This window comes from Pseudophryne corroboree, chromosome 6 (genome assembly GCF_028390025.1).
Source record: "Pseudophryne corroboree isolate aPseCor3 chromosome 6, aPseCor3.hap2, whole genome shotgun sequence".
NCBI classification, from domain to species: domain Eukaryota; kingdom Metazoa; phylum Chordata; class Amphibia; order Anura; family Myobatrachidae; genus Pseudophryne; species Pseudophryne corroboree.
The window spans coordinates 49,132,810-49,276,988 of NC_086449.1; the positions used below are offsets into that span (position 1 = coordinate 49,132,810).

Below are 144,179 nucleotides of genomic sequence, written 5' to 3' on the forward strand. Positions count from 1 at the left end.
ACTCATTTCCAGTCTATTCTGAACACCTCACACCTCACAATATTATTTTTAGTCCTAAAATTTGCACCGAGGTTGCTGGATGACTAAGCTAAGCCACCCAAGTGGCCGACACAAACACCTGGCCCATCTAGGAGTGGCACTGCAGTGTCAGACAGGATTGCATATTTAAAAAATAGTCCCCAAACAGCACATGATGCAAAGAAAAAAGAGGTGCAATGAGGTAGCTGTGTGACTAAGCTAAGCGACACAAGTGGCCGACACAAACACCTGGCCATCTAGGAGTGTCACTGCAGTGTCAGACAGGATGGCAGATTTAAAAAATAGTCCCCAAACAGCACATGATGCAAAGAAAAAAAGAGGTGCAATGAGGTAGCTGTGTGACTAAGCTAAGCGACACAAGTGGCCGACACAAACACCTGGCCCATCTAGGAGTGGCACTGCAGTGTCAGACAGGATGGCACTTCAAAAAATAGTCCCCAAACAGCACATGATGCAAAGAAAAAAAGAGGTGCACCAAGGTCGCTGGATGGCTAAGCTAAGTGACCCAAGTGGCCGACACAAACACCTGGCCCATCCAGGAGTGGCACTGCAGTGTCAGACAGGATGGCACTTCAAAATATTGTCCCCAAACAGCACATGATTCAAAGATAAATGAAAGAAAAAAGAGGGGCAAGATGGAATTGTCCTTAGGCCCTCCCATTCACCCTTATATTGTATAAACAGGACATGAACACTTTAACAAACCCATCATTTCAGCGACAGGGTATGCCACACGACTGTGACTGAAATGACTGGTTGGTTTGGGCCCCCACCAAAAAAGAAGCAATCAATCTCTCCTTGCACAAACTGGCTCTACAGAGGCAAGATGTCCACCTCCTCCTCATCGTCTGATTCCTCACCCCTTTCACTGTGTACATCCCCCTCCTCACAGATTATTAATTCCTCCCCACTGGAATCCACCATCTCAGGTCCCTGTGTACTTTCTGGAGGCAATTGCTGGTGAATGTCTCCACGGAGGAATTGATTGTAATTCATTTTGATGAACATCATCTTCTCCACATTTTCTGGAAGTAACCTCGTACGCCGATTGCTGACAAGGTGAGCGGCTGCACTAAACACTCTTTCAGAGTACACACTGGAGGGAGGGCAACTTAGGTAAAATAAAGCCAGTTTGTGCAAGGGCCTCCAAATTGCCTCTTTTTCCTGCCAGTATACTTACGGACTGTCTGACGTGCCTGCTTGGATGCGGTCACTCATATAATCCTCCACCATTCTTTCAATGGTGACAGAATCATATGCAGTGACAGTAGACGACATGTCAGTAATCGTTGGCAGGTCCTTCAGTCCGGACCAGATGTCAGCACTCGCTCCAGACTGCCCTGCATCACCGCCAGTGGGTGGGCTCGGAATTCTTAGCCTTTTCCTCGCAGCCCTAGTTGCGGGAGAATGTGACGGAGGAGCTGTTGACGGGTCACGTTCCGATTGACTTGAAAATTTTCTCACCATCAGGTCTTTGAACCTCTGCAGACTTGTGTCTACCGAAAAGAGAGATACAATGTTGGTTTTAAATCTAGGATCAAGCACGGTGGCCAAAATGTAGTGCTCTGATTTCAACAGATTGACCACCCGTGAATCCTGGTTAAGCAAATTAAGGGCTCCATCCACAAGTCCCACATGCCTAACGGAATTGCTCTGTTTTAGCTCCTCCTTCAATCTCTCCAGCTTCTTCTGCAAAAGCCTGATGAGGGGAATGACCTGACTCAGGCTGGCAGTGTTTGAAGTGACTTCACGTGTGGCAAGTTCAAAGGTTTGCAGAACCTTGCACAACGTTGAAATCATTCTCCACTGCGCTTGAGTCAGGTGCATTCCCCCTCCTTTGCCTATATCGTAGGTAGCTGTATAGGCTTGAATGGCCTTTTGCTGCTCCTCCATCCTCTGAAGCATATATAGGGTTGAATTCCACCTTGTTACCACCTCTTGCTTCAGATGATGGCTGGGCAGGTTCATGAGTGTTTGCTTGTGCTCCAGTCTTCGGCATGCGGTGGCTGAATGCCGAAAGTGGCCCGCAATTCTTCGGGCCACCGACAGCATCTCTTGCATGCCCCTGTGGTTTTTTCAATAATTCTGCACCACCAAATTCAATGTATGTACAAAACATGGGACGTGCTGGAATTTGCCCAGATGTAATGCACGCACAATATTGGTGGCGTTGTCCGATGTCACAAATCCCCAGGAGAGTCCAATTGGGGTAAACCATTCTGCGATGATCTTCCTCAGTTTCTGTAAGAGGTTGTCAGCTGTGTGCCTCTTATGGAAAGCGGTGATACAAAGCGTAGCCTGCCTAGGAACGAGTTAGCGTTTGCGAGATGCTGTTTCTGGTGCCGCCGCTGCTGTTCTTGCTGCGGGAAACAATATATCTACCCAGTGGGCTGTCACAGTCATATAGTCTTGAGTCTGCCCTGCTCCACTTGTCCACATGTCCGTGGTTAAGTGGACATTGGGTACAACTGAATTTTTTAGGACACTGGTGACTCTTTTTCTGAGGTCTGCGTACATTCTCGGTATCGCCTGCCTAGAGAAGTGGAACCTAGATGGTATTTGGTACCGGGGACACACTAACTCAATTAATTCTCTAATTCCCTGTGAATTAACGGTGGATACCGGACACACGTTTAACACCACCCAGGCTGCCAAGGCCTGAGTTATCTGCTTTGCAGCAGGATGATGTGATATTTCATCTTCATCGCAACGGACTGTTGGACAGTCAATTGCTTACTGGAAGTAGTACAAGTGGTCTTCTGACTTCCCCTCTGGGATGACGATCGACTCCCAGCAGCAACAACAGCAGCGCTAGCAGCAGTAGGCGTTACACTCAAGGATGCATCAGAGGAATCCCAGGCAGGAGAGGACTCGTCAGACTTGCCAGTGACATGGCCTGCAGGACTATTGGCTTTCCTGTCTAAGGAGGAAATTGACACTGAGGGAGTTGGTGGTGTGGTTTGCAGGAGCTTGGTTACAAGAGGAAGGGATTTAGATGTCAGTGAACTGCTTCCGCTGTCACCCAAAGTTTTTGAACTTGTCAATGACTTCTGATGAATGCGCTCCAGGTGACGTATAAGGGAGGATGTTCCTAGGTGGTTAACGTCCTTACCCCTACTTATTACAGCTTGACAAAGGCAACACACGGCTTGACACCTGTTGTCCGCATCTCTGTTAAAATAATTCCACACCGAAGAGGTGATTTTTTTTGTAATTTAACCAGGCATGTCAATGGCAATATTCGTCCCACGGACAACAGGTGTCTCCCTGGGTGCCTGACTTAAACAAAACACCTCACCATCAGAATCCTCCTTGTCAATTTCCTCCTCAGCGCCAGCAACACCCATATCCTCATCCTGGTGTACTTCAACAGTGACATCTTCAATTTGACTATCAGGAACTGGACTGTGGGTGCTCCTTCCAGCACTTGAAGGGGGCATGCAAATGGTGGAAGGCGCCACCTCTTCCCGTCCAGTGTTGGGAAGGTCAGGCATCGCAACCGACACAATTGGACTCTCCTTGGGGATTTGTGATTTAGAAGAACGCACAGTACTTTGCTGTGCTTTTGCCAGCTTAAGTCTTTTCATTTTTCTAGCGAGGAGATGAGTGCTTCCATCCTCATGTGAATCTGAACCACTAGCCATGAACATAGGACAGGGCCTCAGCCGTTCCTTGCCACTCCGTGTCGTAAATGGCATATTCGCAAGTTTACACTTCTCATCAGATGCTTTTCATTTTGATTTGTGGGTCATTTTACTGAACTTTTGTTTTTTGAATTTTACATGCTCTCTACTATGACATTGGGCATCGGCCTTGGCAGACGACGCAGCTTCAGCACGAGGTGGAAGTGGATCTTGGTCTTTCCCTATTTTACCCTCCACACTTTTGTTCTCCATTTTTTAATGTGTGGAATTATATGCCAGTAATATATATCAACAGCAATGGCCTACTGTACCGTACTGCTATATATTATATACTGGTGGTCAGCAAAATTCTGCACTGTGCTCCTACTATATATACTGTGCACAACTAAAATGCACCACAGGTATGGATGGATAGTATACTTGACGACACAGAGGTAGGTAAAACAGTGGACTACTGTACCGTACTGCTATATATTATATACTGGTGGTCAGAAAAATTCGGCACTTTCCTCCTACTGTACATACTGTGCACAACTAAAATGCACCACAGGTATGGATGGATAGCATACTTGACGACACAGAGGTAGGCAGAGCAGTGGACTACTGTACCGTACTGTTATATATTATATACTGGTGGTCAATATGATAATAAAAGGTAAGAAACTAGTGCGTAATTAAACCAGAGGTGCAGCCAAAGATTAGCGTAATACAGTGTACATCCAAAAACACTAGAGAATAGACAAAAGAGAAAAATTACGCATATCTATGCCGCTCAAAGGAAAAAATAGTACACCTTAAGGATAGTATATATGTATAGTCCAAAAAATGATAATCACCCCTAAAGATTTCCAAAAGGAGCAGGACTTTGAAGTTTCTACTTCTCCTTTTCTTTATTTTATCGTCCTTGATTGGAACCTAGAATGTAACGTGGTCTCCTCCACACAATATGTGTTTTAGGATAGACACATAAAAAAGAGAAAATAGTGCAATAAAACCCTTTTAATGGACGAGTCTAATCAATCGAATGCACTTACAAACTGATGTGATTCAAACAGTATATCTCATAACTTCCCATAAGGCACACAGCTTAGCAGTCACAGATTCGCCGTCAACCAAGGATGGTATACCAAATAATGTTGGAAATCTGAAAAGATGTGACTACCTCCACATATTACGTGTTTTGAGGTTTAGGCACATAAAATAGAAAGAAGAAATAGTGCAATGATCCTTTTTAAAATTATGCAGGATTTAATAACATCAAAGCACTTACAAACAAACGTAATTTATTCAGCATAAAAACATATCCATGCAAACCGGCAAAGATATATATCTTATATTCTGTAATCTATATATTATATACTGGTGGTAGGCAAAATTCTGCACTGTCCTCCTACTATATTTACTGCGCACAACTTAAATGCACCACAGGTATAGATGGATAGTATACTTAATGACACAGAGGTAGGTAGAGCAGTGGCCTACTGTACTCTACTCCTATATATTATATACTGGTGGTCAGCAAAATTCTGCACTATCCTCCTACTATATATACTGCGCACAACTAAAATGCACCACAGGTATGGATGGATACTATACTTGACGACACAGAGGTAAGAGCAGTGTACTACTGTACCGTACTGCTATATATTATATACTGGTGGTCAGAAAAATTCTGCACTGTCCTCCTACTATATATACAGCGCACAACTAAAATGCACCCCAGGTATGGATGGATAGTATAATTGACGACACAGAGGTAGGTAGAGCAGTGGCCTACTCTACCGTACTGCTAAATATTATATACTGGTGGTCAGCAAAATTCTGCACTGTCCTCCTACTATATATACTGTGCACAACTAAAATGCACCACAGGTATGGATTGATACTATACTTGACGACACAGAGGTAGGTAGAGCAGTGGACTACTGTACCGTACTGCTATATCATACTGGTGATCACTGGTCAGCAAAATTCTGCACTGTACTCCTACTATATACTACAATATGGTGCGTTTTTCAGACAGAGAACGTAGATATTTGCAGCACACTGAGCACATATATTTGCAGCACACTGAGCACAGATATTTGCAGCACACTGAACACAGATATTTGCAGCACACTGAACACAGAAACTGAGAGAATGCTGCACGTCCTCTCCCTATCATCTCCAATGCATGAGTGAAAATGACGACGACGCGCGGCTCCTTATATAGAATACGAATCTCTCGAGAATCCGACAGTGGGATTATGACGATCGGGCGCGCTTGGGTTAACCGAGCAAGGCGGGAAGATCCGAGGCTGCCTCGGAACCGTGTAAAATGGGTGAAGTTTGGGGGGGTTCGGTTTCCGAGGAACCGAACCCGCTCATCACTAGTTGTAACAGGACTCATGTTACTACATATATATATATATATATATATATATATATATATATATATATATATATCCATACTTGCCTACCTGACCCTCTCCATGAGGGAGAAAATGCTCTGTTCCTGGACTTTCCTGGGAATGTATGATTGCCATCACATGTGGTGAAATACCTTTCTTATCAATTAACTAGCTCACCACAGGTGATGGCAATCATACATTACCAGGAAAGTCCAGGAACAGAGCATTGTCTCCCTCATGGAGAGGGTCAGATAGGCAAGTATGATATATATATATATATATATATATATATGTGTGTGTGTGTACATGTACATGTTATGTCTAAGAGAAAATGCCTAGTCCTGTAATACATTGCATTATCCTGCTTTACTATGGGGCTGTCACCACTTCAGGAGCTGAAGGAGTTAATACAATCAGGGAGTGAGAGAGAGGCTCTGTGTGAGCTCAGAGTGGAGGACATGGATTAGGGGAAGGAGGGGGGAGGAGAAGTTTCCTGTGTGTGTGGAGAGAGGAGCAGGAGTGAGGACGCTGGTGCTGGCCTTGTTTTTCACTCATTGGACACGACACATTTCAGTGGAGCCGACGGGAGAGGAGGTGACGGTGACCGGCAGTGAGGTGAGCGATGTGCCTGGTGTATGAGAGCATACCTCCCGACATGACCCTCTCCAGGAGGGACACGATGCTCTGCTTCTGGACTTTTCTTATAATTTAAGATTGCCGTCACCTGTGTTGAACTAGTTAATGGATAAGAAAGGTGTTTCAGCACAGGTGATGACAATCATAAATTAAGAGAAGTCCAGGAGCAGAGCATTCTGTCCCTCCTGGAGAGGGTCATGTTTGGAGGTATGTGAGAGACATCTGTGGACACCATATATGGTATGTGTGACCAGCTCCCCACACGTGGGACGTAAGGTCTAATTCAGACCTGATTGCAAAAGCAAAATCTTTCTCTAATGGGCAAAACTATGTGCACTGCATGGGTGGGCATGGCTGACAGCTGATGATTGACAGGCAGAAGTGGTCGCTGGGTGGGAGAAGGTGGCACGGTGGCGTTTGGCCGCCGTTCTGTGGGCACAGTCCGGCTAACGCAGGTGTGGCTGGACCGTGCGCGGGAAGGGGGGGGGGGCTGGACCGCAGCGGCTGCGTGATGTCACGCGCAGCTGCTGTGACCAGGGCAGTGACAAGTAGCTCCCAGCCTGCGCGTAAAAGCTGCACTGGCCGGGAGCTACTCATGAAGTACAATAGCATGGCCGCTGTGCGATGCTATTGTACTTCAGCGACGAGGAAGGGATTGACATGCGGGATGGGCTAGCCCTGTGCTGGGCGTCCCCCCGCATGTCTGTGTTCCTGATCGTATCTGTGCTAAATTTAGCACAGCTACTATCAACTCGGAATGACCCCCATGATTTTGCCCATTAGATAAATATTTTGCTGTTGCAGTCAGGTCTGAATTAGGCCCCTTATGCAGTAAGAATTGCAATTTCTGATAAAAAGCAGTTTCTGCGATCAAATAGTTGCCGCCCAGAATTTGATCTGATCGCAGAACCATGCGCAATTACCGGAACATGGAAGATTATTCCTATCTGCGCCAGGTAAGGTCGGCTACAATTCTTGTGACACAAGAGGCTGGAAGTGATCATCGCTGATGTCAGAGGCCCTCCTTAAAAACAACTGGGACGCCTGCGTTTTCTCACACACACCCAGAAAATGGCAGGTTTCCGCCCAGAAACGCCAGTCAATCAGCGTCTGCATTGTGATCACGATGTGTGCGCATTTACTGTTGCTATTATTACTCACGCATGTGCAATACAAACCCTGCTCATGTGCAGCTGTTCGATAATCAGCCTGAATGACCCCCATAGTCCCTAGTGCATACCTCGCAACTGTCCCGATTTTTGAGGGACAGTCCCGCTATCCCTCCCATGGGCCACAGTGTCCCACGGTATTGGAGGGAGGGGCAGTGGGGAGGCTCCTGTCACTCACTGCTCTGCTTAGTGCAGAGCAGCAATGAATAGATATTGTGCACATCGTCTATTCCCATGAGGCAAAGGGACTGAGGCATGGCCAGCAGCTCACAGAGTGTCCTGTTTTATCCGTTGTGGATGTTGGGAGGTATGCTAGTGTATCATGTATATAACCTAGGCATAGGTGTGAGCAGGGGGGATTCCTGGTGCGCACAGGCACCCCCTAATGTCTGACACCCTGATCTCACATGCCTGATGTAGCGATCGCCGAACAAGCTGATTACTGTCTCCTCTGCGCTGCACCCTGTCAGGACTGTATTACTGACCGGACGCCTAGGTTAATCAAGGGTGCCACTGCCACTGGCTTTCAAACTCCCAGCTCCACCTCCATGTACAAAAACAGCATGATGTGATGTGATTACCCGCCACATGCCCACCTCTCTCCTATGCTATGCCAACACCAGACACGTCACTCGTTTTTCCAGCAGCAGCAGTACTAGTCTGCGACTGTCAGTGTCAGTGAGTGGCTGACTTGTAAGTAAGCTGCTGCAGCTTGCAGGGGAAAGAGAGGGGGAGCCAGACCAGGCTGAGGAGGAGCAGTGTAATTACAGTGAGTGCCATGAGGGGTGTTTGTTTGGTGCACACCACAACATCTGACAATGTATCTGCTTTATTAGGATTGGTACAAGGGTGAACATTTTATATTGCGTTGACCATCAATAGATGGTGCTAGACACGCCCAAAAGGCGGTGCTAGACACATCCCACTGACGGTGCACCCCCTAATAAAATGTGCTGCGCACACCTATTAACCTAGGATAGAGTCCCTCCTGTATAATATCACTGCACATTTCACATATACAGTGTGTGTATATATATATATATATATATATATATATATATATATAGATAGATAGATAGATAAAAAAAAAAAAATATATATATATATATATATATATATATATATATATATATAGCGACAATTTGTTTTTATAGATCAGTGCGTTTATCCAACAATCGGAAATGCCCACTAGGGGTCAGAAATGAGCAATTTAGAAATCTTTCTTAAAAAGTCAATGTCCACAGTAAAATGGTAGGATCATCTAAATCCTATAGGCACACTCCAGACTTCCTGGCGGCAGCTCAGTTCCTCAGAAAATGACCCAGGTATGTTCAGTCATTGGAAATTCTATAGTATTGGGAAAGAAGAACAAGCACCATATGTTGCAGTATTTTTAAAATAATGTGTTACATATATAATAATTGAAAAGGTCCGTACCAGATAACCACTTGTGTTCGTGCCTATCACTCCTTTATCCAATAGGAGTTTACCACCAAATATGGCTGCTCTCTGCTCCTGCTGCCTTGTGGGAATGATATCATTCCCACAAGGCAGCAGGAGCAGAGAGCAGCCATTGCTGTGTCTGGCAGCAGGTGGAATATACCTACTGAACCAGGATTTGCTATATCACAATACAAGGTGATATTTGGTGGTAAACTCCTATTGGATAAAGGAGTGATAGGCACGAACACAAGTGGTTATTTGGTACGGACCTTTAAATTATTATATATGTAACACATTATTTTAAAAATACTGCACCATATGGCGCTTGTTCTTCTTTCCCACTACTATATATATATATATATATATATATATATATATATAGATATAGATATATAGATAGATATGTTATTGGTATATAGTCCCTAGCGTATCATGTGTATAACCTAGGACATAGTCCCTGCTGTATAATAACACTGCACATTATACATATACAGTATATATAGAGATAGATGTTATTGGTATATAGTCCCTAGCGTATCATGTGTATAACCTAGGACATAGTCCCTGCTGTATAATAACACTGCACATTATACATATACAGTATATATAGAGATCAGGAGCGGCCCTTGGGGCGGGCAAGCAGTGCCTGCGCCCGGTGCGCTGCGGCCGCAGTAACCTCGGACGTCGTGGGCTATGTGGGCGTCCGCTGCAGCCGGCTCCAGTGACAGACACTAGAGGTCAGGATTGACCTCTAGTGTCTGTGCGGCGCTGCTATGGGAGAGACGTCATGACATCTCTCCCATAGAGAGGAGCCGGCGGCCAGACGGAGCAGCAGCAGTGGTCAGGAAGCAGGAGCGGGGCAGTGGTAAGTATTGTTTTTTTTATTTTTGTGTGTGTGTGTTAACAGGGGGCACAGCAGCAAAGGGCACAACGGGGCACAGCAGCAGAGGGCACAACTGTCGGGGTAACGGCAACAGAGGGCACAACTATTGGGGTCACAGCAGCAGAGGGCACAACTATTAGGGGCACTGCAACAGGGGGCACAGCATATGAGGGCACAACTGTCTGGGGCACAGCAGCAGAGGGCACAACTATTGGGGGCACAGCAGCAGAGGGCACAACTATTGGGCACAGCTACAGGGGACACAGCAGCAGAGGGCACAACTACTGTGGCAAAGCAACTGGGGGCACAACTACTGGGGCAAATCTACTGGGGCAAAGCAATGGGGCACAGCTACAGAGGGCACAACTACTGGGGCAAAGCAACAGAGGGCACAGCAGCAGAAGGCACAGCAGCAGAGGGCACAGCAGCTGGGGACACATCGACGGGACACAACTACTGAGGGCAAAGTGACGGGACACAACTACTGGGGTCGAAACAACAGGGGGCACAGCAACAGAGAGCACAGCTACTGGGGGCAAATCAACTGGAGGGCACAACTACTTGGGGCAAATCTGGGGGCATAAATGTGGCAACGTCCCTCCCCTATGAAGCCACGCCCCTACTTTTTGAAATGCGGGGGGGGGGGGGGGCAGTGGAAACTTTCGCACTGGGCGCCACAAGGTGTATATTGGTATATAGTCCCTAGTGTATCATGTGTATAACCTAGGACAGCGTCCCTGATGTATAATAACACTGCACATTATACATATACAGTATATATAGAGAGAGATGTTATTGGTATATAGTCCCTAGCATATCATGTGTATAACCTAGGACAGTATCCCTGCTGTATAATAACACTGCACATTATACATATACAGTATATATAGAGATAGATGTTATTGGTATATAGTCCCTAGTGTATCATGTGTATAACCTAGGACAGTATCCCTGCTGTATAATAACACTGCACATTATACATATACAGTATATATAGAGATAGATGTTATTGGTATATAGTCCCTAGTGTATCATGTGTATAACCTAGGACAGCGTCCCTGCTGTATAATAACACTGCACATTATACATATACAGTATATATAGAGATAGATGTTATTGGTATATAGTCCCTAGTGTATCATGTGTATAACTTAGGGCAGAGTCCCTGCTGTATAATAACACTGCACATTATACATATACAGTATATATAGAGATAGATGTTATTGGTATATAGTCCCTAGTGTGTATCATGTGTATAACCTAGGGCAGCGTCCCTGCTGTATAATAACACCGCACATTATACATATACAGTATATATAGAGATAGATGTTATTGGTATATAGTCCCTAGTGTATCATGTATATAACCTAGGACAGAGTCCCTGCTGTATAATAACACTGCACATTATACATATACAGTATATATAGAGATAGATGTTATTGGTATATAGTCCCTAGTGTATCATGTATATAACCTAGGACAGTATCCCTGCTGTATAATAACACTGCACATTATACATATACAGTATATATAGAGATAGATGTTATTGGTATATAGTCCCTAGTGTATCATGTGTATAACCTAGGACAGAGTCCCTGCTGTATAATAACACTGCACATTATACATATACAGTATATATAGAGATAGATGTTATTGGTATATAGTCCCTAGTGTATCATGTGTATAACCTAGGACAGAGTCCCTGCTGTATAATAACACTGCACATTATACATATACAGTATATATAGAGATAGATGTTATTGGTATATAGTACCTAGTGTATCAGTGTATAACCTAGGACAGAGTCCCTGCTGTATAATAACACTGCACATTATACATATACAGTATATATAGAGATAGATGTTATTGGTATATAGTCCCCAGCGTATCATGTATATAACCTAGGACAGAGTCCCTGCTGTGTAATAACACTGCACATTATACATATACAGTATATATAGAGATAGATGTTATTGGTATATAGTCCCTAGCGTATTATGTATATAACCTAGGACAGAGTCCCTGCTGTATAATAACACTGCACATTATACATATACAGTATATATAGAGATAGATGTTATTGGTATATAGTCCCTAGTGTATCATGTATATAACCTAGGGCAGCATCCCTGCTGTATAATAACACTGCACATTATACATATACAGTATATATAGAGATAGATGTTATTGGTATATAGTCCCTAGTGTATCATGTATATAACCTAGGACAGCGTCCCTGCTGTATAATAACACTGCACATTATACATATACAGTATATATAGAGAGAGATGTTATTGGTATATAGTCCCTAGTGTATCATGTGTATAACCTAGGACAGCGTCCCTGCCAGAGGCGTAACTAGGGTTTCTGGAGCCCAGGGCAAGATGGAAAATGGCGCCCCCCCCCCCCCCCTTAAAAAAAAAAAAAAACACCCAAAAAAGCATGTGCGCGCGCCGAAGGCGCGCGTCAAAAAAAATGGGCGTGGTCACACTCAAGAAGGGGTGTGGCTACGCTCCAGAAGGGGTGTGGCCACTGAAAATGGCCCACAGTGCCAGTTACATTGCCCCACGGTGCCAGATACATGCCCCACTCAGTGCCAGATACAATGCCCCACTCAGTGCCGGATACAATGCCCCACTCAGTGCCGGATACAATGCCCCACTCAGTGCCGGATACAATGCCCCACTCAGTGCCAGTTACAGTGCCAGTTACAGTGCCCCACAGTGCCGGATACAGTGCCCCACAGTGCCGGATACAGTGCCCCACAGTGCCAGTTACATGCCCCACAGTGCCAGTTACAGTGCCCCACAGTGCCAGTTACAGTGCCCCACAGTGCCAGTTACAGTGCCCCACAGTGCCGGATACATGCCCCATAGTGCCAGTTACAGTGCCCCACAGTGCCAGTTACATGCCCCACAGTGCTGGATACAATGCCCCACAGTGCCCCACAGCGCCAGTTACAGTGCCCCACAGTGCTGGATACATGCCCCACAGTGCCAGATACAGTGCCAGTTACAGTGCCCCACAGTGCCAGTTACAGTGCCCCACAGTGCCAGTTACAGTGCCCCACAGTGCCAGTTACATGCCCCACAGTGCCAGTTACATGCCCCACAGTGCTGGATACAATGCCCGACAGTGCTGGATACAATGCCCGACAGTGCCAGATACAGTGCCCCACAGCGCCAGTTACAGTGCCCCACAGTGCTGGATACATGCCCCACAGTGCCAGATACAGTGCCCCACAGTGCCAGTTACATGCCCCACAGTGCCAGTTACAGTGCCCCACAGTGCCAGTTACATGCCCCACAGTGCCAGTTACATGCCCCACAGTGCTGGATACAATGCCCGACAGTGCCAGATACAGTGCCCCACAGCGCCAGTTACAGTGCCCCACAGTGCTGGATACATGCCCCACAGTGCCAGTTACATGCCCCACAGTGCTGGATACAATGCCCGACAGTGCTGGATACAATGCCCGACAGTGCCAGATACAGTGCCCCACAGCGCCAGTTACAGTGCCCCACAGTGCTGGATACATGCCCCACAGTGCCAGATACAGTGCCCCACAGTGCCAGTTACATGCCCCACAGTGCCAGTTACAGTGCCCCACAGTGCCAGTTACAGTGCCCCACAGTGCCAGTTACATGCCCCACAGTGCCAGTTACATGCCCCACAGTGCTGGATACAATGCCCGACAGTGCCAGATACAGTGCCCCACAGCGCCAGTTACAGTGCCCCACAGTGCTGGATACATGCCCCACAGTGCCAGATACAGTGCCCCACAGTGCCAGTTACATGCCCCACAGTGCCAGTTACAGTGCCCCACAGTGCCAGTTACAGTGCCCCACAGTGCCGGATACATGCCCCATAGTGCCAGTTACAGTGCCCCACAGTGCCAGTTACATGCCCCACAGTGCTGGATACAATGCCCCACAGTGCCCCACAGCGCCAGTTACAGTGCCCCACAGTGCTGGATACATGCCCCACAGTGCCAGATACAGTGCCAGTTACAGTGCCCCACAGTGCCAGTTACATGCCCCACAGTGCCAGTTACATGCCCCACAGTGCTGGATACAATGCCCGACAGTGCTGGATACAATGCCCGACAGTGCCAGATACAGTGCCCCACAGCGCCAGTTACAGTGCCCCACAGTGCTGGATACATGCCCCACAGTGCCAGATACAGTGCCAGTTACATGCCCCACAGTGCCAGTTACTGTGCCCCACAGTGCCAGGTCCGTCCGTCCCCCCCCCCCAGTTCTGCCGCCGGACTTCCCCCCATGCCCTGTCACTCACCTGTGGCTGTGAGGGGAGGAGAGCAGCGCTTCTCCTTTCCCTCGCTGGCGCTGCTCCAGGTCTCCGGACGCCGGCGGCCGTCTGGCGCCGGTTCGCTAGCCAATCAGAGCTCGCGGACCGGCAGCCAATCAGGAGCCGGTCCGCAAGCCCTGATTGGCTAGCGCCGGAGACCGGACACGGCAGCGCTGCTGGCAGCGCTGCTCGTGCTCCAGCGGCGGTGAGGGGAGGGAGAGACGCTGTGCTCTCTTCTCCCCTCACATTTAGGTGTAACGGGGCGAGTGGGGCATGATGCCCTGGACGCCGGCGGCGCCCCCCTCTCCTGGGCCTGCCAGGGCGCCCAGGGCACGTGCCCCACTCGCCCTACCCTAGTTACGCCTCTGGTCCCTGCTGTATAATAACACTGCACATTATACATATACAGTATATATAGAGAGAGATGTTATTGGTATATAGTCCCTAGTGTATCATGTATATAACCTAGGACAGCGTCCCTGCTGTATAATAACACTGCACATTATACATATACAGTATATATAGAGAGAGATGTTATTGGTATATAGTCCCTAGTGTATCATGTGTATAACCTAGGACAGCGTCCCTGCTGTATAATAACACTGCACATTATACATATACAGTATATATAGAGAGAGATGTTATTGGTATATAGTCCCTAGTGTATCATGTGTATAACCTAGGACAGCGTCCCTGCTGTATAATAACACTGTGCACATTATACATATACAGTGTATATATAGAGATAGATGTTATTAGTATATAGTCCCTAGTGTATCATGTATATAACCTAGGACAGTATCCCTGCTGTATAATAACACTGCACATTATACATATACAGTATATATATAGATAGATGTTATTGGTATATAGTCCCTAGTGTATCATGTGTATAACCTAGGACAGAGTCCCTGCTGTATAATAACACTGCACATTATACATATACAGTATATATATAGATAGATGTTATTGGTATATAGTCCCTAGTGTGTATCATGTGTATAACCTAGGGCAGAGTCCCTGCTGTATAATAACACTGTACATTATACATATACAGTATATATAGAGAGTGATGTTATTGGTATATAGTCCCCAGCGTATCATGTATATAACCTAGGACAGAGTCCCTGCTGTATAATAACACTGCACATTATACATATACAGTATATATAGAGAGATGTTATTGGTATATAGTCCCTAGCGTATCATGTGTATAACCTAGGACAGTATCCCTGCTGTATAATAACACTGCACATTATACATATACAGTATATATAGAGATAGATGTTATTGGTATATAGGGGTCCAGTTACTAAACGGAGATAAGCCTCCACAACGAAAAATTCAGTGAAAATGCTTGTACATATCGCTTCTCTGCATGTACTAAAGCATTTTCACTGCCTGTTATCTGCCTGTGCTAAGTACTGTGCCTACTATCGCACTGCCATAGGCTACTATGGCGGCGATATTCCCCTCTGCTATTACTAAAACCTCTGATGAGTCACCGCTGCCCCTTTCCTCCTGTACCTGCTTCGTCAGGTTTAGCTGCCGTTAACAGCCCTCCCTGCAGCACAGAGCCGTTGTCTGCTGACCTGCAGTGTTCGTTTTTTGTTTTCTGATTAAAGTTTTTCTTGTTTGTAAAAAAAAAATCCTGCTGGAGCAGGTCAGCTGACGTGGCTTCACTCTGTGTCCTCGAGGCAGGCTGATGCAGCTGTGAAGTGTGTGAGGAGCGTTTCTCAATCAATCACAGCAGGTCCGCCTGGGATTGGCCAAGGGAAACTGCACATGCGCAGTATACCAGCGTTATGAACTAGGACAGTCATCGCAGGGAGGGTGAGTTACCGTTCAGCCGCTTCATCTAGCAGAATCTTAGTAATAGAAGCGGTAACTGCACCCAGAAACACAGCGTTAAGCAGGCGAGCAGGAGGAGGAATAGCGCAGGGAGCAGAGTACTGTTAGTAACTGGACCCCAAAGTCCCTAGTGTATCATGTGTATAACCTAGGGCAGCGTCCCTGCTGTATAATAACACTGCACATTATACATATACAGTATATATAGGGATAGATGTTATTGGTATGTAGTCCCTAGTGTATCAGGTGTATAACCTAGGGCAGCGTCCCTGCTGTATAATAACACTGCACATTATACATATACAGTATATATAGAGATAGATGTTATTGGTATATAGTCCCTAGTGTATCATGTGTATAACCTAGGACAGAGTCCCTGCTGTATAATAACACTGCACATTATACATATACAGTATATATATAGATAGATGTTATTGGTATATAGTCCCTAGTGTATCATGTATATAACCTAGGACAGTATCCCTGCTGTATAATAACACTGCACATTATACATATACAGTATATATAGAGATAGATGTTATTGGCATATAGTCCCTAGTGTATCATGTATATAACCTAGGACAGTATCCCTGCTGTATAATAACACTGCACATTATACATATACAGTATATATAGAGATAGATGTTATTGGTATATAGTCCCTAGTGTATCATGTGTATAACCTAGGACAGAGTCCCTGCTGTATAATAACACTGCACATTAAACATATACAGTATATATAGAGATAGATGTTATTGGTATATAGTCCCTAGTGTATCATGTATATAACCTAGGACAGTATCCCTGCTGTATAATAACACTGCACATTATACATATACAGTATATATATATATAGATAGATGTTATTGGTATATAGTCCCTAGTGTATCATGTGTATAACCTAGGACAGACTCCCTGCTGTATAATAACACTGCACATTATACATATACAGTATATATAGAAATAGATGTTATTGGTATATAGTCCCTAGTGTATCATGTATATAACCTAGGACAGTATCCCTGCTGTATAATAACACTGCACATTATACATATACAGTATATATATATATAGATAGATGTTATTGGTATATAGTCCCTAGTGTATCATGTGTATAACCTAGGACAGACTCCCTGCTGTATAATAACACTGCACATTATACATATACAGTATATATAGAAATAGATGTTATTGGTATATAGTCCCTAGCGTATCATGTGTATAACCTAGGACAGTATCCCTGCTGTATAATAACACTGCACATTATACATATACAGTATATATATATAGATAGATGTTATTGGTATATAGTCCCTAGTGTATCATGTGTATAACCTAGGGCAGCGTCCCTGCTGTATAATAACACTGCACATTATACATATACAGTATATATAGAAATAGATGTTATTGGTATATAGTCCCTAGCGTATCATGTATATAACCTAGGACAGTATCCCTGCTGTATAATAACACTGCACATTATACATATACAGTATATATAGAGATAGATGTTATTGGTATATAGTCCCTAGCGTATCATGTGTATAACCTAGGGCAGCGTCCCTGCTGTATAATAACACTGCACATTATACATATACAGTATATATAGAGATGGATGTTATTGGTATATAGTCCCTAGTGTATCATGTGTGTAACCTAGGACAGCGTCCCTGCTGTATAATAACACTGCACATTATACATATACAGTATATATAGAGATGTTATTGGTATATAGTCCCTAGTGTATCATGTATATAACCTAGGACAGTATCCCTGCAGTATAATATCACTGCACATTATACATATACAGTATATATAGGGATAGATGTTATTGGTATGTAGTCCCTAGTGTATCATGTGTATAACCTAGGGCAGCGTCCCTGCTGTATAATAACACTGCACATTATACATATACAGTATATATAGAGATAGATGTTATTGGTATATAGTCCCTAGTGTATCATGTATATAACCTAGGACAGAGTCCCTTCTGTATAATAACACTGCACATTATACATATACAGTATATATAGAGATAGATGTTATTGGTATATAGTCCCTAGCGTATCATGTGTATAACCTAGGACAGTATCCCTGCAGTATAATAACACTGCACATTGTACATATACAGTATATATAGAGATAGATGTTATTGGTATATAGGGCCTAGTGTATCATGTGTATAACCTAGGACATAGTCCCTGCAGTATAATAACACTGCACATTATACATATACAGTATATATATAGATAGATGTTATTGGTATATAGTCCCTAGTGTATCATGTGTATAACCTAGGACAGAGTCCCTGCTATATGATAACACTATACATATACAGTTAGGGGTGTATCTACCCATTGGCCAGGATGGCACTCGCCAGGGGCGCCAGGCAAGGAGGTGGCGCCACCTGGCTGTGCCACCCGTAGCCAAAGGATAGAAAAGCAGTATTGTCATACTCAGGGCCGGCTCTAGGCATGTTCGAATAGAGCGGCCGCGCAGGGCGCCACCCTTAATGGGCGCAGCCATATTCGAACATGAAGCCGGCCCTGGTCACTGCAGGCGCTTGTGTGCGCTATGCGCGCTGAGTGGCGCCGGTATCTAACGTCAGACGCCGGCACAGTGCACACAAGCGCCTTGGACGATTCCTGGCCGGCCGCCCTCCCACCCGGACCCGGCCCCGCACCCGGACCCGGCCGCCCACCCGCACCCGGACCCGGAACAGCAGTACTCACCCTCCAACGCCGCAGGTATTTTGAGGGGGGGGGGGGTGAATCATTTAAGGATGGCAACCTATTGTGGTGCCAGTAGCTACTGACACTTTCACTGAGTCACAGTCTCTAGATGTGGTTAGAGCTTTGAAGATTTATGTTGCAAGAACAGCTTGGTTACAGAAAACAGGCTCTGTTTGACCTGTATGCTCCCAGCAAGCTTGGGTGTCCTGCTTCTAAGCAGACTATTGCGTGCTGGATCAGAAGTATGATTCAGCACGCTCATTCTATGGCTGGATTGCCGTTACCTACGACGGTGAAGGCCCATTCTACTAGAAGGTGAGCTCGTCCTGGGCGGCTGCCCGGGGTGGTCTCAGCATTGCAACTTTGCCGAGCAGCTACTTGGTCAGGGTCAAACACTTTTGCTAAATTTTATAAGTTTGACACTTTGGCCGATGAGGACCTCAAGTTTGGTCAGTCGGTGCTGCAGGGTCATCCGCACTCTCCCGCCCGTACTGGAGCTTTGGTATAAACCCCATGGTCATGAAATGGACGCCAGCATTCTCTAGAACGTATGAGAAAACAGGATTTTAATACCTACCAGTAAATCCTTTTCTCCTAGTCCGTAGAGGATGCTCGGCGCCCGACCCAGTGCATACTTTAGCTGCAGTTTTGTTCAGTTAGTTACACAAGTGTGTTACATTTGTTTTCAGCATGTTGTTGTAAATGGTTCATGCCTGTTGGCGTGTGTTATGTTGAATGCCATGTTGTGCAGCATGGTTGAGGTGTGAGCTGGTATGAATCTCACCATTAGTATAAAAGTAAATTCTTTCCTCGAAATGTCCATCTCCCTGGGCACAGTTCCTATAAATGAGGTCTGGAGGAGGGGCATAGAGGGAGGAGCCAGTTCACACCCTTAAAAAGTCTTAAAGTGCCCATGGCTCAAGCGGAACCATCTATACCCTATGGTCATAAATTGGACCCCAGCATCCTCTACGGACTAGGAGAAAAGGATTTACAGATAGGTATTAAAATCCTGTATTTGTCTGGTATATAGAGAGGATATGAGACCCCTAGATTTGCCACTAGTTCATCCATAGCTTTCATAGGGAGTAAGAGGGTGAGGAGGAAACTTACAAAAACGAGAGTGAAAAAAACAGTCTAAGTTTTAGGTATTGATGAAAAACGGATGTCAGTAGGTGAAAATGCTCTGTAAATTAATGAAAGGTAGGGAATGAGCCTTAACAACTAGGAAGTAAAACCCAAAGATAGACCAAACAGAAAACACTGATGAGGTGAGTCCTGAGGTAAAATCTGGTTTATGCCAGATTGGTTATATAGGGGAATGGGATAGGAGAAACAAGACAAAGACCTTACAGATGTAGCCATGTGTTATGCACACCAGTGCCTGCAGGAAAGTACTGGTGTCAGAACTGTTATGCACTCCAGTGTCTGCAGGAATGTACTGGTGTTTGAACTGTTATGCAAAACAAATGGACTCACAAACTGAGGAATATGACATAACGTACACAGAAGGTGATAGGGTAACAAAATACACACAAAGTGAACAGGGAAGCCCAGAGGCTAAGGAACTGGGTATCTCCCTTGTATTAGAACTGCTCAGATGTAAAAAGCAAGATGTTGTGTTTTAATACGTAGAGAACCCGAAATGCTGTTGCTAAGGGCAACAGCAAAACCCTAAAGGGTTACCAACGGGTGTGGCAGTAAACTCCTTGGTCAGAGATGGAATGATAGACACAAGGAGAGTCTCCACAATCCTATTTCTCACTTGCAGTGCACAGGTTTTAGCTTACTGCCACTAAACTGACCCCTGACACCTAGCACAGTGAGACAGGATTAGACAGGCAAGTCTTAGAATACAGCCGCAAACTTGCTAGGTTCACAGAGTAGTAACAGAACCCCAGCAAGCTAAACGACTGACTCCAGTCTTACTGCTAGGTCTGGATTGGCAGAGTGTAATACCAAATCCCCAGGCCTATTTGCAGTAAGCAACAAACAAATACAAAGCTACACAGTACTGGCTAACTTTCATGAACTGACTAACCAACAAAGATTCAGCAGCATCTGCTTACCCTGAAAAGAGGCCTTATAAAGCAGGTGCTGTCCACGCCCCACTCAGACCTCACCGACTGAGCACAAAAACCAGCACCGGATCCCCTGCCGTGCACAGAGCCTATAACCACTGCACAGCAAAAGACCCGAACCGGAGTATCAGCTGCGCTCAGGTTACTCCACTAGCACTTGTCTCCCGGTTGCCATGACGACGTGGCAGCACAGGGCAGGAGACCCTAACAGTACCCCCCCTCTGACGAGGGGTCAAAGAACCCCTACCACCGGGTTTATCGGGGAACTGCGAGAAGAAAGAGCGTATCAGTCTGGGGGCATGAAGATCACAACTGCGCACCCACGACCGCTCCTCCGGGCCATACCCCTTCCAGTGCACCACAAATGACAGCCGACCCCGAACCACCTTGGAGTCAAGAATCCTTTCAACAACAAACTCCCTCTGGCCACGTATCAGAAGAGGGGAAGGTCTTCCACTGGAAGAAGGATTACTAATCGCCCGTTTTAAAAGGGAACAATGAAATGTTTTATTGATACCCAAAGAACGGGGCAGATCTAACTGAAATGCCACCGGATTGATAACCCTGGTGATCTTATAAGGGCCGATGAACCGGGGCCCTAACTTATGAGATGGCTGTCTCAACTTCAAATTCTTGGTAGACAACCAGACGAAGTCTCCTAATTTGAAGCTGCAGGGTCTTTTCCGCTTATCAAAAACCCTTTTGGTCACTAATGACACAGACACAAGGGCTTTCTTCACTTTCCGCCAAATACCTCTAAGGACCGAAACCACAGAGGAACCACCAGGCGTGGAGTCCAGGGGGTCAAAAGAATTGGCCTTAGGATGATGCCCATACACACAAAGGAAGGGAGAGATCCCTGTAGCAGAGTGAGCCGCGTTGTTATAGGCAAACTCCGCCATGGACAGATGAGCAACCCAGTCAGTCTGACACTTGGAGACATAACACCTGAGGAACTGCTCCAAGGACTGGTTCACCCTTTCAGTCTGCCCATTAGACTGCGGATGGTAGCCTGACGACAAGCTGACAGAAATCTGGAGATCGGAACAAAATGCCCTCCAGAATTTGGCCACAAACTGGGATCCGCGGTCAGAGACCACATCAAGTGGCAACCCGTGGAGACGCACAACATGCAGCATAAATAATTCAGACAGGCGTCTGGCTGATGGCAGCCCAACCAGTGGAACGAAGTGCGCCATCTTCGAAAACCTGTCAACGACAACCCAGATGGCTGTCATCCCCGAGGATTTGGGCAAGTCCACCACAAAATCCATTGAAATGTGGGTCCATGGCTTAGATGGGATAGAGAGTGGATGTAATGGGCCAACAGGAACCCCTCTAGGAGTCTTATTTCGGGCACAGATGTCACATGCCCGAACCCACTGATCCACATCCTTAGCCACCGAGGGCCACCACACCGCCCTAGATAGCAACTCCCGAGTTCTGGCAATACCCGGGTGACCTGCCGACTTCTTGGCATGGAATTCCAGGAACACTCGCTGTCTTAACCTAGGAGGCACAAACAAAAGACCTACCGGAAGGTCTGGAGGAGCCTGCTCCTGTGCTCTAAGGACTAATGATAAGAGGTCCTGGGTAATGCCCACTTTAATACATGATGGGGAAACAATGGGCAACGGCTCCTCGGTGGTCTCCTGGATTGGAGCAAAACTCCGCGAGAGCGCATCAGCCTTGATGTTTTTTGACCCAGGGCGATATGTTATCAAAAAATTAAAGCGAGCAAAAAACAAAGCCCATCGTGCCTGCCTGGCATTGAGACGCTTCGCTGACTCTAAATATGCCAGATTCTTATGGTCAGTGAGAATTGAGACCACAAACTTAGCCCCCTCAAGCCAGTGTCTCCACTCCTCCAGTGCATCCTTAATAGCCAACAATTCCCGGTTACCCACGTCATAATTCATCTCGGCAGGCGAAAATTTACGGGAAAAGTAAGCACAGGGATGAAGGCGATTATCAGACACTCCCATCTGAGAAAGCACTGCCCCAATACCCATCTCAGAGGCATCCACCTCCACCACAAAAGGACGCTCTGGATCTGGGTGTCGCAGCACCTTGGCCGAAACAAATGCCCTTTTGAGACGGGCAAAAGCCGCTTTAGCCTCACAAGACCAGTGAGCAACATCCGCCCCTTTCTTAGTGAGTGCCACCAAGGGCGCCACTATAGACGAAAATCCAGCGATAAATCCTCTATAAAAATTTGCAAAGCCCAGGAAACGCTGAAGCGCCTTCAAACTAGTGGGCTGCACCCAATCCAGGACTGCCTGTACCTTGGAACCCTCCATTTGGAAACCTTCTGGGGAGATAATATATCCTAGAAATGCGATTTGCTGAACTTCAAATTCGCACTTCTCCAGCTTCGCCCCAAGCCGGTGGTCTCTGAGTTTCTGGAGGACTAAGCGTACATGCTTCCGATGTTCCTCCAGGGAATGGGAGAAGATTAGGATGTCATCTAAGTATACAACTAAGAATCTATCCAAATATTCCCTGAGCACATCATTCATGAAATCCTGGAAGACTGCCGGGGCATTACAGAGCCCAAAAGGCATCACCAAATATTCATAATGCCCTGAGTGGGTATTAAAGGCAGTCTTCCATTCATCCCCCTCTCTTATTCGGATTAGATTGTACGCACCGCGTAGGTCAATCTTAGAAAAAATGGTGGCAGTACGAAGCTGGTCAAACAAGACCGAAATGAGGGCAATGGGGCAAAAGTACAGACAGTCACATAAAAGGACAATTTTTCAGAGTGTGTGGCTCCAATAAACAAAGAAATCTGGCTAGTGCAAGAGGTAATTTTACCTTGGGATAATGGTTCCCCGTTTAACCCACAAATCTCAATTTCCGATGCCAAGGGTACTAAGGGAACAGAGTGTTTCAGGGCGAATTGGCGGTCCATAAAAACCCCGTCGGCCCCACTGTCCACAAAGGCCTCAGTCTTGACAGTTTGACCGAGGATCTTCAAGGTCACCGGAATGATAAAAGTCTTCTTGGGAAATTCTGACTTCTGGCCTGACGGGATATTTCCCATCACCCTCAGGCCCTGAAGTTTTCCGGCTTTTCTAGGCATGATACTACCACATGACCTTTATTCCCACAGTACAAACACAACCCCTGCTGTCTCCTCCGCGTCTTCTCACGCGAGGAGAGGCGGGTAGCCCCAATCTGCATAGGCTCCTCAGAAAATTCCTCAGAGTCTGAGGTTCCCTTGGGAAGGAAGGAAATCTCAGTCTCCCTTTCAAGCCTACGCTCTCTCAGCCCTCTATCCACCCGGATGGATAACTGCATGAGCTGATCCAAGCTATCAGGCAAGTGATATTGTACCAGTTGGTCCTTTATCTGGTTAGAAAGACCTCTTCGGTACTGGTGTCTCAGGGCTGGGTCATTCCACTGGGTATCATGGGCCAACCTCCGAAACTCCGTACAGTAAACCTCAACTGGCCTTCGCCCTTGCTTAAGGATCGAAATCTGAGCCTCGGCTGAGGCCGTCTTGTCAGGGTCATCATACAACATGCCCAGTGCCGTAAAAAAAGCATCAACACTTTTAAGCGACGGACAGTCAGGCTGCAACCCATATGCCCAGACCTGTGGGTCTCCTTGTAGCAAGGAAATCACTATGCCCACCCGCTGAATCTCCGACCCAGAAGACTGAGGCCTAAGCCGGAAGTATAGCTTGCAGCTCTCCTTGAAACAAAAGAACTGTGAGCGATCTCCAGAAAAACGATCCGGGAGATTTACTTTCGGCTCCTTAACCCCTGCAGGTGCTGCTGCTGTGGAGATCCGCCAGCAGCCTGGGAGGTGTGCATTTTAATGGACAAATCATTAAATTGTCGAGTCAGGACCTGCACCTGATCGACCACCTGTTGCAACGTATTTTGAGGGGTATGCTCCATATTCCCACAAAATTTCAACAGGAGTATTAGGCTGCTGAATATGTTATGCACACCAGTGCCTGCAGGAAAGTACTGGTGTCAGAACTGTTATGCACTCCAGTGTCTGCAGGAATGTACTGGTGTTTGAACTGTTATGCAAAACAAATGGACTCACAAACTGGGGAATATGACATAACGTACACAGAAGGTGATAGGGTAACAAAATACACACAAAGTGAACAGGGAAGCCCAGAGGCTAAGGAACTGGGTATCTCCCTTGTATTAGAACTGCTCAGATGTAAAAAGCAAGATGTTGTGTTTTAATACGTAGAGAACCCGAAATGCTGTTGCTAAGGGCAACAGCAAAACCCTAAAGGGTTACCAACGGGTGTGGCAGTAAACTCCTTGGTCAGAGATGGAATGATAGACACAAGGAGTCTCCACAATCCTATTTCTCACTTGCAGTGCACAGGTTTTAGCTTACTGCCACTAAACTGACCCCTGACACCTAGCACAGTGAGACAGGATTAGACAGGCAAGTCTTAGAATACAGCCGCAAACTTGCTAGGTTCACAGAGTAGTAACAGAACCCCAGCAAGCTAAATGACTGACTCCAGTCTTACTGCTAGGTCTGGATTGGCAGAGTGTAATACCAAATCCCCAGGCCTATGTCAGAGACGGTTTTGTTTGTGTCCCCGGAGGGGGCGCTAGTGGGTCAGTGGAGGTAGGAGGAATGAAGTGAGGAGGCAGTATTGGATTTCTGCGCATGTGCACAATGTAGTTTATTAGTAACAGAAAGTCCAGATAATAATAATGCAGCAGAAAGTAAAACAAACGAATGCAATGGAAATAGCAATGGTAACGGCAATGGTAATGACAATGGTATATGATGGTTTGAGAACTGAAAGTCTATGGCAAAGTATGAAGCATGGAAATGAAACCGGAATGGTTAAAACGTGGAGCCAGCAGAGATGGGAATAATAGTAGCAAACCTGGTAGCAATGCAGGAGACGTGGTGTTAATGTCCACTGTGCTGGTGGAAAGCACAATCGGCTTGCAGGCTGAATCACAGGTGAGATGTTGGAATGCACCTGGATAGGGAGTCTCTACTGCTGATGGCTGGAGCACACTGCAGGTGTAGAAGGTGTGAAGCCAGAAAGGTATTGCTGTGGTGCTGGTGCTTGTAGTTCCACAGAGTAGCAGATACAGGAGAATATCCAGGAACACGGAGACACAGGGGAGTATCCAGGAACACGGAGGATCAGGGGAATATCCAGGAACACGGAGGAACAGGATAACAGGTCCAAACACACGAGTCGCAGGAGTGACACAAAGTTCAGGACAACCTCTGCCTCACCCAGCAGCTCCTGATATACCCCCTGACCGGCAGGCATTGGCTGGAGTGAGACAAGGGGGTGCGGCCAAGCTCCGGATTGGCCGCCGCACTTACACTGGGGAATACTGTCATGGCGGCGCCCATGCCGCGGCCCGGCAGGAACGCGGCGCGCTCACACGCCCGTTGACTCCAGGGGCGCTTCCAGGCCTGAGGGTGCATCCACGAACAGGGCGACAGGTGACAGCAACATGCAGTGACCCCGGACGGAGTCCGCTCCGGCGGACCGACATAACAGCGGTGAGTCGATTCCTGACAGTACCCCCTCCTTTATGGGTGGGCACCGGACACCCACGTGGCTTGGAAGGATGAGACCTGTGGAAAACACGGACCAACCTGGGAGCGTGGACATCAGCAGAGTTCACCCAACTCCTCTCCTCAAGACCATAGCCGGACCAGTCGATGAGATATTGCAGACGACCATACCGGTGACGGGAGTCCAGGATCTTCTCTATCTCGAACTCTATGCCCCGCTGAGTTGGAATGCTGGGGCCAGCTGGAAGAGCTCTTTGGAAGTGATTCAGGACTAATGGTCTGAGGAGAGAGACATGGAAAGCATTAGGAATTCGTAATGAAGAGGGTAACTTGAGCTTGTAAGCCACAGGGTTAAGAACTCTTTCGATGGAGAAAGGACCGATGAAGCGTGGTGCAAACTTCATCGAAGGCACTTTAAGACGGAGATTCCGAGTGGACAGCCAGACTTTTTCCCCTGGTTTCAAGCTGGGAACTGCACGTCTCTTGCGGTCGGCAAAGAACTTGTATCGGGCAGAAGCCTTTTTGAGGGAAGTATGAATCCTCCTCCAAATTGCCGAAAACTGACTGAGGACAGTAGTGGCAGCAGGAACATCGATGCTAGGAAGATCTTGAAAATCAGGAACACGTGGATGTTGCCCATAAACAGCGAAGAACGGAGTAGTTTCAGTAGCTGTGTGGTAGCGGAAATTGTGAGCGAATTCAGCCCACGGGAGCAAATCCACCCAGTCATCTTGGGAAGATGATACGTACAGTCTCAGGAAAGTTTCCAACTCCTGGTTTACCCTCTCTGTCTGCCCATTCGTCTGAGGATGATATGCTGACGAGAACTTGAGATGGACCTGCATGGCAGAACAGAGAGCTCTCCAAAACCTTGCCACAAACTGAACTCCACGGTCAGATATTATTTCAGTGGGTAGTCCATGTAAACGGAAAATCTCCCGCAGGAAGATTTGAGCCAGTTTTGGAGCTGAAGGAAGTCCTTGGAGTGGAACAAAATGAGCCATTTTGGTAAATCTGTCGACCACTACCCAGATGGTATTGAATCCTTGGGAGGAAGGAAGGTCAGAGATGAAATCCATCGACAGATGTGACCAAGGGCGGCTGGGAATGGATAATGGCTGTAACTGACCGGCTGGAGACTGACGAGGAGTCTTGTGCTGCACACATTTAGGACAAGAAGCTACAAAGTCTTTGATGTCAACTTTCATCTTCGCCCACCAGTATGTCCCGGAGAGAAATTTAAAAGTCTTTAGGACACCAGGATGCCCAGTAAATTTAGACTGATGGGCCCAAGACAGCAACTTAGAACGGAGTTCAGGAGCAACAAAAATCTTGCCAGGAGGCGGAGCTGGAGAAACTTGTGATGAGTAAACGCCACAGGATCCAGGATGGAGCGTGGTACTGGATCGGACATCTCGTCCTCGGATTCCATGGATCGAGACAGGGCATCTGCTTTGGTATTCTGAGAACCTGGGCGGAAATGGAGCTTAAAATTAAAACGGGAGAAGAACATAGCCCATCGGGACTGGCGAGGATTAAGGCACTGAGCTGCCTTCAAATAGAGCAGGTTTTTATGATCCGTATAGATGTTAAATGGAAACTTTGCCCCTTCCAGGAGATACCTCCATTCCTCAAGGGCCAGTTTAATCGCCAGAAGCTCTTGATCTCCGATGGAATAATTAACTTCAGCAGGAAGAAATTTGCGGGAAAAGAATCCACAGGGATGGATCTTCCCGTCAGCTCCTATCTGAGAGAGAACAGCTCCCACTCCTACTGTGGAGGCATCCACCTCCAACTCGAATGGTTTATTAACATCAGGTTGTAGCAAGACTGGTGCGGTCATAAAAGCCATCTTGATTTTCTGAAACGCAGCCAGGGCATCTTCTGACCAGTTGGAATGATCTGCCCCTTTTCGAGTTAGGCTGGTAATAGGAGCAATGAGAGTTGAAAAGCCTCGGATGAATTTCCTATAATAATTGGCGAAGCCCAGGAATCGTTGAATTGACTTGAGAGTATTCGGAATGGACCAATTGGCAATGGCTTCCAATTTTGCCGGGTCCATCTGAAGATCCGATCCAGAAATTATATACCCCAGGAAGGGTATGGAGGCAACTTCGAAGGTGCACTTGGACAACTTGCCGTAGAGACGATTCTCACGAAGACGTCGGAGAACTTCACGGACTTGGAGACGATGAGAGGAGAGGTCTTGAGAGAAGATGAGGATATCGTCCAGGTAAACTACGAGATATTTGTACAGAACGTCACGGAAGATTTCATTAACAAAGTGCTGGAACACTGCTGGAGCATTGCTCAACCCGAATGGCATTACCAGGTACTCGTAATGGCCATCCCGAGTATTCAAAGCCGTCTTCCATTCATCACCGCTGCGGATTCTGATGAGATTATAGGCACCGCGGAGATCTAACTTGGTGAAGATGCGGGCTCCTTTGACCCTATCAAATAACTCGGTAATAAGAGGTAACGGGTAGCTGTTCTTAATGGTAATGTCATTAAGTTCCCGGTAGTCAATACATGGACGTAGTCCTCCATCTTTCTTTTTAACAAAAAAGAAACCTGCCCCAGCAGGTGATGATGAGGGACGGATGAATCCTTTCTGTAGATTTTCTTGGATGTATTTACTCATCGCTTCGGTTTCAGGAACAGATAACGGGTAGGTGCGCCCCCTAGGTGGTTTTTTGCCAGGAACAAGGTCGATGGGGCAATCCCACTCTCTATGGGGCGGTAGAACATCAGCGGCCTTTTCGCTGAAGACGTCAGCGAAGTCTTGGTAGGCCATTGGAAGAGTAGACGGGGTCTTGATTTCAGAAGTCTTGACAGGAACAACTTGGGCTAAACAAGACTGACGGCAATGTGACCCCCAAGCAGTTAGTTGTAATGTAGCCCAATCAATCTGCAGGTTATGTAGCTGGAGCCAGGGCATACCTAACACAATCTCCTGAGTTGCCTGTGGAATAACTAAAAACTTTATTAACTCAGAATGCAGGAACCCAACCCCCAGTATCACTGGCCTGGTTTGTTGAGTGATATACCCCTTAGAGATACGGCTACCATCTACTGCCGTAATGTAGACGGGACATGGAAGTTCATAGACCGGCAGATGAAACTTGTCTACCGCAGCTTGAGTGATGAAATTCCCCGCTGCACCACAGTCTACCAACGCAGTTGCAGATTGGAGTCCAGCCGCCGTCTCTAAGGTCACAGGAAGAATGAGATCTTGGGTTGAAGGAGCTTGCTTGAAAGATCCCAACTTGACTCCTCCCTTACAAGTCAGGATCTGGCATTTCCCGAACGCACTGGACAAGAACTTATTTGGTGGCCTACTGCCGCACAGTAAAGACACAGTCTCTCACGGAGTCTCCTTGACCGCTCCTCAGCAGTTAAGCGGGACCTATTAATTTGCATAGGCTCATCAGAAGGTGGAGGCTGCAACTGTACAGGAGGTACCATTCTTGGTTTGCGACACTCAGCACGAGCACGCTCATTGTTGCGTTCGCGGATGCGAGAGTCCAACTTGATACATAGGGAGATTAGCTCGGGTAATTGCTCAGGAATATCACGAGTTGCCAGTTCATCTTTTATCCTCTCCGAGAGTCCATGCCAGAAGGCTGCTACCAAGGCTTGGTTATTCCACTGGATCTCTGCGGCTAGCGTCTGGAACTGGATGACGTATTGGCCCATACTGCGAGTCCCTTGACTGAGCTGGAGAAGATCTGCGGAGGCTGATGTTGCACGACCCGGTTCATCGAAGATGCGTCTGAAGATGGAAACAAACTCGGCATAGTTGTTCATCAACGGGTCGGCACGTTCCCACAGAGGAGACACCCAGCTCAGGGCTGATCCAGAGAGCAGTGAGATGATATAAGCAACCTTGGATCTTGGCGTGGGAAAATTGTGAGGTAAAAGTTCAAACTGGACTTCACACTGGTTGAGGAACCCACGGCATAACTTCGGACTGCCATCATACCTGCTAGGCACAGGCAAGTGCAAACGAGATACAGGAGCAGATGCAGCCGGAGAAGAAGAAGAACCCCCAACACTGGCATGTGCAGGGGTAACAGGAACTGGAGGTGCAGGCGCACTTAACAGAGATTGTTGTAACGTATCAATCCGGGATGACATCCCTTGCAGAAACTGGAATATCTGCTGCTGCACAACCTCTTGTCCATCCAAACGGGAGACCAGATTTTTTAAGACCCCTGACCCCACACTCTGACCACCGTCCGAGTCCATCGGTCCTGAACTTACTGTCAGAGACGGTTTTGTTTGTGTCCCCGGAGGGGGCGCTAGTGGGTCAGTGGAGGTAGGAGGAATGAAGTGAGGAGGCAGTATTGGATTTCTGCGCATGTGCACAATGTAGTTTATTAGTAACAGAAAGTCCAGATAATAATAATGCAGCAGAAAGTAAAACAAACGAATGCAATGGAAATAGCAATGGTAACGGCAATGGTAATGACAATGGTATATGATGGTTTGAGAACTGAAAGTCTATGGCAAAGTATGAAGCATGGAAATGAAACCGGAATGGTTAAAACGTGGAGCCAGCAGAGATGGGAATAATAGTAGCAAACCTGGTAGCAATGCAGGAGACGTGGTGTTAATGTCCACTGTGCTGGTGGAAAGCACAATCAGCTTGCAGGCTGAATCACAGGTGAGATGTTGGAATGCACCTGGATAGGGAGTCTCTACTGCTGATGGCTGGAGCACACTGCAGGTGTAGAAGGTGTGAAGCCAGAAAGGTATTGCTGTGGTGCTGGTGCTTGTAGTTCCACAGAGTAGCAGATACAGGAGAATATCCAGGAACACGGAGACACAGGGGAGTATCCAGGAACACGGAGGATCAGGTGAATATCCAGGAACACGGAGGAACAGGATAACAGGTCCAAACACACGAGTCGCAGGAGTGACACAAAGTTCAGGACAACCTCTGCCTCACCCAGCAGCTCCTGATATACCCCCTGACCGGCAGGCATTGGCTGGAGTGAGACAAGGGGGTGCGGCCAAGCTCCGGATTGGCCGCCGCACTTACACTGGGGAATACTGTCATGGCGGCGCCCATGCCGCGGCCCGGCAGGAACGCGGCGCGCTCACACGCCCGTTGACTCCAGGGGCGCTTCCAGGCCTGAGGGTGCATCCACGAACAGGGCGACAGGTGACAGCAACATGCAGTGACCCCGGACAGAGTCCGCTCCGGCGGACCGACATAACAGCGGTGAGTCGATTCCTGACAGCCTATTTGCAGTAAGCAACAAACAAATACAAAGCTACACAGTACTGGCTAACTTTCATGAACTGACTAACCAACAAAGATTCAGCAGCATCTGCTTACCCTGAAAAGAGGCCTTATAAAGCAGGTGCTGTCCACGCCCCACTCAGACCTCACAGACTGTGAGCACAAAAACCAGCACCGGATCCCCTGCCGTGCACAGAGCCTATAACCACTGCACAGCAAAAGACCCGAACCGGAGTATCAGCTGCGCTCAGGTTACTCCACTAGCACTTGTCTCCCGGTTGCCATGACGACGTGGCAGCACAGGGCAGGAGACCCTAACACCATGCTCAAAAAACTAATTGCATTACATTTGCCTGCGCCTTGTCGCAGTGTGGTGTATTCAGTCACAGTGTAGTTAATTAAGTCTCCATTCGGTGCAATACTGGTGTTCGTCCACCAAGTGTCGCTTTTAAAAAACACCATTGCTCATGTGTGGAGTCTCCATTGTAAACTGAAATGATGCTTTCAGTTTTAGAACTACTTTTTTAGATTACTTCTACATTAATTAGAAATGTGAACACTGGCAAGATTTGATCAGCGTCTCCAACGCACACGAAGATAATCACAGTTCAGAGTTCTACACAGCTCTCTAAAAGAAAAAAAAATCATTACAATTACCGATGGAGTAGGGACACACAACACTATTAAAAAAAAAGACAATGAGCAACATCGCCATGTCACTGCAGGTGTCACCTTTCTCCATAGCTCTCTTGGCATAGTGGTATTGTCAATAGTTACCGTGCTCGTGAGCTAGGGTTCGATTCCCACAACGGATACACTTGTATAGTATAGCTGTGTAAAAATAAGCATCCACAGGGTTTTCTAATTTTCCCAAAACAAGTTCTGTCATACTTTGTATACAGACTCAGACATGCGCACAGACATAGTCAGAATAAAAAAAAAATAAGAATTTACTTACCGATAATTCTATTTCTCGTAGTCCGTAGTGGATGCTGGGGACTCCGTCAGGACCATGGTGATTAGCGGGCTCCGCAGGAGACAGGGCACATCTAAAAAGCTTTTTAGGTCACATGGTGTGTACTGGCTCCTCCCCCCATGACCCTCCTCCAAGCCTCAGTTAGGTACCGTGCCCGGACGAGCGTACACAATAAGGAAGGATCTTGAATCCCGGGTAAGACTCATACCAGCCACACCAATCACACCGTACAACTTGTGATCTGAACCCAGTTAACAGTATGATAAGAAAACGAAGTAGCCTCTGAAAAGATGGCTCACAACAATAGTAATAACCCGATTTTTGTAACAATAACTATGTACAAGCATTGCAGACAATCCGCACTTGGGATGGGCGCCCAGCATCCACTACGGACTACGAGAAATAGAATTATCGGTAAGTAAATTCTTATTTTCTCTAACGTCCTAGTGGATGCTGGGGACTCCGTCAGGACCATGGGGATTATACCAAAGCTCCCAAACGGGCGGGAGAGTGCGGATGACTCTGCAGCACCGAATGAGAGAACTCCAGGTCCTCCTTAGCCAGAGTATCAAATTTGTAAAATTTTACAAACGTGTTCTCCCCTGACCACGTAGCTGCTCGGCAAAGTTGTAATGCCGAGACTCCTCGGGCAGCCGCCCAGGATGAGCCCACCTTCCTTGTGGAATGGGCATCTACATATTTCGGCTGTGGCAGGCCTGCCACAGAATGTGCAAGCTGAATTGTACTACAAATCCAGCGTGCAATAGACTGCTTAGAAGCAGGAGCACCCAGCTTGTTGGGTGCATACAATATAAACAGCAAGTCAGACTTTCTGACTCCAGCCGTCCTAACTATATATATATATATATATATATATATATATTTTTAGGGCCCTGACAACGTCTAGTAATTTGGAGTCCTCCAAGTCCCTAGTAGCCGCAGGCACCACAATAGGTTGTTTCAGGTGAAAACGCTGACACCCCTTTAGGAAGAAACTGGAGACGAGTCCCAGTTCTGCCCTGTTCAAATGGAAAATTTTAATATGGGCTTTTGTAAGACAAAGCCGCCCATTCTGACAATCGCCTGGCCGAGGCCAGGGCTAACAACATGGTCACTTTCCATGTGAGATATTGGTCAACAGCATGGTCACTTTCCATGTGAGATATTTCAAATCCACAGATTTGAGCGGTTCAAACCAATATGATTTTAAGGAATCCCAACACTATGTTGAGATCTCACGGTGCCCCTAGAGGCACAAAAGAGCTGTATATGCAATACACCCTTTACAATCTGGACTTCAGGAACTGAAGTCAATTCTTTCTGGAAGAAAATCTACAGGGCCGAAATTTAAATCTTAATGAACCCCAATTTGAGGCTCAAAACACTCCTGTTTTCAGGAAGTGTAGAATTCGACCTAGTTGAATTTCCTTCGTGGAGCCATCCTGGCCTCACCCACGCAACATATTTTCACCACATGTGGTGATGACGTTGTGCGGTCACCTCCTTCCTGGCTTTGACCAGGGTAGGTATGACCTCTTATGGAATGCCTTTTCCCTTCAGGATCCGGCATTTAACCGCCATGCCGTCACACGCAGCCGCGGTAAGTCTTGGAATATACATGGTACTTGCTGAAGCAAGTCCCTTCTTAGCTCCCCAGGTCCTTAGTCCTCTGTGAGCATCTCTTGAAGTTCCGGGTACCAAGTCCCTCTTGGCCAATCCGGAGCCACTAGTATAGTTCATACTCCTCTATGTCTTGTAATTCTCAATACCTTGGTTATGAGAAACAGAGGAGGGAACACATACACTGACTGGTACACCCACGGTGTTACCAGAACATCCACAGCTATCGCCTGAAGGTCTCAAGACCTGGCGGAATACCTGTCCCGTTTTTTGTTCGGGCGGGACACCATCATGTCCACCTTTGGTCTTTGCCAACGGTCCACAATCATGCTGAAAAACTTCCCTATGAAGTTTCCACTCTCCCGGGTGGAGGTCATGCCTGCTGAGGAAGTCTGCTTCCCAGTCGTCCACTCCCGGAAAGAACACTGCTGACAGTGCTATCACATGATTTTCCGCCTAGCGAAAAATCCTTGCAGTTTTGTCACTGCCCTCCTGCTTCTTGTGCCGCCCTTTCTGTTTACGTGGGCGACTGCCGTGATGTTATCCCACTGGATCAATACCGGCTGACCTTGAAGCAGAGGTCTTGCTAAGTTTGGAGCATTATAAATTTGCTCTAAGCTTTTTTATGCGGAGAGAATTCTCCAGACTTAATCACACTTCCCTGGAAATTTTTTCCCTGTGTGACTGTTCCCCAGCCTCTCAGGCTGGCCTCCGTGGTCACCGGCATCCAATCCTGAATGCCGAATCTGCGGCCCTCTAGAAGATGAGCACTCTGTAATCACCACAGGAGAGACACCCTTGTCCTTGGATATAGGGTTATCCGCTGATGCATCTGAGGATGCGATCCGGACCATTTGTCCAGCAGATCCCACTGAAGAGTTCTTGCGGGAAATCTGCCGAATGGAATTGCTTCGTAATAAGCCACTATTTTTTACCAGGACTCTTGTGCAATGATGCACTGACACTTTTCCTGGTTTTAGGAGGATCCCGATTAGCTCGGATAACTCCCTGGCTTTCTCCACTGGGAGAAACACGTTTTTCTGGACTGTGTCCAGAATCATCCCTAGGAACAGTAGACGTGTCGTCGGAAAAAGCTGCGATTTTGGAATATTTAGAATCCACTCGTGCTGTCGTAGAACTACTTAAGATAGTGCTACTCCGACCTCCAACTGTTCTCTGGACCTTGCCCTTATCAGGAAAGCGTCCATGTTTCTTTTAAGAAAATTCATCATTCCGGCCATTACCTTGGTAAAGACCCGGGGCGCCGTGGACAATCCAAACGGCAGCGTCTGAACTGATAGTGACAGTGCTGTACCAGGAACCTGAAGTACCCTTGGTGAGAAGGGCAAATTTGGACCTGTAGGTAAGCGTCCCTGATATCCAGTGACACCATATCGTCCCCTTCTTCCTGGTTCGCTATCACTGCTCCGAGTGACTCCATCTTGATTTGAACGCTTGTATGTAAGTGTTCAAATATTTCAGATCTCACCGAGCCGGTTGGCTTCAGTACCACAATATAGTGTGGAATACTACCCCCTTCCTTGTTGTAAGAGGGGTACTTTGATTATCACCTGCTGGGAATACAGCCTGTGAATTGTGTGAGGGGGAGACGTCTCGAATTTCCAATGTACACCTGGGATACTACATGTAGGATCCCGGAGTTCCCTTGCGAGTGATGCTGAAACTCTTGAGATGACCCCCTACCGCACCTGAGTCCGCTTGTACGGCCCCAGCGTTATGCTGCGGACTTGGCAGAAGCTGTGAAGGGCTTCTGTTCCTGGGAATGGGCTGCTTGCTGCAGTCTTCTTCCCTTTCCTCTACCCCTGGGCAGATATGACTGGCCTTTGCCCGCCTGCCCGTATGGGGACGAAAGGACTGAGACTGAAAAGACTGTGTCCTTTTCTGCCGATATGTGACTCGGGGTAACAAAAGGTGGATTTTTCAGCTGTTGCCATGGCCACCAGGTCCAATGGACCGCCCCTTTATACGGCAATACTTCCATATGCCGTCTGGAATCTGCCTCACCTGACCACTGTCGTGTCTTCGTCTGGCAGATATGTACATCACATTTACTCTTGATGCCAGACTGCAAATATGCCTCTGCGCATCACGCATATATAGAAATGCATCCTTAAAATGCTCTATAGTCAATAAAATCTTGTCCCTGTCAAGGGTATCAAAATTTTCAGTCAGGAAATCCGACCAAGCCCCCTCAGCGCTGCACATCCAGGCTGAGGCGATTGCTGGTCGTAGTATAACACCAGTATGTGTGTATATACTGTTATGATATTTTCCAGCTTCCTATCAGCTGGCTCCTTGAGGGCGGCCGTATCTGGAAACGGTAACGCCATGTTTTTTATAAGCGTGTGAGCGCCTTATCCACCCTAAGGTGTGTTTTCCAACTCGCCCTTACTTCTGGCGGGAAAGGGTATACCGCCCATAACTTTCTATCGGAGGAACCCCACGTATCATCACACACTTCATTTAATTTATCTGATTCAGGCAAAACTACAAGTAGTTTATTCCCACCCTACAAAATACCCTTATTTGTGGTACTTGTGGTATCAGAAATATGTAACACCTCCTTCATTGCCCTTAACATGTAACTTGTGGCCCTAAAGGAAAAATACGTTTGTTTCTTCACCGTCGACACTGGGGTCAGTGTCCGTGTCAGTGTCTGTCGACCGACTGAGGTAATTGGGCGTTTTTACAAGCCCCTGACGGTGTCTGAGACGCCTGGACCGATACTAATTTGTCCGCCGGCTGTCTCATGTCGTCAACCGGCTTGCAGCGTGTTGACATTATCACGTAATTCCATAAGTAAGCCATCCATTCCGGTGTCGACTCCCTAGAGAGTGACATCACCATTACAGGCAATTTGCTCCGTCTCCTCACCAACATTTTCCTCATACATGTCGACACACACGTACCGACCTACAGCACACACACAGGGAATGCTCTGATAGAGGACAGGACCCACTAGCCCTTTGGGGAGACAGAGGGAGAGTTTGCCAGCACACACCAAAAGCGCTATAATGTATATAACAACCCTAGAAGGTGTTGTTTCTATATATGCGCTCTTAATATATAATTATATCGCCAATTTATGCCCCCCTTCTCTTTAACCCTGTTTCTGTAGTGCAGTGCAGGGGAGAGTGAGAGCCTTCCTCACCAGCGGAGCTGGGCAGGAAAATGGCGCTGAGTGCTGAGGAAAATAAGCTCCGCCCCCTTTTCGGCGGGCTTTTCCTCCCGGTTTTTTAATAACTGGCCTGGGTTAAAATACATACATATAGCCTTAATGGCTATATGTGATGTATTTATTTGCCAAATAGGTATTTATATTGCTGCCCAGGGCGCCCCCAGCAGCGCCCTGCACCCTCCGTGACCATGTCAGTGAGCCGTGTGACAACAATGGCGCACAGCTGCAGTGCTGTGCGCTACCTCTCTGAAGACTGTGAAGTCTTCTGCCGCCTGTTTCCGGACCTCCGTTCCGCCGTCTTTCTTCAGCATCTGTAAGGGGGATCGGCGGCGCGGCTCCGGGACGAACCCCAGGCTGACCTGTGTTCCGACTCCCTCTGGAGCTCAGTGTCCAGTAGCCTAAGACTTCAATCCTCCTGCACGCAGGTGAGTTGCAAGTCTCTCCCCTAAGTCCCTCGTTGCAGTGATCCTGTCGCCAGCAGGAATCACTGATTAGAAACCTAAAAAAAACTTTACTAAACAGCTCCTTAAGAGAGCCATCCAGTTTGCACCCTTCTCGGACGGGCACAAAAACCTAACTGAGGCTTGGAGGAGGGTCATGGGGGGAGGAGCCAGTACACACCATGTGACCTAAAAAGCTTTTTAGATGTGCCCTGTCTCCTGCGGAGCCCGCTAATCCCCATGGTCCTGACGGAGTCCCCAGCATCCACTAGGACGTTAGAGAAACTGGAGGTGCTACTTTTTACACAAATATACAAGTGTGACTTTTCAAATTACAAGAGTCTTATCTTTATTAGACTGAGTTTACTGTACTTCTTCCCATGCCTCCCCATTGCTTTAATAGGCAGCCTCCCCCACCCTTATCCCACCCCCATGAGACTTGTGATTTCACAGATTGGGTATACTGCTTGGTAAATAACTGCATGAGCTATTCATTTATATACAGTAGTGCACCCAGTCTGTGAATCACAAGACTCACGGGTTGGGATTGGGGGGAGGCTGCCTGTTAAAGCAATGGGGAGGCATGGGATGAAGTACAGTAAACTCAGTCTCATAAAGATAGGACTCTTGTAATTTGAAAAGTCACACTTGTATATTTGTGTAAAAAGGAGCACCTCCAGTTTTTATTCAGATTTTGACTATATATTTGTGTCCATGTCTGAGTCTGTATACAAAGTAAGGCAGAATTTGTTTTGGGAAAATAAGAAAAAAACAGCGGATGCTAATTTTAACACAGATATAATGCTATTTTTTTTTACACAATTATACAAGTGTTGCTTTTCAAATTATGAGAGTGTTATCTTTACGATGCTGAGTTTACTGTACTTCTTCCCAGGCATCCCTATTGCTTTAGTAGCCAGCTTTCCTCACCCCTAATCCCACCCACAGCTGGACTTGTGATTTCACGGACTGGGTGTACTGCTTAGTAAATGACAGGCACAACACGGCCGGTAGACTACTGTATATAAATGAATAGCTCATGCTGTCATTTATCAAGAAGTACAACCAATTCATGAAATCGCAAGTCTCACTGTGGGTGGGATTAAGGGTGGGGGAGGCTGCCTGTTAAAGCAATGGGGAGGCACGGGATGAAGTACAGTAAACTCAGTCTCATAGAGAGAAGACTCTTGTAATTTGAAAAGTTACACAACATGGCCGGTAGACTACTGTATGTAAATGAATGACTCCTGCTGGCTTTGGTTGGGGAAAGGAACCCAGAAATCACAGAAGGCACATTAAATTGTAATGCATGTTAGCATTGTGCATGCACCTAGAGATCGAGAGAATCAGTTACGAGTGAGCCGTCAGTTTACGGGCAGCTCTGCTAATGTTGCATGTCTTTTTCTTGCCGTAAATGCATCTTATACACATCGCTATGCAAATAGGATGCACACGCATCTTTTGCTGATTAAAATATGCAACATGCCTATGTTCTGTGTGAGACTGCGGATGTATCAGCTAACAAAATTCTACATTACAATGTTTTCCTGGAAATCACTGTAACATAGAATTTTGTATGCAGATACAGCGGGACTCGCAGGGAATATAGGTATGTTGCATATCATTTTAATCAGCAGAAGCTGCTTGTGAACCCTATTCATATTGTGATGAGTATAAGATGCATTTTTGACAAAAAAGTTGCCCGACGTTAGAAGTGCTGACTGTCAACTGACGGCTCACTCACACCAGGCATCTCTCGATCTCAGTGCATGCACAATGCTAATATACCTTACAAATGAACGTGCCCTCTTGTGTTCTCTTCCCCCAACCAAAGTCAGCATGAGCCATTCATTTACATGCAGTAGTGTACCGGCCATGGGGCCGAATGTAATAGAGTGCGAGTTTCAAAAGGTGATAGATTTGGTAAGGTTTTGCAGTTTTTTTTAAGTGGCAATCATTTACACAGCCAGATCAACCTGGTTTTGCTTGATTGCCACATTTAAAAAAAACTGAAAAACCTTACCAAATCTCTCACTTTCTGAAACTCTCACTCTACTACCTTTGTCCCATGTTGTGTTTGTCATTTGCTAGCAATTCACCCATTCTGTGAAATCACAAGTCTCGCAGAGGGTGGAATTAGTAGTGGGGAGAATTCCTATTAAAGCAATGGGAAAGCCTGGGAAGAAATACAGTAAAGTCAGGCTCATAAAGAGAACCCTCATAATTTGAAAAGCCAAACTTGTATATCTGTGTAAAAAGTTGTATTATATGTGTGTAAAAATTAGCATCCACAGGGTTTTTTTTTCTAATTTTCCCAAAACAAGTTAGATCATACTTTGTATACAGACTCAGACATGCACACAGATATACAGTCTAAATTAGAAAAAAAACCTGGAGGTGCTACTTTTTACAGAAATATACAATACAATCATGATTTTTCAAATTATGAGTCTTATCTTTATGATATAGTTTACTGTACTTCTTCCTGTGCCTCCCCATTGCATTAATAGCCAGCCTCCCCCACCCTCATGAGATTTCATGGACTGGGTGTACTGCTTAGTAAATGACAAACACAACATGGCCAGTACACTACTTGGGTGTTGAGTATTGCTGACGGTAATTCCAAAGCATTCCCACACTATAGGCTCGCTGCGGGAAATCCTAGTATATGCAGTTGCTCCCTGAATGGAGGTAGAGAAATCAGGATTTTTGTGTAAGCAGTTGCCCCTCTGATTGGATGTAGGGTTTTTGTGTGATGACTGTTACAACCGTTTCTCATAGTCCATCTGGCTAAACTGCATTCCCTCCCTTATAATATACTGTTGTTGTCCTGTTTGTTTGTTTTTTGTTTTGTTTTTTGTTTGAATGTGGTGTCCTACTTGATGTAGGAGGGGTATACAGGGGAGAGAGCATCAATTAAGTTTAAATAAATGATTTCACCATGTGCCCAACTCTATGCCCAGTGTAAGCCATGTCCCCCAGTTGGACAATGAGAAACAGATTTTATGGAAAGTACATAAGAAAAATAGGATTTTGATAACCTACCGGTAAATCCTTTTCTCCTAGTCCGTATAGGATGCTGGGGACGACATCAAGACCATGGGGTATAGACGAGATCCGTAGGAGTCATGGGCACTCTAAAGACTTTTCATTGGGTATAAACTGGCTCCTCCCTCTATGCCCCTCCTCCAGACCTCAATTGTAGGAACTGTGCCCAGGGAGACTGACATTTCGAGGAAAGGAATTACTTAACTAGTGGTGAGATATCTACCAACTCACACCCCTAACCATGCCGCACACATGGTATTCAACATAGTTCATGCCTGTTGGCGTGTGTTAATTGCAGCAACATGCTGAAACCAAGATAACACAACTTGTGTAACTGTAATAAATAAACTGCAGGTAAAGTACGCACTGAGACGGGCGCCCAGCATCCTCTACGGACTAGGAAAAAAGGATTTACCGGTAGGTTATCAAAATCCTATTTTCTCATACGTCCTAGAGGATGCTGGGGATTACATCGAGACCATGGGGTCTATACCAAAGCTCCAGTACGGGCGGGAGAGTGCGGATGACCCTGCAGCACAGATTGACCAAACTTTAAGTCCTCATCGTCCAAGGTGTCAAACTTGTAGAATTTTGCAAATGTGTTTGACCCTGACCAAGTGTCTGCTCGGCAAAGTTGTAATGCCGAGACTCCCTGGGCAGCCGCCCAGGAGGAGCCCAACTTCCTAGTAGAATGGGCCTTCACCGACATCGGTAACGGCAATCCAGCCGTAGAATGAGCTTGCTAAATCGTACCTCTGATCCAGCGCACAATAGTCTGCTTAGAAGCAGGACACCTTATCTTGTTGGGAACATACAGGACAAACAAAACCTCTGTTTTCCGTATTCGAGCTGTTCTAGCGACATAAATCTTCAAAGCTCTAACCACATCTAGAGACTTTGACTCAGCGAACGTGTCAGTAGCAACTGGCACCACAATAGGTTGGTTTATGTGGAAAGAGGAAACCACCTTTGGAAGAAAATGTTGACGAGTTCTCAACTCTGCCCTATCTTCATGGAAGATCAGTTAAGGGCTCTTGTGGGACAAGGCCCCCAATTCAGACACCCACCTTGCGGATGCCAAGACCAAAAGCATCACCACTTTCCAAGTGAGAAACTTCAACTCTATTTCTTGTACAGGCTCAAACCAACCCGATTGAAGGAACTGCAACACCACATTAAGGTCCCATGGTGCCACTGGAGCGCAAATAGAGGCTGGATGTGCAGAACCCCTTTCACGAACATCTGAAGTTCTGGAAAGGAGGCCAATTGTTTTTGAAAGAACACTTATAAGGCCAAAATCTGGACCTTGATTGACCCCAATCTAAGGCCCGCATCCACACCAGCCTGCAGAAAATGTAGAAAATGTCCCAACTCAAACTCTTCCATAGGAGCCTTTTTGGATTCACACCAAGACACACATTTTCTCAAAATACGGTGTTAATGTTTAGACGTTACTCCTTTCTGAATAAGAGGGGGGATGACTTCCTTCAGAATACCCTTTCGGGCTAGTATCCGACGCTCAACAGCCATGCCGTCAAACGTAGCCACGGTAAGTCTTGATACACACACGGCCCCTGCTGTAGTAGGTCCTCTCGAGGAGGAAGAGGCCGAGGATCTTCTATGAGCAACTCCTGAAGATCTGGATACCAAGCCCTCCTTGACCAGTCTGGGACAATGAAGATTGCTCAAACTATTGTTCTTATTATTATTTTGAGAACTTTTGGAATCCGTGGAAGTGGGGGGAAAACATATACCGACCGAAACACCCACTGGGTCACCATTGTATCCACTGCTATTGCTTGAGGGTCTCTCGACCTGGAACAATATCTCTGAAGCTTCTTGTTTAGATGAGATGCCATCATGTCTACTTGAGGAACTCCCCAAAGACTCGTCACCTCTGCGAGGACTTCTTGGTGGAGGCCCCACTCTCCTGGTTGGAGATCGTGTCTGCTGAGGAAGTCTTCTTCCCAGTTGTCCACTCCCGGAATGAAAATTGCTGACAGAGCTCTAACATGTCTTTCTGCCCAGAGGAGAATCCTTGTCACCTCTGCCATTGTCGCTCTGCTTTTTGTTCCACCTTGCCTGTTTATGTATGCGACTGCTGTTACATTGTCCGACTGGATCTGCACGGGATCTTGAAGAAGATGTACCGCTTGTAGAAGGCTGTTGTAAATGGCTCTCAATTCCAGAACGTTTATGTGAAGGCAGGCTTCCTGACTTGACCATTTTCCTTGTAAGCTTTCCCCCTGTGTGACAGCTCCCCAGCCTCGGAGACTTGCATCCGTGGTTATTAGGACCCAGTAGTGAATCCCAAACCTGCATCCCTCTAGTAGGAGAGAACTGTGTAGCCACCACAGGACCGAAATCCTGGCTTTGGGGGGACAGGATTATTTTCCGCTGTATGTGTAGGTGGCATCCGGACCACTTGTCCAACAGGTCCCATTGGAATACTCTGGCATGAAATCGGCCAAACTGTATGGCCTTGTAGGCCGCTACTATTTTCCCCAACAACCGAATGCATTGATGGATCAACACGCTTGTTGGTTTCAATATTTGTTTAACCATTTTCTGGATTTCCAGAGCCTTTTCCACTGGAAGAAATACTCTCCGTACTTCTGTGTCCAGAATCATCCCTAAAAAGGACAATCTAATCGTCGGTTCCAACTGCGACTTTGGAAAATTCATGACCCAACCGTGTTGTTGGAGTATTGACGGGGAGAGTGTGAGGTTCTGCACCAACTGTTCCCTGAATCTCGCTTTTATCAGGAGATTGTCCAGATAATGAATTATATTGACTCCTTTTTAACGAAGGAGGACCATCATCTCCGCCATCACCTTGGTGAATACCCTTTGTGCCGTGGAGAGTCAGAACGGCAACATCTGAAACTGGTAATGGCAATCCTGTACTGCGAATCTCAGATAAGCTTGGTGAGGAGGATACATGGGAACATGCAAGTAAGCATCTTTTATGTCTACTGACACCATGAAGTCCCCCTCCTCCAGACTGAAAATCGCTACTACCCTCAGGGATTCCATCTTGAACTTGAACCTTTTCAGGTAGAGATTCAGATTTTCATGTTTAAAATCGGTCTGACCGAGCCGTCCAACTTCGGAACTACGAAGAGGCTTGAATAAAAAAAACCTTCTCCTTACTGTGCAAAGGGTACCAGGACAATGACCTGATCTTGACATCATTTTTGAATTGCCGTTGTTACTGCCTCTCTTCCCGGAACAGAAGCTGGCAAAGTCGATTTGAAAAATCGGCATGGAGGGACGTCTTGAAACACTAGTTTGTACCCATGGGACACTATTTGTAAGACCCATGGGTCCAGACCAGATTGAATTCAGATTTGGCTGAAAAGTTTCAGACGTGCTCCTACCCGAGCGGACTCCCGCAAGGGAGCCCCAGCTTTATGCTGCAGATTTGGCAGAAGAAGGGGTGGACTTTTGCTCCTGCGATCCGGGAGACGCTGCAGATTTCTTTCCTTTTCCCCTTCCCCTACCTGCAAAAAAAGGGGAGACCTTTTGGCTTTTTTGTATTTCTTGGGCCGAAAGGACTGTATGTGAGAGTGATGTCTTTTTTGCTGGTGTAGGAGCATAAGGCAAGAATGTCGACTTACCTGCGGTAGCCGCCAAGACTAATGCATCCAGCCCGTCACCAAACAAAGGCCTCACCTTTATACGGGAGAGCCTCCATATTTTATTATGGAATCTACATCAGCATTCCACTGGCGAATCCACAACGTCCTCCGAGCTGATACTGCCATGGTAGCGGTTCTTGATCCCAAGAAACAAATATATTTCATGGATTCTAGCATCGTCTTTGATATGACCTAACGTTAGGAGTATCTCGTCTCCATCTATTGTGTCAATGGCTAAAGACAAGTTTTCTGACCACTTTTCAATAGCACTACTCACCCACTCACAGACAATGGTAGGCCTGAGTAGTGTTCCATTGGCCACATCAATAAATCACCTCATTCACTTGCAGTCTGTCAGCTCCTTAAGTGAAGCCATTCCAGGCGCATGGAGAAACTCCTTTTCTCTTTTATGACAGGGCCGTGTCTAAAATGCGGGGTGACTCCCAACTTTTTTGGAAAAAGGTAAGCTGCCTTCATTTCTTTTGGGAATCTGAAATTTCTTTTCAGGTTAAATCAGACCTGAGGTGAAGGGAAAATTACATTACATCTTTACTAAAGTAAACCCTCTCCTTGTGGTAAAAGAGGGGGCTTCATAACTTCTAACACCTCCTTTATAGCTAAAAACAGTTTTGAATGCTCTTTTGCTAACTTAGGACCTATTCCCCTGGAATAACTAGTGTCGACACAGGAATCAGAGTCTCTCTCGGTATCAGTTTGTACTACTTGTACAAATTTGTATGTGACCCAGAAAGGTCCCTGTGGATGAAAGGCAGAACTATTAAAAATCACATCTTCAACAGATTATATTCAGTTTTCTGTAGGAGATTCAGTCCAACATCTTACTGATATGATTCACACTATCATGTAACCTTTCACCCAGTCAGGCTCTTGGTGTCATATTACACCTCTGTGTCCGTAACATGTCTCCACAGAGTTCCCTGCCACAGATATGTCACACACGTGCAGAACCACACCACAGACACTCCGGGATTTATAGGGGACAGACCCACAGTAAAATCTGTCAGAGGGACACAGATGGGATTTGCCAGTTCACAACCCAGCACCAGTAACACAATGTCTGTGAACACAAAATGCCCACTGACATTCAGCGCTTTTATAATGCTAATCGCACAATTATATAGCACCAAATTCATGTTTTTTTATGAAACCCTTTCTCCACACCTCTCCTCCCTTCCCCACTGTCCGCTCACTCCTGTGCATCTCTGACACTGGGGGGAGGGATCAGAGTTCTTACCAAGGGGGTATCCAATTAGCCTTGATAACACGATCTGAGATCGCAGCTCATGTTATCACACCTACCTCCCAAAATATCAGGTTATCGCAGCCTGCGCGCTCCCATTTATCACACCTATACTATTCCAAAACATCAATAACAGGAATCACGTGATAATTCTAGCTGGCAATATCTGATATTGGAGAAAGTGGGGAATTCTGCCTGTACCCCCAAAAAATCAAACTAACATAGGAAAACATTGTAGATGTGTATTAGTGACCATAATAAAAGTATTTACTGTCATTAAATTAGGTCAAATTTCTGTTATATGCATTTTTTCTTTAAATGCAGAAAATTATAGAAAGTTAATTTTTTTTCAGCAAAATAAATGCTCTAATTAAATTTAGGGTACATAAAAATGGGTATAAGTATACATTTGGGTAATTTTAGGGAACTTTAAAAAAAATTGGAAACAGACTGATTACGCCCACCTGAAACCCTAAAAACACCTGTCATTAAACACCCCAATATATCTTTCTCATACCCGTACCCCAATTTCCATCACTTTGCATTTTTTGACTGCTAATAAAAATAATAAAAAACTTCTAAGTGCCTCATTAGTCATTCAGGGGGATGTACCAGGGATTCAGAACCAAATGCCAAAATTTTTAATAGGGATTTTTCATTACTTACCACCAGCTCACAGAAGAGAAATCCACGATAAACCCTATGGAGACTTATTGATAATAACTTATCGCCACTAACACGATACCAAATGATTGTATTTGCTATAAGTTATCCATATACTGCGGCTAATTGGATACTGCCTAACTGTCATTTCATTCCAATTTGATAACATCATTTTATTATAATTTGATTTTTATATATATATATATATATATATATATATATATATGTTATATCTGTGGCAGGAGGAAAGGGGTCTCTGTACTGCACATCTGACTGGAAATAGGAGCCCAGCAATTAGGCAACATACATCAGGATACATCATGTTCCTTATACAATATAACACTACAACTGATTACAATGGTGATCTTCAGAGTATTAAATACATTTTTATTTTTCTATTTTTTTTACAGGTAACTTAAGGAGCTGGAATCCCACTAAGATTAAAAGACAAGGCTGCAGAAAGAGATGGGAAAGGAATCTTGTTCCCTGATCTAGAAAACTAAAGATATAATTTCTTCTTAAGCTTCTGAATGGTTCAAAGAAACGATTTTCATTTTATGGATAGAAGTTTTTATCCATTACATGATGAGTCTCACAGGAGAGAGACCACATCTGTGTTCTGAGTGTGACAGAAGCTTTACATATAAATCACAGCTTCTCATACATCAGAGGAGTCACACAGGAGAGAGACCACATCTGTGTTCTGAGTGTGACAAAAGCTTTACCTGTAAATCACATCTTCTCACACATCAGAGGATTCACACAGGAGAGAAACCACATCTGTGCTCTGAGTGTAACAGAAGCTTTATATATAAATCACTTCTTATCATACATAAGAGAATTCACACAGGAGAGAAACTATTTACATGTTCTGAATGCAGCAAGTGTTTTTCCCAGAAGACAAATCTTCTCATACATCAGAGGAGTCACACAGGAGAGAGACCATTTACATGTTCTGAATGCAGGAAGTGTTTTTCCCAGAAGTCGCATCTTCTCATACATCAGAGGATTCACACAGGAGAGAGACCACATCTGCGCTCAGAGTGTGACAGGAGCTTTATACATAAATCACATCTTATACTACATCACAGGAGTCACACAGGAGAGAAACCTTTTGAATGTTCTGAATGCAGCAAGTGTTTTTCCCAGAAGTCATATCTTGTTATACATCAGAGGAGTCACACAGGAGAGAAACCTTTTGAATGCTCTGAATGCAGCGAGTGTTTTTCCCAGAAGTCATATCTTGTTATACATCAGAGGAGTCACACAGGAGAGAAACCATTTACATGTTCTGAATGTAGCAAATGTTTTACCAGGAAGTCATATCTTGTTATACATCAGAGAGTTCACAGAGGAGAGAAACCTTTTGAATGTTCTGAATGCAGCGAGTGTTTTTCCCGGAAGTCACATCTTGTTATACATCAGAGGAGTCACACAGGAGAGAAACATTTTGAATGTTCTGAATGCAGCAAGTGTTTTACCAGGAAGTCATCTCTTGTTTTGCATCAGAGGATTCACACAGGAGAGAAACCATTTATATGTTCTGAATGTAGCAAGTGCTTTTCCCAGAAGTCACATCTTGCTATACATCAGTGGATTCACACAGGAGAGAAACCTTTTAAATGTTCAGAATGTAGAAAGTGTTTTTCCCAGAAGTCAGAGCTTGTTATACATCAGGGGAGTCACACGGGAGAGAAATCTTTAAAATGTTCTGAATGCAACAAGTGTTTTTCCCGGAAGTCACATCTTGTTATACATCAGATGAGTCACACAGGAGAGAAACCATTTACATGTTCTGAATGCAGCAAGTGTTTTTCCCAGAAGTCACATCTTGCTAGACATCAGAGGAGTCACACAGGAGAGAAACCATTTACATGTTCTGAATGTAGCAAGTGTTTTTCCCTGAAGTCACATCTTGCTAGACATCAGAGGAGTCACACAGGAGAGAAACCTTTTAAATGTTCTGAATGCAGCAAGTATTTATCCCGGAAGTCAGAGCTGCTTATACATCAGAGAATTCACACAGGAGAGAAACCTTTTGAATGTTCTGAATGTAGGAAGTGCTTTTCACGGAAGTCACATCTTGTTATACATCAGAGGAGTCACACAGGAGAGAAACCTCTTAAATGTTCTGAATGCAGCAAGTGTTTTTCCCGGAAGTCATATCTTGTTATACATCAGAGGAGTCACACAGGAGAGAAACCATTTACATGTTCTGAATGCAGCAAGTGTTTTACTAGAAAGGAAACACTCCGTAATCACATGCGGAGTCACTCTGAGGGCCTGAATGCAGCATGTGTATCATAAGTAATGTAACTTATCACAACTGTATGAATTCAATGGAGCCAATATTTATTTTGTGAATTTGACCAGTGTTTTATATAAATGACTCTTGATAAAGACAGGAGAGGTCAGACAAGTGGACCTGGAGGTACTTTTCCCCCTGGGAAGGTCTCTGTGTTAGGAACTAGAGCTGCAGTATAACAATAGCCAATGACCGTGGGACTGCCATTACTGAGCTCTGTAATATACAGCTGTTCTGCTCATGCAGGTGCTGGGACTAGTAGAGAGTTCCAGCAGCTCCTTTCAGTACTGGGATTCCTTCTCTGACCAGCAGGGCTATGAGTGCTGGGTATTTCTACAGGAACAATGTATGCTGTTCTGTTTCACCGTATGGGTTATTGTATGGGGTGTTATTTTTAACCACTTTTTAGATGCCATTTTTTCCATGTTTAACTCCATTTTGTATATGTATGACCTCATTGCTTTATATACTGTACATACTTTTTATTAGGATTAGTGCTTTGCAGACATATAGGCAGCAGTTAGAAATATAGTCTCACGTTAAGTTACAAGTTTTCTTTCACCTTTGACATAGTGTGAAAGACATGGCTGATTATAATAAATATATGTTCCTGTTATCAGTATCTCAGATGGAAACTGTCTAGAAAGATGTTTGGGGTATTGTGTACATAAGTAGGGGAAAGGGTACAGTTGTCTAGAATAACATATATTATGTTTTCCTGAATGACTACTGCACCCAGCGTCACAAACCCTGAATGTAATATCTGGTAAGACAATGTTAGTGTATCCTTGCAGGGTTATAAAGGCTAGAGCAGGGGTGGCTAACCAGTCGGAGGCAAAGAGCCAGAAAAGATCCATAGGCAAGTGCAAGAGTCACTATCATGCAAAAATGGGGGTGTGGCCTAGTTGTCACAAAGCCACGCCCCATTTTTGTGCACACACCTTTTGGTATGATGTTTGTAGGAGTGTGAGCTTGTGTCATAACCCTGTTTAGTCATGTTGTACAGTGCCACATACATATAAAAATGCCCAAAAATGGATGCCACCACAGTGCTAGATAAATATATGCCCCCAGTGCCAGATACATATACGACCCCAGTGCCAGATATGCCCCCACAGTGCCAGATATGCCCCCGATGCAGATACACATGTCCCCACAGTGCCTCCCACAGTGCCAGATATGCCCCCACAGTGCCAGATATGCCCCCACAGTGCCAGATATGCCCCCACAGTGCCAGATATACCCCCGATGCAGATACACGTGTCCCTACAGTGCCAGATATGCCCCCACAGTGCCAGATATGCCCTAGTGCAGATACACATGCCCACACAGTGCCAGATATGCCCCCAGTGCAGATACACATGCCCATACAGTGCCAGAAATGCCCACACAGTGCCATATATGCCCCAGTGCAGTTATGCCCCAGCGCAGGTACACATGCCCCTACAGTGCCAGATATGCCCCCAGTGCAGATACACATGCCCCCACAGTGTCTCATATGCCCCCAGTGCAGATACACATGCCCCCACAGTGCAGATACACATGTCCCCACAGTGCCCCCCACAGTGCCAGATATGCCCCCAGTGCAGATACACATGCCCCCACAGTGTCTCATATGCCCCCAGTGCAGATACACATGCCCCCAGTGCTGTTACATATGCCGCCACAGTGCCTCACTCCCCCCCCCTCCTAAAAACAAAGTGCTGCTCACCGCGCTGCTGTGAGGGGAAGGAGAGTGCAGGGCGTGCCTCTCCTACCCCTCCGTCCTCCGGCGGCGCTGTGTATCTTCAATTCGGCGCCGGCCCGTGAGCCAATCAGAGCTCGCGGACCGGCAGCCAATCAGGAGCCTTAGCTGCCGGTCCGCGAGCTCTCATTGGCTCACGGGCCTCCGCAGAATTGAAGATACACCCTGCCGCTGGAGAGTCTGGTGTGTCAGGCAGCGGTGGCCGGGAGCGCATCGAGCCGCATGCGGAGGATTAAAGAGCCGCGGGTTGGCCACAGCTGGCCTAGAAACTTACGCATAGCAAGTAGTTCTGATGGAAGCTAGGTCTGGCTGCAGCGGACCTAGACTTCTACAAACCCCCTCCAGCTTTTAACTTGCGACAAAGTTATTAGGCGGGACCCTGGAGAATGACTGAACTACATTATTTAAACTACTTAATCGATGACCATCATCTGAGACAGATCTTATAACATCTGGGATAAGAGCTGAGTGTTCTAACTTGTTCTTGTTATTATTATAACTGACTATAACTTGTTACTTGCATGTTTTCATTATTGTAACTTTGATAAATGATTATCCTTTTTACTTTGTCCTGTGTGAGTCTCCATATTTAATACATTGTATTCCAGAACTTGGTCGCTTGAGATTTTCAACCGACAACCGTTATATTTACTAAATATCAGTTTTTCAAAGCCACTGATTCTTACTGTCTATGATCGCTGGATGATAAAGGGCAGTAATAATACATGTAAATTCAGGCTTGTTTTGCTTGTATTTCTATTGCCTTTTATATCCAGCACACAAATGGAGTAAAATTCTTTGGCTTTCAAAAAAACTGTTTAGTAACTACAGTATACCCGCTACAGGTCTTTCCTCTGGTCTCTTATACCTCAGTGTTCTTTCTCTAATACCTTTTATTTCCCTTACGTCCTAGAGGATGCTGGGGACTCCGTAAGGACCATGGGGTATAGACGGGCTCCGCAGGAGACATGGGCACTACAAAGAACTTTTAGTATGGGTGTGCACTGGCTCCTCCCTCTATGCCCAGAGGAGATAGGGTGCATTACAGAGGAGCTCTCCAGAGTTTGTCTGAAAAAGAATTTTGTTGGGTTTTTTATTTTCAGGGAGCACTGCTGGCAACAGGCTCCCTGCATCGTGGGACTGAGGAGAGAGAAGCAGACCCACTTAAATGATAGGCTCTGCTTCTTAGGCTACTGGACACCATTAGCTCCAGAGGGAGTCGGAACGCAGGTCTCACCCTGACATTCGTCCCGGACCCGCGCCGCCGTCCTCCTCGCAGAGCCGGAAGATAGAAGCCGGGTGAGTATAAGAAGAAAAGAAGAGTTCAAGGCGGCAGAAGACTTCAGATCTTCACTGAGGTAAGCGTGCAGCAGTAACGCTGCGCGCCATTGCTCCCACACACTACACACACAGAACGGGCAGTGATGGGTGCAGGGCGCAGGGGGGACGCCATGGGCAGCAATAAACCTCTGTCTGGCAATAAAAAGGGTACATTAGGCTGCAGAGGCAGTAAATTAATAGATCCCCGCCATTTTTTGTATATTGAAGCGGGACCGTAGCCTGCCGCTTGAGGGGGCGGAGCTTGATCCCTCAGCACTAACCAGCGCCATTTTCTCCACAGAAAGCTGCAGAGAAGCTGGCTCTCCGGACTCTCCCCTGCTGAACTCGGTGACAGAGGGCTGAAAAGAGGGGGGGGGGGCATGGTTAAGGCGCAGTGAGTGTATAACATTGAGTATATATAAAAAGCACTATCTGGGTTGTTCCGGTGTAAGTTTGGTGCTGGGTGTGTGCTGGCATACTCTCTCTCTGTCTCCCCAAAGGATCTTGGTAGAGAATTATCCTGTGTATGTGGGGTTGTCGGTACATGCGTGTCGACATGTCTGAAGCGGAAGGCTTGTCTGAGGAAGAGGTGGAGCAGATGTGTGATGTGTTTCCGTCGGCAACGCCAACTCAGGATTGGATGGACATGTGGCATATGTTAAATGCGAGTGTGGCCTTATTACATAGAAGACTGGACAAAGCAGAGTCCAGGGAGAAAACAGGGAGTCAATCCACGGATTGGACTGGGTCACAGGGCCCTACTGGGTCTCAAAAACATCCCCTATCCCAAATAGTGGACACTGGTACCGACACGGATTCTGACTCCAGTGTCGACTACGATGATACAAAATTACACATAAGGGTGGCAAAAAGTATTCACTGTATGATTATTGCAATAAAATATGTTTTGCATATCACTGATGACCCCTCTGTCCCTGATACGAGGGTGCGCATGTATAAGGAAAAGAAACCTGAGGTAACCTTTTCCCCATCTCATGAGCTTAACGAGTTATTTGAAAAAGCTTGGGAAATTCCAGATAAAAATCTGCAGATTCCCAAAAGGATTCTTATGGCGTATCCTTTCCCTGCACAGGACAGGGTACGTTGGGAATCCTCTCCCAGGGTGGACAGGGCTTTAACACGCCTGTCCAAGAATGTGGCACTGCCATCTCCGGACACGGCAGCCCTCAAGGATCCTGCTGATCGCAGACAGGAGACTACTTTAAAGTCTATTTATGCACATATGGGTGCTTTGCTCAGACCGTAAATAGCATCGGCGTGGGTGTGTAGTGCAGTTGCAGCATTGACAGATACCTTGTCAATTGACCTTGACAACCTAGATAGGGATACCATTTTATTAACCTTCGCCCACATTAAAGACGCAGTCTTATATATGAGGGACGCACAAAGGGAAGTTGGGCTGCTGGGTTCCAGAGCCAATGCCATGGCTATTTCTGCGAGACGAGCTCTATGGACCCGCCAATGGACGGGTGATGCAGACTCGAAGAAGCATATGGAGGTTTTACCTTACAAGGGTGAAGTGTTGTTTGGAGAGGGGCTCGCGGACCTGGTTTCAACAGCTACAGCGGGTAAATCTACCTTTTTACCTTTTGTTCCCCCACAGCAAAAGAAAGCTCCACAGTATCAGATGCAGTCCTTTCAGTCGCATAAGTCCAGAAGAGGTCGGGGTTCTTCCTTCCTTGTCAGAGGTAAGGGTAGAGGGAAAAGAACACCAGCTTCGGCTAGTTCCCAGGAGCAGAAGTCCTCCCCGGCTTCTACAAAATCTACCGCATGATGCTGGGGCTCCCCTAAGGAAGTCCGCACCTGTGGGGGCACGCCTTCGACTCTTCAGCCAAATCTGGGGTCTTTCAGAAGTGGATCCTTGGGCGATGGAAATTGTTTCCCAAGGCTACAAGCTGGAATTCGAAGAAGTGCCCCCTCGCCGATTTTTGAAGTCTGCCTTACCAGCTTCACCCCCAGAGAGAGAAGTAATGTTAGCTGCAATTCAAAAGCGGTGTCAACAGCAAGTGATTGTCAAAGTTCCCCTGATACAACAAGGAAAAGGGTATTATTCAACCCTGTTTGTGGTCTGGATCCGGGTGGTTTGGGCAGATCCATTTTAAATCTAAAATCCCTAAACCTGTACTTGAAAAAGTTCATATTCAAGATGGAATCGCTCCGAGCTGTAATATCCATCCTGGAAGGGGGGCATTTTATGGTGTCACTAGACATAAAGAATGCTTACCTTCATGTCCCCATATATCCCTCTCATCAGGAGTACATGAGATTCGCTGTACAGGACTGTCATTACCAGTTTCAGACGTTGCCGTTTGGGCTTTCCACGGACCCGAGGATTTTCACCAAGGTGATGGCGGAAATGATGGTACTCCTGCGCAAACAAGGAGTCACAATTATCCCATACTTGGACGATCTCCTGATAAAAGCGAGATCGAGAGATCAATTGCAGAAGAGCGTGTCGCTCTCCCTGAGGGTGCTCCAACAGCACGGTTGGATTCTCAATCTGCCAAAGTCACAATTAGTTCCAACGACACGGCTATCATTCCTAGGCATGATTCTGAACATGGAACAAAAGAAGGTTTATCTCCCATCGGACAAAGCCCAGGACCTCCAGAACATGGTCAGAGACCTGCTAAAACCAAAAAGAGTGTCCGTTCATCAAAGCACTCGAGTTCTGGGAAAAATGGTGGCAGCCTACGAGGCCATCCCCTTCGGCAGGTTTCATGTGAGGACTTTTCAGTGGGACCTTCTGGACAAGTGGTCCGGGTCCCATCTACAAATACATCAGAAAATAACGCTGTCCCCCAGGGCCAGGGTGTGTCTCTTATGGTGGCTGCAGAGTGCTCACCTTCTAGAGGGTCACAGGTTCGGCATTCAGGACTGGGTTCTCGTGACCACGGACGCGAGCCTCCGAGGATGGGCAGCAGTCGCACAAGGAAGACATTTTCAGGGACTATGGTCAAGCCAGGAGGCTTATCTACACATCAACATACTGGAATTTGGTAGAGAAAGGGTAGAGAAGGAGAGTGGTCCAATGTAGGGTTTAAAACAGAGTTAAAATCCCCTGCGAGTATGAGCAGTGCCGAAACTAGGGAGGGGCTAGGGGGGCATGTGACCCGGGCGCGGGATTGGGTAGGGCGCTGGGATCAGCTGCGTCTGACACAGCAGAGAATTTAGTGAAGAAAAATGGAATTTGTAGTCATGTGTGCTACTGCTTACACTTTATGCAGTAGCATAGAGACTACAAATCCCATGAGGCATTGCACCCTGCAGAAAGATGGCCACCACTGCTGGAGCTAGGGAGTCAGGGTAACGTCTAGTTTCCCTTCCTCAGCGGCAAGCCGAAAAAGTATACCAGCCGCCCGCCCTAGCTATGAATGTGCTCATGCTGCTGACCTTTCTCTGGCCCCACACAGCATTGCATTTAGCGTTTCAGCCCGCTGATAGCACAGTGATAGATGGAAGCAGGACGGTGAGAGGTGAGAGGATCGGAGGTAAAACACACATACACATACTCACTGTGACTGGTGTTAACCCCTGCAGCTCATTTAAACTAGTTTACTTAAGCTTATATACAGTATATTGCCCTAATCTATAATGCTGAGACTGCTCATCTTCACCACTGTGACAGCTACAAAATATATATATATATATATATATATATATATATATATATATAAACACAAGGAACCACTGCACTCTGCACTCGCCATTCCCAGGGGTTGGGGTGCGGTGGGCTGTGACCACCAAACTCAAATATACCAAACAGAAAACCCAGCACTCTCCTAAGCAGCTTCATTCACCTTAATGCTTTAATATACATCTAAATAAACAATGGGGTTTTGGTTTATGAATTGTACAATGCATGTAAGCTTGCGGCCCACTCCACGGGACCCCATTTCACCGCAAGTCCTACTCTATCACAAACTTTCACATAGATTTTATAGAAACCTGGCTACTGCTGTGTCATAGAGGAAAATGTGCTTATCTGATTTAAAGCTTACCTGCCACTCTTATGGCTTTTAAAAGGTAAGACAGTCACCAACGCAAATAACACAACTACACAAGTGTGCTTACCTGGTTTACAGCTCACCTGCCAACAGACTACTGGCTTTCAAAGTGAGACAGTCACCAACACACCTAAATAGCAGCTGATCCAGATTAACGGTAAATGAGCTTAGGGGTGCATGAGAGAGAGATATGGTCACAAATGGGCCAATTAAAAATTAACCCTGTTATACAAACAAACACGAGGAACCACTGCACTCGCCATTCCCAGGGGTTGGGGTGCGGTGGGCTGTGACCACCAAACTCAAATATACCAAACAGAAAACCCAGCACTCTCCTAAGCAGCTTCATTCACCTTAATGCTTTAATATACATCTAAATAAACAATGGGGTTTTGGTTTATGAATTGTACAAATCATGTAAGCTTGCGGCCCACTCCACGGGACCCCATTTCACCGCAAGTCCTACTCTATCACAAACTTTCACATAGATTTTATAGAAACCTGGCTACTGCTGTGTCATAGAGGAATATGTGCTTATCTGAGTTAAAGCTTACCTGCCACACTTATGGCTTTTAAAAGGTAAGACAGTCACCAACGCAAATAACACAACTACACAAGTGTGCTCACTCCTAAGCTCATTTACCTTTAACCTGGATCAGCTGCTATTTAGGTGTGTTGGTGACTGTCTCACTTTGAAAGCCAGTAGTCTGTTGGCAGGTGAGCTGTAAACCAGGTAAACCAGGTGGGCCGCAAGCTTACATGCATTGTACAATTCATAAACCAAAACCCCATTGTTTATTTAGATGTATATTAAAGCATTAAGGTGAATGAAGCTGCTTAGGAGAGTGCTGGGTTTTCTGTTTGGTATATATATATATATATATATATATATATATATATATATATATGTAGAAGGGATACGAATTGCGAGGTGGGTTCTCAGTAAAAGATGAAATAATAAAATAGCTATAAAACACACACAACCTTGTTAGAAGGTGTCCGCCAACCCTTAAGAGCGCAATGCTGGTACAGTACTGCTGGGAAAATTTAAAAGTGGGGGAATAAGGGTAACGGCGACTGGTCTTGTTTAAAAGGCAATAGGTAAAAAGATAGATTTAAAAGCCAAAAACGATATAATAATACAAACAAGCTTTAATATCACATAAAAGCGAATCAAAACATGAAAATACTGATAAAATCTTGAGCATAAAAGGTCTTAGTAAAAAGTAAGGACTTCTAACTTAGCTTTTAAAATAGGCAAGGGAGTCACCACAGGGAGCCCAACGCGTTTCGTCACAGCTGACTTCTTCAAAGGGACCATGGTCACAGGCCTTTTCATGCACCCCTGTGTAATCCCAATTGTTCTAAACCTGTGTCAGCTGCTCCTTAGTAATTTATCGGCTGTGTCAGGTGACTAATATGCCTTTAAAAGCCACTAGATATGTGGCAGGCATACATTAAACTTAGTGGACATATTTGCAGTTATATGTGATACAGTTGCCAGGTTTTAATTCTTAAGGCTTTGTGATAGTGTAGGACCTGCATGAAGGTGGGGTACCGTGGAGCGGTATGCAGGCTTCCGTGCATTGGCCAATTTACTAACTAAACCCCCATAATTTATTTATTTATTTATTTATTTATTGATGTTGTGCGGACAAGTGAGCTTGCTATGGTGAGTGCTGAATTCTCTATTTGTGTGTGTGTGTATATATATATATATATATATGTGTGTGTGTATGTGGCTGTGTACATATATACACGTGTGTGTGTGTGTGTGTATATATATATATATATATATATATATATATATATATATACCATGTGTGTATTACGGGGGTCTGCTGGTCTGAGGGATATCTGTTTTGTGTTTAGTTGTTTGTTTCTTACTTTATTTATTTATTTTTTATTCTATTTTATTGTATTTTTTATATATATATATATATATATATATATATATATATATATATATATATATATATATATATATAGAAGCAATGTACGGCGGCACTCAGAAGAATAGACAGGTAAAGCAGAGTAGTTTACAACGTTTCGGAGCTTTAATATCCCTCCGTCATCAGGTATAACAAATAATACAAACATTTACCTTAAATAGACTCCCCACCACGTGTGTCACCCGGCGTGCAGTCCCAGGATACGGGCGCCCACTAGTGACGTCTGCTCCCTTTCCTTACATCACCATAGTAACGCTATAAACTGTTATGATACCGGTACGTCTGACCAGAGGAGATCTTATGACGGAGGTCAGAGTACTGGAATGGGATGCTGGTTACGGGAGCAGGAAAGCTTAGTAACCCCTGGCGCCCTAACTCCGTTGTCTCGCCCGTGTTATCAGAAATCCCCTGCGAGACTATGGTTGCTTGAGCCCATGGCAGCCGCGTTTGAAGGGCGGATTACGTCTGCCCAACTCCGATGCCCCCTCAGGTCTTAATGGGAGACAAAGGGAAATCCGAGACAGGGTGATAACAAGGGGCCCTCTGACTAAGCAACCAGGCCAGGGGTTACAAGCTAACTAACTTAAACCAGAAGTATGTGCGGACAAACCGCCAGGGAAAAGGACAACCAAAAATCCACGAATCCGTTACTCCTATCCAGCACCGCTGGATACCAGAGTGGATTTGTGGGAGCGGAATCCTCCGCAAAAACTCCGAAACACAATATAACCAAATTATAAATAGTAAGCGGTCAAGCCGCAACACACGGCTACGCCGCGACTCACGAACACCACAGGATGTTAAAGGTGCTCGGTCAGGACTCCAGGAAAAGATGACAACTTCCGAGTATGGGACCACTGAGGACAGGAACAACCGGATAGACAGGACTGGAAAACTCTCTGCAACAGACACAGCAAACAGGAAGCTATTACCGGCGTCTGTGAGAAGTCCAGAGAGTGCTTTTAACTGGGAGCTCTCCAATCAGGAGCCAGACAGGGTAATTACAATCATGCCGTGCAGCTGCATGCTGCACGGCCAGGATACCAATCAGGTGATTAATCCAGACCCAGCAACGGGGAACGCGGTCCGACCGTGGCGTCCCCGTTGCTAGGGTCTGAGCGGCTCCGTGCGCCCGGCGTCTTAGCGTTGCTAGGGAGCCGGCGGCTGTCCGCAACGGCGTCCCTAGTTGCTAGGCGCCGGGCCGCACTGACGGGCGGACCCTCGGCGCCTAACAGTACCCCCCCCTTGAGGAGGGGTCAAGGAACCCCTAAGGCCAGGTTTCTGAGGAAATTCTCGAAAAAATGCCTTTTTGAGCCTCGGGGCATGGAGATCCTCATCCAGGACCCAAGACCTTTCTTCTGGACCATAACCTCTCCAATGTACCAAAAAATAAAGCCGACCCCGGGACAACTTGGAATCGAGAACCTTCTCCACCAAGAACTCCTGCTGACCCTGTACATCTATAGGTGATTTCCCCTGAGAGATCTTCCGAGGAAATCTACTGGAAGAAACGTATGGTTTCAACAAGGAGCAATGGAAGGTATTTCCGATCCGGAGAGTTCTTGGTAAACGTAACCGGAAAGCAACTGGATTGATTTTTTTTATAATATGAAATGGTCCAATAAATTTAGGGCCCAATCTGGCTGAGGTTTGTCGAAGTTTAATGTTGCGAGTCGACAACCATACCCTATCTCCAACTTTAAAAGTGCACGGCCGCCGGAGCCTGTCAGAATTTTTTTTCTCCCGAAATGCCGCTTTTCTGAGAGCAAGGTGCACTTTTCTCCAAATGAGTCTGAGATGAGTGGTCAAGGTCAGTGAGGAGACAGAGGAATGTTGAAAAAAGGAATTAGCTCTAGGGTGAAAACCAAAAACTGTAAAAAATGGAGACACATTGGTGGAGGAATGACAGGCATTGTTGTAAGCAAACTCCGCCAACGGAAGAAACTCGGACCAGTCATTTTGGAGTTTGGCCGAGTACAAACGCAAATATTGTTTTAATGATTGATTAACTCGCTCAGTCTGCCCGTTGGATTGGGGATGGTAGCCAGACGTTAAAGACAATTTCATCTTTAAAGAGGCACAAAAAGACTTCCAAAATTGTGCAATGAATTGTGGACCCCGATCAGAAACAATATCAGTGGGTAACCCATGGAGTCTGAAAACATGGCGGAGGAACAAAACTGCCAATCCCTGGGCAGATGGCAATCGGGGAAGAGCAATGAAATGGGCCATCTTGCTAAAACGGTCAACTACCACCCATATGACTCGGCATCCGGCTGACAGAGGGAGGTCCACCACAAAATCCATGGAAATATGAGACCATGGCCTGAGAGGAACATTCAAGGGCATAAGTTGACCGATAGGCAAGGAACGGGGAACTTTATGCTGTGCACAGACCTGACACGAAAAAACAAACTCCTTAAGGTCTTTGGAAAGACCAGGCCACCATACTGAGTGGGAGACTAATTCCAAAGTCTTAGAGATCCCCGGATGCCCGGCAACTTTGCTATCATGAAACTCCGTCAAAACAGTTGCTCTCAAAAACTCAGGGACATAAAGACGACCAGCAGGAGTATTTCCAGGAGCTTGATGTTGAAGCTGCTTTAACTGGGTAAATAAATCTTGTGTGAGGCCTGCCCGAATGACTGAAGGCGGAAGTATGGGAGTAACAGGACTGTTATCATGAACTGGAAGAAAACTGCGTGACAGGGCATCCGCCTTGGTATTCTTGGAACCTGGCCTGAAGGTGATAATAAACTTGAAACGAGTAAAAAATAAAGCCCAACGAGCTTGCCGGGCATTCAGCCGTTTAGCTGATTCAATGTACTGAAGATTTTTGTGATCGGTCAAAACTGAAATGGTATGTGTTGCTCCCTCAAGCCAATGCCTCCACTCCTCGAAAGCCCATTTAATAGCCAGTAATTCCCGGTTACCAACATCGTAGTTGGATTCAGCAGATGAGAATTTCCTGGACATAAAGGCACAAGGATGTAATTCTAGAGAATCCGGATCCTTCTGAGATAGGATAGCCCCAACTCCAACCTCCGAGGCATCAACCTCAACAATGAAAGGTAATTCTGGGTTGGGATGTCTGAGGACTGGGGCTGAGACAAAGGCTTGTTTCAAGGCCTGAAAAGATAACTCAGCTTCACGTGACCAGTTGGTTGGATCCGCTCCCTTCTTAGTCAGTGCCACAATGGGAGCAACTAGGTCGGAGAAAGAGTGAATAAATCTTCTATAATAATTCGCAAACCCTAAAAAGCGCTGAATTGCTTTTAAGTTGGTGGGTTGCGCCCAACTAAGGATGGCTTGGAGCTTCTTCGGTTCCATACAGAATCCCCGAGGGGAAATAATGTACCCTAAAAAGGATACCTCCGTGACATGAAATTCACACTTCTCCAGCTTGGCATATAGGTGATTTTCACGTAATTTTTTTAGAACCTGACGCACCTGGGTAACGTGCTGTTCAATAGAGTCAGAATATATCAAGATATCGTCTAAATAGACTACTACGAATCTTCCAAGAAAATCACGGAGCACATCGTTAATGAGATCCTGGAAAACTGCCGGAGCGTTAGACAGGCCGAATGGCATAACCAGATACTCATAGTGACCCGACTGAGTACTGAATGCCGTTTTCCACTCATCCCCTGACTTGATTCGGATGAGGTTATATGCTCCTCTCAGGTCAATCTTAGAAAAAATCACAGCCGAACGTAGCTGATCAAAGAGGACAGAAATCAGCGGCAAAGGGTAAGTATTTTTTACTGAGATTTTATTCAAAGCTCTAAAGTCAATGCAAGGTCTGAGTGATCCATCCTTCTTCTCCACAAAGAAGAAGCCTGCACTTAAAGGGGATTTAGATGGCCTGATAAATCCTTTCCCTAGGCTTTTTTTAACATATTCATTCATGGCCACAGTTTCTGGTCCGGACAATGCATATAACCTTCCCTTAGGCAAAGTGGCACCAGGAATTAGCTCAATAGCACAATCATAAGGCCGATGGGGAGGCAGAATGTCCGCATTGCCCTTGGAAAATACATCAACAAAATCCTGGTATTCCACAGGAATGGGTGCGGGAATGACAGCAGCTATTCTGATGGGAAGCGTAATACATTCCTTATTACAGATGGTACCCCATTGTGAGATCTCCCCCGACTGCCAATCAATGATGGGATTATGAAAGGCCAGCCAAGGGTGACCCAGAACCACTGGAACTGCTGGGCAATGGGTAAGGAAAAATTCAATTTTTTCGGAATGAAGAGCTCCTACCGAAAATAGTACAGGAGGTGTACAGAGAGAAATAACCCCATTGGACAAGGGACTCCCATCTAAACCATGCATGGTGATACAACTACCCAAGGCTAACTGAGGAATACCTAAGGCCTTGGCCCACGTTAAGTCCATAAAGTTCCCTGCAGCTCCACTGTCAACAAAAGCCGACACCGAGGAACAGAGGCTGCCAAAGGAAACTTTAGCTGGGACTAACAGTGAATTATTTGAGGAGATAAGCTGCAGACCAAAGTGAACCCCCTCACAATTCACTTGGTCGAGGCGTTTCCCGACTTGTTCGGACAATTACGGGCAAAATGTCCCCTACTCCCACAGTACAAACAAAGACCAGAATTTTGCCTTCTGGTTCTTTCTTCAGGAGACAGCTTGGAGAGACCTATCTGCATGGGCTCCTCTATGTCCACAGGAATGGAAAAAACACCAGGAGTAGACCCGACAGGTGCTCCTTTTTCAGCCCTCCGCTCTCTGAGACGACGATCAATCTTAATAGAAAGTTCCATGAGTTTATCAAGAGTCTCAGGAGCGGGATACTGAAGGAGACTGTCTTTTATAGACTCAGATAAGCCGAGGCGAAACTGACTGCGCAGGGCTGGGTCATTCCATCCACAGTCGTTCGACCAACGGCGAAACTCCGTACAATAAATCTCTGCGGGATTCTTACCCTGTCTGAGAGCACGCAAATGACTCTCGGCGGATGCCTCTCTATCAGGGTCATCATACAAAAGTCCTAAAGACCCCAGAAAGGCGTCTACAGACAACAATGCCGGATCGTCTGTTCTTAAACCAAAAGCCCAGGTCTGGGGATCCCCCTGAAGTAAAGAAATAATAATTCCGACCCGCTGAGATTCTGTACCTGAGGAGACTGGTCTTAAACGAAAATAAAGTTTACAAGACTCTTTAAAATTAAAAAACTGCTTTCTATCCCCAGAAAAACGGTCAGGCAAATGCATTTTTGGTTCAGGAACGACCCTCGGGGAAGTCCGTAACAGATCTTCCTGTGACCTCACCCGAAGGGATAGATCCTGAACCATCTGAGTAAGTTCTTGAATCTGACTAACTAGAAGCTGGCCAGGATTTGGCCCTACACCAGTGGGATTCATGAGGCCGACAAATCTTCCAAACTGAAATAAGGGAAAAAATCAAACCCTGTTTAATTTTAAATTTTAGTCTGGCCGGTAATAATGTTATGATACCGGTACGTCTGACCAGAGGAGATCTTATGACGGAGGTCAGAGTACTGGAATGGGATGCTGGTTACGGGAGCAGGAAAGCCTAGTAACCCCTGGCGCCCTAACTCCGTTGTCTCGCCCGTGTTATCAGAAATCCCCTGCGAGACTATGGTTGCTTGAGCCCATGGCAGCCGCGTTTGAAGGGCGGATTACGTCTGCCCAACTCCGATGCCCCCTCAGGTCTTAATGGGAGACAAAGGGAAATCCGAGACAGGGTGATAACAAGGGGCCCTCTGACTAAGCAACCAGGCCAGGGGTTACAAGCTAACTAACTTAAACCAGAAGTATGTGCGGACAAACCGCCAGGGAAAAGGACAACCAAAAATCCACGAATCCGTTACTCCTATCCAGCACCGCTGGATACCAGAGTGGATTTGTGGGAGCGGAATCCTCCGCAAAAACTCCGAAACACAATATAACCAAATTATAAATAGTAAGCGGTCAAGCCGCAACACACGGCTACGCCGCGACTCACGAACACCACAGGATGTTAAAGGTGCTCGGTCAGGACTCCAGGAAAAGATGACAACTTCCGAGTATGGGACCACTGAGGACAGGAACGACCGGATAGACAGGACTGGAAAACTCTCTGCAACAGACACAGCAAACAGGAAGCTATTACCGGCGTCTGTGAGAAGTCCAGAGAGTGCTTTTAACTGGGAGCTCTCCAATCAGGAGCCAGACAGGGTAATTACAATCATGCCGTGCAGCTGCATGCTGCACGGCCAGGATACCAATCAGGTGATTAATCCAGACCCAGCAACGGGGAACGCGGTCCGACCGTGGCGTCCCCGTTGCTAGGGTCTGAGCGGCTCCGTGCGCCTGGCGTCTTAGCGTTGCTAGGGAGCCGGCGGCTGTCCGCGTCCCTAGTTGCTAGGCGCCGGGCCGCACTGACGGGCGGACCCTCGGCGCCTAACATAAACAAAACCAATAAAACCGATGTGAAACATTGCAATCAGCATAACCTCCCACTGCTCATCACAATCACATTGCTACCTACATCATATACAATATACAGCAATTAGTAATCAATGCAGATGAATACAGTACTAAGCAATGAATTATTTGATGCAAAACATGATTAAATCACAAATATCTGTAAGAGACTCAACACTAGACAAGACCGGCATTTACATATCATAGAAAACAATGTAATCCCAGTGTTTCGTTAAGTCCCCTAGGGGCCAGTGTCCCAAGTTCATGGATCCACCTGGATTCTCTTTGCAGCAATCGTAATGATCTATCTCCACCCCGTAATTTAGCTGGCTCATGATCTATAATGATGTATCTTAGTGATGCTAGACTATGGCCGGCGTTTAAAAAATGCCGTGCCAGCGGTTGATCACTATTCCCAGTAGATAATGCATTTCTTATTGCCATTTTGTGATTTGCCATCCGTTCTCTCAAGGTTCGATCTGTTTTTCCTATATAATTTTTGCCACAAGGGCAAATAATCATATAAATGATGTATTTAGTGGTACATGTAACCCTATGTTTAATTTCATATCTTTTACCACTAGAGGGATGGAAAAAATACTTGCCGACAATTAGAGATCTACAGGTAATACAATTGAGACATTTAAAACATCCCTTCTTTAAAGATAAAAATCTGTTCTGTTCACTCTGTAGTGACTGCATCCCCGTTATGTCAGTCTTCATTACCCAGGCCCTCATTCCGAGTTGTTCGCTCAGTGTTTTTCATCGCATCGCAGTGAGAATTCTCTTAGTGCGCATGCGCAATGTTCGCACTGCGACTGCGCCAAGTAACTTTACTATGAAGTTAGTATTTTTACTCACGGCTTTTTCATCGCTCCTGCGATCGCATTGTGATTGACAGGAAATGGGTGTTACTGGGCGGAAACACGGCGTTTTATGGGCGTGTGGCTGGAAACGCTACCGTTTCCGGAAAAAACGCAGGAGTGGCCGGGGAAACGGTGGGTGTGCCTGGGCGAACGCTGGGTGTGTTTATGACATCAGCCAGGAACGAAAAGCACTGAACTGATCGCACAGGCAGAGTAAGTCTGAAGCTACTCAGAAACTGCTAACTCGTTTGTAATCGCAATATTGCGCATACGTCGGTCGCAATTTTAAGAAGCTAAGATTCACTCCCAGTAGGCGTAGGCTTAGCGTGTGTAACTCTGCTACATTCGCCTTGCGAGCGATCAACTCGGAATGAGGGCCCCAATCTTTAATATTACGTCCACGAGTGTAACATGGCATAATGGACGTCTCAGTGAGATTAAGGTCACTATCTGTGGACAAAATCGGCCATACATTTTTAGCTACACCAGCAATATCGCCACTAGCAGTGTTATGATGGTTGACCCAGGGCATACGATTAGCCTTAGTTTTCTTATTTTTAGGTTTAAGTAACTGTTCGCGGCTTGCTTTTAGAGCTCTTTCCTTAGCTTTCAATAACAGCTCCAGATCATACCCTCTCTCATTAAATTTATATACCATACTATCAATATGCCGTTTAGCATCATCTACATTGCTACAGATTCTAATAGCACGTAAAAATTGTGAGTAGGGTAAACCAAATTTAAGGGATCTTGGGTGAAAGCTCTGTGCATGGAGTATAGTGTTTCTGTCAGTCGGTTTATAGAAGATTTCAGTACTGATAGTTCCTTGATTAACCGATACCTTCACATCCAGATAATTAACAGTTTCAGTACTGGCATTATATGTAAATTTAACCGGATGGCATTGGCTATTATGTTCTTCAATAAATCCAGAAAATGACTCATAATTACCGGACCAGACCAAAAACACATCATCTATGTACCTCACATAAAATGAGGTACACGTTTTGAATAAGTCATTATTGAAGAATATGTCATCCTCAACCATATACATATAAGCATTAGCATACGATGGGGCCACTGAGGACCCCATCGCACACCCTGATGTCTGGAGATAAAACTTTCCATCAAAAAGGAAATAGTTGCATGTCAAAACTATTTCCAAAAGCTCAATAAATAATGACACATCTGGTCCCTTGTATAAATCATTGTTAGTAATAAGTTTCCTGACCGCACATAAACCATGGTCATTAGGAATTATCGTGTAAAGGCTAGTAATATCGATACTGCAAAGTAAACTTCCCGTGTTGATGGTGCCTAAAGCCTTTAATTTATTAAGGAACATTGTGGTGTCAAGCAGATGTCTATGGTGGTTAACAATACAAGGTTGTAACATGGCATCCAAATAAACTGCCAGTCTTTGAAATAAGCCACCACGGGCCGAAATTATCGGCCGTCCAGGGGGATTAACTAGACTTTTGTGAATCTTTGGCAGTGAATACAGGACTGGTACTGTGGGATTATCCATGATCAATGCCTGCATAAGTTCACTGGAAATCTCTCCTGCATCCACTGCCAATTGAAGTCTGTGTTTAAGTTGTTTACTAAACACCAGAGTCGGGTCACTTTTGAGTAATTTATAAACCTTAACATCACTTAATTGCCTCTGTAGTTCGCCTTTGTATTCCTCCATATCCTGAATCACGAAAGCCCCGCCCTTGTCAGCGGGGCGTATCGTGATATCAGTATACGTGGAGAGATCCTTAAGAGCATTATACTCTTCCTTACTTAAGTTGTTAACAGGAGATTTATTTTTATACTGATAATTAATCTCTGGAATTACAGAATTAGCAACAGTATCATTCAACATACGGTTGAAAGTCTTAATAGACATATTATTAGACATGGGATCGAATCGTGAGCGTTTTTGAATTTTGCTCAATTGGGGTGGCAATTCATTTTGTTGCTGAGTTCCCATATTTGCCTTTGAACCCCGAAAGTGTTCATGAAGCTTCAATTTTCGATTCAGACTGTATTTCTCAACTTCCCATCTCATAGAGTCAAAACGTACAGTGGGCACAAAAGAAAGTCCCTTAGATAATACCCTCATTTCGACATCCGTCAGAGGGTGTGATGAAAGGTTGAAAACTATCTCCTCCCTTGTAGTGGCGGACGTCCGCGCCTGCCTCGTCCTCGTTCTTTGATTTTGGCCGCCTCTCCTGGTCCATCTCCTCTGCCGCGTCCGCAGCGGGTGCGTGCCCCTAAAGGGGCAATTGGATCTCGTGAGCGTCCATCCACCACCGCATCCGTGTCGCTATTAGATGTTCTCTCCTGTGAAGAGTCAGTCTGCCACAATTGTCTATAATTGCGCTGTTTGTACGTGCGCATGCGATCATTACGTGTGCTACTGACCCATTGGTAGACTCGGTTCATTTCATAGTCAGCATTGACTTTTAATAATTTTTGTTTTTTAAATTGAATCAAGTCACGTTTATAGTTCACAAGTTGATGCTGTAGTTTGTCAAACCAATCGGTGTCAGTATCAGCTGACATTGTTGCTCTGTGCTGTGTCTCAAAAGAAGTAATTTTCTCACGTGCAATATTAAGCTCCCTTGATGATTCCTCGATCACGAGGAGTAATAAATCAAAGCTGAACTTATTCAGTACAGCTATCCATTTTTTACAAAATGCAGTATTATGTCTGCCGATTGTAGGTGAATTTCTGATTCTGAATCCACGGGGAATTTTTTTATCCTTATAATAATCACTTAACGTGATCCCATGATATAGATAATCAATTTCTTTCTGTTTCAATCTCAATAGTTCTCTATATAGATATTCAATCGGCTGTGCATCAATATCATCATCTAAACGCTGTTTGACCAAAATAGATTCTGCTTCTGTATCAGTAAGAGTCAATGTGGTTCCCTGTGTTAGCAGAGACAGATTCACAGTTGCAATGTCCACATCATCCACCACCGTGTTAGGCTCAGCCATAATAAAACAACTAGTGTTCTGATACGTGGTAGGAAATATATAATTCACTAAGCTTGGGTGCTAAAGCCCAGAGCTCCCACTCTCTGCAGGGGGGTAACTCACAATATGACTGTTTATTGGGAGTGCTGTCCGAACGACGTCTACATATTGTGAGTTACCCCCTTGCAGAGAGTGGGAGCTCTGGGCTTTAGCACCTAAGCTTAGTGAATTATATATTTCCTACCACGTATCAGAACACTAGTTGTTTTATTATGGCTGAGCCTAACACGGTGGTGGATGATGTGGACATTGCAACTGTGAATCGGTCTCTGCTAACACAGGGAACCACATTGACTCTTACTGATACAGAAGCAGAATCTATTTTGGTCAAACAGCGTTTAGATGATGATATTGATGCACAGCCGATTGAATATCTATACAGAGAACTATTGAGATTGAAACAGAAAGAAATTGATTATCTATATCATGGGATCACGTTAAGCGATTATTATAAGGATAAAAAAATTCCTCGTGGATTCAGAATCAGAAATTCACCTACAATCGGCAGACATAATACTGCATTTTGTAAAAAATGGATAGCTGTACTGAATAAGTGCAGCTTTGATTTATTACTCCTCGTGATCGAGGAATCATCAAGGGAGCTTAATATTGCACGTGAGAAAATTACTTCTTTTGAGACACAGCACAGAGCAACAATGTCAGCTGATACTGACACCGATTGGTTTGACAAACTACAGCATCAACTTGTGAACTATAAACGTGACTTGATTCAATTTAAAAAACAAAAATTATTAAAAGTCAATGCTGACTATGAAATGAACCGAGTCTACCAATGGGTCAGTAGCACACGTAATGATCGCATGCGCACGTACAAACAGCGCAATTATAGACAATTGTGGCAGACTGACTCTTCACAGGAGAGAACATCTAATAGTGACACGGATGCGGTGGTGGATGGACGCTCACGAGATCCAATTGCCCCTTTAGGGGCACGCACCCGCCGCGGACGCGGCAGAGGAGATGGACCAGGAGAGGCGGCCAAAATCAAAGAACGAGGACGAGGCAGACGCGGACGTCCGCCACTACAAGGGAGGAGATAGTTTTCAACCTTTCATCACACCCTCTGACGGATGTCGAAATGAGGGTATTATCTAAGGGACTTTCTTTTGTGCCCACTGTACGTTTTGACTCTATGAGATGGGAAGTTGAGAAATACAGTCTGAATCGAAAATTGAAGCTTCATGAACACTTTCGGGGTTCAAAGGCAAATATGGGAACTCAGCAACAAAATGAATTGCCACCCCAATTGAGCAAAATTCAAAAACGCTCACGATTCGATCCCATGTCTAATAATATGTCTATTAAGACTTTCAACCGTATGTTGAATGATACTGTTGCTAATTCTGTAATTCCAGAGATTAATTATCAGTATAAAAATAAATCTCCTGTTAACAACTTAAGTAAGGAAGAGTATAATGCTCTTAAGGATCTCTCCACGTATACTGATATCACGATACGCCCCGCTGACAAGGGCGGGGCTTTCGTGATTCAGGATATGGAGGAATACAAAGGCGAACTACAGAGGCAATTAAGTGATGTTAAGGTTTAGAAATTACTCAAAAGTGACCCGACTCTGGTGTTTAGTAAACAATTTAAACACAGACTTCAATTGGCAGTGGATGCAGGAGAGATTTCCAGTGAACTTATGCAGGCATTGATTATGGATAATCCTACAGTACCAGTCCTGTATTCACTGCCAAAGATTCACAAAAGTCTAGTTAATCCCCCTGGACGGCCGATAATTTTGGCCCGTGGTGGATTATTTCAAAGACTGGCAGTTTATTTGGATGCCATGTTACAACCTTGTATTGTTAACCACCATAGACATCTGCTTGACACCACAATGTTCCTTAATAAATTAAAGGCTTTAGGCACCATCAACACGGGAAGTTTACTTTGCAGTATCGATATTACTAGCCTTTACACGATAATTCCTAATGACCATGGTTTATATGCGGTCAGGAAACTTATTACTAACAATGATTTATACAAGGGACCAGATGTGTCATTATTTATTGATCTTTTGGAAATGGTTTTGACACTGCAACTATTTCCTTTTTGATGGAAAGTTTTATCTCCAGACATCAGGGTGTGCGATGGGGTCCTCAGTGGCCTCATCGTATGCTAATGCTTATATGTATATGGTTGAGGATGACATATTCTTCAATAATGACTTATTCAAAACGTGTACCTCATTTTATGTGAGGTACATAGATGATGTGTTTTTGGTCTGGTCCAGTAATTATGAGTCATTTTCTGGATTTATTGAAGAACATAATAGCCAATGCCATCCGGTTAAATTTACATATAATGCCAGTACTGAAACTGTTAATTATCTGGATGTGAAGGTATCGGTTAATCAAGGAACTATCAGTACTGAAATCTTCTATAAACCGACTGACAGAAACACTATACTCCATGCACAGAGCTTTCACCCAAGATCCCTTAAATTTGGTTTACCCTACTCACAATTTTTACGTGCTATTAGAATCTGTAGCAATGTAGATGATGCTAAACGGCATATTGATAGTATGGTATAGAAATTTAATGAGAGAGGGTATGATCTGGAGCTGTTATTGAAAGCTAAGGAAAGAGCTCTAAAAGCAAGCCGCGAACAGTTACTTAAACCTAAAAATAAGAAAACTAAGGATAATCGTATGCCCTGGGTCAACCATCATAACACTGCTAGTGGCGATATTGCTGGTGTAGCTAAAAATTTATGGCCGATTTTGTCCACAGATAGTGACCTTAATCTCACTGAGACGTCCATTATGCCATGTTACACTCGTGGACGTAATATTAAAGATTGGGTGATGAAGACTGACATTACGGGGATGCAGTCACTACAGAGTGAACAGAACAGATTTTTATCTTTAAAGAAGGGATGTTTTAAATGTCTCAATTGTGTTACCTGTAGATCTCTAATTGTCGGCAAGTATTTTTTCCATCCCTCTAGTGGTAAAAGATATGAAATTAAACATAGGGTTACATGTACCACTAAATACATCATTTATATGATTATTTGCCCTTGTGGCAAAAATTATATAGGAAAAACAGATCGAACCTTGAGAGAACGGATGGCAAATCACAAAATGGCAATAAGAAATGCATTATCTACTGGGAATAGTGATCAACCGCTGGCACGGCATTTTTTAAACGCCGGCCATAGTCTAGCATCACTAAGATACATCATTATAGATCATGAGCCAGCTAAATTACGGGGTAGAGATAGATCATTACGATTGCTGCAAAGAGAATCCAGGTGGATCCATGAACTTGGGACACTGGCCCCTAGGGGACTTAACGAAACACTGGGATTACATTGTTTTCTATGATATGTAAATGCCGGTCTTGTCTAGTGTTGAGTCTCTTACAGATATTTGTGATTTAATCATGTTTTGCATCAAATAATTCATTGCTTAGTACTGTATTCATCTGCATTGATTACTAATTGCTGTATATTGTATATGATGTAGGTAGCAATGTGATTGTGATGAGCAGTGGGAGGTTATGCTGATTGCAATGTTTCACATCGGTTTTATTGGTTTTGTTTATAGCGTTACTATGGTGATGTAAGGAAAGGGAGCGGACGTCACTAGTGGGCGCCCGTATCCTGGGACTGCACGCCGGGTGACACACGTGGTGGGGAGTCTATTTAAGGTAAATGTTTGTATTATTTGTTATACCTGATGACAGAGGGATATTAAAGCTCCGAAACGTTGTAAACTACTCTGCTTTACCTGTCTATTCTTCTGAGTGCCGCCGTACATTGCTTCTATATATATATATATATATATATATATATATAAAATACAATAAAATAGAATAAAAAATAAATAAATAAAGTAAGAAACAAACAACTAAACACAAAACAGATATCCCTCAGACCAGCAGACCCCCGTAATACACACATGGTGTATATATGTATGTATATATATATATATATATATATACATATATACACACACATACGTGTATATATGTACACAGCCACATACACACACATATATATATATATATATATACACATACATACACACACACACACACAAATAGAGAATTCAGCACTCACCATAGCAAGCTCACTTGTCCGCACAACATCAATAAATAAATAAATGATGGGGGTTTAGTTAGTAAATTGGCCAATGCACGGAAGCCTGCATACCGCTCCACGGTACCCCACCTTCATGCAGGTCCTACACTACCACAAAGCCTTAAGAATTAAAACCTGGCAACTGTATCACATATAACTGCAAATATGTCCACTAAGTTTAATGTATGCCTGCCACATATCTAGTGGCTTTTAAAGGCATATTAGTCACCTGACACAGCCGATAAATTACTAAGGAGCAGCTGACACAGGTTTAGAACAATTGGGATTACACAGGGGTGCATGAAAAGGCCTGTGACCATGGTCCCTTTGAAGAAGTCAGCTGTGACGAAACGCGTTGGACTCCCTGTGGTGACTCCCTTGCCTATTTTAAAAGCTAAGTTAGAAGTCCTTACTTTTTACTAAGACCTTTTATGCTCAAGATTTTATCAGTATTTTCATGTTTTGATTCGCTTTTATGTGATATTAAAGCTTGTTTGTATTATTATATCGTTTTTGGCTTTTAAATCTATCTTTTTACCTATTGCCTTTTAAACAACTCCAGTCGCCGGTACCCTTATTCCCCCACTTTTAAATTTTCCCAGCAGTACTGTACCAGCATTGCGCTCTTAAGGGTTGGCGGACACCTTCTAACAAGGTTGTGTGTGTTTTATAGCAATTTTATTATTTCATCTTTTACTGAGAACCCACCTCGCAACTCATATCCCTTATATATATATATATATATATATATATATATATATATATATATATACACACACACACCAAACAGAAAACCCAGCACTCTCCTAAGCAGCTTCATTCACCTTAATGCTTTAATATACATCTAAATAAACAATGGGGTTTTGGTTTATGTAAGCTTGCGGCCCACCTGGTTTACAGCTCACCTGCCAACAGACTACTGGCTTTCAAAGTGAGACAGTCACCAACACACCTAAATAGCAGCTGATCCAGGTTAAAGGTAAATGAGCTTAGGAGTGAGCACACTTGTGTAGTTGTGTTATTTGCGTTGGTGACTGTCTTACCTTTTAAAAGCCAGAAGTGTGGCAGGTAAGCTTTAACTCAGATAAGCACATTTTCCTCTATGACACAGCAGTAGCCAGGTTTCTATAAAATCTATGTGAAAGTTTGTGATAGAGTAGGACTTGCGGTGAAATGGGGTCCCGTGGAGTGGGCCGCAAGCTTACATGATTTGTACAATTCATAAACCAAAACCCCATTGTTTATTTAGATGTATATTAAAGCATTAAGGTGAATGAAGCTGCTTAGGAGAGTGCTGTTTGGTATATTTGAGTTTGGTGGTCACAGCCCACCGCACCCCAACCCCTGGGAATGGCGAGTGCAGTGGTTCCTCGTGTTTGTTTGTATAACAGGGTTAATTTTTAATTGGCCCATTTGTGACCATATCTCTCTCTCATGCACCCCTAAGCTCATTTACCTTTAATCTGGATCAGCTGCTATTTAGGTGTGTTGGTGACTGTCTCACTTTGAAAGCCAGTAGTCTGTTGGCAGGTGAGCTGTAAACCAGGTAAGCACACTTGTGTAGTTGTGTTATTTGCGTTGGTGACTGTCTTACCTTTTAAAAGCCATAAGAGTGGCAGGTAAGCTTTAAATCAGATAAGCACATTTTCCTCTATGACACAGCAGTAGCCAGGTTTCTATAAAATCTATGTGAAAGTTTGTGATAGAGTAGGACTTGCGGTGAAATGGGGTCCTGTGGAGTGGGCCGCAAGCTTACATGCATTGTACAATTCATAAACCAAAACCCCATTGTTTATTTAGATGTATATTAAAGCATTAAGGTGAATGAAGCTGCTTAGGAGAGTGCTGGGTTTTCTGTTTGGTATATTTGAGTTTGGTGGTCACAGCCCACCGCACCCCAACCCCTGGGAATGGCGAGTGCAGTGGTTCCTTGTGTTTGTTATTTTATATATATAATATAAAATTTGTAGCTGTCACAGTGGTGAAGATGAGCAGTCTCAGCATTATAGATTAGGGCAATATACTGTATATAAGCTTAAGTAAACTAGTTTAAATGAGCTGCAGGGCTTAACACCAGTCACAGTGAGTATGTGTGTGTGTGTTTTACCTCCGATCCTCTCACCTCTCACCGTCCTGCTTCCATCCATCACTGTGCTATCAGCGGGCTGAAACGCTAAATGCAATGCTGTGTGGGGCCAGAGAAAGGTCAGCAGCATGAGCACATTCATAGCTAGGGCGGGCGGGCGGCTGGTATACTTTTTCGGCTTGCCGCTGAGGAAGGGAAACTAGACGTTACCCTGACTCCCTAGCTCCAGCAGTGGTGGCCATCTTTCTGCAGGGTGCAATGCCTCATGGGATTTGTAGTCTCTATGCTACTGCATAAAGTGTAAGCAGTAGCACACATGACTACAAATTCCATTTTTCTTCACTAAATTCTCTGCTGTGTCAGACGCAGCTGATCCCAGCGCCCTACCCAATCCCGCGCCCGGGTCACATGCCCCCCTAGCCCCTCCCTAGTTTCGGCACTGCTCATACTCGCAGGGGATTTTAACTCTGTTTTAAACCCTACATTGGACCACTCTCCTTCTCTACCCTTTCTCTACCAAATTCCAGTATGTTGATGTGTAGATAAGCCTCCTGGCTTGACCATAGTCCCTGAAAATGTCTTCCTTGTGCGACTGCTGCCCATCCTCGGAGGCTCGCGTCCATGGTCACGAGAACCCAGTCCTGAATGCCGAACCTGTGACCCTCTAGAAGGTGAGCACTCTGCAGCCACCATAAGAGACACACCCTGGCCCTGGGGGACAGCGTTATTTTCTGATGTATTTGTAGATGGGACCCGGACCACTTGTCCAGAAGGTCCCACTGAAAAGTCCTCACATGAAACCTGCCGAAGGGGATGGCCTCGTAGGCTGCCACCATTTTTCCCAGAACTCGAGTGCTTTGATGAACGGACACTCTTTTTGGTTTTAGCAGGTCTTTGACCATGTTCTGGAGGTCCTGGGCTTTTTCCGATGGGAGATAAACCTTCTTTTGTTCCATGTTCAGAATCATGCCTAGGAATGATAGCCGTGTCGTTGGAACCAATTGTGACTTTGGCAGATTGAGAATCCAACCATGCTGTTGGAGCACCCTCAGGGAGAGCGACACGCTCTTCTGCAATTGCTCTCTCGATCTCGCTTTTATCAGGAGATCGTCCAAGTATGGGATAATTGTGACTCCTTGTTTGCGCAGGAGAACCATCATTTCCGCCATCACCTTGGTGAAAATCCTCAGGGCCGTGGAAAGCCCAAACGGCAACGTCTGAAATTGGTAATGACAGTCCTGTACAGCGAATCTCACGTACTCCTGATGAGAGGGATATATGGGGACATGAAGGTAAGCATTCTTTATGTCTAGTGACACCATAAAATGCCCCCCTTCCAGGATGGATATTACAGCTCGGAGCGATTCCATCTTGAATATGAACTTTTTCAAGTACAGGTTTAGGGATTTTAGATTTAAAATGGATCTGCCCAAACCACCCGGATCCGGACCACAAACAGGGTTGAATAATACCCTTTTCCCTGTTGTATCAGGGGAACCTTGACAATCACTTGCTGTTGACACCGCTTTTGAATTGCAGCTAACATTACTTCTCTCTCTGGGGGTGAAGCTGGTAAGGCCGACTTCAAAAATCGGCGAGGGGGCACTTCTTCGAATTCCAGCTTGTAGCCTTGGGAAACAATTTCCATCGCCCAAGGATCCACTTCTGAAAGACCCCAGATTTGGCTGAAGAGTCGAAGGCGTGCCCCCACAGGTGCGGACTTCCTTAGGGGAGCCCCAGCATCATGCGGTAGATTTTGTAGAAGCCGGGGAGGACTTCTGCTCCTGGGAACTAGCCGAAGCTGGTGTTCTTTTCCCTCTACCCTTACCTCTGACAAGGAAGGAAGAACCCCGACCTCTTCTGGACTTATGCGACTGAAAGGACTGCATCTGATACTGTGGAGTTTTCTTTTGCTGTGGGGGAACAAAAGGTAAAAAGGTAGATTTACCCGCTGTAGCTGTTGAAACCAGGTCCGCGAGCCCCTCTCCAAACAACACTTCACCCTTGTAAGGTAAAACCTCCATATGCTTCTTCGAGTCTGCATCACCCGTCCATTGGCGGGTCCATAGAGCTCGTCTCGCAGAAATAGCCATGGCATTGGCTCTGGAACCCAGCAGCCCAACTTCCCTTTGTGCGTCCCTCATATATAAGACTGCGTCTTTAATGTGGGCTAAGGATAATAAAATGGTATCCCTGTCTAGGTTGTCAAGGTCAATTGACAAGGTATCTGTCACAATGCTGCAACTGCACTGCACACCCACGCCGATGCTATTTACGGTCTGAGCAAAGCACCCATATGCGCATAAATAGACTTTAAAGTAGTCTCCTGTCTGCGATCAGCAGGATCCTTGAGGGCTGCCGTGTCCGGAGATGGCAGTGCCACATTCTTGGACAGGCGTGTTAAAGCCCTGTCCACCCTGGGAGAGGATTCCCAACGTACCCTGTCCTGTGCAGGGAAAGGATACGCCATAAGAATCCTTTTGGGAATCTGCAGATTTTTATCTGGAATTTCCCAAGCTTTTTCAAATAATAAGATTTTACTTACCGATAAATCTATTTCTCGTAGTCCGTAGTGGATGCTGGGGACTCCGTCAGGACCATGGGGAATAGCGGCTCCGCAGGAGACAGGGCACAAAAAAGTAAGCTTTTAGGATCACATGGTGTGTACTGGCTCCTCCCCCTATGACCCTCCTCCAAGCCTCAGTTAGGTACTGTGCCCGGACGAGCGTACATAATAAGGAAGGATCTTGAATCCCGGGTAAGACTCATACCAGCCACACCAATCACACCGTACAACTTGTGATTTGAACCCAGTTAACAGTATGATAACAACGAAGTAGCCTCTAAAAAGATGGCTCACAACAATAACAACCCGATTTTTTTTGTAACAATAACTATGTACAAGTATTGCAGACAATCCGCACTTAGGATGGGCGCCCAGCATCCACTACGGACTACGAGAAATAGATTTATCGGTAAGTAAAATCTTATTTTCTCTGACGTCCTAGTGGATGCTGGGGACTCCGTCAGGACCATGGGGATTATACCAAAGCTCCCAAACGGGCGGGAGAGTGCGGATGACTCTGCAGCACCGAATGAGAGAACTCCAGGTCCTCTTTAGCCAGAGTATCAAATTTGTAAAATTTTACAAACGTGTTCTCCCCTGACCACGTAGCTGCTCGGCAAAGTTGTAATGCCGAGACCCCTCGGGCAGCCGCCCAAGATGAGCCCACCTTCCTTGTGGAATGGGCATTTACAGATTTAGGCTGTGGCAGGCCTGCCACAGAATGTGCAAGTTGGATTGTGCTACAGATCCAACGAGCAATCGTCTGCTTAGACGCAGGAGCACCTATCTTATTGGGTGCATACAGGATAAACAACGAGTCAGATTTTCTGACTCCAGCCGTCCTGGAAACATATATTTTCAGGGCCCTGACAACATCCAGCAACTTGGGGAATCCTCCAAGTCGCTAGTAGCCGCAGGCACCACAATAGGTTGGTTCAAGAGAAAAGCCGAAACCACCTTAGGGAGAAAATGAGGACGTGTCCGCAGTTCTGCCCTGTCCGAATGGAAAATCAGATATGGGCTTTTGTAAGATAAAGCCGCCAATTCTGATACTCTCCTGGCTGAAGCCAGGGCCAGTAGCATGGTTACTTTCCATGTAAGATACTTCAAATCTACCGATTTGAGAGGCTCAAACCAATGGGATTTGAGAAAATCCAAAACTACGTTTAGATCCCACGGTGCCACTGGAGGCACAATCGGGGGCTGTATATGTAGTACACCTTTTATAAAAGTCTGAACTTCAGGCACTGAAGCCAATTCTTTCTGGAAGAAAATCGATAAGGCCGAAATTTGAACCTTAATAAACCCCAATTTGAGGCCCATAGACAATCCTGCCTGCAGGAGATGTAGGAATCGACCCAATTGAAATTCTTCCGTTGGGGCCTTCTTGGCCTCACACCACGCAACATATTTTCTCCAAATGCGGTGATAATGTTGTGCGGTCACTTCCTTCCTGGCTTTAATCAAGGTAGGAATAACTTCCTCTGGAATGCCCTTTTCTTTTAGAATCCGGCGTTCAACCGCCATGCCGTCAAACGCAGTCGCGGTAAGTCTTGGAACATACAAGGTCCCTGCTGAAGCAGATCCCTTCTTAAAGGTAGAGGTCACGGCTCTTCCGTGAGCCTCTCTTGAAGTTCCGGGTACCAAGTCCTCCTTGGCCAATCCGGAGCCACGAGTATTGTTCTTACTCCCCGTAGCCGTATAATTCTCAGTACCTTTGGTATGAGCGGCAGAGGAGGAAACACATACACGGACTGGTACACCCACGGTGTTACCAGAGCGTCCACAGCTATTGCCTGAGGGTCTCTTGACCTGGCGCAATATCTGTCCAGTTTCTTGTTGAGGCGAGATGCCATCATGTCCACCTTTGGTTTTTCCCAACGGTTCACAATCATGTGGAAGACTTCTGGATGAAGTCCCCACTCTCCCGGGTGAAGATCGTGTCTGCTGAGGAAGTCTGCTTCCCAGTTGTCCACTCCCGGAATGAACACTGCTGACAGTGCTATGACATGATTTTCCGCCCAGCGAAGAATCCTTGCAGCTTCTGTCATTGCTCTTCTGCTTCTCGTGCCGCCTTGTCTGTTTACGTGGGCGACTGCCGTGATGTTGTCCGACTGGATCAACACCGGCTGACCCTGAAGCAGCGGTTTTGCCAGGCTTAGAGCATTGTAGATCGCTCTTAGCTCCAGTATATTTATGTGAAGAGACGTCTCCAGGTTTGACCACACGCCCTGGAAGTTTCTTCCCTGTGTGACTGCTCCCCAGCCTCGTAGGCTGGCATCCGTAGTCACCAGGACCCAGTCCTGTATGCCGAATCTGCGGCCCTCTAACAGATGGGCACTCTGCAACCACCACAGAAGAGACACCCTTGTTCTTGGTGACAGTGTTATCCGCTGATGCATGTGCAGATGCGATCCGAACCATTTGTCCAGTAGATCCCACTGAAATATTCGTGCGTGGAATCTGCCGAATGGAATTGCTTCGTAAGAAGCCACCATCTTTCCCAGGACTCTTGTGCATTGATGTACTGACACATTTCCTGGTTTTAGGAGGTTCCTGACAAGTTCGGATAACTCCCTTGCTTTCTCCTCCGGGAGAAACACCTTTTTCTGAACAGTGTCCAGAATCATTCCCAGGAACAGCAGACGTGTCGTCGGGGTCAATTGAGATTTTGGAAGATTCAGAATCCACCCGTGTTGTTGAAGCACTACTTGGGTTAGTGCTACTCCGACTTCCAGCTGTTCTCTGGACCGTGCCCTTATCAGGAGATCGTCCAAGTAAGGGATAATTAATACGCCTTTTCTTCGTAGAAGAACCATCATTTCGGCCATTACCTTGGTAAAGACCCGAGGTGCCGTGGACAAACCAAACGGCAGCGTTTGAAACTGATAATGACAGTTTTGTATCACGAACCTGAGATACCCTTGGTGTGAAGGGTAAATTGGGACATGCAGATAAGCATCTTTTATGTCCAGGGACACCATGAAGTCCCCTTCTTCCAGATTCGCTATCACTGCTCTCAGTGACTCCATCTTGAACTTGAATTTCTGTATGTACAGGTTCAAGGATTTCAGATTTAGAATAGGTCTTACCGAACCGTCCGGCTTCGGTACCACAAATAGTGTGGAATAATACCCCTCTCCCTGTTGTAGGAGGGGTACCTTGACTATCACCTGCTGAGAATACAGCTTGTGAATGGCTTCCAATACCGTCGCCCTTTCTGAGGGAGACGTTGGTAAAGCAGACTTTAGGAACCGGCGAGGGGGAGACTTTTCGAATTCCAACTTGTAACCCTGAGATACTACTTGCAGGATCCAAGGGTCCACATGTGAGCGAGCCCACTGTGTGCTGAAAGTCTTTAGTCGACCCCCCACCGCCCCTGAGTCCGCTTGTACAGCTCCAGCGTCATGCTGAGGGCTTTGCAGAAACCGGGGAGGGCTTCTGTTCCTGGGAAGGAGCTGCTTGCTGCCCTCTCTTACCCTTTCCTCTGCCTCGGGGCAGATATGACTGTCCTTTTGCCCGCTTGTTCTTATAGGACCGAAAGGACTGCGGCTGAAAAGACGGTGTCTTTTTCTGTTGGGAGGGGGCCTGAGGTAAAAAGATGGATTTCCCGGCAGTTGCCGTGGCCACCAGATCTGATAGACCGACGCCAAACAATTCCTCCCCTTTATACGGCAATACTTCCATATGCCGTTTGGAATCCGCATCACCTGACCACTGTCGCGTCCATAAACTTCTTCTGGCAGATATGGACATCGCACTTACTCTCGATGCCAGAGTGCAAATATTCCTCTGAGCATCTCGCATATAAAGAAAATCATCCTTTAATTGCTCTAAAGTCAATAAAATACTGTCCCTATCCAGGGTATCAATATTTTCAGTCAGGGAATCCGACCACACCACCCCAGCACTGCACATCCAGGCTGAGGCTATTGCTGGTCGCAGTATAACACCAGTATGTGTGTATATACTCTTCAGGGTAGTTTCCAGCCTCCTATCTGCTGGATCCTTGAGGGCGGCCGTATCAGGAGACGGCAACGCCACTTGTTTTGATAAACGTGTGAGCGCCTTATCCACCCTAGGGGGTGTTTCCCAGCGCGCCCTAACCTCTGGTGGGAAGGGGTATAGTGCCAATAACTTCTTAGAAATTAGCAGTTTTCTATCTGGGTTAACCCACGCTTCATCACACACGTCATTCAATTCCTCTGATTCTGGAAATACTACAGGTAGTTTTTTCACACCCCACATAATACCCCTTTTTGAGGTACCTGCAGTATCAGAGATATGCAAAGCCTCTTTCATTGCCGTGATCATATAACGTGTGGCCCTATTGGAAAATACGTTTGTTTCTTCACCGTCGACACTAGATTCATCTGCGTCGGTACCTGTGTCGACTGACTGAGGTAAGGGACGTTTTACAGGCCCTGACGGTGCCTGAGACGCCTGGGCAGGTACTAACTGGTTTTCCGGCCGTCTCATGTCGTCAACTGACTTTTGCAGCGTGCTAACATTATCACGTAATTCCATAATTAAAGCCATCCATTCCGGTGTCGACTCCCTAGGGGGTGACATCACCATTACCGGCAATTGCTCCGCCTCCACACCAACATCGTCCTCATACATGTCGACACACACGTACCGACACACAGCAGACACACAGGGAATGCTCTTATCGAAGACAGGACCCCACTAGCCCTTTGGGGAGACAGAGGGAGAGTTTGCCAGCACACACCCAAGCGCTATAATATATATGGTAACAACCTTATATAAGTGTTGTTCCTTATAGCAGCTTAAATATATCAAAATATCGCCAAAAAGTGCCCCCCCCTCTCTGTTTTACCCTGTTTCTGTAGTGCAGTGCAGGGGAGAGTCCTGGGAGCCTTCCTCACAGCGGAGCTGAGCAGGAAAATGGCGCAGTGTGCTGAGGAGAATAAGCCCCGCCCCCTTTTCGGCGGGCTTTTCTCCCGGAGTTTTAGCTATATGGCATGGGTTAAATACATACATATAGCCTCAATGGCTATATGTGATGTATTCTTTTGCCCTAAAGGTATTAAATATTGCTGCCCAGGGCGCCCCCAGCAGCGCCCTGCACCCTCCGTGACCGTCTGGTGTGAAGTGTGTGACAACAATGGCGCACAGCTGCAGTGCTGTGCGCTACCTTCATGAAGACTGAAGAGCCTTCTGCCGCCTGATTCCGGACCGTCAATCTTCAGCATCTGTAAGGGGGGTCGGCGGGGGGGTCCGGGACGAACCCCAGGGTGAGACCTGTGTTCCGACTCCCTCTGGAGCTATGTGTCCAGTAGCCTAAGACTCCAATCCATCCTGCACGCAGGTGAGTTGAAATTCTCTCCCCTAAGTCCCTCGATGCAGTGAGCCTGTTGCCAGCAGGACTCACTGAAAATAAAAAACCTAAAAACTTTTTCTAAGCAGCTCTTTAGGAGAGCCACCTAGATTGCACCCTGCTCGGACGGGCACAAAAACCTAACTGAGGCTTGGAGGAGGGTCATAGGGGGAGGAGCCAGTACACACCATGTGATCCTAAATGCTTACTTTTTTGTGCCCTGTCTCCTGCGGAGCCGCTATTCCCCATGGTCCTGACGGAGTCCCCAGCATCCACTAGGACGTCAGAGAAAACTTGTTAAGCTCATGAGATGGGGAAAAGGTTACCTCAGGTTTCTTTTCCTTATACATGCGCACCTTCGTATCAGGGACAGAGGGGTCATCAGTGATATGCAAAACATATTTTATTGCAATAATCATACAGTGAATACTTTTTGCCACCCTTATGTGTAATTTTGCATCATCGTAGTCGACACTGGAGTCAGAATCCATGTCGGTACCAGTGTCCACTATTTGGGATAGGGGATGTTTTTGAGACCCAGTAGGGCCCTGTGACCCAGTCCAATCCGTGGATTGACTCCCTGTTTTCTCCCTGGACTCTGCTTTGTCCAGTCTTCTATGTAATGAGGCCACACTCGCATTTAACATATGCCATCCAATCCTGAGTTGGCGTTGCCGACGGAAACACATCACACATCTGCTCCACCTCTTCCTCAGACAAGCCTTCCGCTTCAGACATGTCGACACGCATGTACCGACAACCCCACATACACAGGATAATTCCCTACCAAGATCCTTTGGGAAGACAGAGAGAGAGAGTATGCCAGCACACACCCAGCACCAAACTTACACCGGAACAACCCAGATAGTGCTTTTTATATATACTCAATGTTATACACTCACTGCGCCTTAACCATGCCCTCCCCCCCTCTGTTCAGCCCTCTGTCACCGAGTTCAGCAGGGGAGAGTCCGGAGAGCCAGCTTCTCTGCAGCTTTCTGTGGAGAAAATGGTGCTGGTTAGTTCTGAGGGATCAAGCTCCGCCCCTTCAAGCGGCGGGCTACGGTCCCGCTTAAATATACAAAAAATGGTGGGGATCTATTAATTTACTGCCTCTGCAGCCTAATGTACCCTTTTTATTGCCAGACAGAGGTTTATTGCTGCCCATGGCGTTCTGTGTGTGTAGTGTGTGGGAGCAATAGCGCGCAGCGTTACTGCTGCACGCTTACCTCAGTGAAGATCTGAAGTCTTCTGCCGCCTTGAAGTCTTCTTTTCTTCTTATACTCACCCGGCTTCTATCTTCCGGCTCTGCGAGGAGGACGGCGGCGCGGGTCCGGGACGAATGTCAGGGTGAGACCTGCGTTCCGACTCCCTCTGGAGCTAATGGTGTCCAGTAGCCTAAGAAGCAGAGCCTATCATTTAAGTAGGTCTGCTTCTCTCTCCTCAGTCCCACGATGCAGGGAGCCTGTTGCCAGCAGTGCTCCCTGAAAATAAAAAACCCAACAAAATTCTTTTTCAGACAAACTCTGGAGAGCTCCTCTGTAATGCACCCTATCTCCTCTGGGCACAAGCTCTAACTGAGGTCTGGAGAAGGGGCATAGAGGGAGGAGCCAGTGCACACCCATACTAAAAGTTCTTTGTAGTGCCCATGTCTCCTGCGGAGCCCGTCTATACCCCATGGTCCTTACGGAGTCCCCAGCATTCTCTAGGACGTAAGGGAAATAAAAGGTATTAGAGAAAGAACACGGAGGTATAAGACCAGAGGAAAGACCTGTAGCGGGTATACTGTAGTTACTAAACAGTTATTTTGAAAGCCACAGATTGTCACTCCATTTGTGTGCTGGATATAAAAGGCAATAGAAATACAAGCAAAACAAGCCTGAATTTACATGTATTATTACTGCCCTTTATCATCCAGCGATCATAGACAGTAAGAATCAGTGGCTTTGAAAAACTGATATTTAGTAAATATAACGGTTGTCGGTTGAAAATCTCAAGCGACCAAGTTCTGGAATACAATGTGTTAAATATGGAGACTCACACAGGACATATTAAAAAGGATAATCATTTATCAAAGTTACAATAATGAAAACATGCAATTAACAAGTTATAGTCAGTTATAATAATAACAAGAACAAGTTAGAACACTCAGCTCTTATCCCAGATGTTATAAGATCTGTCCCAGATGATGGTCATCGATTAAGTAGTTTAAATAATGTAGTTCAGTCATTCTCTAGGGTCCCGCCTAATAACTTTGTCGCAAGTTAAAAGCTGGAGGGGGTTTGTAGAAGTCTAGGTCCGCTGCAGCCAGACCTAGCTTCCATCAGAACTACTTGCTATGCGTAAGTTTCTAGGCCAGCTGTGGCCAACCCGCGGCTCTTTAATCCTCCGCATGCGGCTCGATGCGCTCCCGGCCACCGCTGCCTGACACACCAGACTCTCCAGCGGCAGGGTGTATCTTCAATTCTGCGGAGGCCCGTGATGCCAATGAGAGCTCGCGGACCGGCAGCTAAGGCTCCTGATTGGCTGCCGGTCCGCGAGCTCTGATTGGCTCACGGGCCAGCGCCGAATTGAAGATACACAGCGCCGCCGGAGACGGAGGGGTAGGAGAGGCACGCCCTGCACTCTCCTTCCCCTCACAGCAGCGCGGTGAGCAGCACTTTGGTTTTTTTTTTTAGGAGGGGGGTGGGAGTGAGGCACTGTGGCGGCATATGTAACAGCACTGGGGGCATGTGTATCTGCACTGTGGGGGCATGTGTATCTGCACTGGGGGCATATGAGACACTGTGGGGGCATGTGTATCTGCACTGGGGGCATATCTGGCACTGTAGGGGCATGTGTACCTGCACTGGGGCATATATGGCACTGTGTGGGCATTTCTGGCACTGTATGGGCATGTGTATCTGCACTGGGGGCATATGAGGCACTGCGGGGGCATGAGTATCTGCACTGGGGAATATCTTGCACTGTATGGGCATGTGTATCTGCACTAGGGCATATCTGGCACTGTAGGGACACGTGTATCTGCATCGGGGGTATATCTGGCACTGTGAGGGCATATCTGGCACTGTGGGGGCATATCTGGCACTGTGGGAGGCACTGTGGGGACATGTGTATCTGCATCGGGGGCATATCTGGCACTGTGGGGGCATATCTGGCACTGGGGTCGTATATGTATCTGGCACTGGGGGCTTATATTTATCTAGCACTGTGGTGGCATCCATTTTTTGGCATTTTTATATGTATGTGGCACTGTACAACATGAATAAACAGGGTTATGACACAAGCTCACACTCGTACAAACATCATACCGAAAGGTGTGTGCACAAAAATGGGGCGTGGCTTTGTGACAACTAGGCCACACCCCCATTTTTGCATGATAGTGGCTCTTGCACTTGCCTATGGATCTTTTCTGGCTCTTTGCCTCCGACTGGTTGGCCACCCCTGCTCTAGCCTTTATAACCCTGCAAGGATACGCTAACATTGTCTTACCAGATATAACATTCAGGGTTTGTGACGCTGGGTGCAGTAGTCATTAAGGATAACATAATATATGTTATTCTAGACAACTGTACCCTTTCCCCTACTTATGTACACAATACCCCAAACATCTTTCTAGACAGTTTCCATCTGAGATACTGATAACAGGAACATATATTTATTATAATCAGACATCCTAAAAGCTGTATACACTTCCCACTCACTATGTCTTTCACACTATGTCAAAGGTGAAAGAAAACTTGTAACTTAACGTGAGACTATGGCCCTCATTCCGAGTTGATCGGTCGCAAGGCGAATTTAGCAGAGTTACACACGCTAAGCCGCCGCCTACTGGGAGTGTATCTTAGCATCTTAAAATTGCGAACGATGTAATCGCAATATTGCGATTACAAACTTCTTTGCAGTTTCAGAGTTGCTCCACACTTACTCGGCATCTGCGATCAGTTCAGTGCTTGTCGTTTCTGGTTTGACGTCACTAACACACCCAGCGTTCGCTCAGACACTCCCCCGTTTCTCCGGCCACTCCTGCGTTTTTTCCGGAAACGGTAGCGTTTTCAACCACACGCCCATAAAACGCCGTGTTTCCGCCCAGTAACACCCATTTCCTGTCAATCACACTACGATCGCCGGAGCGAAGAAAAAGCCGTGAGTAAAAATCCTATCATCATAGCAAAATTACTTGGCGCAGTCGCAGTGCGAATATTGCGCATGCGTACTAAGCGGATTTTCATTGCGATGCGATGAAAAATACAGAGCGATCAACTCGGAATGAGGGCCTATATTTCTAACTGGTGCCTATATGTCTGCAAAGCACTAATCCTAATAAAAACTATGAACAGTATATAAAGCAATGAGGTCATACATATACAAAATGGAGTTAAACATGGACAAAATGGCATCTAAAAAGTGGTTAAAAATAACACCCCATACAATAACCCATACGGTGAAACAGAGCAGCATACATTGTTCCTGTAGAAATACCCAGCACTCATAGCCCTGCTGGTCAGAGAAGGAATCCCAGTACTGAGAGGAGCTGCTGGAACTCTCTACTAGTCCCACCACCTGCATGAGCAGAACAGCTGTATATTACAGAGCTCAGTAATGGCAGTCCCACGGTCATTGGCTATTGTTATACTGCAGCTCTAGTTCCTAACACAGAGACCTTCCCAAGGGGAAAAGTACCTCCAGGTCCACTTGTCTGACCTCTCCTGTCTTTATCAAGACAGATTTATATAAAACACTTATCACATTCAGAAAATAAATATTGTCTCCATTGAATTCATACAGTTGTGATAAGTTACATTACTTATGATACACAAGCTGCATTCAGGCCCTCAGAGTGACTCCGCATGTGATTACTGAGATTTTTCTTTCTAGTAAAACACTTGCTGCATTCAGAACATACAAATGGTTTCTCTCCTGTGTGACTCCTCTGATGTATAACAAGATGTGACTTCCGGGAAAAGCACTTCCTACATTCAGAACATTCAAAAGGTTTATCTCCTGTGTGAATCCTCTGATGTATAACAAGCTCTGACTTCCGGGATAAACACTTGCTGCATTCAGAACATTTAAAAGGTTTCTCTCCTGTGTGAATTCTCTGATGTCTAGCAAGATGTGACTTCAGGGAAAAACACTTGCTACATTCAGAACATGTAAATGGTTTCTCTCCTGTGTGACTCCTCTGATGTCTAGCAAGATTTGACTCCTGGGAAAAACACTTGCTGCATTCAGAACATTTAAATGGTTTCTCTCCTGTGTGACTCCTCTGATGTGTAACAAGATGTGACTTCTGGGAAAAACACTTGCTGCATTCAGAACATTTAAATGGTTTCTCTCCTGTGTGACTCCTCTGATGTGTAACAAGATGTGACTTCAGGGAAAAACACTTGCTACATTCAGAACATGTAAATGGTTTCTCTCTTGTGTGACTCATCTGATGTATAACAAGATGTGACTTCCGGGAAAAACACTTGTTGCATTCAGAACATTTTAAAGATTTCTCTCCCGTGTGACTCCCCTGATGTATAACAAGCTCTGACTTCTGGGAAAAACACTTTCTACATTCTGAACATTTAAAAGGTTTCTCTCTTGTGTGAATCCACTGATGTATAGCAAGATGTGACTTCTGGGAAAAGCACTTGCTACATTCAGAACATATAAATTTCTCTCCTGTGTGAATCCTCTGATGCAAAACAAGAGATGACTTCCTGGTAAAACACTTGCTGCATTCAGAACATTCAAAATGTTTCTCTCCTCTGTGAACTCTCTGATGTATAACAAGATATGACTTCCTGGTAAAACATTTGCTACATTCAGAACATGTAAATGGTTTCTCTCCTGTGTGACTCCTCTGATGTATAACAAGATATGACTTCTGGGAAAAACACTCGCTGCATTCAGAGCATTCAAAAGGTTTCTCTCCTGTGTGACTCCTCTGATGTATAACAAGATATGACTTCTGGGAAAAACACTTGCTGCATTCAGAACATTCAAAAGGTTTCTCTCCTGTGTGACTCCTGTGATGTAGGATAAGATGTGATTTATGTATAAAGCTCCTGTCACACTCTGAGCGCAGATGTGGTCTCTCTCCTGTGTGAATCCTCTGATGTATGAGAAGATGCGACTTCTGGGAAAAACACTTCCTGCATTCAGAACATGTAAATGGTCTCTCTCCTGTGTGACTCCTCTGATGTATGAGAAGATTTGTCTTCTGGGAAAAACATTTGCTGCATTCAGAACATGTAAATAGTTTCTCTCCTGTGTGAATTCTCTTATGTATGATAAGAAGTGATTTATATATAAAGCTTCTGTTACACTCAGAGCACAGATGTGGTTTCTCTCCTGTGTGAATCCTCTGATGTGTGAGAAGATAGGACTTCTGGGAAAAACATTTGCTGCATTCAGAACATGTAAATGGTTTCTCTCCTGTGTGACTCCTCTGATGTATGAGAAGCTGTGATTTATGTGTAAAGCTTCTGTCACACTCAGAGCACAGATGTGGTTTCTCTCTTGTAAGACTCATCATGTAATGGATAAAAACTTCTATCCATAAAATGAAAATCGTTTCTTTGAACCATTCAGAAGCTTAAGAAGAAATTATATCTTTAGTTTTCTAGATCAGGGAACAAGATTCCTTTCCCATCTCTTTCTGCAGCATTGTCTTCTAATCTTAGTGGGATTCCAGCTCCTTAAGTTACCTGTAAAAAAAATAGAAAAATAAAAATGTATTTAATACTCTGAAGATCACCATTGTAATCAGTTGTAGTGTTATATTGTATAAGGAACATGATGCATCTTTATGATGCTGGGCTCCCATTTCCAGTCAGATGTGCAGTACAGAGACCCCTTTCCTCCTGCCACAGATACAAAATATATATACAAAACATATAAAATCATAATAAAATGATGTTATCAAATTGGAATGAAATGACAGTTAGGCAATATCCAATTAGCCGCAGTATATGGATAACTTATAGCAAATACAATCATTTGGTATCGTGTTAGTGGCGATAAGTTATTATCAATAAGTCTCCATAGGGTTTATCGTGGATTTCTCTTCTGCGAGCTGGTGGTAAGTAATGAAAAATCCCTATTACAAAATTTTGGCATTTGGTTCTGAATCCCTGGTACATCCCCCTGAATGACTAATGAGGCACTTAGAAGTTTTTAATTATTTTTATTAGCAGTCAAAAAATGCAAAGTGATGGAAATTGGGGTACGGGTATGAGAAAGATATATTGGGGTGTTTAATGACAGGTGTTTTTAGGCTTTCAGGTGGGCGTAATCAGTCTGTTTCCAATTTTTTTTAAAGTTCCCTAAAATTACCCAAATGTATACTTATACCCATTTTTATGTACCCCAAATTTAATTAGAGCATTTATTTTGCTGAAAAAAAATAAACTTTCTATAATTTTCTGCATTTAAAAAAAAATGCATATAACAGAAATTTGACCTAATTTAATGACAGTAAATACTTTTATTATGGTCACTAATACACATCTACAATGTTTTCCTATGTTAGTTTGATTTTTTGGGGGTACAGGCAGAATTCCCCACTTTCTCCAATATCAGATATTGCCAGCTAGAATTATCACGTGGTTCCTGTTATTGATGTTTTGGAATAGTATAGGTGTGATAAATGGGAGCGCGCAGGCTGCGATAACCTGATATTTTGGGAGGTAAGTGTGATAACATGAGCTGCGATCTCAGATCGTGTTATCAAGGCTAATTGGATACCCCCTTGGTAAGTACTCTGATCCCTCCCCCCAGTGTCAGAGATGCACAGGTGTGAGCGGACAGTGGGGAAGGGAGGAGAGGTGTTGAGAAAGGGCTTCATAAAAAAAAACATGAATTTGGCGCTATATAATTGTGTGATTAGCATTATAAAAGCGCTGAATGTCAGTGGGCATTTTGTGTTCACAGACATTGTGTTACTGGTGCTGGGTTGTGAACTGGCAAATCCCATCTGTGTCCCCCTGACAGATTTTACTTTGGGTCTGTCCCCTATAAATCCCGGAGTGTCTGTGGTGTGGTTCTGCACATGTGTGACATATCTGTGGCAGGGAACTCTGTGGAGACATGTTAGGGACACAGAGGTGTAATATGACACCAAGAGCCTGACTGGGTGAAAGGTTACATGATAGTGTGAATCATATCAGTAAGATGTTGGACTGAATCTCCTACAGAAAACTGAATATAATCTGTTGAAGATGTGATTTTTAATAGTTCTGCCTTTCATCCACAGGGACCTTTCTGGGTCACATACAAATTTGTACAAGTAGTACAAACTGATACCGAGACAGACTCTGATTCCTGTGTCGACACTAGTTATTCCAGGGGAATAGGTCCTAAGTTAGCAAAAGAGCATTCAAAACAGTTTTTAGCTATAAAGGAGGTGTTAGAAGTTATGAAGCCCCCTCTTTTACCACAAGGAGAGGGTTTACTTTAGTAAAGATGTAATGTAATTTTCCCTTCACCTTAGGTCTGATTTAACCTGAAAAGAAATTTCAGATTCCCAAAAGAAATGAAGGCAGCTTACTTTTTCCAAAAAAGGTGGGAGTCACCCCGCATTTTAGACACGGCCCTGTCATAAAAGAGAAAAGGAGTTTCTCCATGCGCCTGGAATGGCTTCACTTAAGGAGCCGACAGACTGCAAGTGAATGAGGTGATTTATTGATGTGGCCAATGGAACACTACTCAGGCCTACCATTGTCTGTGAGTGGGTGAGTAGTGCTATTGAAAAGTGGTCAGAAAACTTGTCTTTAGACATTGACACAATAGATGGAGACGAGATACTCCTAATGTTAGGTCATATCAAAGACGATGCTAGAATCCATGAAATATATTTGTTTCTTGGGATCAAGAACCGCTACCATGGCAGCATCGGCTCGGAGGACGTTGTGGATTCGCCAGTGGAATGCTGATGTAGATTCCATAATAAAATATGGAGGCTCTCCCGTATAAAGGTGAGGCCTTTGTTTGGTGACGGGCTGGATGCATTAGTCTTGGCGGCTACCGCACGTAAGTCGACATTCTTGCCTTATGCTCCTACACCAGCAAAAAAGACATCACTCTCACATACAGTCCTTTCGGCCCAAGAAATACAAAAAAGCCAAAAAGGTCTCCCCTTTTTTTGCAGGTAGGGGAAGGGGAAAAGGAAAGAAATCTGCAGCGTCTCCCGGATCGCAGGAGCAAAAGTCCACCCCTTCTTCTGCCAAATCTGCAGCATAAAGCTGGGGCTCCCTTGCGGGAGTCCGCTCGGGTAGGAGCACGTCTGAAACTTTTCAGCCAAATCTGAATTCAATCTGGTCTGGACCCATGGGTCTTACAAATAGTGTCCCATGGGTACAAACTAGAGTTTCAAGACGTCCCTCCATGCCGATTTTTCAAATCGACCATGTCAGCTTCTGTTCCGGGAAGAGAGGCAGTAACAACGGCAATTCAAAAATGATGTCAAGATCAGGTCATTGTCCTGGTACCCTTTGCACAGTAAGGAGAAGGTTTTTTTATTCAAGCCTCTTCGTAGTTCCGAAGTTGGACGGCTCGGTCAGACCGATTTTAAACCTGAAAATCTGAATCTCTACCTGAAAAGGTTCAAGTTCAAGATGGAATCCCTGAGGGTAGCGATTTCCAGTCTGGAGGAGGGGGACTTCATGGTGTCAGTAGACATAAAAGATGCTTACTTGCATGTTCCCATGTATCCTCCTCACCAAGCTTATCTGAGATTCGTAGTACAGGATTGCCATTACCAGTTTCAGATGTTGCCGTTCGGACTCTCCACGGCACAGAGGGTATTCACCAAGGTGATGGCGGAGATGATGGTCCTCCTTCGTTAAAAAGGAGTCAATATAATTCCTTATCTGGACAATCTCCTGATAAAAGCGAGATTCGGGGAACAGTTGGTGCAGAACCTCACACTCTCCCCGTCAATACTCCAACAACACGGTTGGATCATGAATTTTCCAAAGTCGCAGTTGGAACCGACGACTAGATTGTCCTTTTTAGGGATGATTCTGGACACAGAAGTACGGAGAGTATTTCTTCCAGTGGAAAAGGCTCTGGAAATCCAGAAAATGGTTAAACAAATATTGAAACCAACAAGCGTGTTGATCCATCAATGCATTCGGTTGTTGGGGAAAATAGTAGCGGCCTACAAGGCCATACAGTTTGGCCGATTTCATTCCAGAGTATTCCAATGGGACCTGTTGGACAAGTGGTCCGGATGCCACCTACACCTACAGCGGAAAATAATCCTGTCCCCCCAAAGCCAGGATTTCGGTCCTGTGGTGGCTACACAGTTCTCACCTACTAGAGGGATGCAGGTTTGGGATTCACTACTGGGTCCTAATAACCACGGATGCAAGTCTCCGAGGCTGGGGAGCTGTCACACAGGGGAAAGCTTCCAAGGAAAATGGTCAAGTCAGAAAGCCTGCCTTCACATAAACGTTCTGGAATTGAGAGCCATTTACAACAGCCTTCTACAAGCGGTACATCTTCTTCAAGATCCCGTGCAGATCCAGTCGGACAATGTAACAGCAGTCGCATACATAAACAGGCAAGGTGGAACGAAAAGCAGAGCGACAATGGCAGAGGTGACAAGGATTCTCCTCTGGGCAGAAAGACATGTTAGAGCTCTGTCAGCAATTTTCATTCGGGAGTGGACAACTGGGAAGAAGACTTCCTCAGCAGACACGATCTCCAACCAGGAGAGCGGGGCCTCCACCAAGAAGTCCTCGCAGAGGTGACGAGTCTTTGGGGAGTTCCTCAAGTATACATGATGGCATCTCATCTAAACAAGAAGCTTCAGAGATATTGTTCCAGGTCGAGAGACCCTCAAGCAATAGCAGTGGATACACTGGTGACCCAGTGGTTTTTTTTTTATCGGTCGGTATATGTTTTCCCCCCACTTCCACGGATTCCAAAAGTTCTCAAAATAATAATAAGAACAATAGTTTGAGCAATCTTCATTGCCCCAGACTGGTCAAGGAGGGCTTGGTATCCAGATCTTCAGGAGTTGCTCATAGAAGATCCTCGGACTCTTCCTCCTCGAGAGGACCTACTACAGCAGGGGCCGTGTGTGTATCAAGACTTACCGTGGCTACGTTTGACGGCATGGCTGTTGAGCGTCGGATACTAGCCCGAAAGGGTATTCTGAAGGAAGTCATCCCCACTTTTATTCAGGACAGGAAAGGAGTAACGTCTAAACATTACCACCGTATTTTGAGAAAATGTGTGTCTTGGTGTGAATCCAAAAAGGCTCCTATGGAAGAGTTTGAGTTTGGACATTTTCTACCTTTTCTGCAGGCTGGTGTGGATGCGGGCCTTAGATTGGGGTCAATCAAGGTCCAGATTTTGGCCTTATAAGTGTTCTTTCAAAAACAATTGGCCTCCTTTCCAGAACTTCAGATGTTCGTGAAAGGGGTTCTGCACATCCAGCCTCTATTTGCGCTCCAGTGGCACCATGGGACCTTAATGTGGTGTTGCAGTTCCTTCAATCGGGTTGGTTTGAGCCTGTACAAGAAATAGAGTTGAAGTTTCTCACTTGGAAAGTGGTGATGCTTTTGGTCTTGGCATCCGCAAGGTGGGTGTCTGAATTGGGGGCCTTGTCCCACAAGAGCCCTTAACTGATCTTCCATGAAGATAGGGCAGAGTTGAGAACTCGTCAACATTTTCTTCCAAAGGTGGTTTCCTCTTTCCACATAAACCAACCTATTGTGGTGCCAGTTGCTACTGACACGTTCGCTGAGTCAAAGTCTCTAGATGTGGTTAGAGCTTTGAAGATTTATGTCGCTAGAACAGCTCGAATACGGAAAACAGAGGTTTTGTTTGTCCTGTATGTTCCCAACAAGATAAGGTGTCCTGCTTCTAAGCAGACTATTGTGCGCTGGATCAGAGGTACGATTTAGCAAGCTCATTCTACAATTGAGGTCTGGAGGAGGGGCATAGAGGGAGGAGCCAGTTTATACCCAATGAAAAGTCTTTAGAGTGCCCATGACTCCTACGGATCTCGTCTATACCCCATGGTCTTGATGTCGTCCCCAGCATCCTATACGGACTAGGAGAAAAGGATTTACCGGTAGGTTATCAAAATCCTATTTTTCTTATGTACTTTCCATAAAATCTGTTTCTCATTGTCCAACTGGGGGACATGGCTTACACTGGGCATAGAGTTGGGCACATGGTGAAATCATTTATTTAAACTTAATTGATGCTCTCTCCCCTGTATACCCCTCCTACATCAAGTAGGACACCACATTCAAACAAAAAACAAAACAAAAAACGAACAAACAGGACAACAACAGTATATTATAAGGGAGGGAATGCAGTTTAGCCAGATGGACTATGAGAAACAGTTGTAACAGTCATCACACAAAAACCCTACATCCAATCAGAGGGGCAACTGCTTACACAAAAATCCTGATTTCTCTACCTCCATTCAGGGAGCAACTGCATATACTAGGATTTCCCGCAGCGAGCCTATAGTGTGGGAATGCTTTGGAATTACCGCGAGCAACACTCAACACCCAAAACGGGCATCACAAGACACAAAAGATATTGAGAATCTGTAAAATTTCCTAGACGTATGCAGGGAAGACCAGCTCGCTACCTTGCTAAGCAGTCTGATCAATATAGATTGCTAAGGCTTATATCACATGCAGGAGATTAAATGGGCTCGCAGAACTAGAAGAACTGTAATGCTGAGAAGCCAGCAGCATAAGTTCCTAATTTAAATGAAACATAGAAACTAAATCAACTAGAGAGTCCAAATTTAAGGGGAACATAACGTGGTTGCATATGAATAAAAACCCTGGATAAAGGTCTGAAACTTCAAAATGGAGGCCAGTTTCCAGTGAAAGGGGATAAAATGGGCTGTGATTTGACACTTAATTGACGACTAAGCCCCTCATCAAAGCCATCCTGATCTGGGGCTCAGAGACTCCGCTGTATTCACACCAGATAATGTATGTCTTACACACAGAGTGATAGATCCCAGCCTTTGTAGGCGTTCATGCTCTAAGCATAGTCTAAGTGATTGAACAAAAGAGACCACTTAATGATCATGGCTTCAAGTGTCAGCCTATCAAACCAGGGTAAGGACATTTTCCTAGGAGGTGTATTTATAGAGGAAGATGCACAGGTGGTGCTATTAGCAAAGACCTAAGAACCACCTAAAAATAAATCATAGAATCTAAATATTTGACTCCTTAAAATAGCAGTTTGCAGATATAACCACTGGACCAGCTCATGGCATTCATTCCACAATGAAAATCAAGTTTTGTTCTTCCCAACATTTGCAAAACTTCCCTCAAATGTGTTGCACTTGCAGATTGCTTTGCTTTCACCCTTTGTCCTGTTTATCACAAACCAGTTCAATGGGGTTTAAGTCTGGAGACTGCGTTGTCTTTTACCTGATTTCAAACCTACAACTGCAATGTTCTTTTCCATGAGTTAGTTCTGAAATAACCTGGAGGCATATATTGTGGGGTATCCGGACTCCAGGTCGACAGCAAAAAGGTCGACACACCTTATGTCGATGCCAATTAGTCGACATGGACAAAAGGTCGACATGGACAAAAGGTCGACCTGGACAAAAGGTCGACATGGACAAAGGGCCGGCATGGACAAAGGGCCGGCATGGACAAAGCGTCAACATGAGTTTTTCACAATTTTTTTCTTTTTTTGAACCTTTTCATACTTAACGATCCACACGGACTACGATTGGAACGGTAAAGTGTGCCGAGCGAAGCGGTAGCGGAGCGAAGGCACCATGCCCGAAGCATGGCGAGCGAAGCGAGCCATGCGAGGGGACGCGGTGCACTAATTGGGGTTCCCGGTCACTCTACGAAGAAAACGACACCAAAAAAACATTAAAAAATCATGTCGACCTTTTTCCACGTCGACCTTGTTCCTGTCGACCTTTTGTCCATGTCGACCTAAGGCGTGTCGACAAATTGGCGTCTACCAAAGGTGTGTCGACCTTTGAGCTGTCGACCCTCAGTCCCAGACCCATATTGTGGCATTATCTTGCTGCAGGAAGAACCCATGACCTTTCTGCTAAGCTAGCTGATCTCTCTAATGCATTTAGGGATAAATATCTGACTTGCATCTCTGCTCTCTATCACAATTCCTTAGCATGTGTCCAAGTTAAAGGCTCCTTGTCCGATCCCTCGCTAATGGCAAATGTCAAAGTTGCCCTCTTTCCCCTCTAATGGTTGCCCTTATTACGGAACTCTTGGCTGCCTATTTGTGCTAGAACACAATGAATATCAGGTTTCTAGCATAAAATTCCCCTTTATGCCAATGAGGTTTTAATGTCCATCTCTAATCCCCGACATCTCGCCCGAAATATGTTTTATGAATTCAGCTCCTACTCTAGCGTTCAAATAAACCCTGATAAACCCAATGTTTTACATTTCATTTTCTCTCTCTTTACAAATACATTTTTTGCCCTTCATTTCCAATTTACCTAACAGTCCTCCCAATTTCAGTATTTAGGCATTTTTGTTATTAAACACTGTTCTACTCTTTCTAAAGCTAATTACATCCCATTCCATCCTGAAATAAACTGTTTATTTCCCAGACTTTTTACATAGTGGCCATTAAAATAAACCTTCTCCTCATTCTGCTTTACTTATTTCAGATGAACCTTTGCCTCCCTGCAGTATCTGGATAGCTCTTTTATATGGGCTGGTAAGAGACTACGGCTTAGGATGTCTGTACTTCAGCATCCCACCCTTGGTGGGGCCTAGGAGCCCACTATCATCCTATTAACCTTTATCTGATGATTTGGCAGAGATGTACAGATGTAGCCATGATCATCGTTTGCTGCTGCTGCCCCATACAGGAGTCCTAGTTACGCCATACAAATAGTGCAGGTTGGAGAAGTAAGGTGTGATATGGCACAATCGGATCCACAGCATGCAATACACAGTTTCACCACTGGGTGGCGATTGTTCCACTAATGAAAATTACAGTACAGTGCTGAATAGTAGCGGATGGATACGGCACTACAGAATACTGAACATTGTAGCACGCCCTGACAAGCGGGCCAGTGCACATTAAATGTAGTAGTTCTGTTTTAATACATAATTACTGCAGGGTGGAGTATGAAATCACCAGAATAGCAGGCACCCAGTGATAACATGCCATACAACTGAAAGTTCCCCTGGTGTGCTATATAAAATGATTCCTACATTAAGTAGAAATTTGAACACAGAAAAAGATTTGCTCAGTGTCTCCAATGCACACAAAGAATAGCACAGTTCAGAGTTCTACACAGCTCTCTAAAAGAAAAAAAATCATTACAAACAGTTATAGAGTTGGGACACACAGCACTATACAAAAAAATTACAATGAGCAACATCACTATGTCACTGCAAGTGTCAATCACCTATCTCCAAGGTTCTCTTGGCATAGTGGTATTGCCAATGGTTTCCATGCCCGTGAGCTATGGTCCAATTCCCACAAAAGGACACACTTGTATTGTATATCTGTGTAAAAATTAGCATCCACAGTTTTTTTCACATTTTTCGAAAACAAGTTCGGTCATACTTTGTATACAGACTCAGACATGCGCACAGGTATACAGTCAAAATTAGAAAAAAACTGGATGTGCTACTTTTTACACAAATATACAAATGTGACTTTTCATATTTCGAGAGTCTTAACTTTATGAGACTGGGTTTACTGTACTTCTCCCTGAGCCTCCCCATTGCTTTAATAGGAAGCCTCCCCAATCCCACCCCTGTGAGGCTTGTGATTTCATGGATTGGGTGTACTGTTTAGTAAAGGACAGCAGGAGCCATTCATTTATATATAGTAGTGTACTGGCCATGTTGTGTTTGTCATTTACTAAGCAGTACACCCAGTCCATGAAATCTCATGGGGGTGGGGGAGGCTGGCTATTAATGCAATGGGGAGGCACAGGAAGAAGTACAGTAAACTATATCATAAAGATAAGACTCATAATTTGAAAAATCATGATTGTATTGTATATTTCTGTAAAAAGTAGCACCTCCAGTTTTTTTTTCCAATTTAGACTGTATATCTGTGTGCATGTCTGAGTCTGTATACAAAGTATGATCTAACTTGTTTTGGGAAAATTAGAAAAAAAAACCCTGTGGATGCTAATTTTTACACAGATATAATACAACTTTTTAACTTTTTACACAGATATACAAGTTTGGCTTTTCAAATTATGAGGGTTCTCTTTATGAGCCTGACTTTACTGTATTTCTTCCCAGGCTTTCCCATTGCTTGAATAGGAATTCTCCCCACTACTAATTCCACCCTCTGCGAGACTTGTGATTTCACAGAATGGGTGAATTGCTAGCAAATGACAAACACAACATGGGACAAAGGTAGTAGAGTGAGAGTTTCAGAAAGTGAGAGATTTGGTAAGGTTTTTCAGTTTTTTTTTTTAAACGTGGCAATCATGCAAAACCAGGTTGATCTGGCTGTGTAAATGATTGCCACTTAAAAAAAAAACTGCAAAACCTTACCAAATCTATCACCTTTTGAAACTCGCACTCTATTACATTCGGCCCCATGGCCGGTACACTACTGCATGTAAATGAATGGCTCATGCTGACTTTGGTTGGGGGAAGAGAACACAAGAGGGCACGTTCATTTGTAAGGTATATTAGCATTGTGCATGCACTGAGATCGAGAGATGCCTGGTGTGAGTGAGCCGTCAGTTGACAGTCAGCACTTCTAACGTCGGGCAACTTTTTTGTCAAAAATGCATCTTATACTCATCACAATATGAATAGGATTCACAAGCAGCTTCTGCTGATTACAATTATATGCAACATACCTATATTCCCTGCGAGTCCCGCTGTATCTGCATACAAAATTCTATGTTACAGTGATTTCCAGGAAAACATTGTAATGTAGAATTTCGTTAGCTGATACATCCGCAGTCTCACACAGAACATAGGCATGTTGCATATTTTAATCAGCAAAAGATGCGTGTGCATCCTATTTGCATAGCGATGTGTATAAGATGCATTTACGGCAAGAAAAAGACATGCAACATTAGCAGAGCTGCCCGTAAACTGACGGCTCACTCGTAACTGATTCTCTCGATCTCTAGGTGCATGCACAGTGCTAACATGCATTACAATTTAATGTGCCTTCTGTGATTTCTGGGTTCCTTTCCCCAACCAAAGCCAGCAGGAGTCATTCATTTACATACAGTAGTCTACCGGCCGTGTTGTGTAACTTTTCAAATTACAAGAGTCTTCTCTCTATGAGACTGAGTTTACTGTACTTCATCCCGTGCCTCCCCATTGCTTTAACAGGCAGCCTCCCCCACCCTTAATCCCACCCACAGTGAGACTTGCGATTTCATGAATTGGTTGTACTTCTTGATAAATGACAGCATGAGCTATTCATTTATATACAGTAGTCTACCGGCCGTGTTGTGCCTGTCATTTACTAAGCAGTACACCCAGTCCGTGAAATCACAAGTCCAGCTGTGGGTGGGATTAGGGGTGAGGAAAGCTGGCTACTAAAGCAATAGGGATGCCTGGGAAGAAGTACAGTAAACTCAGCATCGTAAAGATAACACTCTCATAATTTGAAAAGCAACACTTGTATAATTGTGTAAAAAAAAATAGCATTATATCTGTGTTAAAATTAGCATCCACTGTTTTTTTCTTATTTTCCCAAAACAAATTCTGCCTTACTTTGTATACAGACTCAGACATGGACACAAATATATAGTCAAAATTTGAATAAAAACTGGAGGTGCTCCTTTTTACACAAATATACAAGTGTGACTTTTCAAATTACAAGAGTCCTATCTTTATGAGACTGAGTTTACTGTACTTCATCCCATGCCTCCCCATTGCTTTAACAGGAAGCCTCCCCCCAATCCCAACCCGTGAGTCTTGTGATTCACAGACTGGGTGCACTACTGTATATAAATGAATAGCTCATGCAGTTATTTACCAAGCAGTACACCCAATCTGTGAAATCACAAGTCTCATGGGGGTGGGATAAGGGTGGGGGAGGCTGCCTATTAAAGCAATGGGGAGGCATGGGAAGAAGTACAGTAAACTCAGTCTAATAAAGATAAGACTCTTGTAATTTGAAAAGTCACACTTGTATATTTGTGTAAAAAGTAGCACCTCCAGTTTTTTTTATTCTGACTGTATGTCTGTGCGCATGTCTGAGTCTGTATACAAAGTATGACAGAACTTGTTTTGGGAAAATTAGAAAACCCTGTGGATGCTTATTTTTACACAGCTATACTATACAAGTGTATCCGTTGTGGGAATCGAACCCTAGCTCACGAGCAAGGTAACTATTGACAATACCACTATGCCAAGAGAGCTATGGAGAAAGGTGACACCTGCAGTGACATGGCGATGTTGCTCATTGTCTTTTTTTTTAATAGTGTTGTGTGTCCCTACTCCATCGGTAATTGTAATGATTTTTTTTCTTTTAGAGAGCTGTGTAGAACTCTGAACTGTGATTATCTTCGTGTGCGTTGGAGACGCTGATCAAATCTTGCCAGTGTTCACATTTCTAATTAATGTAGAAGTAATCTAAAAAAGTAGTTCTAAAACTGAAAGCATCATTTCAGTTTACAATGGAGACTCCACACATGAGCAATGGTGTTTTTTAAAAGCGACACTTGGTGGACGAACACCAGTATTGCACCGAAGGGAGACTTAATTAACTACACTGTGACTGAATACACCACACTGCGACAAGGCGCAGGCAAATGTAATGCAATTCGTTTTTTGAGCATGGCTACATCTGTAAGGTCTTTGTCTTGTTTCTCCTATCCTATTCCCCTATATAACCAATCTGGCAAAAACCAGATTTTACCTCAGGACTCACCTCATCAGTGTTTTCTGTTTGGTCTATCTTTGGGTTTTACTTCCTAGTTGTTAAGGCTCATTCCCTACCTTTCATTAATTTACAGAGCATTTTCACCAACTGACATCCGTTTTTCATCAATACCTAAAACTTAGACTGTTTTTTTCACTCTCGCTTTTGTAAGTTTCCTCCTCACCCTCTTACTCCCTATGAAAGCTATGGATAAACTAGTGGCAAATCTAGGGGTCTCATATCCTCTCTATATACCAGACAAATATAGGATTTTAATACCTATCGATAAATCCTTTTCTCCTAGTCCGTAGAGGATGCTGGGATCCAATTCATGACCATAGGGTATAGATGGTTCCGCAGGAGCCATGGGCACTTTAAGACTTTTCAAGGGAGTGAACTGGCTCCTCCCTCTATGCTCCTCCTCCAGACCTCAGTTATAGGAACTGTGCCCAGGGAGACAGACATTTCGAGGAAAGAATTTACTTTTATACTAATGGTGAGATTCATACCAGCTCACACCTCAACCATGCCGCACAACATGGCATTCAACAAAACACACGCCAACAGGCATGAACCATTTACAACAACATGCTGAAAACAAATGTAACACACTTGTGTAATAAACTGAACAAAACTGCAGGTAAAGTATGCACTTGGTCGGGCGCCGAACATCCTGTCAAAGTCAGAAAAATATCTCTATGCACACTACCATATTTGCACCTCACACAGGTCCGTGCTGCGCATGCGTACGCTCTCCCGTACGTGCGCACTCACAGTCGCGGGCACCCGCAGGCGCACGGTATGCGTATTTACGGTAGAGTTTATGTGATCGTAGCGTGCGACTCAATCGTTACATATTTTCACCATATAATGTATTTTGTAGATAATGGTCCCTTTGATAGATTTGAATGTTTAGTTAATATAGCATGTTCCTGAACAGAGAGATTCCTCTTTGTATTGTACGAAGGGTCTAACAGGGGTCATACAGTGGTGTTTGGTACCCATCAGAAGAGTATTTAAATAGCAATATTCCGGTGTTGGTTTGGAGCGGATTAATCGCTCGTGCGAATAGTTATGGACATAAGAAGTTTATGTCCATTTACTATTATTTGCTCTTACTTAGCCATGCGGCGGGAAACCCAGTATCCCACCCACCTGAGCAGTTGGAAGTAGTCACAGCCCACCTGTATGAATCAACCTATGACCTTTTGTTATAATGCGAAGCCGAATTCCTGTGTCCAATGAACAATGGGATTGTAGGGACCATTGAATTGTATTGTGTGTGGGGCATAAATAGACTGGCCGACCATATCCAGTTCACTCTCTTCAACGGTTCTCATTGCTGATAATCGGGAGCTGGATATCGAGGCGCATGCGATCGTTTCCCCTTGTGCGTAAGTTTTCTCCGCAATCATATTGATCTTCTTGTTATTATGAGCCATTTCTCTCTCTCTTTCTCTTCTCCTCTTTCTCTCTTATTTTCCCTTAAACGTAATTGTATTGTATTGTATTTCCCGTGTAGTTATCTGGCTAGGTAGTCTATGTTATATTGTAGTGTATGACTTGTATTGTGTTAATTCTTTTGCAAGTATATCATTCATAATATATATATTAGGCGTTGGACCCCGAGCACGGTATCTGTGTATTTCTTATAGTGTTAAGTAATCTCAGAGCGTCTGTGACGCTCGAACAGCTTATGAGTTAATAAGGTTATACCGTGTTGCATTTACACTCTATCATTACACTAAGGTTTTACTGCATAATACACTGTTTATGGTTTAGATACAAAGGATTAATATTGTGAGCGTCTGCGCCGCAGGTGATCTCCTCGTGGTCCCGAGCGTCCGCTACGCTATAGCGAATCATTACGTTAGACGGCAGCCAAATAGCGTGCCTGCCTGTGATCTCTTGGCCGTGAGCGAACGTGACGCTTGAGCGTCTCGACTACGGCTAAGCGATTGTTACGCAACGTGCGTACCCTTACGTTACTCCATACGTAAGTAGCGTACAGTGTTCTTAGACCTCATAAAGGGTTTTATATAAGAAATATTTAGCTTTATCAATTGGCGGCTCGTCCTGTCCTTCACATATCTCTGCTAGGTAATTTCAACAGACATTATCCATCAGCAAAGGGCGGGAGATCATATTCCTTGCAGTGCTGATTGGATAAGCGTCTGTTTCGCTTAGTAAAGGGTGCTGAAGGAATCCGGGAACCGGAGGTAAGAACAACACACTAGTGTCTTTTAAAACTGTTTATTTCTGTTTTGCATACACACGCATATATCTGCATTCCTTTTTCGTGTATATTCATGTCATTTTCCTGGTTGCCATTTCACAATTGAAAAACGTGCTAATTGTATTTTTGTGGCCAGCGTACACGTGTCTCTAACAAAAGGCTGAGACTCGCGAACACAACCCAATGGCCGACGCACGCAACGTATATTACGCAACGGAGCGTCTGGGTACGCCCACCGAAACTCAAACCGCACAATAGCATTGTTTTAGTGGGGGCGGTATAGCATAGCCACGTGATAACAGCACAAATTGATTTCAGTTTTTCCAAAACTTAGTTTAAATACCTTACTTTACTGTAATGCCTCTGGGGAGAGCTATCAGACTACGGGAAATGATTTTTCTGATCAGAAAACTATAAGAATGATAGTGGGTTGAAAACGGTATGAGTGTATTGAATCCCGCTTTGTGGACTTTGTGATCTGTGTGATAAAACGGTATTGAATTCCGCTTTGTGGACTTTGTGATCTGTGTGATCTTTGGTGGAACGTGATGAGCACGGTCTGAGTGAAAACGTGCAACAGAGTGTGATAAAGTTTTCGTTGTATTACGCTCTGGCTGTTTTGGAGCACAGTAGGGAGACTCCAATGATCCTACCATTTATGGGCAACAAGTGTCTATAAGGGGTACGATTGGACCGCACGGTTGTAGGTGTGACCAATAACGCAACGTGATACGAGGTAAATTGCCCTCATACGTGTTGTAGGGAGCACATGCAAGCGTGATTTGTGTAAAGAAAAAGGAAGGGAATTTTCTCAGGAAAATCTCTAGAAATAGGGCCTGCAACGGCTACACGTGTCTGCTAGAAGGCGGACTGGAGATACTCGGAGCAGAAGAAGTTCAGTGGAAGAGCTTTAAGGATTTCCAACGTAGATTTCTGTGTTTGGTGCATTTAAGGAAGTTTTTCTGTGTTAAAAAGGTCCACAATGGCAGCCAAGTGCACAACACAGAGACGTTCAGCAGTCAGGATTCAGACTCCAGAGGCTTGCAGACCCCGAGGGTCTGCTCGGTTAGTAATGTGGAGGAGGTATGGTCCCCACACTGAGACCTTTTGTGATGAATGGACACGAATGACTGCGGGGGATAAGGCACCATTTCCCGGGATAGGTAGTTTTGACTTAGAGGTATTGCATAATTTAAGGCAAAGGATCTGTCTCATAAAATCCTGGAAACAACGAGTTAAACATGATGATTGTTTGCAGATATGGCTACAGGAAAGTGACATGCAAAGAAATGTAACTTACATACCTAACTTTCATCTTGAGAAGAGAGACATGGCAATGGAGAGGATTATGGTTGCGGAGAAAGGCACAATGGGGTGCAATAAAAATGCACTTAGTAACTATATTAAGAATGAATGTAACAAACGTAATAAGGTTTATAAAAATGAAAGTGTTAAATGTACAACTATTAACCCATGCAAGTCGCACCCCATGTTAAACTTTCCTCAGGAACACCAACAAGAAAGTGAGCCCAGCACAATGTCGGAGCCTTTTCCAGCAGCCATCACACAAGACATCCAGGTGGACGCGACCAAATCGGTAAAGACTGTAATCAAACCCCCTAACGGAGGGTCAGGTGAGGTCGTGTCCACAGGTACGTATGGTATTATACATCACGCACAAACAAATGTACCTTATATCGTAGAATCAATTCAGAATGACGTTACAGGACTTAATCCTGTCAGGGTAATTGCAGTACCAAATGGGAAAACTGACTCTTCAGGAGTCACTCCTGTCAGGAACATCGCCATGTACTGCCCCTTTTCCCGAACAGAATTAAGAACAATTCTGTCTGAATTTCCTGATCCCAGGAAAGACTTAGTTGCTTGTCAAAAATACATTAGAGTGCTAGGAAACACTGCAGAGCCAAATAACAAAGATTGGAGGACAGTTTTGAGGGCATGTTTACCCCCCGATGTTGATTCATTGAAATTTATCGCCGATTGTAAGCTAGATGAGGAAGTGCCACTAACAGACGAGTATAACCAAGATAATGTAAAAAGAATCAATCTACAGTTGAAAGAATATTTTCCTGCAGTAGTAAAGTGGAATAAAATCTTTACAATAAAACAAAAAGAAGGTGAATCCGCATCAGAGTATTTTCACCGGGCTCTGCAGGATATGGCTAGGTACACTGGTATAGATGACATTGAAACTAATGTACACCACAGAGAGGTAGCTGTGTCCGTATTAATGAACAACTTAAAAGACACACTAAAAATTAGGGTACAAACCTCTATACCTCATTGGAGAGGTATCTCGGTGGCTGCATTAAGAGAGTCCGCTATCGAGCATGACCAAAATATAAAAAAAAAACAGGGAAGCACAGGGAGAGCGGTTGATGGCACTGAACATCCAAGCACTAGAGGAGGCTTCAAGTCGACCGGAACCCCAGACCCCTAGCACATGGAGAAAGCCAAGGATTTGTTATCATTGTAGAAGAGAAGGGCATTATGCCAGCAACTGTAATAACCCACATAAAGTCAGACCCCCTAGACCAAGAAATGAGCAAAATTATAACACACACAATTATAATCAGGGATCATATAGGAAGAATTTTGGGCCACACCCATGATATGTAGTCAGGAAAGGTGATCATTAGGACTGATGGTAAGCCTGAGGTAACGGTTAACAAATAGGGAGGTCATTCACTGAAGACACAGGAATGACCAGGTGAAACGTTGTAAATGTATTTGCGAAAATGTTTTTTTTTTTCTCTCACTCTCTCCCCTTCTCTGACGATTATTAGTAAGGACTCAAACATTGCATATCCGCTTGGTCTTTGCAGAAGTCTACCAAACCCCAGCATGACCTATCCGCAACAATGTATCCTGGCCAGATACAGACAGTGGAGTAATGCAGGTGCTGGTGGGGAGGGACTGCGCAAGGAAACCATTGGACATGTAGATATGACAGCCTGGTGATCTGACAATGTTTTAAAATGTTTGAAAAATGTTTTTTCTCTTTTCCTACTGTTGGTGTTTATTGATGTGTTATGTTATATATATATATATATATATATATATACACATATATGAATTGTTCTCTCTCTGTTTTGTTTTTTGCTGTTGTTGTTTTCTCTCTCTTCTCACTCATGCTTTCATGTTTTAAAGATGGTATGTCACCCATCAGTTAGACAAATGGTAATGCAAGATTTTTGCTCCTTACAGAGAGATCGCTGATTTGGAAAGAATATTGCATCACCGGAATGTTCATTTGGAAGACTGAGAGACAGCACCTTTGAGATGACGACAGAAAAGAAGAACAACAAGACTAGAGAACTTAATTATCGTAACAAGTCTCTCTCCCCCTCAAACTGATTTTCTGTACCCCATTACAAAATTTCTTCTTTTCTCCTCCTGTAAGATGGACTTGCCCCAAGAGACTGTGATATGGATTTTCCTGTTGACCATGATGTTGACCAGAGCAGTCTGTTCCGGCGAGAGTACCATGGAGGTCGAGAAAGAATCCAGAAAGGTTCTGATGATAAAGATGGAGGCGTAGTTTCCCAAGAACAACTTAACCAACAAGTAAAGGCGAGTATCAGAAAACGATCCGATAGCATTGACAATAGAAGGAATTGTGAAGGATTGTTAGCTGAAGAAAACTGTATCTGTAGGCTCTGTAACAATGTCATTGAGGATGGGTGCATAAAGAAATGCCAATCCAGTTTTAAAATCCATATGGACCGGCATCCATTGAGTGACTATCACTCCTTAGTGGGTAGTGTGTTAAATAAAACAGATTGTTGGGTATGTTCTCAAGTACCTCAAGGTCATAGCAAATCAGGGCTAGTACCATTTCCTTTAACGTTAGGGGAGGTACTTGAGTTAAGTGGTGGGAGACCGGTGGACAGGAGGTTTAATATCTCCAGCCCTCCTAGTTTGAAGCTCCACCAATACCATGTGGATAGGTCCCTATTATGTTTTAACATCTCCAATCCCCGAAAGCCGGGAAATTGGGAAGTGTCATGGAGTAACCAAACCATGACCTTTTTCGCATAGAGCAGATAGAATGCCTACAGATACGGAGCTTATACGCCACATAGCCAGTAGAGGAAAATCTTTCCGGTATAGGTATACCTTAGGAAATAGGATTACGAGAGTTGGAGAGGTATCACCAGGATACTGTGCACATATCGTACAACCTGATACGTGTACTAAGCAGATGGAAGAATTAGGGTTAGGAGATTTCACATGGAAGGTGTGTAATATGGTTATGTCCTACTCCGTCCCATATGTCCTCCCCGATGATGCATATTTCATATGCGGGAGGAAGGCGTATAAGTGGCTTGCCCCAAATTCTGAAGGATTGTGTTATATTGGAAAAGTACTACCTGAAGTAATGACTATCACATGACAAAATGAAAGACATACACCGTGGTGCCCAAGCTCCTTATACTCATACCCATTACGAGCACGTAGTTAAAAGGCAACTGACAGAGGACAGAGCATTTGGCCTCTGACATGATCCATAAATCCACCGCTCGAGGAGTGATGAACTATAGATACATCTCTGCGCTTGCAAATTTGTTAGATAATATCACTGAAATGTATGAGGACACGTTTAGGTATACTGGAAGAGAACTTCAAGCTTATAAAACAGAACTGGTACAGCATAGAATGGTTCTTAATTACCTCACAGCAGTGACAGGCGGATATTGTGTCACACTGGCAACACAATACGGCGTGAAATGTTGCACATATATTATGAATAGCACCGAGGATCCGGTCGAGGTCATAGACCAAAAGATGGACGATATTCTCCAATTGAAGTGGGAATTTCGCAGGAGACACAATCTCACTCTTGCTGCTGTAGGTAATGAGCTGACTGGTTGGGTGTCATGGTTGAACCCGCGAAATTGGTTTTCTGGTTTAGGAGAATGGGCTCAAGGAGTCATAATGGATGTTGGGAAGTTTCTCCTATGTATCTTAGGTGTTGTCATATCAATTGGTTTGATATTTAGATGCGGTCAGGCTTTAATGAAGTGCAAACATCGTACCAGGGTAATGAGTTTGAGGAGTGAGGAAACTGTAAATTCCAATGGACTTGATTTATGACCCAACGGTAGAAACAATGATGTAATGAAAATGCGATTATACGGTCCGTTTCTTTCACCTGTTTTTCCGTTTTCCTCCAAGGTAAAAAGACCCACTTGGACGAGGAATTTGATGAGCCGATATACAGACAACAGATGGATTAAAGAAGAAGAAGTTTTGACAACCTTATACACAGATTTTTGATGAACAATGCCATGGATCCCCAGTTTCCCTAGAAATTTTAAAATTACGCTAGCCCAACACTTTTGTAAATCTATGGACATTGACAGCTTTTGCTCGCACCTTATGGGCAAAAGCACAAAGAAGACTGCAACCAACAGACACCGAACAAGACTTCAACCGACAAATGTACATTAACCTGACATAGAATACCACAGCATTTACCATAAGTGTTCTTTATCTTCATTCCTACAACCCTCAGGTAATGACACACATAGTCGATAGGGAATACAGGCACAGATATCAGCAATCACATAATTCCCCCATCCATGTATCATCAACTAAAATGTGCTCCCCCATTTTGTTACAACCACAGCCGAAAAGAGCTCGGTAGAGTTTGACAGCCCATCCACAGACCCTTAATACGGGATAAGAAGGAATTCAAATGTATACTTTGCAATACCTCGAAGCTTGATGTACCACACGTACGGCACGATGATACATGACCCCCCAAACATGGACTCATACACACATGCTTCTGCTATCTCACTAGGTCATACCCTCTTCACACCTACTCCTCTCTCCTCCCTTACCCAACCATGGAAATGTATTAACCCCTGACATATATTTTTCTCTTTTTGAAATGTTTTAGAAGGTGGCAGTTATTATTGACTGCCAAAGGGTGGACTGTCAAAGTCAGAAAAATATCTCTATGCACACTACCATATTTGCACCTCACACAGGTCCGTGCTGCGCATGCGTACGCTCTCCCGTACGTGCGCACTCACAGTCGCGGGCACCCGCAGGCGCACGGTATGCGTATTTACGGTAGAGTTTATGTGATCGTAGCGTGCGACTCAATCGTTACATATTTTCACCATATAATGTATTTTGTAGATAATGGTCCCTTTGATAGATTCTGAAAGTTTAGTTAATATAGCATGTTCCTGGACAGAGAGATCCCTCTTTGTATTGTACGAAGGGTCTAACAGGGGTCATACAGTGGTGTTTGGTACCCATCGGAAGAGTATTTAAATAGCAATATTCCGGTGTTGGTTTGTAGCGGATTAATCGCTCGTACGAATAGTTATGGACATAAGAAGTTTATGTCCATTTACTATTATTTGCTCTTACTTAGCCATGCGGCGGGAAACCCAGTATCCCACCCACCTGAACAGTTGGAAGTAGTCACAGCCCACCTGTATGAATCAACCTATGACCTTTTGTTATAATGCGAAGCCGAATTCCTGTGTCCAATGAACAATGGGATTGTAGGGACCATTGAATTGTATTGTGTGTGGGGCATAAATAGACAGGCCGACCATATCCAGTTCACTCTCTTCAACGGTTCTCATTGCTGATAATCGGGAGCTGGATATCGAGGCGCATGCGATCGTTTCCCCTTGTGCGTAAGTTTTCTCCGCAATCATATTGATCTTCTTGTTATTATGAGCCATTTCTCTCTCTCTTTCTCTTCTCCTCTTTCTCTCTTATTTTCCCTTAAACGTAATTGTATTGTATTGTATTTCCCGTGTAGTTATCTGGCTAGGTAGTCTATGTTATATTGTAGTGTATGACTTGTATTGTGTTAATTCTTTTGCAAGTATATCATTCATAATATATATATTAGGCGTTGGACCCTGAGCACGGTATCTGTGTATTTCTTATAGTGTTAAGTAATCTCAGAGCGTCGGTGACGCTCGAACAGCTTTTGAGTTAATAAGATTATACCGTGTTGCATTTACACTCTATCATTACACTAAGGTTTTACTGCATAATACACTGTTTATCGTTTAGATACAAAGGTTTAATATTGTGAGCGTCTGCGCCGCTGGTGATCTCCTTGTGGTCCCGAGCGTCCGCTACGCTATAGCGAATCATTACGTTAGACGGCAGCCAAATAGAGTGCCTGCCTGTGATCTCTTGGCCGTGAGCGAACGCGACACTTGAGCGTCTCGACTACGGCTAAGCGATTGTTACGCAACGTGCGTACCCTTACGTTACTCCATACGTAAGTAGCGTACAGTGTTCTTAGACCTCAGTACGGATGGTGTAATGGTTAGCATTACTGCCTCACAGCACTGAGGTCATGGGTTCGATTCCCACCATGGCCCCAACTGTGTGGAGTTTGTATATTCTCCCCGTACTTGCGTGGGTTTCCTCCGGGTACTCCGGTTTCCTCCCACAATCCAAAAATATACTGGTAGGTTAATTGGCTCTCAACAAAATTACCCTAGGCGTGAATGTGTCTGCGTGTACATGTGGTAGGGAATATAGAGTGTAAGCTCCACTGGGGCAGGGACTGATGTGAATGAGCAAATATTCTCTGTAAAGCGCTGCGGAATATGTGTGCGCTATATAAATAACTGGTAATAATAAATAATAATAATAAATAAAGGGTTTTATATAAGATAAATATTTAGCTTCATCAATCCTCCACAGACTAGGAGAAAAGGATTTACCGGTAGGTATTAAAATCCTGTTTTCTCATACGTTCTAGAGAATGCTGGCGTCCATTTCATGACCATGGGGTTTATACCAAAGCTCCAGTACGGGCAGGAGAGTGCGGATGAGCCTGCAGCACCGACTGACCAAACTTGAGGTCCTCATCGGCCAAAGTGTCAAACTTATAAAATTTTGCAAAAGTGTTTGACCCTGACCAAGTAGCGGCTCGGCAAAGTTGCAATGCTGAGACCACCCCGGGCAGCCGCCCAGGACGAGCTCACCTTCCTAGTAGAATGGGCCTTCACCGTCGTAGGTAACGGCAATCCAGCCATAGAATGAGCGTGCTGAATCATACTTCTGATCCAGTGCGCAATAGTCTGCTTAGAAGCAGGACACCCAATCTTGCTGGGAGCATACAGGACAGACAGAGCCTGTTTTCCGTAACCAAGCTGTTCTTGCAACATAAATCTTCAAAGCTCTAACCACATCTAGAGACTGTGACTCAGTGAAAGTGTCAGTAGCTACTGGCACCACAATAGGTTGGTTTATGTGGAAGGACGAAACCACCTTTGGAAGAGATTGTTGACGAGTTCTTAACTCTGCCCTATCTGCATGGAAGATCAGGAGCCCTGTGAGCCAAGGCCTACCACTCAGACACCCGCCTTGCGGATGCAAAGGCCAAAAGTATCACCACTTTCCAAGTGAGTAAACTTCAAATTCTATCTCCTGCAGAGGTTCAAACCAATTTGATTGAAGGATCTGCAACACCACATTAAGGTCCCATGGTACCACTGGAGGCTGGAGGATGTACAGAAACCCTTTCACGAACGTCTGAACTTCTGAAAAGGAGGCCAATTGTTTTTGAAAGAAAACGGATAAGGCCAAAATCTGGACCTTGATTGACCCCAATCTAAGGCCCACATCGACACCAGCCTGCAGAAAATGTAGAAAACGTCCCAACTTAAACTCTTCCATAGGAGCCTTCTTGGATTCACACCAAGACACATTTTCTCAAAATACGGTGGTAATGTTTAGACGTTACTCCTTTCCTGGCCTGAATAAGAGTGGGGATGACTTCCTCGGGAATACCCTTTCGGCTGGGATCCGTCGCTCAACAGCCATGCCGTCAAATGTAGCCATGGCAAGTCTTGATACACACACGGCCCCTGCTGTAGTAGGTCCTCTCGAGGAGGAAGAGGCCGAGGTTCTTCTATGAGCAACTCCTGAAGATCTGGATACCAAGCCCTCCTTGACCAGTCTGGGGCAATGAAAATTGCTTGAACTTTTGGAATCAGTGGAAGTGGAGGGAAAACATGTACCAACCGAAACACCCACTGGGTCACCAGTGCATCCACTGCAATTGCTTGAGGGTCTCTCGACCTGGAACAATATCTCTGAAATTTTTTGTTCAATCGAGATGCTATGTCTACTTGAGGAACTCCCCAAAGACTCGTCACCTCTGCGAAGACTTCTTGGTGGAGGCCCCACTCTCCTGTATGGAGATCGTGTCTGCCTAGGAAGTCTTCTTCCCAGTTGTCCACTCCCTAAATGAAAATTGCTGACAGAGCTCTACATGTCTTTCTCCCCAGAGGAGAATCCTTGTCACCTCTGCCATTGCCGCTCTGGGTTCATTCCGCCTTGCCTGTTTATGTATGCGACTGCTGTTACATTGTCCGACTGGATCTGCACGGGATGATCTTGAAGAAGATGTACCGCTTGTAGAAGGCCGTTGCAAATGGCTCTCAAATCCAGAACGTTTATGTGAAGGCAGGCTTTCTGACTTGACCATTTTCCTTGGAAGCTTTCCCCTGTGTGACAGCTCCCCAGCCTCGGAGACTTGCATCCGTGGTTATTAGGACCCAGTCGTGAATCCCAAACCTGCGTCCCTCTAGTAGGTGAGAACTGTGTAGCCACCACAGGAGCGAAATCCTGGCTTGGGGGACAGGACTAATCCGGTGCATGTGTACGTGGGATCCGGACCACTTGTCCAACAGGTCTCACTGGAATACTCTGGCATGAAATTGGCCAAACTGTATGGCCTCGTAGGCCACTATCATTGTCCCTAACAACCAAATGCATTGATGGATCAACACGCTTGTTGGTTTCAATATTTGTTTGACCATTTTCTGTATTTCCAGGCCTTTTCCACTGGAAGAAATACTCTCCATACTTCTGTGTCCAGAATCATCCGTATAAAGGACAATCTTGTCGTCGGTTCCAACTGCGACTTTGGAAAATTCATGATCCAACCGTGTTGTTGGAGTATATTGACAGGGAGAATGCAATGTTCTGCACCAACTGTTCCCTGGATCTCTCTTTTATCAGGAGATCGTCCAGATAAGGATTATATTGACTCCTTTTTGACGAAGGAGGACCATCATCTCCGCCATCACCTTGGTGAATACCCTCGGTGCCGTGGAGAGTCCGAACGGCAACATCTGGAACTGGTAACGGCAATCCTGTACTGCGAATTTCAGATAAGCTTGGTGAGGAGGATAAATGGGAACATGCAAGTAAGCATCCTTTATGTCTACTGACACCATGAAGTTCCCCTCCTCCAGACTGGAAATCACTACCCTCAGGGATTCCATCTTGAACTTGAACCTTTTTAGGTAGAGACTCAGATTTTTCAGGTTTAAAATTGGTCTGACCAAGCAGTCTGGCTTCGGAACTACGAAGAGGCTTGAATAAAAACTTTCTCCTTGCTGTGACAAAAGGTACCAGGACAATGACCTGATCCTGAAATAATTTTTGAATTGCTGTTGTTACTGCCTCTATTTCAGGAACAGAAGCTGGCAAGGTCGATTTGAAACATCGGCATGGGGGGACGTCTTGAAACTCTAGTTTGTACCCATAGGACACTATTTGTAAGATTCATGGGTCGAGGCCAGATTGAATCCAGATTTGACTGAAAAGTTTCAGACGTGCTCCCACCAGAGCGGACTCCCATAAGGGAGCCCCAGCGTCATGCTGCAGATTTTGCAGAAGCAGGGGTGGACTTCTGCTCCTGCAATCCGGGAGACGCTGCAGATTTCTTTCCTTTCCCCGTTCCCCTACCTGCAAAAAAGGGGGACCCTTTGGCCTTTTTGTATTTGTTGGCCGAAAGGACTGTATGTGAGAGTGATGTGTCTTTTTCGCTGGTGTAGGAGCATAAGGAAAGAATGTCGACTTACCTACGGTAGCCGCTGAGACTAACGCATCCAGCCCATCACCAAACAAGGCCTCGCCTTTATACGGGAGAGCCTCCGTATTTCTTTTGGAATCTGCATCATCATTCCACTGGCGAATCCACAATGCCCTCCGAGCTGATACTGCCATGGTAGCGGTTCTTGATCCCAAGAGACCAATATATTTCATGGTTTCTAGTACGTACACAGCAGCATCTTTGATATGACCTAACATTAGGAGTATCTCGTCTCCATCTATTGTGTCAATGTCTATTGACAAGTTTTCTGACCACTTCTCAATAGCACTACTCACCCACTCACAGACAATGGTAGGCCTGAGTAGTGTCCCATTGGCCACATCAATAGATCACCTCACTCACTTGCGCCTTTCGGCTCCTTAAGTGAAGCTATTCCAGGCGCAGGGAGAAACACCTTTTCTCTTTTATGACAGGGCCCTGTCTAAAATGCGGGGTAACTTCCACCTTTTGGAAAAAGGTAAGCTGCCTGAATTCCTTTTGGGAATCTGAAATTTCTTTTCAGGTTAAATCAGACTCCCTCCAAAAGACTGTTCCTGGGGTGGAGGGAAAATTACATTACTTCTTTACTAAAAGTAAACCCTCTCCTTGTGGTAAAAGAGGGGCTTCATAACTTATAACACCACCTTTATAGCTAAAACATGTTTGGAATGCTTTTTTGCTAATTTAGGACCTATTCCCCTGGAATCACTAGTGTCGACACAGGAATCAGAGTCCGTGTCGGTATCAGTTTGTACTACTTGTACAAATTTGTATGTGACCCAGAGGGGTCCCTGTGGATGAAAGGCAGAACTATTAAAAATCACATCTTCAACAGATTATATTCAGTTTTCTGTATGAGATTCAGTAGTGATTCTCTTGGTGTCATATTACACCTCTGCGTCTCTAATATGTCTTCCACAGAGGAAGAGATTCCCTGCCACAGACATGTCACACACATGCTCAACCACACCACAGACACTCCGGGACTTATAGGGGACAAACCCACAGTAAAATCGGTCAGAGGGACACAGGATTTGCCAGTTCACAACCCAGCACCAGTAACACAATGTCTGTGAACACAAAATGCCCACTGACATGCAGCGTTTTTATAATGCTAATCACACAATTATATAGCACCAAATTTACTGTGGTCCCCCCTGTTTTGCACCCTGATACTTGTTCAGTAGTGGAGGAGGACCAGCGTTGTCTCTGCAGTCTGAGGAGAGAGAGAAAATGGCGCTGAGCAGTGTGCTGGCTGACCGAGGAGGAAGCTCCACTCTTCAATGGTGTGTTTTTCCTCAGCTTTTAAGAGGTAATTTTTTATACTGGCGGTGGTAGGACTGTGCCTCAGCAACTTATGCCCCTTATTTATGCCAGTTTCCATAGGTTTCATGCTGCACAGGGCGCCCCCTTTCCCGAGGCCTGCACCCTGCAGTGCCTGTGTATGTGTGGGCAACATGGCGCGCTGCGCTCCCACCAGCCGCGCGGTACCTTTAGCCGTCACTTTCTTGATTGAAGATCTGTCTAACACTCACCTGTCTTCTGACTTCTGGCTCTGTGAGGGGGGTGACGGCATGCTGTGGGAGTGAGCATCTAGGCACGGCTAGCGTTCAGTTCCTTTCAGGAGCTAATGGTGTCCTGTCAGCCAGAAGCAGAGCCATGAAACTCTTTAGGAAGTTGGTTCCTAAATCTGCCCCCTCAGTCCTATGAAGCAGGGAGACTGTTGCCAGCAGTTCTCCCTGAAAATAAAAAACCTAACATAAGTCTTTTCAGAGAAACTCAGTAGAGCTCCTTTGGAGTGCATCCAGTCTGCCTGGGCACATTTCTAAAACTGAGGTCTGGAGGAGGGGCATAGAGGGAGAAGCCAGTTCACACCACTTGAAAAGTCTTAAAGTGTCCCTGGCTCCTGCTAAACCATCTATACCCCATGGTCATGAAATGGACCCCAGCATCCTCTTGGATGAATGAGAACATTAAAAGGGTGGTCTTCTGTATGCCGGCGGTCGGGCTCCCGGCGTTCAGTATACCGGCGCCGGGAGCCCGACCGCCGGCATACCGACACTTATTTTCCCTCGTGGGGGTCCACGACCCCCATAGAGGGAGAATAAAATAGTGTGGCGAGCGCAGCAAGGGGCTCATTTGCGCTCGCCACACTGTCGGTCAGCCGGCGGTCGGGCTCCCGGCGCCGGTATGCTGGTCGCCGGGAGCCCGACCGCCGGCCAGCCATAGTGAACCCCATTAAAACCAATGACACTTGTCAAGGGGTGGGCTATATTAGACAACAAGTGAACCACCATTTATTGAAGATGAAGGTGTTGGAACAAGAAAAATGGGTGAGCTTAAGGATCTTTGTGACTTTGACAAAGGTGAAAGACAAATGGGTCAGAGCACTTCAAAAACATCAACTCTTGTGGGGTGTTCCCGGTACGCAGTGGTTAGTACCTACCAAAAGTTGTACAAGGAAGGACAAACAGTGACATGATCATGCAGGGCTGGATTAAGGTCTGAGGGGGCCCAGGGCAACAAAGATCAAAGATGTGTGGGGGGCCCTATTAATAATATATCAATAGATATGTCTAAGATTAAAAGGTATACACATATTAAAAGATATACACATATATAATAAGATAGGATCAGAGGGTGCTTAACTAAGTGTTATGAAATACCACCTCATGGCCCTCATTCCGAGTTGTTCGCTCGCAAGGCGATTTTAGCAGTATTGCACACGCTAAGCCGCCGCCTACTGGGAGTGAATCTTAGCATCTTAAAATTGCGAACGAAAGATTCGCAACATTGCGATAAGACATCTCTGTGCAGTTTCTGAGTAGCTCGAGACTTACTCGGCATCTGCGATCAGTTCAGTGCTTGTCGTTCCAGGTTTGACGTCACAAACACACCCAGCGTTCGCCCAGACACTCCTCCGTTTCTCCAGCCACTCCCGCGTTTTTCACAGAAACGGTAGCGTTTTTTCCCGCACGCCCATAAAACGGCCTGTTTCCGCCCAGTAACACCCACTTCCTGTCAATCTCACTCCGATCGCCTGAGCGATGAAAAAGCCGTGAGTAAAAATTCAAACTTCTTAGCAAATTTACTTGGCGCAGTCGCAGTGCGGACATTGCGCATGCGCACTAAGCGGAAAATCGCTGCGATGCGATTAAATTTTCCGAGCGAACAACTCGGAATGAGGGCCCATATACATAACAGTATTACACAAAATCAACAGATAAAAACACTTGTTTTTAATAAAATGTAGACCTATTATAATGTCATAAAACAGTATACAAATTCACATACAAGAACAATGCATACACCAAGTCAACAAATTTGTTCCAGTTTAGAGTAAAACTTCAAGGACGTGACCACTCCTAAATGACTTGAAGCCTCCAAAGTGGGAGGGTACAGATAAAACACCACACTCCATATATAAAGCACTATTCCGTGGCACTCACATTGTTTAAATAGAAATCACAGGAGCTCTACATTCACTATATTAACGAACAATAATAAACAACGGCGGTGGAGCCCGGTGGGTGACGGTGAGCCTCGGTAAGCAGCACTGCTGGGGCCAAATCTATGATGGGGACATGTGTGTATCTGGCACTGGGGACATGTGTGTGTCTGGCACTGGGGACATGTGTGTGTCTGGCACTGGGGACATGTGTGTGTCTGGCACTGGGGACATGTGTGTGTCTGGCACTGGGGACATGTGTGTGTCTGGCACTGGGGACATGTGTGTGTCTGGCACTGGGGACATATGTGTATCTGACCCAGGGGGCATATGTGTGTCTGGCACTGGGGACATGTGTGTATCTGGCACTGGGGACATGTGTGTATCTGGCACTGGGGACATGTGTGTATCTGGTGCTCGGGGCACACTGTATGTGTATCTGGCACTGTGGGGGCATATGCATATCTGGCACTGTGGGTACATATGTATATATGGCATTGCTGGGGGAATATGTATATCTGGCCATGCTCATGTATATCTAGCACTGTAGATTGGAGTAAAATTGTCTGGCCTGCCACTTTCTTGTGAGACCACACCCCTTTTTGTAGCGCTTATAGAATTTGCCCCATCAAAGGGCGCAAAAAAATTGTGTTTACTTACTAAAAAAAAATAGGATTTTAATTACCTACCGGTAAATCCTTTTCTCATAGTCCATAGAGGATGCTGGGGTCCACATCAGTACCATGGGGTTTAGACGGGTCCACCAGGAGCCACTGGCACCTTAAGAGTTCAACAGTGTGGGCTGGCTCCAACCTCCATGCCCCTCCCACCAGACCCAGTCCAGAAACTGTGCCCGAAGAGAGGGACTACTTCGAGAGAAGGATATTAGATAGTGGCGAGATTCATACCAGCTCACACAAACAAGGCTAACAAGCCTTAAAACTCAGCAACAGCTGAAAGAGTACTGACCCAGTTAAGAAACGCAGTACTTAACTAAGAACAAAGCAGTACTGAGACACCGCGGGCAGCCACCGAAGAAGAACCCACCTTACGAGTAGAGTGGGCCTTAACAGATTTTGGACACGGCAATCCTGCAGTAGAATAAGCATGCTGAATAGTGAACCGAATCCAGCGAGAAATCGTCTGCTTAGAAGCAGGACACTCAATTTTCTTGGGATCATAAAGGACAAACAGAGAGTCCAATTTTCTGTGATGAGCAGTCCTCTTCACATAGATCTTCAATGCTCTCACAATATTATCCAAGGATATTGATGCAATTGAGGAGTCAGTAGCCACATGCACCACAATAGGTTGGTTGATATAAAAAGCCGACACAACCTTAGGAAGGAACTGCTGACCCGTCCTGAGCTGAGTTCTATCTTCATGGAATAATAGAATTACAGGACAAAGCCCCCATTTCTGACACACGTGAAAAATTTGACCTCAGCCTTCTGTAAAGGCTCAAACCAATCTAATTGCAGGAAATGCAACACCACGTTAAGATCCCAGGGTGCCGTCGGCGCCACAAAGGGAGGCTGGATGTGCAGATCCCCTTTCAAAAAGGTCTGAACCTCAGGGAGGGCAGCCAATTTTTTCTGGAAGAAAATGGATAAAGCCGAAATCTGGACCTTTATGGATCCCAAACGCAGGCCCATATCCACACCTAACTACAAGAAAGAAAGGCGCCTCCTTGAGCCTATGTTGAAAATGCTGCCTGCCGCTCCCAGAGGATTAGGGTATTAGCAGTCCCTAAGCAAGTGAAAAAACAAAAACTAGACAAGAGAGCGCAGGCAGACTCCACTGAAATATCACAATTTTAATATACACAGTGATCACATAATAAAGTATACATAATTAATACTAATTAGAGCCAATAAAAATCAATAAAAATCAATAAAAATCCGCACTAAAATTTCATATAATTCCACACAATTTAGTGCACTGATAACCTGATATGATGATAATGTATGGATTAATATGTCCTGAAAGTTGGCAGCTGATGTTTAGATGCTGAAAGTCTGGATATTATCCATATAGCAGACTGATATTTGAAAATGCTTTGTTCAGGTTAAAGTCAAAGTTAAAGACAGTGGAGTAGAGCTGGAACGGGTGAAAAGCCGTAAGAGGTTAAGGTGGTCAGATGAAAAGTAGTCGGATCCTGAAACAGCCCTGACGCGTTTCTCGACCGGCACAGTCTGGTCGTTTCCTCAGAGGGTTATCATGATCCCATCCTACTGGTTCCTCACATTTAAAGGACTCCTGGGATGGTCATTATTACAGGCACCTGGAAAGCACCTGTTTGGCTCATTAATAGACGTGTGTGCAGGCGGAGTCATAATCAGCTCCACAGACAAACAAGCATATCTACACATACTCATTCCTAACTGAATAAATAACCAATTAAATAGAATACCATAAAGTAAAAATTTACTTATAATTATTATTCTGATATAGTTCTCTAATATACTTCTTCTTATTGGCAGAGCGGGAGACAGCAGTAGAACACTCTTAGTACAATTATTATGACAAATCCATATTCATAAATTAGATTAAACATACATATAATGGATAAATCAATACAACTGAGACAGTCACTAGTCAAATATATTCTTATCAATGCAATATGACTGTTCCAGTAATAGATCAGACATATTTATATTTATAATATTATAGGACTCTTCTAAGCCTTATATCTATAGGGGAAATATTCCCACTCGAATTTATCTGACCATAAAATATCGCACCTTATAGGGCACAAATACAAAGGAATCCATATGCACTCCATATAGATAAAAATAAAAAAATTAGAATGCACATAGAAAAAATATATACATTCCTATTTGTTACATCTAGACAATTGGATAGGTAAATACAGATAACATTACCTTAATGGTACAGAAATTGATAGGGGAAAAAAATTTATTGAAGGTCAATTGATTATTACACCTAGCATTTTTAAAGATTTTTAAGTATATTTTGAATATAGTTTTGTGACATTCTCAGTTACTATTTGCTGATAAATTATGCCTACTTTGAGATGTATGGCGGAGCGTTTGGAGAGGAGACAGCAGTATATATCTAAAGAAACTGACCATAGAGAGCAATTGACCACAGATGACTGTGTGGATATGTTTGGTCTCTTCAATGAATTAGAATATCTGTTCATTGCAGAGACCAGACATTGGTGGGATCAAGTTACATTGCAGAAATATCTGGATAAAAATATGATTCCGAGGGGTCTAAGATTGTTTAAATCCTGTTCTTTTCAGGATGACCCCGAATTTCTATTAGAATGGAATGAAACTCTGGATAACTGTTCACGTAATTTGATGAAGCTTCTCATTAAACATAGAGAACACAAAATACAAACAATTCAAGTCAAAATAGAAAAAATACAGGAAGCATTGCTTACTCACTCTAATCATCCAGATTTTGAGGGGAAGGATCAGAGGGTGAACAAGAAGGTTCAGGATTTTGAGAATACCCTTATTTCATTGAAACATAAGAAATTAAATCGTGATAGAGAGGATTATAATAGGGATCAAGTAAGGACGTATAATAGGAGAGATAGAACACCTTCTATCAAGAGACAGTCTAATATGGTTTCCCCTAAATTTACTAAGAGATTTAATTATGATCACTACTCGAATAGAGATAGGGGATACTCACATAGGGACACAGGAGAAACTCAGAGACAAGCTTACTATGATAATAGAAATTACCCTAAGAAATTTCAGAATCAATATTCTCAGAGACGAAGATCCCAGAATAAAGATTCATGGAGAGATAGGAACAGATATGAAGTTCTCAATTTGAAAGATACAACAGTTTCAGGTAACACTAATACAAGAGATGAACTTCAGAATAAGTCGACTAAGGTTAATTTTTTAGAAAGGCGACATCACTCACCGGGAGACCCACAGAACAATTCGTGGGAAAACCCAAGAATGATGCTCACCCCGAAAAGAAGAAGAGAAGAGAAGAAGGGTTAGAGGCTGCAGGGGAGGAATCAAGAATGCCCACAAAAAGCGTAAGAAGGTTCTAAACGTAAGGAGTATTTTTAATCTCTCTAAAAGAACCCTTACGGCAGCAGAGATTTCCTTACTAAATAAGGGCCTGAAATTCGCCCCAGAGAATAAACCTAACCTTTTTACTCTCTTTGTGGATCTTAATAGATTTGTACGTACTCTAAGTAGAAAAAGATATTTTATTAATAAATCATTACATAGACAAAACATCAAGGGGTCACCAGTATGCCTGGATACACAGGACAACGAGTGTCTTGGGATTTTAGAATCAATTCTTAGTGAAAATGGGGGGATGGTGAATGTCTCAGACACCAATGGGTCAGGTAAAATCTATGATGTTAATGGAGTGGATCATAGAAAATTCAAATTACCATCTGAATTTTACCCTTTGCAGCATAGAGGTCCTTTTATTGAGGGTTTCTATACCACAACTTTGAGGGAGTTTAGGGAGTTGTGCACTGAACGGGATGCTATGGGCCTGCGGGACAATCTGTCAAAACATGAGAGAGAGCAGCACTCAACAGACTCATGAGAGATGAAGAGATTATCATCAAGCAAGCCGATAAGGGCGGCGGCCTGGTGATCCAGAACATTGGTGATTATCTCTTCGAGGCACATAGACAACTTAATGATAGCACCTTTTATAAGAAAATTTCTAAAGACCCTACAAGCGTCTATCAGGGTGAATTAAAGTCCCTATTAGAAATGGCATTCGATGAGGGGATTATTAACAAAGAAACGTATCTGTTTCTGATGGTTAAATACCCGGTTGTCCCCATATACTACCATCTGCCGAAGGTGCACAAGTCTCTAGTATCTCCACCAGGGCGTCCTATTATATCAGGGGTGGGATCCCTGACATCTAATCTATCTGCATATATAGATGCACACCTACAAAAATATGTTCAGGCCCTGCCTTCTTACATTAGGGATACGACACATTTCCTTCAAAAACTGGAGGATATACTTTGGAAGGATTCCTACATACTTTTGACATACGATGTGGAATCCCTCTACACTAATATAGCACATGATCTGGGTCTTTTGGCGGTTAATCATTATCTATATTATGACACAGAGGTTAATGTTTCTCTTCGCACTTTTATTTTGTCAGCTATGAGGTTTATTTTGGAACACAATTATTTTTCATTTGATTCACAGTTTTATTCACAAATCAAGGGTACTGCCATGGGGACCAGATTCGCGCCGAGCTTTGCCAACCTCTTTTTGGGGTGCTTTGAAGAGCGCCTCATCTGGGGTGGGGGTCTCGGTGCGGGCCTGGTCCTCTATGGCAGATACATAGATGACTTGTTTTTTATTTGGGATGAGGATGTTTCACCTTTTTCACATCTTACTGGTCTTCTTAATTCAAACACAATTGGTTTAAAATTCACTAACACTTTTAGTAAAGCATCTATCAATTTTCTTGATATCACTGTCACTATTCAGGATGGTAGACTAGTCACTTCCACATACATCAAAGATGTGGATTGTAACAATTACCTACACTTCACTAGCAGTCACTATAAACCATGGAAACTAAATATACCTAAAGGACAGTTCCAACGGTTACGACGGAACTGTTCCACTGAGGAGGCCTTTAAGAATCAAGTAGAGAGTATGTATAATGCATTTAGAAGGCAGGGATATCCTGCACAGATTTTGGATAAAGCCCTCATAGAGACCCAATTTAAATCTAGGAATACATTGGTCCATCCGGCAGTTAAGAAACAAGAACCTAATGATAGACAAATAGCGTTTATTACGCAGTACAATACAGCTGCAAAGGATATTAAAAGAATTATCACAAAAAATTCTGCCATTCTGAAATCAGATAAACTTTTAGAGACAACATTAACCGGAAAAAATCTGGTGGTGTTTAGAAAAGCTGATTCATTGAAGCAAAAACTAGCACCAAGTTTATTTAAAAGAAAATCTAAAGAAATGGGAGAAAACATTTTGAGATTACCACCTAAACCTAATGGATTCTTTAAATGTGGTAAGGACAGATGTGTAACCTGTCTTTTTGCAGAAAATAAGTGTACAAAGATCAAATCCTTCAGTAGATCAGAAGAGTTTGAGATAAAAGGTTTTATGAACTGTAGGACCAACTTTGTGATATATGTCATTCAATGCAAGTGCGGCATACAGTATGTTGGCCGCACTATCCGCCCCCTCCATGAAAGGTTTATGGAACATAAGAGGAATATCACAAAGAATATTAAAACCCATAGTCTGTCCAGTCATGTTTCTTGGTGTCAGAAGGGTGCTGTTAATGGTTTGACCATTAGAGCAGTAGAACACGTAAAAGTAACCATGAGGGGAGGCGATAGATATAGAAAACTTTGCATGCGCGAAGCATTCTGGATTTTTCAATTACACACATTGAGTCCACATGGTCTTAACGACACGGTGGAACTCAATGCTATCTAATTAACCTCTCCTTCTACATTAATTTTGATAGGCAATGTGAGTGGTGGGGGAAGGTTTTGTCCCCAATTATGGGGTAAAGTATAGTTATCCCCATGAATTGCCTTCTATATTTCTGTACTTGTTTTTTTTGTTTGTCCCTTTGTGGGTGTCGGGGGAGTGGACGATTTACCCACCCCATTTTGGCAGGTTGAGTTTAAATATATCTCTCTGCCCTCTTGGGGTGGGTTCGTCCATTCCCCCGATTCAGTATAAATAATTTTTTTCCCTTTTTCCCTATAAAAGGGGAGAAGAAGAGGATAGATTCTCAATTTTTCCCCTATCAAAATTTTTTTCCCCTATAAATTTTTTTCCCCTATCAATTTCTGTACCATTAAGGTAATGTTATCTGTATTTACCTATCCAATTGTCTAGATGTAACAAATAGGAATGTATATATTTTTTCCATGTGCATTCTAATTTTTTTATTTTTATCTATATGGAGTGCATATGGATTCCTTTGTATTTGTGCCCTATAAGGTGCGATATTTTATGGTCAGATAAATTCGAGTGGGAATATTTCCCCTATAGATATAAGGCTTAGAAGAGTCCTATAATATTATAAATATAAATATGTCTGATCTATTACTGGAACAGTCATATTGCATTGATAAGAATATATTTGACTAGTGACTGTCTCAGTTGTATTGATTTATCCATTATATGTATGTTTAATCTAATTTATGAATATGGATTTGTCATAATAATTGTACTAAGAGTGTTCTACTGCTGTCTCCCGCTCTGCCAATAAGAATAAGTATATTAGAGAACTATATCAGAATAATAATTATAAGTAAATTTTTACTTTATGGTATTCTATTTAATTGCTTATTTATTCAGTTAGGAATGAGTATGTATAGATATGCTTGTTTGTCTGTGGAGCTGATTATGACTCCGCCTGCACACACGTCTATTAATGAGCCAAACAGGTGCTTTCCAGGTGCCTGTAATAATGACCATCCCAGGAGTCCTTTAAATGTGAGGAACCAGTAGGATGGGATCATGATAACCCTCTGAGGAAACGACCAGACTGTGCCGGTCGAGAAACGCGTCAGGGCTGTTTCAGGATCAGACTACTTTTCATCTGACCACCTTAACCTCTTACGGCTTTTCACCCGTTCCAGCTCTACTCCACTGTCGGGTTAAATCTGCCCGAGCAAAGCCACCTGCACTGGTCCCTTTTGCCATACGGGGACCGTGGCTGCCAGCTCATCACCTCGGATCAGCGGCATTCTGGATAAATATAGTACCGCCAGATGATCCGTAGAAGCGGCGAGCGACCACTGGTCTGATACGCTGCAGTAAGGAGAGAGCATCGGACTCAGCCGCCGGAGCTAGCGGCACCCGAGCACCTGTCAGTGTTCCATATACACAGAGGAAGTGGTAAGCGATATCACCACATTATGCTGCTACAGTAAACAGAGCAGAACTGGTGCGGTGTCGACTTGGGGTAATAGAGGTCTAATCTATAATCAACAGTGCACTTGTTTTGTATTTATCTGACTTTAACCTGAACAAAGCATTTTCAAATATCAGTCTGCTATATGGATAATATCCAGACTTTCAGCATCTAAACATCAGCTGCCAACTTTCAGGACATATTAATCCATACATTATCATCATATCAGGTTATCAGTGCACTAAATTGTGTGGAATTATATGAAATTTTAGTGCGGATTTTTATTGATTTTTATTGGCTCTAATTAGTATTAATTATGTATACTTTATTATGTGATCACTGTGTATATTAAAATTGTGATATTTCAGTGGAGTCTGCCTGCGCTCTCTTGTCTAGTTTTTGTCATATCCACACCTGCTTGCAGGAATAGGAGAAACCGTCCAAGTTGAAATTCCACCGCAGGAAACTTCTTGGATTCACACCAAGACATGTACTTTTTCCAAATACAATGTCACTTCTTAGACGTTACACCCTTCCTAGCCTGTATCAGGAATAACCTATTTCGGATTACCTTTCCGCGCTAAGATCTGGCGTTCAACCACCATGCCGTCAAACACAGCCGCGGTAAGTCTTGATAAGCGAACGGCCCCTGTTGCAGAAGATCCTCCCGAAGAGGAAGAGGCCTTGGATCTTCTATCAGTAGATCTAGCAGATCTGTACCAAGCCCTCCTTGGCCAGTCCGGAGCAATAAGGATCGCCTGAACTCTTGTTTTTTTTTTACAAGCTTTAGAATTCTTGGAATGAGTGGAAGTGGAGGGAACACATCCACAGACTTGAACACCCACGGTGTTACCAGGGCATCCACCGCCACTGCTTGTGGGTCTCTCGAACTGGAACAGTACCTCCGAAGCTTCTTGTTGAGATGCAAGGCCATCATGTCTATTTGAGGCACACCCCAACGACTGGTCACCTCTGTGAACACCTCCGGATGGAGGCCCCATTCTCATGGATGGAGATTTTGCCTGCTGAGGAAGTCCACTTCCCAGTTGTCCACTCCCGGAATGAAGACAGCTGACAGCGCCACCGTGTGCCTTTCTGCCCAGAGGAGGATTTTTGTCACCTCTTCATTCCGCCCTGTCTGTTTATGTAGGCCACTGTCGTTACATTGTCCGACTGAACCTGAATGGCCTGAGCTTGTAGAAGGTGTGCTGCTTGAAGATGCCACTTGTACACGGCTCTTAGCTCCAGGAGGTTTATTGGAAGAAGGGATTCCTGACTTGACCAGCTTCCTTGGAAGGTTTCCCCTTGGGTGACTGTGCCCCAATCTGAGACTTGCATCCGTGGTTAGAAGGATCCAGTTCTGAACCCCGAACCTGCGGCCCTCCAGAAGGTGAGGCAGTTGCAGCCACCAGAGGAGTGAAATCCTTGCTTTCAGCAACAGACGTATCCTCTGGTGCATGTGTAGATAAGATCCCAACCACTGGGTCTAGCAGATCCAGTTGGAAAGACAGACTATGAAATCTTCCGTACTGGCGGATGCACTGATGAACCGATACCCAGGCAGGCTTTAAGACATCCCAGACCATTGACTGTATCACCAATGCTTTCTCCACCGGTAGAAAACCCTCTGCACCTCTGTGTTGAGGATCATCCCCAGGAAAAATAATCTCCTTGTCGGCCCCAAATGTGACTTTGGAAGGTTCAGGATCCAACCGTGCTCCCTGAGCAGATGAGTCGTGAGAGAAATGGACTGTAACAACTTCCCCCTGGACGATGCCTTTATCAGCAGATTGTCCAGATATGGAATTATGTTCACTCCCTGTCTGCGGAGAACCATCATCTCTGCCATCACCTTGGTGAAGACCCTCGGTGCCGTGGAGAGACCGAATGGCAGTTTGGAACTGAGAGTGATCGTCTAACAGTGCAAATCTGAGATAAGCCTGATGCAGCGGCCAAATGGGAATGTGGAGGTACGCACCCTTGATATCTAGGGACACCAGAAACTCCCCCTCCTCCAGACCTGAGATCACTGCCCTCAGAGACTCCATTTTGAATTTGAACTCCTATAGATAAGGGTTTAGCGATTTCAAGTTCAAAATTGGCCTGACCAAACCATCCGGTTTAGGTACCATGAAAAGGTTCCAATAGTAACCCTTGTTTTGCTGACGAGGTGGAACTGGAACAATGACCTCTGACTTTTCCAATTTTTGGATGGCTTCCTGTAGGATAGCCCTGTCAGTAAAGCTGGCAAGCATGATTTGAAGAATCGGTGAGGTGGGAGATCTTGAAACTCCAGTCTGTACCCCTGGGACACAATATCCTGTACCCAGGAATTCCAGGCCGGACGACACCCAGACGTATCTGAAACATCTGAGTCTTGCTCCCACCTGTCCATCCTCCAGGCTGTGTGGTCCACAGTCATGTTGAGGATTTTGACGTACCAGAAGCAGGCTTCTGGTCCTGGGAACCTGCAGGTGCAGGTTTTTGAGATTTTGCCCGACCACCTCTAAAGAAGGTGGTAGGGGGCTTGGACTTTTTTGTCTTGGCGGCCCGAAAGGACTGCGATGCAGATGAAGAAAAGGGTATCTTCGTAGAAGGCGGAGCTGAGGGAAGAAAAGGTGACTTACTCATGGATGCCATGGAAATCCACGCATCCAACACTTCCCCAAATAGAGCCTGACCTGTGTAGGGTAGTTTCTCCACACTTCTCCTGGATTTCACGTCTGCAAACCATTGGCATAGCCAGAGTCCTCTGCAAGCTGAGACGGACATGGAAGATATCCTTGCATTCAGCGTACCCAGATCCTTCATAGATTCCACCATGAACACCGCAGAATCCTGTATGTTGCGTAAAACAGTTCAATGTCACTTCTAACCCCTCTAGTACCGTGCCTGACCACTTTACTATTGCTTTAGAGATCCACGCACAGGCAATAGTTGGTCGTAACGCCACCCCTGAAGCAGTGTATATGGATTTGAGCGTAGTGTCAATCTAACGATCAGCCAGTTCTTTTAACGCGGTAGAACCCGGAACAGGTAAAACCACCTTATTTGACACCCTTGAGACAGATGCGTGAACTATGGGCGGGGTCTCCCAACTTTTCCTATTGTCTTCAGGGAAGGGAAAAGCAACCAGAATCCTCTTGGGAATCTGGAATGTTTTCTCCAGGTCTTCCCAGGATTTAACAAATAGAGAGGTTAATTCTTTGGATGCAGGGAAGGTTAGCAATGCTTTCTTATTGTCTGTGAAGTAAGCTTCCTCAACCTCCACAGGTGGGGTGTCAGTAATGTTTAACACATCTCTAATGGCCTCAATCATCAGCTGCACCCCCAGCTGGACTCTTCTGGAGAAGAAGCATCCTCTGCAGCAGAAGACACAGAGTTCCTGGACATGGTTATGTGAGAAACATACACCCACTCAGGAAAATGTCAGACACAGTTTTACCCCCAAATCCTTCAGAGAAGCACAGAGCTTGGAGCCAACACACACAGCGCTTCCCTAGGTAGATATAATACAACTACCTAGCGCTGACTGTGTACCTTAATAGACTACACAGTAATTACACAGCCATCCCCCCCTTCTACAACCCCCTGGTACCACACAGGATAGCTGGAGTTGCATGGAGGGACAGCTCTCCCTGTCATCACTGTAGCTGGATCTGCAGGCAGGAAAATGGTGCTGGTGTGCTGCTGGATCCGCTCTGAGGAGAAGCCCTGCCCCTTGAACATGGCGCTGCTTCATGCACTTTACATCTTTATACTGGCCTGACATATGGTGCTGGCAGCGTTACAGAGGTCCCTGACAGCGTGAGTAACCAGTGTAGGGCATAGTCGCTGGCTTAGGGCACCCCTCATAGCGCTGCACAGTGTAACACAGCCTCTGGAGCGCAGTTAATACTGCACTCCCACCCTGTTGCCGCCATCTTCACACCGGCTCCCCGCTTGTCAGGAGGGCCGGTGACTCACTCGCCACCAGAATCTTCTGGCTCTGTTAGGGGTAGAGATGAGCGGGTTCGGTTCCTCGGGATCCGAACCCCCCCGAACTTCACCTATTTTACACGGGTCCGAGACAGCATCGGATCCTCCCGCATTGCTCGGTTAACCCGAATGCGCCCGAACATCATCCGCCTGCTGTCGGATTCTCGTAAGATTCGTATTCTAGCGTTCTCTCCCTGAAAAGCTTGGTAATCTGTGCTCAGTGTGCTGCAAATATCTGTGCTCAGTGTGCTGCAAATAATCTGTGCTCAGTGTGCTGAAAATATCTATGATCTCTGCCTGAAAACACTCCATATCTGTGCTCAGTGTGCTGCAAATATCCGATTAGTGTGCTGCATTGTAGGGACTGGGGACCACCAGTATATAATATATACTTTTCTATAGCTTCTATACTGCTTGTCAGGACACATGGGTCACAGTTACACCGCTCTGTACCGATATATACAATAATATATATACTTTTCTATAGCTTCTGTACTGCTTGTCAGGTGTCAAATACTGTGACAGAGGCAACATTCTAAAGGCCTAACAGCTATATATGTGTACTACGGGATAGTACGTATATTATGCATACACATAATAATCACAATATCAAAGGTGACCTCACATTCACCATTATTGTCCAATAGCATAAGAGAATCCATTTTGTTTCTAGCTAAATGAGAAAGCATATTAATATGAACTTTATACACACTAAGAGCTAAGAGGAACAAAACAACTTTGTTGGCTAATATTAAATCCACGTACGCACATCCGAAGTCCAGTTTAATTCCTAATAAGGAGACATGGTTAGATCACGAGTCAGCCTCATCACGAGGATGTATTGGCTAAATATCCTTTGGTTTTCTTTGCCAATTGTCCTAATATTGCATAACACTGTACTCAAGATGTATGAAATCATATGGGAGGGTTATAAGAATGGGGCGTAACTGTATGTTAGAAAAATCATTGTATTGACATGTATCTGGGTTGATTCATTTTGACCCAGGCTAAGAGAATGTAGGTCTCTAGACAAGTATATGGGCGTGGTCCTGAAATAAAATAAATGTTCACTTGCTTTCTAAATCTGACTTCCATATAGTCATTACTTAATATTAACGACAACAACAACAACAACATGATTAAAGTAGTATTTAACACGGGACACGTGTCACAGTTACATTGCTCTGTACTGATATATACAATAATATTGTGCATCCTGGATTCGACTTCATGGACGGCGCAAGTGTTTAAAAAAAACCTGAAAAAAAATACGTGGGGTCCCCCCTCCTAAGCATACCCAGCCTCGGCCAGGGCTGACTAGTTGGGGATTTAATGCCACGGCCACAGGGACCGGTATAAAAGTGTCCCCCGGCTGTGGCATTATCTCTCTAGCTATTGGAGCCCGCTGGTGTGAAAAATACGGGGGACCCCTATGTCTTTTGTGCCCCGTATTTTTTGCACCAGGACCGGACGCAGTGCCCGGTGCTGGTTGTTAAAATACGGGGGATCCCCTGTCAATTTCTTCCCCGTATTTTCACAACCAGGACCGGCTCAAAGAGCCCGAGGCTGGTTATGCTTAGTAGGGGGGACCACACACATTTTTTTTTTGTATTTTCTCTTGGTTCTTCCTACAGTCCAAAACATACTCAAGCAAGGACTTTGTCCATAGCCCTCCTAAATGATGCCCCCTGATCAGTGGCGGTGTATAGCTGGGGTGATATAAGGTTCAGTGATGTCACTCTGTCTCCTCCCCAACTCCTTGTGTCTGTGGCTTCTGCTGCTGCAGGGTGAGGTCTGTGCTCTGATTGGCTCTCTGAGTCAGTAAGAGCCAATCAGAGCTAGCAGTGGGCCCTGTTGCTAAGCAGCAGCCTAGAGAGGGGAGGGGGTGAGGGGACTGGCTGAGCAGGCTCATGTCTGAAGCAGAGAGCGTGTCAGACAGCCTCCAACGAACTTAGGAAGTTTCCCTGATACACACACAGCAGCAAGGGGAGGCATAGCTATTGGGAATTAGAAAAAAACAAGCCACCATCGGAAGAACATCGAATGACTATCATTTGATGGTGAAAAACATCGGGAGGGCACCATTAAATGCTAAAACCACTACCATGTCCTGGTTATTGAGGTTAATAATACTATGGGATCGAAATGACCTGGCTGTTTGAGGGTTTTTTGAAAAAAACACCCGAATCCAAAACACACCCGAATCCGACAAAACATTTTCAGGGAGGTTTTGCCAAAACGCGTCCGAATCCAAAACACGGCCGCGGAACCGAATCCAAAACACAAAACCCGAAAAATGTCCAGTGCACATCACTAGCTAGGGGGTGGCGGCATGCTGCGGAAGTGAGCGGTCGCCTGGGGCAGCTAACGATCATCACCCTCAGGAGCTCAGTGTCCTGTCAGCGGTGATAGTGGCTCATAACCCCTCAGTGTGGACACTACTCCCCCCATAAGTCCCACGAAGCAGGAAGGCTGCTGCCAGCAGCCTCCCTGTGCCTAATATACTCTTAGAAAAAATATGATTTTACTTACCGATAAATCTATTTCTCGTTGTCCGTAGTGGATGCTGGGACTCCGTAAGGACCATGGGGAATAGCGGCTCCGCAGGAGACAGGGCACAAGAATAAAAGCTTTAGGATCAGGTGGTGTGCACTGGCTCCTCCCCCTATGACCCTCCTCCAAGCCTCAGTTAGGATACTGTGCCCGGACGAGCGTACATAATAAGGAAGGATATTGAATCCCGGGTAAGACTCATACCAGCCACACCAATCACACCGTACAACTCGTGATCTGAACCCAGTTAACAGTATGATAACACGAAACGGAGCCTCTGAAAAGATGGCTCACAACAATAATAACCCGAATTTTGTAACAATAACTATATACAAGTATTGCAGACAATCCGCACTTGGGATGGGCGCCCAGCATCCACTACGGACTACGAGAAATAGATTTATCGGTAAGTAAAATCTTATTTTCTCTGACGTCCTAGTGGATGCTGGGACTCCGTAAGGACCATGGGGATTATACCAAAGCTCCCAAACGGGCGGGAGAGTGCGGATGACTCTGCAGCACCGAATGAGAGAACTCCAGGTCCTCCTCAGCCAGGGTATCAAATTTGTAGAATTTAGCAAACGTGTTTGCCCCTGACCAAGTAGCAGCTCGGCAAAGTTGTAAAGCCGAGACCCCTCGGGCAGCCGCCCAAGATGAGCCCACTTTCCTTGTGGAATGGGCTTTTACCGATTTTGGCTGTGGCAAGCCTGCCACAGAATGTGCAAGCTGAATTGTACTACAAATCCAACGAGCAATCGTCTGCTTAGAAGCAGGAGCACCCAGTTTGTTAGGTGCATACAGGATAAACAGCGAGTCAGATTTTCTGACTCCAGCCGTCCTGGAAACATATTTTCAGGGCCCTGACAACGTCTAGCAACTTGGAGTCCTCCAAGTCCCTAGTAGCCGCAGGTACCACAATAGGTTGGTTCATGTGAAATGCAGAAACCACCTTAGGTAGAAATTGAGGGCGAGTCTTCAATTCTGCCCTGTCAGAATGAAAAATTAAGTAAGGGCTTTTATATGATAAAGCCGCCAATTCTGACACACGCCTGGCTGAAGCCAAAGCTAACAACATCGTCACCTTCCATGTGAGATATTTTAAGTCCACAGTGGTGAGTGGTTCAAACCAATGTGACTTTAGGAAACTCAACACAACATTGAGATCCCAAGGTGCCACTGGAGGCACAAAAGGAGGCTGTATATGCAGTACCCCTTTTACAAATGTCTGAACTTCAGGCACTGAAGCCAGTTCTTTTTGGAAGAAAATCGACAAGGCCGAAATTTGAACCTTAATGGACCCTAATTTTAGGCCCATAGACCGTCCTGTTTGCAGGAAATGGAGGAAACGACCCAGTTGAAATTCCTCTGTAGGGGCCTTCTTGGCCTCACACCACGCAACATATTTTCGCCAAATGCGGTGATAATGTCTTGCGGTTACGTCCTTCCTGGCTTTGACCAGGGTAGGGATGACTTCATCTGGAATGCCTTTTTCCTTCAGGATCCGGCGTTCAACCGCCATGCCGTCAAACGCAGCCGCGGTAAGTCTTGGAACAGACAAGGCCCCTGCTGGAGCAGGTCCTTTCTTAGAGGTAGAGGCCACGGATCGTCCGTGAGCATCTCTTGAAGTTCCGGGTACCAAGTCCTTCTTGGCCAATCCGGAACCACGAGTATAGTTCTTACTCCTCTCCTTCTTATGATTCTCAGCACTTTTGGTATGAGAGGCAGAGGAGGGAACACATACACTGACTGGTACACCCACGGCGTTACCAGAGCGTCCACCGCTATTGCCTGAGGGTCCCTTGACCTGGCGCAATATCTGTCCAGTTTTTTGTTTAGACGGGACGCCATCATGTCCACCCTTGGTTTTTCCCAACGGTTTACAATCAGGTGGAAGACTTCTGGGTGAAGTCCCCACTCTCCCGGGTGAAGATCGTGTCTGCTGAGGAAGTCTGCTTCCCAGTTGTCCACTCCCGGAATGAACACTGCTGACAGGGCTATTACATGATTTTCCGCCCAGCGAAGAATCCTTGCAGCTTCTGCCATTGCCCTCCTGCTTCTCGTGCCGCCCTGTCTGTTTACGTGGGCGACTAACGTGATGTTGTCCGATTGGATCAATACCGCCTGACCCTGAAGCAGGGGTTTAGCTTGACTTAGGGCATTGTAAATGGCCCTTAGTTCCAGAATGTTTATATGAAGAGATGTTTCCATGCTTGACCACAAGCCCTGGAAATTTCTTCCCTGTGTGACTGCTCCCCAGCCTCTCAGGCTGGCATCCGTGGTCACCAGGACCCAGTCCTGAATGCCGAATCTGCGGCCCTCTAGTAGATGAGCACTCTGCAGCCACCACAGGAGAGACACCCTTGTCCTTGGCGACAGGGTTATCCGCTGATGCATCTGAAGATGCGATCCGGACCATTTGTCCAGTAGATCCCACTGAAACGTTCTTGCATGGAATCTTCCGAATGGAATCGCTTCGTAAGAAGCCACCATTTTTCCCAGGACCCTTGTGCACTGATGCACTGACACCTGGCCTGGTTTTAGGAGGTTCCTGACTAGCTCGGATAACTCCCTGGCTTTCTCCTCCGGGAGAAACACCTTCTTCTGGACTGTGTCCAGAATCATTCCTAGGAACAGTAGACGTGTCGTTGGAATCAGCTGCGATTTTGGAATATTTAGGATCCAGCCGTGCTGACGTAACACTACCTGAGATAGTGCCACTCCGACTTCTAACTGTTCCCTGGACCTTGCCCTTATCAGGAGATCGTCCAAGTAAGGGATAATTAAGATGCCTTTTCTTCGAAGAAGAATCATCATTTCGGCCATTACCTTGGTAAAGACCCGAGGTGCCGTGGACAACCCAAACGGCAGCGTCTGAAACTGATAATGACAGTTTTGTACTACAAACCTGAGGTACCCTTGGTGAGAAGGGTAGATTGGGACGTGGAGATAAGCATCTTTGATGTCCAGAGACACCATGTAGTCCCCTTCTTCCAGGTTCGCTATCACCGCTCTGAGTGACTCCATCTTGAATTTGAACCTCTTTATGTAAGTGTTCAAGGATTTCAGATTTAAAATTGGTCTCACCGAGCCGTCCGGCTTCGGTACCACAAACAGCGTGGAATAATACCCCTTTCCCTGTTGTAGGAGGGGTACCTTGATTATCACCTGCTGGGAATACAGCTTTTGAATGGCTTCCAAAACTGCCTCCCTGTCGGAGGGAGACTTTGGTAGAGCAGACTTCAGGAACCGGCGAGGGGGAAACGCCTCGAATTCCAGCTTGTACCCCTGCGATACTACCTGTAGAATCCAGGGATCCACTTGCGAGTGAGCCCACTGCGCGTTGAAATTCTTGAGACGGGCCCCCACCATGTCTGAGTCTGCTTATAAAGCCCCAGCGTCATGCTGAAGACTTGGCAGAAGCAGGGGAGGGCTTCTGCTCCTGGGAAGCGGCTGCATGGTGCAGTCTGTTTCCTCTTCCTCTGCCCCGGGGCAGAAAAGAGTGGCCTTTTGCTCGCTTGTACTTATGGGAACGAATGACTGAGTCTGAAAAGACGGTGTCTTTTTCTGCTGATGTGGAGTGACCTGGGGTAAAAAGGTGGACTTTCCAGCCGTTGCCGTGGCCACCAGGTCCGATAGACCAGCCCCAAATAACTCCTCCCCTTTATACGGCAATACTTCCATATGTCGTTTGGAATCCGCATCCCCTGACCACTGTCGCGTCCATAACGCTCTTCTGGCAGAAATGGACATAGCACTTACTCTTGATGCCAGGGTGCAAATATCCCTCTGTGCATCACGCATATATAGCAGACTCTCCCTCTGTGCATCATGCATATATAGTAATGCATCCTTCAAATGCTCTATAGTTAACAATATATTGTCCCTATCCAGGGTATCAATATTTTCAGTCAGGGAATCCGACCACGCGACTCCAGCACTGCACATCCAGGCTGAAGCGATTGCTGGTCGCAGTATAACACCAGTATGTGTGTATATACTTTTTAGGATATTTTCCAGCCTTCTATCAGCTGGTTCTTTGAGGGTGGCCGTATCATGAGACGGTAACGCTACTTGTTTAGATAAACGTGTGAGCGCCTTATCTACTCTAGGGGGTGTTTCCCAACGTGTCCTAACCTCTGACGGGAAAGGATATAGTGCCAATAATTTATTAGAAATTAGCAGTTTTTTGTCGGGAGAAACCCACGCTTTATCACACACCTCATTTAATTCATCTGACTCAGGAAAAACTATTGGTAGTTTTTTCACACCCCACATAATACCCTTCTTTGTGGTACTTGTAGTGTCAGAAATGTTCAATGCCTCCTTCATTGCCGTGATCATGTAACGTGTGGCCCTACTGGACATTACGTTTGTCTCCTCACCGTCGACACTAGACTCAGTATCTGTGTCTGGGTCTGTGTCGACCCACTGAGGTAACGGGCGTTTTAGGGCCCCTGATGGTGTCTGAGACGCCTGGACAGGCACTAATTGATTTGCCGGCTGTCTAATGTCGTCAACAGTTTTTTGTAAAGTGCTGACATTATCACGTAATTCTTTAAATACGATCATCCAGTCAGGTGTCGACTCCCTAGGGGGTGACATCACTAACCCAGGCAATTGCTCCGCCTCCACCTCATTTTCCTCCTCATACATGTCGACACACACGTACCAACACACAGCACACACACCGGGAATGCTCTGATAGAGGACAGGACCCCACTAGCCCTTTGGAGAGACAGAGGGAGAGTCTGCCAGCACACACCAAGCGCTATATATATACAGGGATAACCTTATATAAAGTGTTATTCCCTTATAGCTGCTGTTTATATTATTATTTGCTGCCAATAGTGCCCCCCCTTCTCTTTTTTACCCTGATTCTGTAGCAGGTCTGCAGGGGAGAGTCAGGGAGCCGTCCTTCCAGCGGAGCTGTGAGGGAAAATGGCGCTTGTGTGCTGAGGAGATAGGCTCCGCCCCTTCACGACGTCCTTATCTCCCGCTCTTTTGTGTAAAAATGGCAGGGGTTAAAATACATCCATATAGCCCAGGAGCTATATGTGATGTATTCTTTTGCCAACCTACGGTATTATCTGTTTATATTGCGTCTCAGGGCGCTCCCCCCCCAGCGCCCTGTACCCTCAGTGACCGGAGTGTGAAGTGTGCTGAGAGCAATGGCGCACAGCTGCGGTGCTGTGCGCTACCTTAGTCTGAAGACAGGACCGTCTTCTGCCGCCGATTTCACCGGACCTCTTCGCTCTTCTGGCTCTGTAAGGGGGGCGGCGGCGCGGCTCCGGGACCCATCCAGGCTGAACCTGTGATCGTCCCTCTGGAGCTAATGTCCAGTAGCCTAAGAAGCCCAATCCACTCTGCACGCAGGTGAGTTCGCTTCTTCTCCCCTTAGTCCCACGATGCAGTGAGCCTGTTGCCAGCAGGTCTCACTGAAAATAAAAAAACCTAAAATAAACTTTTATTCTAAGCAGCTCAGGAGAGCCACCTAGCCTGCACCCTTCTCGTTCGGGCACAAAAATCTAACTGAGGCTTGGAGGAGGGTCATAGGGGGAGGAGCCAGTGCACACCACCTGATCCTAAAGCTTTTATTCTTGTGCCCTGTCTCCTGCGGAGCCGCTATTCCCCATGGTCCTGACGGAGTCCCAGCATCCACTAGGACGTCAGAGAAATAATAAAACTAAAGAAGCTCTAGGAGCTCCCCTGGCTGTGACTGGCTCCTCTGGGCACATTTTCTAGACTGGGTCTGGTGAGAGGGGCATGGAGGGAGGAGCCAGCCCACACTGTTGAACTCATGAGGTGCCAGTGGCTCCTGGTGGTCCAGTCTACACCCCATGGTACTAATGTGGACCCCAGCATCCTCTAGGACGCATGAGAAATAGGGTTGGGCTGGCCCTGATGATACATTAGGGACTATATATCAATAACATCTGTCTCTAAATACACTCCGCAAGTCAGTGCCCCCTCCCCCCCCACTCCGCACAAATACAAAAGCATCGCACAGAGGCGATGCCTTTGTATTTGAGGAGTAACTCCCGGCCAGCGCAACTCCTGCGGCTGGCCGGGAGTTACTCGTCGCTCCTGCTGGCCACAGCGGCTGCATGACACGTCGCGCAGCTGCCGCGGCCCGCCCACGCAACGGTCCGGCCACGCCTGCGTTGGCCGGACCGCTCCCCCTAGACGGCGGCTTAACGCAGCCATTCAGCCCCCTCCCACCCAGCGACCTCCTCTGTCTCAGAGGCGATCGCTGGGCACCGACGACCAGGGCCGGCAACAGACATCTTGGGGCCCGGAACACAGATATCTCTGGGGCCCCCTCAGAGCAACGGAATTATCTGCACTATATAATAAAATGTTATTATGAATATATTTTTTTACATTTATCTACAGTATACAGATATATAAATTTGTATATCTCTCCTTCCTCCCCACACACACACCATGGTCTGTCTCTCCCCAATAACTCCATGATAATTCCCTGCCGGACACTATGTGGCATATACTTGGGGCCCCTCTGATCCTTGGGGCCCAGTACAGGTGACCCCTTTGACCCCCCCTGTCACCGGCCCTGCGCCGGCACACTATGGCGCCGACATACGCAGTTCTGACCCGATCGCTGCGCTGCGACATACTGCAGCGAGCGATCGGGTCGGAATGACCCCCTCTATACAGAGATATACTGTATATCTATAATGTGCAGTGTTATTATACAGCAGGGACGCTGCCCTAGGTTATACACATGATACACTAGGTACTATATACCAATAACATCTATCTCTCTATATATACTGTATATGTATAATGTGCTGTGCTATTATACAGGAGGGACTCTGTCCTAGGTTATACACATGATACACTAGGGACTGTATACCAATAACATCTATCTCTATATATACTGTATATGTATAATGTGCAGTGTTATTATACAGCAGGGACTGTGTCCTAGGTTATATACATGATACACTAGGGACTATATACCAATAACATCTATCTATATATACTGTATATGTATAATGTGCAGTGTTATTATACAGCAGGGATACTGTCCTAGGTTATACACATGATACACTAGGGACTATATACCAATAACCTCTATCTCTATATATACTGTATATGCATAATGTGCAGTGTTATTATGCAGCAGGGACTCTGTCCTAGGTTATACACATGATACACTAGGGACTATATACCAATAACATCTATCTCTATATATACTGTATATGTATAATGTGCAGTGTTATTATACAGCAGTGACTCTGTCCTAGGTTATATACATGATACACTAGGGACTATATACCAATAACATCTATCTCTATATATACTGTATATGTATAATGTGCAGTGTTATTATACAGCAGGGACGCTGACCTAGGTTATATACATGATACACTAGGGACTATATACCAATAACATCTCTCTGTTTATACAGGTTGAGTCCCCCTTATCCAAAATGCTTGGGACCAGAGGTATTTTGGATAACAGATTTTTCCGTATTTTGGAATAATTAGATACCATAATGAGATATCATGATGATGGGACCTAAATCTAAGCACAGAATACATTTATGTTTCATATACACCTTATACACACAGCCTGAAGGTCATTTTTGCCAATATTTTTTATAACTTTGTGCATTAAACAAAGTGTGTGTATATTCACACAATTCATTTATACATAGAATTTGTCGGCAGATAAGAACCACTTGGCCAATCTAGTCTGCCCCTTATTTTATTTTTTTATATTATTTTTTATCACTAACCTTATTTGATCCTTATTTCTTTGTAAGGATATCCTTATGTCTATCCCATGCATGTTTAAATTGCTCTACTGTCTTAGCCTCTACCACCTCTGATGGGAGGCTATTCCACTTGTCCACTACCCTTTCTGTGAAATAATTTTTCCGCAAATTTCCCCTGAACCTCCCCCCCTCCAGTCTCAGTGCATGTCCTCGTGTCCTATTGCTTCTCTTCATTTGGAGAATGTTTCCCTCCTGGACTTTGTTAAAACCCTTCATATATTTGAAAGTTTCTATCATGTCCCCCCTTTCCCTTCTCTGCTCCAAACTATACATATTGAGATTTCTTAGTCTTTCTGGGTATGTTTTGTGATGTAGGCCATGCACCATTTTGGTTGCCCTCCGTTGTACAGTTTCTAATGTATTAATATCCTTTTGAAGATATGGCCTCCAGAACTGAATACAGTATTCTAGATGAGGCCGTACCAATGACCTATACAGTGGCATTATTACTTCTTTCTTTCTGCTGCCGATTCCTCTCCCAATGCAGCCAAGCATCTGACTAGCCTTCCTCATTGCCTTGTTACATTGCTTACCTGCTTTTAAGTCATCTGAAATAGTGACTCCTAGATCCCTTTCCTCCTCAGTAATTTCCAGTATAGTGCCATTAATACTGTATTTAGCTTTAGGATTTTTGAGACCCAAGTGCATGATTTTGCATTTTTTGGCATTAAATTGTAATTGCCAGACTCTTGACCATTCCTCTAGTCTACCTAGATCCTCAATCATTTGTTTTACCCCACCTGGTGTGTCTACCCTGTTGCATACCTTTGTGTCATCAGCAAAAAGGCATACTTTCCCTTTAATGCCATTTGCAATGTCACCAATAAAGATATTAAAAAGCACTGGTCCAAGTACAGATCCCTGGGGTACTCCACTGGTAACATTTCCCTCCTGTGAATGCACTCCATTTACCACAACTCTCTGTTTTCTATCCTTCAACCAAGATCTTATCCATTCATTTATGTTTCATATACACCTTGTATACACAGCCTGAAGGTCATTTAATACAATATTATTAATAACTTTGTGTATTAAACAAAGTTTGTGTACAATGAGCCATCAAAAAACAAAGATTTCACTATCTCATTCTCACTCAAAAAAGTCCGTATTTCAGAATATTTGGATATGGGATACTCAACCTGTACTGTATATGTATAATGTGCAGTGTTATTATACAGCAGGGACTCTGTCCTAGGTTATACACATGACACACTAGGGACTATATACCACTAACATCTATCTCTAAATATACTGTATATGTATAATGTGCAGTGTTATTATACATCAGGGATACTGTCCTAGGTTATACACATGATACACTAGGGACTATATACCAATAACATCTATCTCTATATGTACTGTATATGTATAATGTGCAGTGTTATTATACAGCAGGGACTCTGTCCTAGGTTCTACACATGATACACTAGGGACTATATACCAATAACATCTATCTCTATATATACTGTATATGTATAATGTGCAGTGTTATTATACATCAGGGATACTGTCCTAGGTTATACACATGATACACTAGGGACTATATACCAATAACATCTATCTCTATATGTACTGTATATGTATAATGTGCAGTGTTATTATACAGCAGGGACTCTGTCCTAGGTTCTACACATGATACACTAGGGACTATATACCAATAACATCTATCTCTATATATACTGTATATGTATAATGTGCAGTGTTATTATACATCAGGGATACTGTCCTAGGTTATACACATGATACACTAGGGACTATATACCAATAACATCTATCTCTATATGTACTGTATATGTATAATGTGCAGTGTTATTATACAGCAGGGACTCTGTCCTAGGTTCTACACATGATACACTAGGGACTATATACCAATAACATCTATCTCTATATGTACTGTATATGTATAATGTGCAGTGTTATTATACAGCAGGGAATCTGCCCTAAGTTATACACGTGATACGCTAGGGACTATATACCAATAACATCTATCTCTATATACTGTATATGTATAATGTGCAGTGTTATTATACAGCAGGGACTCTGTCCTAGGTTATACACATGATACGCTAGGGACTATGGCCCTCATTCCGAGTTGTTCGCTCGCAAGGCGATTTTAGCAGCATTGCACACGCTAAGACGCCGCCTACTGGGAGTGAATCTTAGCTTCTTAAAATTTCGAACGAAAGATTCGCAACATTGCGATAAGACATCTCTGTGCAGTTTCTGAGTAGCTCGAGACTTACTCTGCCAGTGCGATCAGTTCAGTGCTTGTCGTTCCTGGTTTGACGTCACAAACACACCCAGCGTTCGCCCAGACACTACTCCGTTTCTCCAGCCACTCCCGTGTTTTTCCCAGAAACGGTAGCGTTTTTTCCCACACGCCCATAAAACGGCCTGTTTCCGCCCAGTAACACCCACTTCCTGTCAATCTCACTCCGATCGCCTGTGCGATGAAAGAGCCGTGAGTAAAATACCTAACTCCTTAGCAAATTTACTTGGCGCAGTCGCAATGCGAACATTGCGCATGCGCACTAAGTGGGAAACCGCTGCGATGCGAAGAAATTTTCAGAGCGAACAACTCGGAATGACCCCCTATATACCAATAACATCTATCTCTATATATATATTGTATATGTATAATGTGCAGTGTTATTATACAGCAAGGACGCTGCCCTAAGTTATACACATGATACACTAGGGACTATATACCAATAACATCTATCATTATATATACTGTATATGTATAATGTGCAGTGTTATTATATAGCAGGGACTCTATCCTAGGTTATACACATGATACACTAGGGCCTATATACCAATAACATCTCTCTCTATATATACTGTATATGTATAATGTGCAGTGTTATTATACAGCAGGGACGCTGTCCTAGGCTATACACATGATACGCTAGGGCCTATATACCAATAACATCCATCTCTATATATACTGTATATGTATAATGTGCAGTGTTATTATACAGCAGGGACTCTGTTCTAGGTTATACACATGATAAGCTATGGACTATATACCAATAATATCTATCTCTATATATACTGTATATGTATAATGTGCAGTGTTATTATACAGCAGGGACTCTGTCCTAGGTTATACACATGATGTACTAGGGACTATATACCAATAACATCCATCTCTATATATACTGTATATGTATAATGTGCAGTGTTATTATACAGCAGGGACTCTGTTCTAGGTTATACACATGATAAGCTATGGACTATATACCAATACAGGTTGAGTATCCCATATCCAAATATTCCGAAATACGGAATATTCCGAAATACAGACTTTTTTGAACGAGAGTGAGATAGTGAAACCTTTGTTTTTTGATGACTCAATGTACACAAACTTTGTTTAATACACAAAGTTATTAAAAATATTGTATTAAATTACCTTCAGGCTGTGTGTATAAGGTGTATATGAAACATAAATGAATTGTGTGAATGTACACACACTTTGTTTAATGCACAAAGTTATAAAAAATATTGGCTAAAATTGCCTTCAGGCTGTGTGTATAAGGTATATATGTAACATAAATGCATTCTGTGCTTAGATTTAGGTCCCATCACTATGATATCTCATTATGGTATGCAATTATTCCAAAATACCGAAAAATCCAATATCCAAAATACGTCTGGTCCCAAGCATTTTGGATAAGGGATACTCAACCTGTAATATCTATCTCTATATATACTGTATATGTATAATGTGCAGTGTTATTATACAGCAGGGACGCTGCCCTAGGTTATACATAATACACTAGGGACTACATACCAATAACATCTATCTCTATATACTGTATATGTATAATGTGCAGTGTTATTATATAACAGGGACTATGTCCTAGGTTATATACACATGATACACTAGGGA

General features: G+C 44.9%; 2 protein-coding genes across 3 annotated transcripts in view; one reads left to right on the top strand and one right to left on the bottom strand.

Annotated features, from left to right (window-relative positions):
• Positions 1-6,545: 6,545 nt before the first annotated feature.
• On the top strand, positions 6,546-50,920 carry LOC134936059 (zinc finger protein 268-like). Of its 2 annotated transcripts, none has more exons than XM_063930968.1 (2): positions 6,546-6,688; positions 47,221-50,920. In XM_063930968.1, the coding sequence occupies exon 2, from the start codon at positions 47,393-47,395 to the stop codon at positions 49,115-49,117; it is 1,725 nt and encodes a 574-aa protein (XP_063787038.1). In that variant the 5' UTR covers positions 6,546-6,688; positions 47,221-47,392; the 3' UTR covers positions 49,118-50,920. The 2 variants fall into 2 exon arrangements, with proteins under 2 accessions (XP_063787038.1, XP_063787039.1); XM_063930969.1 differs by lacking the exon at positions 6,546-6,688 and adding an exon at positions 16,209-16,345.
• A 33,752-nt stretch (positions 50,921-84,672) lies between these two features.
• LOC134936062 (oocyte zinc finger protein XlCOF7.1-like) overlaps positions 84,673-144,179 on the bottom strand; it is a 65,534-nt gene continuing 6,027 nt past the window's right edge. Inside the window, exon 2 of the mRNA XM_063930971.1 lies at positions 84,673-89,324. Coding sequence (XP_063787041.1) covers positions 87,431-89,152 — 1,722 coding nt within the window. The 5' untranslated portion in view covers positions 89,153-89,324 and the 3' untranslated portion in view covers positions 84,673-87,430. The remainder of the gene's footprint in view (positions 89,325-144,179) is intronic.

Coding starts and splice junctions, on each gene's coding strand:
- LOC134936059 (XM_063930968.1), top strand. CDS start 47,393: ATGATGAGTCTCACAGGAGAGAGACCACATCTGTGTTCTGAGTGTGAC.